This window comes from Emys orbicularis, chromosome 3 (genome assembly GCF_028017835.1).
Source record: "Emys orbicularis isolate rEmyOrb1 chromosome 3, rEmyOrb1.hap1, whole genome shotgun sequence".
NCBI lineage: Eukaryota > Metazoa > Chordata > Testudines > Emydidae > Emys > Emys orbicularis.
Window position 1 is genome coordinate 65,007,428 of NC_088685.1, and position 128,843 is coordinate 65,136,270.

Below are 128,843 nucleotides of genomic sequence, written 5' to 3' on the forward strand. Positions count from 1 at the left end.
GTTTTAAACCTGCTGCCTATTAATTTCATTTGATGACCCCTAGTTCTTGTATTATGGGAATAAGTAAATAACTTTTCCTTATCCATTTTCTCCACATCACTCATGATTTTATATACCTCTATCATATCCCCCCTTAGTCTCCTCTTTTCCAAGCTGAAGAGTCCTAGCCTCTTTAATCTCTCCTCATATGGGACCCATTCCAAACCCCTAATTATTTTAGTTGCCCTTTTCTGAACCTTTTCTAGTGCCAGTATATCTTTTTTGAGATGAGGAGACCACATCTGTACACAGTATTCGAGATGTGGGCGTACCATCGATTTATATAAGGGCAATAATCTATTCTCCGTCTTATTCTCTATCCCCTTTTTAATGATTCCTAACATCCTGTTTGCTTTTTTGACCGCCTCTGCACACTGTGTGGACGTCTTCAGAGAACTATCCACGATGATTCCAAGATCTTTTTCCTGACTTGTTGTAGCTAAATTAGCCCCCATCATATTGTATGTATAGTTGGGGTTATTTTTCCAATGTGCATTACTTTACATTTATCCATATTAAATTTCATTTGCCATTTTGTTGCCCAATCACTTAGTTTTGTGAGATCTTTTTGAAGTTCTTCACAGTCTGCTTTGGTCTTAACTATCTTTAGCAGTTTAGTATCATCTGCAAACTTTGCCACCTCACTGTTTACCCCTTTCTCCAGATCATTTATGAATAAGTTGAATAGGATCGGTCCGAGGACTGACCCTTGGGGAACACCACTAGTTACCCCTCTCCATTCTGAGAATTTACCATTTATTCCTACCCTTTGTTCCCGGTCTTTTAACCAGTTCTCAATCCATGAAAGGACCTTCCCTTTTATCCCATGGCAGCTTAATTTACATAAGAGCCTTTGGTGAGGGACCTTGTCAAAGGCTTTCTGGAAATCTAAGTACACTATGTCCACTGGATCCCCCTTGTCCACATGTTTGTTGACCCCTTCAAAGAATTCTAATAGATTAGTAAGACACGATTTCCCTTTACAGAAACCATGTTGACTATTGCTCAACAGTTGATGTTTTTCTATGTGTCGGACAATTTTATTCTTAACTATTGTTTCGACTAATTTGCCTGGTACAGACATTAGACTTACCGGTCTGTAATTGCCGGGATCACCTCTAGAGCCCTTTTTAAATATTGGCGTTACATTAACTAACTTCCAGTCATTGGGTACAGAAGCTGATTTAAAGGACAGGTTACAAACCTTAGTTAACAGTTCCGCAACTTCACATTTGAGTTCTTTCAGAACTCTTGGGTGAATGCCATCTGGTCCCGGTGACTTGTTAATGTTAAGTTTATCAATTAATTCCAAAACCTCCTCTCGTGACACTTCAATCTGTGACAGTTCCTCAGATTTGTCACCTACAAAAGCCAGCTCAGGTTTGGGAATCTCCCTAACATCCTCAGCCGTGAAGACTGAAGCAAAGAATCCATTTAGTGTCTCCGCAATGACTTTATCTTCTTTAAGCGCTCCTTTTGTATCTCAATCATCAAGGGGCCCCACTGGTTGTTTAGCAGGCTTCCTGCTTCTGATGTACTTAAAAAACATTTTGTTATTACCTTTGGAGTTTTTGGCTAGCCGTTCTTCAAACTCATCTTTGGCTTTTCTTATTACATTCTTGCACTTAATTTGGCAGTGTTTATGCTCCTTTCTATTTGCCTCACTAGGATTTGACTTCGACTTTTTAAAGGAAGTCTTTTTATCTCTCAATGGGAGAAACCACTTCCAGATCAATAGGTAACAATGTGTTAACTGCCTACATACAATGAGAATTCAACTGTACCTAGAATATTTCTATTTAAACTGCAGGGCACTCGGCTAGCATGGTGATGAGCATGGTATATATACACAGACAAACTAATATGGTTACTGGAGATTATATTAAATTACTCTGCCTGAGTTCAAAGACACCAGCTCCATCAAACAGCAGGCAAATTGCTTCAATTTAGGGTTGCCAACACTGTATTTAAAAAATAAGGACAGGTTTTTAGCACCCCCACCCTACGCCTCCTCTGATATTATTATGATCATCCTTATTATTATAATTAATATAAGATATTCATTATATAAAAGTATTAATAACAATAAGCAGTTCTCGACTACATTCAACAGGGGTATTTTTTGATGCTTTTTGCAGCACTCAGCAACTCCCGATCTTGTTGTACAGAGATGAGAAAATAAAGGATGTCCCTGGCAATAAGGGACTGCTGCAACCCTACAACTGTATCAAGTTTCATCAGCAGACACGGTGCTTAAACTGCAGCAACCCCTGCCAATGAGCCTCAAACACTACTGGAGATGCAAAGTTACAAATGGCACTTTGCTAAAGGATACACCCTTCAGAGAGAGATTTAAAAAACCATCAGCAGCAGTATTGTTCAGTTTCCACAAACTCTCAGGAACAGTTATAAAATAAGATCAAAATGGCTGCTGTCTCTGCAAATAGGCTGGGGGTCTTAAATATAAAGGTGCAGCACAAAGAAAGCAGAATCTTACCTAAATACAGCACATGTTCCAATTTTTTAAATATTGAATGCAAGTCCATATCCCTCAATATTTAATTCTTTCCATTTCCTTCTGTTTTCCATCATACGAACATAAGAACGGCCATACAGGATCAGATCAATGGTCCGTCTAGCCCAGTATCTTGTCTTCTGACAGTGGCCAATGCCAGATGCTTCAAAGGGAATGAATGGAACAGGGCAATTATCAAATGTCCATCCCCTGTCATCCAGTCCCAGCATCTGGCAGTTGGAAGTTTAGGGACACCCAGAGCAAAGGTTTGCATTCTTGACCATCTTGGCTAATAGCCATTGATGGACCTTTTCTTCATGAACTTACTTAGTTATTTTTTGAACCCAGTTATACAACCTCCTCTGGCAATGAGTTCTACAGGTTGAATCTGTGTTGTTTCAAGAAGTACTTCCTTACGTTTGTGTTAAACTTGCTGCCTATTAATTTCACTGGGTGACGTCTGGTTCTTCTGTTATGTGAAGGGTAAATAACACTTCCTTATTCACTTTCTCCACACCATTCATGATTTTATAGACCTCTATCAAATCCCCCCTTAGTCATCTCTTTTCCAAGCTGAACAGTCCAAACCTTTTAATATATCCCCATATGGAAGCTGTTCCATACCTTTAATCAATTGTGTTGCCCTTCTCTGCACCTTTCCCAATTCTAATATATCTTTTTTTGAAGTGGGGTAACCAGAACTGCACGCAGTATTCAAGGTGTGGGCACACCATGGATTTATATAGTGGCATGATGATAGTCTGTTTTATTTTCTATCCCTTTCCTAATGGTTCCTAATATTCTGTTAGCTTTTTTGGTTGCCCATGCATATGGAGTGAATGTTTTCAGATAACTTTTTTTAAAAATCAGCATTACATTAGCTATCTGGTACAGAGGCTGATTTAAATGATAGGTTACATACCAGAGTTAGTAGTTCTGCAATTTCATATTTGAGTTCCTTCAGAACTCTTGCGTGAATACCATCAGGTCTGTCCAAAGAGCTCTTTATAATGTATGTATTAACACTTGTGACTGGGCTCCTCCTGACAGTTGTCTAAATAAACATCTTCTGTTGCAAGGAGTCTTCTTGAATTTTAATTAACTGCCTCCTCCACACTCCAAAAGGCAAGACATTCCCTGCTGTGGTTAAAACAAGTTTCCCCAGCTCAGGAGTTTTATTTGCTTTCTTGGATGAAGGTTAGATTAGCAGGATTTTATATACTCGAATTAGATTTACTACTGACTGTATCAAATAGGGTTCAGCTTAAGTGGCAACTCAGCTCATCACAATACCATGCAACTATTTTAAAATTACTTTCCCCCTCGCTCCAGATCATCCCATCACATCTTATCCAGAAAACAGCTCATTTCTAATTACAACTATTTTATATTTGAGCCACTGGGTGAAACTGAGTGGCATAAATCAGTAAATTGGTTTAAATTACATGTGGGTCATGTTACAGATGTGCTGGGGGAAACATATGTTTCTAGTCATGATACATTTCTCCAGGGTAGATGAGGTCTGAGGAGAGGGGGGAGAAGTTTTGGGATCAATCGGGGAAAAAAGCAACCAACAAGAATGTGTAAGTAAAGCAGCTCCCACCCGCTGCCATCTTACACTCCCCTATTGGTTGGTTTTCCAGTTAAAATGCTCTGGGTATGTAACTTATACCAGCTTACACTCATACCACCGTTTATTGCATCTCTGAATTTGACCCAGAGTCATAGTCACTATGGCCCAGATTCTGCCATCTTGACCCATACGGAATAATGCCTTGCACCATGATTAGTTCCATTGAAACCTACAACCAACTACCTGAAATCAAGGAATTTCTCCATGGTTTAAATCACTGTTGCCACATCAGGCCCATGTTCCAGTTCCTCCACTGGCTCCCAGTTAGCTTCGAGGCCAATTTAAGATCTTCATCCTAAGTTTAAAAGCAATTACACCTCTACCCCGATATAACATGACCCAATATAACACGAATTCGGATATAACGTGGTAAAGCAGCACTCCAGGGGGGCGGGGCTGCGCACTCCGGCGGATCAAAGCAAGTTCGATATAACGCGGTTTCACCTATAACGCAGTACAATTTTTTGGCTCCCAAGGACAGCGTTATATCGGGGTAGAGGTGTAATTAATCAAGCCCCAGCTCACCAAAGACTGAATTTTGCTTTAGGAACTACCATGACAGCTGCGCTTCTCTGGGGCAATGCAGATCACAAAGCATGTGAGAGCTGGGAACAAAGCATTCTCAGCCCAGGGGATCTGCGCTATGGACCAATCTGCCAGAGGAGATTAGGTGAATGCAGACCATCTTTAGGAAACACTGCAAAAATCTTCCACTTCAAAAATTCTTTCCACCATAGGAATGAGACTCACAGCACTGAGATCCCCTTCTACCCAACAAACCCTTAACAATAAGGATAAAAACTCAACAAAACCTTAAAACCCAACAATCCTACCCCAAGCAGAGTTTTCACCCCCACCGGAGAGAAATGCCAGGGTCTCCAGAAAGTCCACTAGGGACTTTTTTATTGATATTGATCTTACATGGAAGGTACTTAGATACTCTGGTGATGGGTGGCAGCATAACACAGACAGACAGATACATACATATTATTCAATGTGAGTCAAGGTGACAGAATCTGACCCTTTGAAAATCACCATATCACTTCCTTCTGCTATTACTTAAAGACTAGCCATTTTATCAGGGAGCTAAATGAATCAGGCAATTGTTAATGAGATAAAAGCTCTTTCGCCCCTAGGTCATTGGTTCAAATTCAGCACAAGGCAGTCACTATTGAAAATCATCACCTTGAATAGCTGTCCTGTGGCTTGAGAATAAAGAGTGCCAGTCCACTTTCTAATGGTAAGATTATTGCATACACCACCATCACAGCCGGCCATGTTGGTGGAAGTCCTGACAGGAAGGCTCTAACTTCCCACTGAAGTTAAAGACTGAAAGGAAATTGTGCTCTCCCTGATATCATTGTAAATTTGGACTAGCTGATTAACAGCACTGCAGCTCAGAACTTGGCTCTCAGGATTTGTCCTGCTGAGGGGTCAACTGAGATCATACAGGATCAAGCCCTGCAGCCAGGCATAGCATCCCTTCTTTGTAATGACACCAGACTCTCTTGCTGACATAGCAACACTTTCTTTTTCCCTGGGTGCTGCACATATTTTGGGCAGTTAGCCAAATCAAATTGTTGTGGAAAAATTGACCACACCGTTGATTTTGGGTTAGACACACTGATGCACCTTTATTAGGTTACACAATACAATTATGCATAAAGGGAAGGTCGGCGTGTCCCCATGCAAGGGGGTCAGCCGCCTTGCATAAATCATACAGTTTCAAGCTTATAAAGGTAAAAACCACAACGCGTAATTAAGCATTACAAATTTTATTAGCCTTATTTGGTATATTTGCTAGCAAACTAATCAAAGCCTTTTTGGGGGCCGCGCTTTGGATTCGATACCATTTAGGGTTTTTCTTGTTATTGCTAGAGGCTTTTGCCCGGCCCCCCTCTTGCGGTTTTACTGTACAAGACTTTTTTGCCTTATTAATTTTTTATAGCTAAACTACTGCTATTTTAGGTTAGGTTACCTAACTACCAGTAGGCGTTGGTTCCCCTTTTTTTTCTGTTGGCCTTTTGATTGAGCCATACAGGTTTTGCATTGTGCCACACAAGCGTATTACAAATTTTGCTTATACTTTTAATATTAAGCAGGCCTGCCACGGCCTACTGTTGCTAGCTTTAGCAATAGGTTATAATTCAGAGTAAGGCATATGGGGGTCCCCGAAAATCCTCAACAACTTTTTCCTCTTGATGCTAATTTAACAGCATTAACTTTTTTAATATGAATGTTTATTAAAGCTTGGACCTCAGGTTTTTTTTTTTTTTTTTTTAGGGGCGTTTTATATTTGTCACAGTAGGGTATTTCCAGTGAGTCATATACTGGATCTTCTGGTTCCAACACAGAAGTCCGCAAAGGGGCGAGGGGCAAGGGGTGAGGGCGTGGTAGAAGGAAGGACAATACTGCAGGTCGGGGATGGCAACGTGTGCAGCAACAATAGCATACACAGGTGCCCAACAACAGCCCACCACCGATGAGCCCCCAGAACAGAAACTCATGTATATTATGAGCTAGGGTGTTGGGGTTGGGGTCAGTCCTTTCACCCCCCTCCCTACCCTCTGACTTAATTTTCGAGGAGTGGGTGTTTGTTTGGGTAGAAGGGCGCTTGGTGGTTTCCGCAGGGGTGGTACTTGGCCCTAGTTTTGGTACATTTTTTAAGACTTGGACTATGTTATTTTTCGGGGGATTTCAGCAAAGGCTTAAGGGGGGGCTAGTTTGCAGATAGCTGGAGTTACGAAATAGGTCATAGATTATGCAAAGGAGAAATTGCATGAGTCAGTTTGCATTTAGCTAAAGTTACTTATTGCTTTACACAAGCGGTTATTATATTTTATTAGCTATGAACATATTTTACCAGTACTGCTGGGGGGTCATTCCCTCCTTTGTTGGTACTTTTGCATAGCCTTACAAACTGATTTTTGGTTCAGGCTTTTAGGCCTACCCCATTACCCACGAAAGTCCTCAGTATGGCAGATTTCTAGGGAAGATGTTTCAGGGTCTTCAGGTAGGCATTACTATTTTTATTTAGAATGGAGGTCATTGGGCAATACTTAGCACACAAGTTTATACTAAGGTGGTTAACAGTTGGGTCTGAAAGATTATTAACATCAGTGGAAAAGAACAGGGCCCTGAGGGGTGGTTGTGGCTGAGGCTGGGATATGAGACAAACTTTATATAAGCAGCACAATAAGGCAATTAACAATTTACAATAAGCAGCTAAAATAATACCAAGCAAAATTTTTACAACTATAGAAGTGAAAAGGCTGGGTACAAGCTGAGCCAATTCTTTAGTAAGAGGGATGGCTGGGTTGAGGGACACATAGATTTGGGGCATACCAGGCCAGGTAATAAACGGCTGCCTTGTGCAGTGGTTAAGTTAAGACTGTATGGAATGGGGATTTGGGGCTGAGATGGCAGGGCACACCCATTCTTTTTGCTAAACAATAATTTTTTTTTGGGTCTTTTTTAATTGCTTTTTTTTTTTAACAGGCCATATTTAATACATTGATTATTTTTTTAGGATACAATTTGCGGAGGCAAAATAGCTGTGGGGGTTTCAAGGGCCATAATGACCACAAGGTTCCGATATCCACCCAGATATGATGAGCAGCGAAATCATAGGGAGTGGTGATGAAATGGCTAGGTTCATGGGGTGGTTTAACTTCCCATACCTGCTGGTGGATAACCCAGTCCCATAGACAATTCGCCCAGGGTTTTGGCACAAGTAAGTGCACTGGAGCCCAGGTGCCATTTACCGGTTTTGAAGCTTGGAAGGTACATACAACAGATGTTTTATTTATTGTCCAAATAGCGGCTACTTTAGTTAGGCCATGCAAAGCTCCTTCCACCAAACCTTTTTTTCCTTGATAAAAACTTTTTTACTGCACAAGCTGGGCCAGTTGAATGGCCGCTCTCTGAAAACAATCAGGGTACTAGGTAGTTATTTGGAAAGCAGAGAGGGAAATGAGAAAGTGGTGGTTCTTTCAGTAGCATTTAGCACAATTTACCACTGTAAACAACAATTTCATTGGTAGGATGTGCTATACCACATTCGTTGTTTCGAGGCTTGAATTTTTCCTGAGGCTATGGCCAGACAGATTTGTATGGGAATTGGAGAAGATACAAGGGGGAGTAGCTGGGGAGCGGGGACTACAACAATGGGCAACCATATAGAGCCAGAATACACTGCAATACGACACAGGCCAAACCGAAGGCTACTGATTGGCTAAGATTTAGAAAAACACAAAAACAATACAAAAATTACTTTTTTTTTCCCCACCCCAAGTTCGTTAAGGAGGAGAGGCTGAAAAATATTAAAAGTTTTATTTTTAGGTAGTTTTGGCTAGCTTCCGCAAGCTATTTTTTAAGATTTTGTAGTTTCAGTTTACTTAGCTGTCCGGCAATGAGGCTGCAAGGGAGGGGTTACCAGCACAATCACTTTGCTTGGTTGGAGGCTTTATTATGGCCTCAGGTGGAGAAGTTGTTTTCTTAGCAAGGTCCGAAGGCTTAATGGATTTGTCAGCGGACAAGAGTTCCTTAGCATGGGGCCAGGGCAGTTCTTTGCTGATGGACCCCTATGCAGACCCAGTCTCTGGTTTCCGTGAGTGGCAGGACTGCTGTATATAAAAAACCTCATATTTTGTTAGTGCCTGACTATTGTGTAATTTATTAAATGACTGTTTATTTGAGCTAAGCTAGCAGGGCACTGTTGGTAGTTGCATTGGGTGCCCTGGTAAAAATTTTTCACGAGGGCTGAATTTGGTCCCTTGATTGGGAGTGGCCTTTAAAGGGTATTTGGCCATATTGGATCTGTGAAGCTGCACACATACTGGATCTGTGAAGCTGCACATAGCTTTTTTATAATTAGTTTAGATATGCCAGATTGTGATACAAAATTTTTAAGCAACAGCTCCACAACAGCCCCCACATGACATTCCACCAATGCAAAACTGTTGCAAAACCTTTATTTAAGATCCTGCATCTGCCCCCCTTTACAAGAAAACACACCACCAAAACTAACACACACTTATAATTATAACTTTTAAACATTTGAACAAATTAATTTAAATATTTAAAACAGATTTAAAATTTTTTATTTTAAAACAATTTAAACTTTGCAAAGCACTAAATTACTTTAAGAATTAAATGCTAAATACCAAAACTAAACAACACTAGTTTATTTTGTTTGGCAAAAATATTTCCCTTGATTTTATAACCCCAAAACAACATTAACTTATTTTAAACTTATAAACAATAATTATACACACCAGGAGTGTTTTTTAACAAATTTAACTAACCTTTTTTTATAGTCAAATGATTTTACCTTAATAACCTTCTGCCTGGATTACTTACAGACACTCCCAAAGGAATGGCTGCAAAGAAACCAAGAATTTTTTTTTTAACATTTATTCATAGTTTTACCGCTTATGCCATTTGTGACGGGTTGGATTACAGAAACCCACTTGGGAGCTGCCACCCAATGTACCAAGACTACTTCTGCTCCTGCTTTCCCTGCCAGCTCAGGACTTTAGCACCCTGTCTTGCTGAGCCAGACACTCTAGTTTGCTTTAACACAGACCCCGCTGAATCACTTGTCCCAAAGCTGCAAGTCTACCTGAAAACAGCTTACAATAGTGTGCTTGTCTCTAGCACTCAGATGCCCAAATCCCAATGGGGTCTAAATCCAAATAAATCCGTTTTACCCTGCACAAGCCCATGCAGGGCAAACTCATAAATTGTTTGCCCTCTATAACACTGATAGAGAGATACATTTTATATTTCCAGTTTTAGATACAAGAGTGGTACAAATTAGATGACTATACTTAGTAGATTATAACCTTTGTAATGATACTTTACAAGAGACCTTTTGCATAAAGCATATCTTAGTTGCGTTATATTTACTTATTACCATATTTTTTTTTAAAACTATTTTAGTTACATTATATTGACTTATTATGTTTTTATAAAATTATATGGACTTTACATTACACCACTATTTAAGCAATTATTATTATGAAAGGAAAAAGGCAAGAAGCCAACTTTGCAATTACTTAATTTTTACCAGCAACTACAGAGTTAACCCCCTAACCCCCCTCTCCTGACTTCCTCAAACTGCGGTTGTCTGCCCGCTTGGGCCCAATCCTTTTTTCTTATGGGCACAGGCATTGTTTTACTATTAATTCAGCAGGGAGGGTGGGCTGTTTTTACCAACTTTCCTTGTAGAAGAGGACCAATTATTTAACAAAACAATTATTATTATACTTAAAGAGTGGTTAAACAACACAACAACACTAAAACACTTGCTATTATGCTTGAAGAATAATTAAATAACACTAAAATTTATATTACACAAATTAAAACACTGCAATAAGCTTTGCTTTTTTTTTCGGGGGAGAGCAATCCTTCCCCTATGCTCTTTTTTAAACCTGGGTGTAGCCTTACCCCTTTTAACATTTACACCACTGGGGAGGATTTATAAGGAAGGTTCTCGCATGCACCCTGTCCGGCAATGAGTTACCAATCCGCCCTTGAGAGGAACGGGGTAGGATGCCCGATTGCCCCAGGTTTTGGCAAACGATTTCTAGGGGCTCCCCTTCACACACAGCAAGGGGAGGGAGCTCACTCCACAGTGATTCAACCCACACGCTAGTTCTTGCTCCAGAGGAAGATAAGATTCGGGGAAGGGTTTTGGTTGTAGGTCAATTACACAAAATTTAGGAAAGCTTCGGTCACCGTACTTTTCTCCCCCAGTAGAGAGCACCGGCCCGTTTTCAAGAGTACGGGATGGGATACTCTACTACCTAGGAGTACTAGGACGGATTCCTTAGGGGCCCCCCCGCTCTCCGAGCAAGGAGGTGGTCTCCGTACACTTCTCCCCCAGCAGGGAGCACCGGTCCGTCTTCAAGAGAACGGGATGGGTTGCACCACTGCCTAGGAGTACTTGGACGGTTTCCCGGGGCCTTCCCGCTCTCTGAGCGAGAAGGGACACAATAGTCACTTAAATGGGTAGAAAAGGGTGGGGACCTACTACTTTACTTTACACAAAACGGGGGTCTCCGCTACTTTACTTTACGGTCCCTTACCCCGCCCGTAGCAGGTCCCGGAACCACCTTACGACCTATAATTACACCACACCTAATTTGGGATCTTTGCTATAACAGTCCTTTCCAGCCCCCAGCCTATTGCTAGTGGGAGTCCTGTTAATCCCCGGGCCGCAGGTCTCATTAGTTCACACAGCCTATTGCTAGTGTGGTCCACCAGCCTATTGCTAGTGGGAGCTACTCCGGCCCCTTCGGCTGCACCGGGTCCTCCTGGATTACGCCCCTACTCCTGTTGAAGTCCAGGCAGTGGATTCCGCCCCTACTCACTATGGGGTCCACTTTCCCGGGGTGCTCCTGCAGCCGGTCCCTCACCTCCCTCTGAGATAACCACTGCCCAGAGGGATATGGCCATAAAGCTAAGCAAGCAACAATATAGAAAGCTTAAAAAGGCAAAGCATAGGAGTTTGGCATACTTATTGTTTTTATTAAGATTAGAAACCCTTTCAGTTGTTTACCTTTAGTCCTTGGGCCACTTAGTTCTTGAGTCAGTGGTGGTTTTCTTTATATCCCAGAGAGATCACCCAGCCTATTCAGCCTTTGTTCCTGCCTGAATAATTTCCTGTCATTCGAAACTTGTTTTTATTCTGGGCTGGCACTCTAAAAGTGTTTAACTGCCAGACGGATGTCCCAGTAATTTCACCGAGGCTGTTCCAAAGAAACCGTTGGGTCTAAGACTTTGTGTACACACCACAAAACAGACAATCCCTACGCCCTCCCCCCTAGCTTATAGCCTAAGAGAGCGCAGCATGATGCAAAAATTTAAACAGACAAGTTACAGAACAGACACACACAAAACGAACAGGCGTCAGGCAAATGAGTCTTACCTCAAAAGGTTCGGATTACAGCGCGCCCTTACCTGAACCCAGAGCCTATGGGCAGCTCCCCACCGAAGCCCAAATAGAGACAAGGGTCTCTTACCTGGCGCCTGGGATCGGTGTGGAAGCGGTCCACGGTCCTCCGGTCCGGTGGGACCCCACGCAGTCATTTTAGTTCACAGACTCATAGCCTGAGGCCAGTTTATTGTCATACAAACCAGTACGCACTGGGGTGTGGTCCGGAGACCAACACACCAGCAACAGCTTACCAGCTTTTTTTATTCCATTAAACCACAAACAGGGTACAAACAATACGTTATGAGTTAAGAAATTGGGGACCAATTATAAACCCTGGGCATTACCGGGCGAATACCCTCCTCCGCCTGTCTGGATAATGGATATTGGCGGATCCTGGGGAGGGGCTTCGCTGGGTTTACACGGATTTTAACCGGTTGGGCAGAACCAATGCGCCCAACCTGGTTGGCATGTTTTGCCCATAACGTGGGTGAGACCTTTGCCAGCAATTCCTGTTGCAACAAGGAAGGGCTGGACTGGGTGTCCCCCATCGGAGCCTGCTCTTCCTGCAGCAGAGCTAAAACTGTATTCTGTGCAGGATCGGGCACCTTCAGAAACACCCCGTCTGGGGAGCAAAAAATTGTACAATTCAGTTTACACAGCAAATTCTTTCCCATCTTATCGTACCACATAAAATACACATCAAACTGACCCTGGGGCACCGTGTTGGCAAGAAGGGCTCCTCTAAGGTGCACCATCCTGTCAAGATTAAAGCTACCCTCCAGGGGAAACTGCAGCTGCGGATTATTTCTAGTGTACCAGTTCCACTTATTTAAATATTTACACGTCGACGATTCATAATGTACGTACATATAAGCAGCAGGCGTGCCTTTTGGGTGGGACCGGCAGGATTTTTGATCCTTTTGGCCCCCATTCTTTTCACAGCTTACTTTTACTCAAGCCAATCACACCAGGATGCTAACTCGGGGGTTACCACAGTTCTACACTAATGGCCCAACCAGGCCTGCCCTTGTTTCATGGCAGGAACACAAGGGAGCAGGTTCCCAGGCATTTCTCCTCTGGTGAACCTACAGGAAAGCGGACAAGGGGGGCGGGCTGACTGGACAACCCGTGGTCCCCGTACGTCCCTTTCCAGCCCTGGGCACCAGCCTTTAAGCCAACGGTGCTGCAGTAGCTTTTGAGCCGACGGTACGGTTTCCTGGGGCTTCCCTCCTCTCCGAGGTAGGGAAGGGAGCTTATTGCTCCGGGGGGAACAAAAAGGGACCCCGTGGCCTTTTACAAGGCGGTGCTCCAAGAGCGGTCACTGGGCCATGGGGAAGTGGAGGGGTAAGGGCAACGGGATGGGGAACACACAAGCACCCTGACTGGTTAGCCACTTACCAAAGCCTGCCAGTCGGGGAAGCTTTTCAATCTTTTTTTAAGCGGGTCGTGGAGCTTGCTTTCAGAACACCCCCGGTCACGAGCAATTACTTGCTTCGCAGGGGGTCTGGGGCGTCTTTCCACGACCAACACACTCCGGCCGCTTGGCCTTATACACACACACACAGGCCGCTCGGCCTCACACACACAGGCACATTTCCTGGCACAGCCGCCAGGGCGAAACTGCCCCTTGTCCCTCCCAACCTGGTCGGCTCCGGGACCCCGAACGCCCAGCTCTAATAGGCGATCAGGATACTTCGGACCAAAGGAGCCTGGTCCGAGGGGGCGGCCGGCACTTCCTGAGACTGGGGCGCGTAACCCAGCCCAACACCTCGGAGACTGAGACCCTAACTCAGCCTAGACACTTCGGAGGCCCAGCACGTCTGCCGGCACCTTCGGAGACTGAGACCCGCCCTCTCAGCCTAACCCACTACCCACTTCGGAGACTGAGACCCGCCCTCTCAGCCTAACACACCGTAGACAACCCGAACCCGTAATAAAGGCGTCAAGCGTGTCTGACTTTGTCCCAAGGTTGGATCCAGCTTGTGACTTACCCCAGTCAGAGCCTACGGACCAGTCCTCTCCCAGGCCCCTAGCTGCAGAGATTTCAAAAGATCTCTTACCTCTCAGATGGGCCCCGGGGTTGGAAGAGAACTGCCCGCGGTCCTCCGATCCAGGGATGTCATCTGTGGATCCCGGACGAGCCCCCAAATTGTCGTGGAAAAATTGACCACACCGTTGATTTTGGGTCAGACACACTGATGCACCTTTATTAGGTTACACAATACAATTATGCATAAAGGGAAGGTCGGCGTGTCCCCATGCAAGGGGGTCAGCCGCCTTGCATAAATCACACAGTTTCAAGCTTATAAAGGTAAAAACCACAACGCGTAATCAAGCATTACAAATCTTATCAGCCTTATTTGGTATATTTGCTAGCAAACCAATCAAAGCCTCTTTGGGGGCCGCGCTTTGGATCCGATACCATTTAGGGTTTTTCCTGTTATTGCTAGAGGCTTCTGCCCGGCCCCCCTCTTGCGGTTTTACTGTACAAGACTCTTTTGCCTTATTAATTTTCCATAGCTAAACTACTGCTATCTTAGGTTAGGTTACCCAACTACCAGTAGGCGTTGGTTCCCCTTTTTCTCCTGTTGGCCTTTTGATTGAGCCATACAGGTTTTGCATTGTGCCACACAAGCGTATTACAAATCTTGCTTATACCTTTAATATTAAGCAGGCCTGCCACGGCCTACTGTTGCTAGCTTTAGCAATAGGTTATAATTCAGAGTAAGGCATATGGGGGTCCCCGAAAATCCTCAACACAAATCAACACAAGACCCACATCAGGTCCCCATTTTTCAGGTACGACCCACTGTTTCTTTATAGTTTTAAACAGTCACTCTTATAACAACTGAAACCTAAATAGTCCAGAATATAGGGCAGGAAAATTCCCTTCTCAGCTCTGAGTGAGACTTCTTGCATGGGCATTTCCTGGTTGGACACTGAGCTTCCTTACTAGGCTCCCCCCAGCCAACATCAGCAGGTTATATAGCTCCTACTGGCAAATTAGTCAACAAACCCCACTACTGTAATCCCTGCTGGTCCTTGATGAGCCACTGTGGTGAAAGCAGGGATCCTGGAATTTCTCCCTCAGGTCCAGTTTAGGGTGACGTGATCTCAGCCCAGATGAGTCATTCTCCTGAACCCCAAAGGGCCAGAACACACCCTCTCACAGGCCCTATTTGAGGGGGGAAAATGAATTTCAGTGAAGTGAATTGGGTAACCGGGGGAAAATATGGTACATATTTCATGTTGGAGTGGTAAGCAGGCCTGTAAGCAGGTAATAGAGGGAACAAACACATTGCAGCAAAGGCTGTGATATTTCAAAGAAATTGTGCCCCCTGCTGATTTAATTAGATTTTTATCTTCAGTTCTAAATCTGGTGTGAACATTCTAACATACTGATTAGTGTTCAAGGTTAATAACTCAGATGTCCTGCTGGATAGTAAAATCTTTTCTTTCAGCTCTGAAATGAGATGCTTAATATTGATTTTTAGAGAAAGAAAGCAAAAGATGAATGGCATATCTTTGTAGGGACATTCATTTTGAGACTATTCACAGCACTCTATGTGCCCTTTGTAGCATTCTATGGGGACATAAAAGTCTGGAATAATAATATGAACAGAGATGTGCTGCTAGGGATGTATTTGGGTTTATAACACATCTGTGAAGACTCTGGACTTATTTGGATGCTAAACCGATCTGATTTCCCAACCTGTCTACAAAAGACATTAATCTGCTTCCCATTCAAACTGATTGCAGGTATGCAGTATAATAAAATGGGATCATCTTTGAACAGTAATCAATGTTGTTTTGTGGGCTGGCCATTTATACACTAAAATTTTATAAGCAACATAACCTGACTGAATGGCCAAAGTTTAAAAGAATGCCCATACCCTTGGGTATGTCAAACTGCCCAACTACCATGTCATTCCCCAATGCTTCCCTCTTGACGGTTGTAGTGTATGTCCAGGAAAAATGTCATGGTACAAGCAGTGCTTGACCACTAACACTGTAGAATCTAACACCTTCAAGTTCAAGACAATAGATCCAAAAAGGATGTCAAAACATGGTGTTGGTAGTTTTTGAGAAAGCCTGATGGGTAGCATGCTCCATCATCTATCTGTAGGCCTCTGCACAGGACACTCACTATTCTGTTGACAGTTTGCCATTTTTCCTAGGAAAATGATAAAAGGTCATGTAAAAACAGAAATGACCAATATTCTTGATTAGCTCTCTATAGCTACTAAGACACCAAATCACAGGATGCTCTTGAAAAAAATTATGATTAATTAAGAAAAAAGGAGCCACGCTCATATTGCTAGCCTCTCTTCTAATATTCTAGCATTCACCTTGCAGAACATGGAAGGTGGTCTAATCCAGGCATGGAAATTGACCAACCTCTTCCCCCACAGCTCCTTGTTTGCAATAGCCAACCTGAGTGGTCAGATATCCTCCATACCTGTAATACACTGCTGCGATGATCTAATCTGCAAACCCTGCAGGGTAGAACCTCAGTGACATGCTGCCAAGCTGAGGTGCCCACCAGTCTCTAAACAGCTGCTTAGTCTTATGCCATTCAGTACTAAACAATACCTGATTTACATCCTGCTTGTGCAGCACCCCTGCCAGAGAGCTTCTTGCCATCACAGAGGTGCTGGAAAAGAGGGTAGGAGAGATGTCCTGCAGCCTGACACGTCCAGAGTCTTCTGAGTCCTGAGGATTAGTGTGCAATTCTCTACTGGCTCCCACACAAGGCAGTCACATCTGCATCACTTGTGCCCATCTCTAGATACTCCACCAAGCATTTAATTGGAGAGTGGGATCTTCAGCTTTGACTGTATCAACATCACAGACTCTCCTGGTATCTTCTGAAGCCAGGTAACTGCAGTTAATCCAAGTAACTAGTTAAGCCTGAGTGTGTGATCTGTACTTCTCTTCATATTGCTTATCCCATGTCATACCTCTCATGTCCATTCCTTCTAGTACAAAGTGCCTTATCTTGTGAGATCTTGTTTTTACCCCTTTAATTTGGCTAGTTGTTCTCACTCACCTTCAAAACATAAACAAAAACCAAACCAAACCAAACCCTTCCAAACTGTGCGTCTCATCTCATAAAACAGACGTGTTGGAAAGTTTGAAGGAGACTCACTTTGCCCTGCTTCTTGCTCGAAAGCTGTCAAGTAAGGCCACTTATTTCTTGGGTTAGTCTCAAAGTTACTCACCTTTATTGATGAAAATTATTTGCATCAGAGATAATGAACCACAAAACTGAAGTTATAGGAAGAGTGATTTACACTAAATGACTGAATCCCACAGAATTTAAAATTTTCTGCCTGAATTATTTTTTTGTGACCGGCAGCTGGGGTATTTGTCACACTTTGCATTCTATGTCTGGCCCTTGGCCACTTGAGCTGAACTTTGAAGAGTGGCCATTCTACATAGGACAACAAACTTCACAGTGCACAGATGGCAAGAAAGGCCCCTGATCTAGCACCACCTTCCATACCCAAGAGCAGAGGAATGCATGGAGAGAGACTGCAGCCACTGCCTCACCTATAGCCACAATTAGCAGGGCAGAGGGTGAATAAGTCGCTTTCTCACACCCCTTTTCTACTTAAAACTGCTGCAGCTGAAGGACAGCAGGCTGGGGTTGGGTTTGCACTCATTCTATTCCAGCAGAATTTAAAACTGAAAGTCTCCTGCCAGACACCCTGGGATTGTCTGATTGCATGTGAATATTAGCTGTCTAGTCACTGCGCTATCATTTAAGCATCTTAGTTTTGCACTAAGATTGTATATTAATTCTATCTTATTACTCTTTAGAATACTTTTGCTAAAACACATATTCATATGTGTTTTTACACTGCTGGCTTGCACATATTTTACAGGAACCTTTTGGGAAGGGCTTGTTTAACACTATAGGTCATGGGCTTCATTCTCAGCCCTGATTCCACATGCTTTGAATTCCACTGGCAGAGGGAAATCATTACCTGGCATAGAGCTTGGGCAGGTGAGGTGTTACCATCACCATATAGGGAGTGTGATGGGGCAAGGCCATGGCATACTAGGGGCGGGATGAAAGGGGGTAGAATGCATGAACTCCACCTGATTCCTGATCAGTGCATGTGGCCTAATTGAAAGTGGTCCCTAGACTGCCTGCTGGTCAGCACAGGATCAGGAGAGCAGAAAAAATGGTTTAGTTGCTTTGACCACCCCACCCCCACTCAGTTCCCCAAAGTGCTCTCCTCAGCCATGCTGAGTGTCTCACCTTATGTCTTTACATATATTTTGGGCATGGTACATGCTTGGAATAGTGGCAGTGGTTTTGTATGTACCAGACTTTTTAAAGAAAAAATACCTAATTTTGTAAATTGTGACAGAAAGGAACTTGTAAAAAAAAAAAAAAAGAGGTAGATTGCTGTAGACATTTAATGTTTTTCATTAGACAACATTTGTGTGTGGGTAAATATTAATTGTGCATCTTTTGTAAAGAGTAAACACTGGAAATTGCAATGTGTGTTTGGGGGAAGGGATAGCTCAGTGGTTTGAGCATTGGCCTGCTAAACCCAGGGTTATGAGTTCAATCCTTAAGGGGATCATTTAGGGATCGGGGGCAAAAATCTGTCTGGGATGGGTCCTGCTTTGACCAGGGGGCTGGATTAGATGACCTCTTGAGGTCCCTTCCAACCCTGATATTCTATGAACCCTAACAAATCACAGCTTTGTCCTAGCCCAAATGTACTATGATTAAAATGTAAGGCCAAATTTTTCAAAGGTAGGCACTTACATTTCAACACGTAACTGAAAGCAGCTCAGGACTGAAGTCTGAAGCCCCTGTTGACATCATCTGGCATTGTGGGTGTTCAGCACCTCTAAAAGTATGGCCACTTTAATGTAGGTTTCTATATATGGATTTAGGGGCCTATGTTCAAAATTTTGGCCTAATGTCTAACCTTTTTCTTTTGTATAGGCATTTACATCGTCCAATATTATGGCCTGTTATTCCCTACAAAATCAGTGAGGGAGGCTTTCACCAGCATTGGCCTGGATCCTGCAAACACTCACATGCTTACTTTTACTGTTGTGAGTAGTCCCCATTGCAATCAAATGTGACACTTGCTGATTCAGACTTTGGCATGACTGAAACTGTGGTAAGCAGAAGTTTAAATTGGATTCAAGACAATTTAATGTTTCTTTCGAGCCAAACTCCATTTCCTCTTCCTGTTTTATTGCATGATTGCTAAACCAAACCTGCATGATTTATTTGTGACATTTTCTTGTTTCTTCTTATTTTTAACCTTAAATCTCTGTATTGTAAACCTCTCTTCACCCAGAGGTTAATCAGTTATCATTGTTTATTCAGTCATTGATCACCCTCTAGTGGCTATTCTCGGAAGATAAATACAGGGAAACCCCGGTATAACGTGTCCCGCGATAACGTGAATTCGGATGTAACGCGGTCATAAGGTGGCTCCAGCTGCCCCAAGCAAAAAAAAAAGGGGGGGGGGGCAGAGCACCGCTGAAGCGCAAAAAAGAAGAAAAAAGAAAAAAACCGCCAGAGCGCCGCCAAAGCGCCCGGGGGCAGTGGTCGACTGGGGGCCCCCCGCGCCTCCCTGACGGTGTCCCCAGCAGAAGGTGGGGAGGGGGCAGGGGAAGCCCCCAGCGCTCCAACCCATCCCCGGCAGAAGCACAGGGGGTGGCAGGGGAAGCCCGAGCACTGGGACCACCCCCCACTGCGGCCCCGGGAGGCAGCCTCACAGCTTGGGGGGTTGGGGGGGCACTCACTCCCCACTGCGGCCTCAGGCTGTGACGGGGGGACAGGGCATCTCCGGTCTTGGGGCCACAGTGGGGGGTGGGGATGACATAAAGTAGCAAACGGGTTGAGGAGCTGCAGTGGGGGGGGTGGAATGGGGGGACCCTGAGTGGCACCCCAGGGAAGGAGCAGAAAGGGGTGGAACCATGGGCGGGGAGGAGCCCGCAGCCCTGGAACTCTCTGTCCCCGGCAGGTGCGGGGCCGCGGCTTCTCTCCAAGCCGGAGAGGAGCCGCGGCACCGCACCTGCCCGGGACAGAGAGCACTGGCGCCCACAGCCCTGAAGCTCTCTGTCCCCGGCAGCCGCGGGGCCGCGGCTCCTCTTGAAGCCGGAGAGAAGCCGTGGCCCCACGCCTGCCAGGGACAGAGAACAACAGGGCTGCGGGCGCCGGTGCTCACTGTCCCCGGCAGGCGCGGGGCCGCAGCTTCTCTCCCCTGCTGGGCACTAGGGGCACTAGGCGGTGCACATCAATGCACTGCCTTGGGGACCACTGACGGGCTTGAAACCCCGCTATACCATGACCCCGCATTTAGTGCGATGTAATTGTTTGAACCCCAAACATCGCGGTATAGCGGGGTTTCACTGTATCAGCATATTATTGAGAGACTGAATAGTGAGCCCTGGAAAATCTGATACCTACATTCAAGATACATAAGAGCTGGAACAAAGTAAATACACATACTTAGAATTGCACCCTGCATGATAGCTCCTTTCGCTTGGTAAAAACAAGTATTAAGTATACAAATTTAAAAATCATTATCTTTAAAATTAGTGTGCTGATTTCTTTAAATTAGTAAAACACACTCACATGGGGCAATCATAAAAAGCAAAAATACTTGTAATTACAAAAAAAAAAAAAACGCCTAACAATAATGCTCACCTGTGCTTTGTGGGAGAGCTAGGTTCTATCTCTGATCTCTGCACATTCTCCATGTCAGCATTTTGAACTCATAATGATGCGTAATTTCACCTGGGGTGGGGAGGGTTGACAGGGGGAGAAGGGATAATTGTACTGGTGCCCCAAGCTCAGCAGTGTACTAAGCAGCCTATGTATATGAACGTTCTTTAGGTGATCATGATCTACCCTTCTTCCAAACTTACCCAAAACAAAAAGATGTGCACAAAAAGAAGAGGTTCTAATGTAACTATTTAAATAATGCATATTGCATGCATATATTGTAAGAGTAAACATTCACTTTTGCTTCTTAAGTGAATAGCCTTAACTTTATATTTTAAAGGTTAACCTGCAATGCAGTAGAATGAGCTGCTTTCTAAAGAAGAATTAACTTAATCCTGTATATGTTATGTAGTTAGTAAGATCTCCAAATCTTCATTTTTCTTGTATTAATAAAATATCCTTTTTTGTGCCTGTCATAGTAATCTGCATGTATCTTATAGAGGAGCAACATTTTCTTTTAATTTTCCCAGTACTGATCACAACTATAGATATATGGGGCTTCTTTTACTTTTTCTTTTTTTTTTTAAGGATCTGAAACAAATCTTTGGTGAGTTAACATCCATCATTAAGTGAAATAACCAGTAAAGCAACAATGCAATCAGTGCTCCAGAACAGAATTTGCCTTCTTATTACTGAACACTCAGGGCCAGCTCCAGGGTTTTTGCCGCCCCAAGCGGCGCAAAAAAAAGCCGCGATCGCAATCTGCGGTGGCAATTCGGCGGGAGGTCCTTCGCTCCGAGCGGGAGTGAGGGACCGTCCGCCGAATTGCCGCCGAATAGCTGGACGTGCCGCCCCTCTCCGGAGTGGCCGCCCCAAGCACCTGCTTGGCAAGCTGGTGCCTGGAGCCGGCCCTGTGAACACTGACAATTGCAAGCACTACAATGATACAAATCCCTTAGGAGTAGATTGTGAGAGAACTGTCTGCCCTGAGGAAGGAACAACCGTGCGGTTGCATTGCCCCGGGAGCAACCAGGATGGAAATTGTGACTCAGTCTCCTCATGCTCCAGACAGGGAGTAAATTGCATCATTTAGCAGAATACACTGCTGTCCTACCAGAATAGCTATGCCATTGGGTGCACTGTGTAGGGGAAATAGCAGGGGAGGAGACCCAAGGCTCTGTTTATTCTCTATCCCCTCTGTCCCTTCCTGCCCACCTGCACTATGCAGAAATAGTAACTCTGCGGAGTCTGCTTCCACTCTCGTCTTGCTACCAGCGATGCAGGTAGCTGGAGGAGGGGTATGAGGAGTTGCAAAGCATCCCTCCCACACCGTACTGTTATGCTAGCCCTGCCACAATTTGGACCTAAGGGTGCAACTTTGATGTGCTTGATTGCTTCTTAGAAGGAACAAGAACATTAAATGACAAGTACATTTGTCATCAGTCAAGTTCTTGTAAACAATTTATTTAAAGTAGGATTTGCACAATATTTCAGCCACCTCATGAGCTCTCTTTTATTATGGGCAACATTTGTGTAGCACTGATGGGAACCAGCTACATCACTTTTCATTGCTTTGACAATGTACCCCTAATGTAATACCCCACAGAAAAGCACTATTACACTCCTGGCATTTCAGAAACACTCTAGGTCTGTCCATTTCATACACTTCCGTCTTCCTTCCTGAGCATTATTTTACATTGTTTAAGTCTTAAATTGGTCTTCTCAGAATAGTCATAAGTTGCTCTGAGCACCAGAGAAGGTATTCATTTTCAGTGATATTGTGGGACATGGAAAATCTATTTTAAGATTATCCAATCTTATCCAATATCAGGTTGAAATTCTTGATGCTAAGGAGAAATTGGAGAAGCATTTCCCAGCTCTTCTCATGAGAATTTGGGGAGTTAACTAGGGCTTGAGGCTGTCTTGAAGAGACATCAAAGTCAGCTGTGTCAGAAGGGCCTTCACCAATAATAAGATGTACCTTTTAATAAAGAACTTAATTTAATGGAAGAAAGCTAATGTTGTGCCAATATTTTAAAAAGAGTAAACAGAATGACCTGGGTAATTATAGTAATTTCAGTCTGAAACCGACCTGGGCAAGATAATGGAGTAGTTGATACAGGACTCGATATAAAGAGTTAAAGGAGGGCCATATAATTAATGCCTATAAACATGGGTTTGTGGAAAATAGATCTTCTCAAACAAACAATTTTTTTTTGAGTTTACAAGTTTGGTTGATAAAGGTAACAGTGCTGATGTAATATATTTAGACTTCTCCAAGGTGCTAGAATTGGTACCACATGACATTTTCATTTAAAAAAACTAGAATGGATATAAAATTAACATAGCACATATTAAATGGATTAAAAACTGGCTAACTGATAGGTTTCAAAATGTAACTGTAAATGGGGAATCATCATCAAATGGGTGTATTTCTAGTAGTGTCCCACAGGGTTCAGTTCTTGGCCCTATGCTATTTAACATTTTTATCAATGACCTGGAAGCAAACAAAATCATCACTGATAAAGTTTGCAGATAACACAAAAATTGGGGGAGGTGACATATAATTGATACTGAGCAATCTGGACCAATTTATAAGAGGGGCACAAGCACATAGTTTTAATACAGCTAAATGTAAATATCTAGGAAAAAAGAATGTAGGCCATACTTACAGGATGGGGGGCTCTCTCCTGGGCAGCAGTGACTCTGAAAAAGATATGGGGGTGATAGTGGATAATCAGCTAAACATGAGCTCCCAGTGCAATGTTGCGGACAAAAGGGTTAATGTGATCCTTGGATGCATAAACAGGGGAATCTCAAGTAAGAGTAGAGAAGTTATTTTACCTCTGTATTTGCCACTGGAGTGACTGCTGCAGTGTCCAGTTCTGGTTTCCACAATTCAAAAGGATATTGATAAATTGGAGAGTGTTCAGAGAACAGCCATGAGAACGATTAAAGGAGTAGAAAACACGCCTTACGGTGATAGACTCAAGGAGCTCAATCTATTTAGTTTAACAAAGAGAAGGTTAAGGGGTGACTTGATTACAGTTTATAAGTACCTGCCTGGGAAACAAATATTTGATAATGGGCTCTTCAGTCTAGCAGAGAAAGGCATAACACGAGCCAAGGCTGAAAGCTGAAGCTAGACAAACTCTGACTGGAAATAAGGAGTACATTTTTAACAGTGATGGCAATTAACCATTTGAACATTTTACCAACATTTGTGGTGGATTCTCCATCCCTGGCAATTTTTAAATCCAGCTTGATGTTTTTCTGAAAGATATGCTCTAGGAATTCTTTTGGAGAAGTTCGATGGCCTGTTGCCTCTTTTTGACGCAAGTGGCTAGGCGAAGTTTAGGGCAATGTGGGTGTTCCAGTTGGGAGTAGTCAGGTATTTCTTTGATGCAGTCTTGTTTATTTACAAGGAATGTACAAAGTCCTGTGTTTCATGCAGCATGAACCAAGAGAAAAGGAGCACTTTCTTAGCTTACCAGGCATCCAAATCCTTCTAGCCAACACCAGACTCCAAAAGCTCTCTCTCTAGATTTCCCCAGGGTCACACTGTGTTTACAGGCTCCTGCCTGGCTTTTTCTTGCCTTTTTTCCTCTGCCTTTTTTCTGTTCTTGCCTGTGACCTCAGAATCTGTGTGTTCACCCACACAGCTCTACTCTAAACAATACTCAGCCCAAACACTCCTGGAAGAAAATATAAAAGAGGGGAAGTGACATCATCACTTGCCATCCCCCCACCCTCCCCAACTCAATGCCTGGAGGATTGTCTGGAGGACAAAGACTTAAGCCTGGTCTACACTAGTCTGTTATTTCGGAATTAGCCAAGTTAATTTGAAAAAAAAAAAAAAAAAAAAGATTCCGTCCACACGACCAAACTGTATTTTTCGATTTAAAGGGCTCTTTAATCCGATTTCTGTACTCCACCTCGGCAAGTGGAGTAGCACTTAAATCGAGATCGCAATCCCGGGTTAAAGGTATTGTGGACGCAATTCGACGTTATTGGCCTCCGGGAGCTATCCCTGAATGCTCCCTTGTGACCGCTCTGGACAACACTCTCAACTCCGATGCACTAGCCAGGTGGGCAGGAAAAGCCCCGGGAACTTTTGAATTTCATTTTCTGTTTGGTCACCATCAGCACAGGTGACCATCAGCACAGTCCACCATCACAGGAGATCATGCAGTCCCGGATTCGCAGATGAGCTCCAGCATGGTCCGAATGGGAGGTACTGGATCTCATCGCATGTTGGGGAGACGAGTTTGTTATGGCAGAACTACGTTCCCAAAAAAGGAACGCAAATACGTATGCTAAAGTCTCCAGGGCCATGACAGAAAGAGGCTACTCCAGGGACACAGAGCAGTGTCGTACAAAAATCAAGGAGCTCAGGCAAGCGTACCAAAAAGCCAGAGAGGCAAATGGGTGCTCTAGGTCACAGCCCCATACATTCTGCTTCTACCGTGAGCTACATGCAATTGTGGGGGGTGATGCCACCACTACCCCACCACTGTCCGTGGATACCTGCAAGGGGGGAGTTGCACGGAGCGAGGAGGAAGAGTCATTGGAGGACAAAGAGGAGGAGAAGGAGGAGGACAGTGCACAGGCAGCAAGTGGGAAATCTGTTTTCCCCCCTAGCCAGGAACTATTCTTAACACTGGAGCCAATAGCCTCCCCCCACTCCCAAGGTGGGCTCCCGGACCATGACCCTGGAGAAGGTACTTCTGGTGAGTGAGAGCCTGATCGGAGTCACGCAGTGGGGGGCAGGTGGGAAACCCAGCCACGCTGGGCTGTTTGCGTTTAGTTTAAAGGGCTCATCCCTGCTCAGAGCCTCATCGAGCCACACGGTGGGTGCGGGGGAGAGGGGGGTTGTGTGAAGCGATCATCCCAGAGAGCCCGCAGGCCCTCCTTTTATATGGCAAACCCACCAGGCATTGCTTGCTATGGGAATGGGGACCCAGCAGTTTGAAAGCATTGAAATGAATGTAGAAGAAGCAGAACCCCGTGTGCCCCTAGGCTGCCTGCAAGCTGAATTCTGTTGCCCGGCCATGTGTGATGGCTTACTCACACCAAATTGTCCCCTTTGTTCTCTGAAATGTATCTTTTAAAATGCTACCCTCCCTTTTTCTCCACCCGCAGGTGCAAATGTTTCAATGCGGCCCCTATCTACTCCGTCCCAGAGGCTGGTCCAGATTAGAAGACGGAAAAAACGAACTCGGGACGACATGTTCGCTGAGCTCATGCAGTCCTCCCGCATGGATAGGGCCCAGCTGAATGCGTGGAGGCAAACAATTGCGGAGTCCCGTAAAGCATTACAGGAACACGAAGAGAGGAGGGACGTGCGCGATGAGAGCAGGCAGGACGCTATGGTCAAGCTCATGGGGGAACAAACTGATATGCTCCACTGTATGGTGGATCTAATGCGGGAAAGGGAGCAAGACCACAGACTGCCACTGCAGCCCCTGTATAACCGCCCTCCCTGCTCCCCAAGTTCCATAGCCTCCTCACCCAGACGCCCAAGAACACGAGGGGGGAGGCTATGGGGACCCACACACTCAACCCCAGAGAATCTCCCAAGCAGCAGAAAGCTGGCATATGCAAACTTTTGATTTGGTTTCTGGACTTGTCCTTCCCTCCTCCTCCACCTCTCTAACCCAATACTCCCCCCCCTCCCCCAGTCTACCTTCGGATTTCTCTCAATGTGTTGTGCAACAAATAATAAAGAACAGTTTTTACAAAATTTTGACTTTATTTCCTTTCATATATATAGGGGGCAGGTAACTTCAAGAGAAACAAACACAACTGTCACACCGTACCCTGGCCAGTCATGAAACTGGCTTTCAAAGCTTCTCTGATGCGCGCCCTGCTGCACTCTTCTAATCACCCTGTTGTCTGGCTGTGTGAAATTGGACACCAGGCAAGTTGCCTGAACCTCCCACCCCACCATAAATGTCTCCCCCTTACTCTCACAGATATTGTGGAGCACACAACAAGCAGCAATTACAATTGGAATACTGGTTGTGCTGAGATCTAACCGAGTCAGTAAACTGCACCAGCCTGCTTTCAAACGTCCAAAAGCACATTCTACCACCATTCTGCACTTGCTCAGCCTATAGTTGAACTGCTCCTTACTACTGTCCAGGCTGCCTGTGTACGGCTTCATGAGCCATGGCATTAAGGGTTAGGCTGGGTCCCCGAGGATAACTATAGGCATTTCAACATCCCCAACAGTAATTTTCTGGTCTGGGAAGTAAGTCCCTTCCTGCAGCTGTTCAAACAGACCAGAGTTCCTGAAGATGCGAGCGTCATGCTCCTTTCCCGGCCATCCCACATTGATGTCAGTGAAATGTCCCTTGTGATCCACCAGTGCTTGCAGCACCATTGAAAAGTACCCCTTGCGGTTTATGTACTAGCCGCCCCGGTGTGCCAGGGCCAAGATAGGGATATGCGTTCCATCTATCGCCCCGCCGCAGTTAGGGAACCCCAGCTCATCAAAGCCATCCACAATGGTCTGCACATTTCCCAGAGTCACTACCCTTGATAGCAGCTGGTCAATGATTGCATTGGTTACTTGCAGCACAGCAGCCCCTACAGTAGATTTGCCCACTCCAAACTTATTCCTGACTGACCGGTAGCTGTTGGGTGTTGCAAGCTTCCACAGTGCTATGGCCACTCGCTTCTCAACTGTGAAGGCTGCTCTCATTCTGGTGTCTTTGCGCTTCAAGGCAGGGGACAGCAAGTCACAAAGTTCCATGAAAGTGGCCCTATGCATACGAAAGTTTCGCAGCCACTGGGAATCATTCCAGACCTGCAACACTATGCGGTCCCACCAGTCTGTGCTTGTTTCCTGGGCCCAGAATCGGCGTTCCAAGGCATGAACCTGGCCCAATGCCACCATGATCTCCCAATCGCCACATGCCGTGCTTCTAGGAATGTCTGTGTCCATGTCCTCATCAGTATAGTAATCGCACTGTCGTCGCTTCCTTGCCCGGTTTTGCAGGTACTGCACATACTGCTGGATAATGCGCGAGGTATTTACAATGGTCAAAACTGCAGAAGAGATCTGAGCGGGCTCCATGATTGCCATGCTATGGCACCTGCATGGGTAATCCTGGAAAAAGGGCGCGAAACGTAGGAGGCCTGTTCGGTTCAAAGTGGCCGATAAAAGGCCGTAAATGGTTGTCTTCTATAGCTTTCACGGAGTCAGGAAGCTCGCTAGAGCTGCAAGAGCAGAAGAGCAGAGTTTGCGGCGGAAGCGTGAGCAGAGTTTGCGGTGGAAGCTGTGTGGCTCAGGTCACGATGGCTGAAAAATGGTGGGGAATTGTTGCCGTCTGTAGCTTCCATGGGAGCCCAGGACCGACAACATGGAAAAGGCGGCAGAAGCTGTGTGGCTCAGTTCACGATGGCCGAAAAACGGCGGGGAACTGTTGCCTTCTGTAGCTTGCATGCGAGCCCAGGACAGACAACATGGAAAAATTAGCTAGCGATGCAAGAGTGGGAGAGCAGAGTTTGCGGCGGAAGCTGTGCTGCTCGGTTCACAGTAGCCGAAAAAAGGTGGGAAATGGTTAGATAAAAGAGCAGATAGAAAGACGAGAGGACATGCGAGGTGGATTCATAGTACCAGGAGACAGGCTGTGCACCGTACTGCACCGTCTGCTGGCAGTATGGCGTCTGCCATAGCTTTCACGGAGGGAGGAGTGAGTGACGGCCCACACCCAGATACACCCGCGAGAATGTTTTTGCCCCATCATGCACTGGGAGCTTAACCCACAATTCCAATGGGCGGCGGGGACTGCGGGAACCGTGGGATAGCTGCCCACAGTGCACCGCTCTGACATTCCATGCTAGCCTCGGTACTGTGGATGCACTCCGCCAAATTCACGCGGTTTAGTGGGGACACACAACACCGAATGTATAAAATTGCATCCGAAAATGTGAATAGACTAAATTCGAATTAATTTTGTACTGTAGACGTACCCTGTGTATTGAGGATCTGTTACCTGCTTGTACGATCTGTCAGGGTGAGACACAGCTTGAGTCAAATCCCTGTTTAGTGTGTAGAACTTAGACTGTGAATTTATTTTTGTTTATTAAGTAACCAACTCTGATCTCTATGCCTTCAAAACTATCTTTCTGTAGTTAATAAACCTGACTTATATTTTATCTAAAACAGTGTGCTTTGGTTGAAGTACTTGGGAAATCTCAGCTCAGTTTACAAAGGCTAGCATGTGTCCATTCCACATGGAGGAAGTGGCTAACTAAATGACCTTACACTGGCCAGGCTTCTGACCAGGGCAAGACGGTACAGTTCTGGGGTGCAAGACTGGAGAGCTGGGGGGAATTGCCTGGAGCTTCCCTATTGATGGTTCATGAGTGGCTCGGAGATCATTCATATAACACAGTCCCTGTCTGTGGATGTCTGTGTAAGTGCAGTGCCTGCCAGAGGTTTGTAGCTTGACATCAGCATCACAGTGTGAGTGCAAGCTCAGGTTGGTGGGACAGAGGGGTCAGTGGTCTCACAGTCCAGGTTGCACCCCGCAAACCCCATCACACTTATGTTTACAGTTATGTTACATGAAGGGAGAGTTCACACCTATCAACCTCAATAGGGTTTTAACCCAACTAACCAAGGTTTTACCTGGCTATAAGAGGCCTGTGTTATACAGGAAGTTTGCAGAGTTGTAGCTGTGTGGGTCTGAGGATGTTAGAGAGATGGGGTGAGTGAGGTAATATCTTTTATTGGACCAACTTCTGTTGGTGAAAGAGACAAGCTTTCAAGCTACATGGTCACCCGAAGAGCTTTGTATAGCTCCAACGCTTGGTCCAATAAAAGATATTACCTCACCCACCTTGTATCTCCTATACAGGAGGTCAGACTAGATGATCACAATGGTCCCGTCTGACCATGGAATCTATTCATCTTAATCTTTGATTGTTTCAAATAACATGCTAAATCTTTCAAACAATTTCATAGATTGTACTTGAAAGTAGCTGCATTTCATCATTATTTTCCAGCCTCCAGAATGGAGTTCTCATTCCCATTCATAAGCACTCACAAGCAAACCCGACACAGGTAAATGGAAGTGGCCAGTGATTTGGGTTGCAGGCTGCAGTTATTAAAGGGAGCTGGTCAAGTACACTTTTAGAATTTCTAATTCTTTCAATCTATAATGTCTTTAATCCTCTTAACAACAAATATTTTTTCTTAACTGTTTACCCCTTTTCCCTTTTTTTAGGGTCTAGTGGTTCCTTCTATGGTTCAAGTGCAACTTGAAAGAGGTTTGCATTTTACTCATTCCACTGGCACAGCCCATGTTGTCAGCACAGCTCTGTAAATAATGGTGCCAAATTTAGACTCAGCGTAAGCACTGGCAACTGTATTGTAACTGAGTGGTTCCAGTTGAAAGTTGCACCTTGATTACAGCAGGTCTGATTCTGGTTCAGTATTGCCAATCCCAAGCATTGAAAACTCTTGAGTCAGGCCCCAGAAATCATAACATAGACTTAAATATCATGAGAGATGAACAAATAATAATTTTTTAGTTTTTATTTGCCTTTTAGTTTTGGAGCCTTTAAGGTCCATGTTTTCAAACTCTTCTCCACAACCATGAGGGCTAAAAACTTATTTTAATGAAAGCTGAGCTTTTTATTTTAATGAAAGCTGAGATTCCCATTTAATCACTCGACTCCAGGAGTTGGGGCTTTAAATTACAAAATATCTCAAGATTCATGGTAAAATTGTGAGAATTAGCTGCACCGCCTGTGTTCCTTAACTATGGTTACTTTTGCTACCAGGATAGCAGAGAGGTACAAAAGAGTGCTTGGCAATGGACTCCATACACACCATCTACTGACTTTTTCTTAATTTTTTTCTTTGTATAGGTCCTTTGTTATACTAAAAAGAAGACTCCGCTGTAGTGAATACAATGATGATTCTTTATTGAAGATATAGGAAACAAACAGAAGCCTGTACTTCTTTCAGGCTCAGTAACTCTCAGACTAAACAGAGCCTGTTGTACTTTAGTATCATTATAAAGGGTCTCCCTGTGTCCTGGCCTGGGACTTCGCAGTCATTGGAAGAGACTGCAGAGTATATTACATTTTCCAAGTGGTAGGTTATTGACAAAAATATATATTTAAAGTTCAGAATATATTGCCTTCCGAATTATAACAATGTTAAGGTAGGCAATGTTTGTGCCTAAATGGCATCACATTATTCTTGTAATGCAAGTGTAGACAGAGGAAGAAGCTGTCATATGGCACACAGTGCATACTATATATTAAAACTGATATTCACAATGTCTCAAGATGCTATGCAGTCAAAATTACTATCCTAACTATTTACACTGGAAACATAGAGTTCAAACTAGTTTGTCAAGCTAGAACAAGGCAATACTTTCACTGTCCCGGTGATTTAAGAGCCAGGAAACCCTGACTAGTGCTTTTGCATTCATAATCTCAACACAATCACTCACTTCTAGCCTTAAATTCTGTATATCATCACATTTAACATTAACACATTGTTGCTATGATTATTTAGCGCATCTTGATTGCCCCCCTACCAGTGGTTTATCAGCATTTACACATTTTCTCCTTGTGAAAGCTTTACTAGTAAAGACGGGTCCAAACCTTCTCCAAAGTTCAAAGGCTCTCAGTGACATGATTCTAGTTTGGCCCATTACAGACATAGAAATCAGTAGTCAAGTTAGTATCTAGGCTTCCCCAAAGTCCAGGGGGGTTGGATCAGGCCCAACTACTTACTAGACGTCCATCATTAGCTTATTATTTTCTATGCTCTTCTATATTAAGTATTCAGTACATAACTGCTCAAAGCATATTCACTAATTCACTTCCTGCAAGTTTGCCTTTTCAACATGAAACTTGTTTTAAACAATACTTTTCTGTGCTAACATGTACTTTCCAAACTGCGATACAATATTTTAACTTTCAATACAGCACCAAAACTGAGGAGGGAAATCATTTTTAATCTATATGCCACCTCTGCTTCTTTCATTTTACCCTAGTCCAAAATGCATGGAAATATTTATTGTAATTCCAAAAGTTAATGTTAAGCAGGTTGTAATTTACAGAGCAGAACCCAGCATTCATCGGCCCTGCTGGGAGGTGACTGTGTCCATCAAGCTGAGCCGGCAGCTGGGGCTGGTTGGAGATCGCTCTGGCCGCTTGAGAACAGTGCGATCAGTCATGCTGGAGCAGGAGCGGGGCGGGGCTCAGGAGGCCGGGCTCCCTCAGGATCCACTTGCCCAGCAGGGCCCCCTACATTGGACTGCTGAGCTCTTCCCCTGCCACAGTGGGCTGCTCCACCTTCCCTGCTGGCAGGAATGCTGGAACAGGGCTGCGTGATGCTCTCTCCCCCTCAGCCGGCCCCGCCCCCTGCCAGACTGGAGTGGGAAACTTTGGATTTTTTTTAGCACACAGCTGGGCCGCAACTGTGTGCTAATTGAGCCAAATGCGGCCCGTGGCCATGAGTTGAGAACCACTGCTCTAGCTCTTATCTACCAATCCCCTCCATTTATTCCATAAAGAAAGCAGTCTGCTACAGTTTCTACAAACTGTAAACAGCAGGGGCCAGACTGACACCCTTACTCATATTGAATACACCTCTACCCCGATATAGCGCTGTCCTCGGGAGCCAAAAAATCTTACCGCGTTATAGGTGAAACCGCGTTATATTCAACTTGTTTTGATCCACCGGAGTGCTTCTTTACCGTGTTATATCCGAATTCGTGTTATATCAGGTCGCATTATATCGAGGTAGCGGTGTAGCACCTTTGTCCACAAGCAGCCCAATTGACTTTGGCAGTACTACTCAAGGAGTAAGGTCCTATTCCATGTGAATAAGGGAATCAGAATCTGGCCCTAAGATAGTACAGCCATTGTACTTGTGTGCTACGACATAACAACGAATGTCTCAAATTGCAATATAAAAATGTTAACACTTGAAGCACATTTAATGCACAATCTACTAAGTTGCTGGACAACCTTCTCTTTAATATTTACAGCAAAATGCTGAACCATGATTGCTACTGTGGGTCCATTCCTACTCACTTGGGAGTCAATGGGAGCCAGGGACAAGCCCTAAAACTGTAAGCCAGGGTGCATGTTGCTAAACATGAGTGCCCTGACAGAGAAATATTCTCCTAAATTCCTACTGAAAAATAAATAGAACTATACCTTTGCTAAGGCAATATTTGAGCCCAAAAATATAAAAATACTTAAAGGCTTACAATAATTTAAAAACAAAAATGCCCTGATATATGTTTGCTTAATAACAGTGCAGAATCAAAAGCTATTAGTAAATAAATGCCTTTTCCAGCTTTCAGTGGGCTCTGGATCAAGCTCTTGGAGCAAAAAAACATAGCTTTTAGACCTATAAGATAAGGTAAAACACTGTTACAAAATGCATAGATTAATGTTGTAGCAATAATCTATAGTTCTAATGGAGTTCTTGGAATCTTCTAAAGCCTGAGCTACCAGTGCAAACTTGAAACTGATATGGCTTCTTATTATGAAGACAATTTTTAATGAAAATGCACAGATGGAGAAAAAGCTTGTTTGTGTGCTCCCCCGCAATGTGCAGCAGACTATTTCTTCAGTGATTATTACATAAACTATAATGGATATGCTGGTTTGTCATCTGTGGTATGTGGGGGCTGATATTCAGATACATGTGGCTATCACACGTTCTGCTTTAGTACTGAAGTAATTTCCAGGTAACCGCAATTTCATTTTCATTCTTTAAAAATGTTTAAGAACATAAGAATGGCCATACAGGATCAGACCAAAGTTCCATCTAGCCCAGTATCTTGGCTCTGGCAGTGGCCAGTGCCAAATGTTTCAGAGGGAATGAACAGAACAAGGCAACTTCGAGTAATCCATCCCCTGTCATCCAATCCAGCTTCTGAAGCATGGGTTTATATCCCTGATCATCTTGGCAAAGAGCCATTGATAGACGTATCCTCCATTAACTTCTCTAATTCTTTTTTGAATCCAGTGTGACAGACCCAGACCGGTTGGGTGCAGGAGTCTGGTAGAAGGAAAAGATACTGGACACTGGATGAATAGTTTTCTGTTCTCTGAGTGACCAGGACAGGGGTTGCCCCAGAGCAGTCAGGAAGGTGCTAAAAGCAATTAAGTCAGGCAGACTCCATAAGGCACCTGGAACCAATTAAGAACTGATTAGAAGCAATCAAGGGAAACAGGCTAATCAGATCACCTGAAGCCCATTTAGAACCAGCTGGGACTAGTTTAAAAGGAAGCCCCTTCAGAAAGGCTGGCTGGTAGGAGCAAGAAGGTGTATTGTGGGAAGACTGGGAGAAAGAAGGTGCGCAGTGAAAGAGCCAGGAGGACAAGCATGGTCAGGTACCTAGGAGGGTCTGTTTGGGGAAGTAGCCCAGGGATGTGGTATAGCTCCGGTAGTTGCCCAGAAAACTATCTGTTGCTGGTGCCATTAGGGTCCCTGGGCTGGAACCTGGAGAAGAGGATGGGCCTAGGTCCCCCCCAACCCTCTACAGAAACACTCCCCGAGTAGGAAGACCGGGACTAAAGAGGGCTCTTACACCAAATCCATTGACTGGCCGATGATGAAGATGGATCAGTAAGCTGTAACCCTTGCCTCTAGGAGGGGAGAGAGGCTACTTTGAGGGTCACAGCAAACCTCTGAGGCGAGCCCTAACTGTCTAGAAGCGCAAGACCCCCACCCCTGAGGCAAAGCCGGAGCTCTGCAACACCAGTTATACTTCTGGCCTTCACAACATCTCCTGGCAACATGTTCCAAAGGTTGACTGTGCGTTGTGTGAAGAAGTACTGCCTTTTGTTTGTTTTAAATCTGCTGCCTATTAAATAGCAAGATTAATAGGATGCCTTTTTAACTTTGAATTTTCTATTATTTCCAGATTTTACTCATGTGTACGGTAAAATACGTGAAGAGTTTGAACTTTGTAAAATCCACGCAATTAAGGTTTAAGGTTTACTATGCACCATGTGTCTTAGCAATCCTATTTAAACATTTTGGGCAGAATGCCGCTGTCCTTGATCAGCCAGGACATCCACTGAAATCAGCCAGAAGTTAAAGACCGTTTTGCTCAAATCCAGAGTGAGCCAAGAACTTCCACTGATTTCAATGGGACAAGGATTTGGTCCTATCCAAGAAATATTACATTTTTGCTGATTGCCTGTAATTAACATGACAAGGTTGGAAGGCTTTTTCTTTTCTCTTTATTAAACTTTGATAGATCACAGAATACCTCATTACAAAAACTCTAACAATATTTTTATCGTTTAATAAACACTCACTCCCCCATAGTCCTAAACTCTTGCGAGCAGTGTATAATATATATGTTGACATCAGAGTACAAAACTGTAATTTGTCCCTGTAACCCAATAATTAGTGACAAAATTTAAACTAAATATTGTAATGACCTGAAAAGAACTTGTTTGCTTTATTGTATTAAAAAAATACCCACTTTTCTAAAGTGTTTTGACATATTTGGTTTGAAAGCACTATGTAAATGCAAAGTATTTTTTTCTATTTAATCCATTAACACTATACAGCTTTCTATTTATTAGACATTCTAAAATAAATAAGTAAATTTGATTGCTTTGAATTATGAATGACAAACTATAACAAGTGTAACTGTTTCCTCAGTGCACATAGCAATTTTCTTCTAGGCTTTATAAATTAACTCATGATAACATTGCAGGGCAAAAAGACAGACAGACATGCACATTGGTTAAAGAGAGCAAAAAGAGAGAGAGAGAGAGACACGTTTCCATTAAAAATTTAGCAGCCATTAAGAACAATTTTTACTGTTTTCTTGGGAAAACCTGGATCCATTTTGCTTACACCCAGCCATTGGAAACTAGAGATTGAACTGAAGAACAGACTAGATGCTAAACTGAAGAAACATGAATCTGGAACTAAATTCTGCAACCCAAGCTGCAGATTCTAAACTTTCAAACATACTGGGCAATAGTTGCTCATGTGTCAATATATGCTAGGGACTGCTCTAACTTATAGCAGCTGGCTATGGCTCCTAAGGGGCCATATGTCAGCTGAGAATTGCAGTGAGGGAACTCTGCTCTGCCCCTCCCATCCCAGTCTCCTGGCCCCTTATGCCTAGGAATGAATGAGGGAGAGTGTAGTCTAGGAACCAGCTCTGATAGCTTTATGCCAATTGAGTATTCACCTCTACCAGGGAAATTCTCAACAGGTCAGCTGTGGCCAGATTATGTTCCCTCTGTGCTACTCAGCAGGCACAAAAGTGACAGATGGGGGACTGGGCTGGCCCAAAGTTCATACCTCAACTTGAATTAAATGGCAATATTCCCTTGGAATCTATTTTATTACATCACATGTCCTCCTACACTCTTTAACATAAAGAAAGAAAGAGAAAGAAGAAACCCACAGAACATATTGTAAGAGTAGGCATCTGACTGGGGGAGACAGGTACAAAAAGAAACAAAGTAGATGTAAAGGAACTCTATGGAATAATACTTAGCACTTGTATAGCACCTTTCACCTGCAAAGAGCTTTAAAATATTTTAAGTCTGACAGACCAAAAGTCAAAGAATTCAGAGCAAACGTTTACTTGTTTATGTAAGCATTATAGGTGTGCAGATCTAACACTCTGTCTTTAACTTAAGCAGTTGTGGCTAGGAATTGAGATGCTTGTTGTCATTCTAAGTGTTTTGTAAAGAGCCAAGTATGTTCACAAAACACTGTTACAGGATATATACATAATAAATAGGTAGCAATAATAATAATATCGTAATGGTCTCAGAGCACTGCAGTAGCGAGATACAATAGCAAAAGTTAAGGAAAGAATGAACCTCAGCTCTGAATTTTCCAACTTTTGGCGTGACTCATCATTTGTATTCAGTTTGTTTTCTTACCTTTAAAAACTAACTAGTAAATGTAGTTCATTTATGAAACACAGGTCTGACCTGGAATCATCTGACACTGTTACGGTCTTAAGGGCCCTCAATCTAAGGATCAACCCCAAGCTGCATTAGTCTATTAAAAGTCGCTAATAGTCACTAATAGATAGTCACTAATCTATTTTAAAGAATCAATTTTGCCTCTGTATGTAGCAGGCTACAATCTGTCACATATTGATTTGACAGACAATAGTGATTCTGAATGAGGCATAATCATTTCCATCATACTGAATCTAAAATGAAATTGCTTTTGTTTTCATTTAAGGCTGTCCTAACTCCACCGGTGTTCAGCCCATCAATCAGGGACACCAAAGTCTCAATACTATCAAGACAATGTGTACTAGCAGCCTACAGACAATTTGATACAACAGTGCTCAATACAAGAACCATGATCCATCATGTGAATAAGTTTCTGTAATTAACTAATATGTGATTCTCTTGACACATTAAGTAATCAATGCATAATCATATTTGTAGCCATTAGGCCACTTAACGAGAACATAAGAACGGCCATACTGGGTCAGACCAAAGGTCCATCTAGCCCAGTATTCGGTCTACTGACAGTGGCCAATGCCAGGTGCCCCAGAGGGAATGAACCTAACAGGTAATGATCAAGTAATCTCTCTCCTGCCATCCATCTCCACCCTCTGACAAACAGAGGCTAGGGACACCATTCCTTACCCATCCTGGCTAATAGCCATTAATGGACTTAACCTCCATGAATTTATCCAGTTCTCTTTTAAACACTGTTATAGTCCTAGCCTTCACAACCTCCTCAGGCAAGGAGTTCCACAAGTTGACTGTGTGCTGTGTGAAGAACTTCCTTTTATTTGTTTTAAACCTGCTGCCCATTAATTTCATTTGGTGACCCCTAGTTCTTGTATTATGGGAATAAGTAAATAACTTTTCCTTATCTACTTTCTCCACATCACTCATGATTTTATATACCTCTATCATATCCCCCCTTAGTCTCCTCTTTTCCAAGCTGAAAAGTCCTAGCCTCTTTAATCTCTCCTCATATGGCACCCGTTCCAAACCCCTAATCATTGTAGTTGCCCTTCTCTGAACCTTGTCTAGTGCCAGTATATCTTTTTTTTAGATGAGGAGACCACATCTGTACGCAGTATTCAAGATGTGGGCGTACCATCGATTTATATAAGGGCAATAATCTATTCTCCGTCTTATTCTCTATCCCCTTTTTAATGATTCCTAACATCATGTTTGCTTTTTTTACCGCCTCTGCACACTGCGTGGACGTCTTCAGAGAACTATCCACGATGACTCCAAGATCTTTTTCCTGACTTGTTGTAGCTAAATTAGCCCCCATCATATTGTATGTATAGTTGGGGTTATTTTTCCAATGTGCATTACTTTACATTTATCCATATTAAATTTCATTTGCCATTTTGTTGCCCAATCACTTAGTTTTGTGAGATCTTTTTGAAGTTCTTCACAGTCTGCTTTGGTCTTAACTATCTTTAGCAGTTTAGTATCATCTGCAAACTTTGCCACCTCACTGTTTACCCCTTTCTCCAGATCATTTATGAATAAGTTGAATAGGATCGGTCCGAGGACTGACCCTTGGGGAACACCACTAGTTACCCCTCTCCATTCTGAGAATTTACCATTTATTCCTACCCTTTGTTCCCGGTCTTTTAACCAGTTCTCAATCCATGAAAGGACCTTCCCTTTTATCCCATGGCAGCTTAATTTACATAAGAGCCTTTGGTGAGGGACCTTGTCAAAGGCTTTCTGGAAATCTAAGTACACGATGTCCACTGGATCCCCCTTGTCCACATGTTTGTTGACCCCCTTCAAAGAATTCTAATAGATTAGTAAGACACGATTTCCCTTTACAGAAACCATGTTGACTATTGCTCAACAGTTGATGTTTTTCTATGTGTCGGACAATTTTATTCTTAACTATTGTTTCAACTAATTTGCCTGGTACAGACGTTAGACTTACCGGTCTGTAATTGCCGGGATCACCTCTATAGCCCTTTTTAAATATTGGCGTTACATTAGCTAACTTCCAGTCATTGGGACACACGCCTGCAGACCCGATCTTAGCAAGCTCATGCTTGACCACTCACTCTGCATTATAACACGAGTCTCTCACCTGTTTCGATGCGTCCATACTGCATTATGCAGACACGAGTAGACGATGTGGCTTCTGGGGTCATATCCCAGAATTCTTAGTGCCCTTGCTATCTGTAGCCACTCTGGGGCTTGGTTCATGGTGCATTGTGGGAGAATTCTCTATCCATTGCTTGGCACTTACCCAGAAGTACTCTTATCCCACCACCACATTCAGTGGAGCCATTTTTGGGTCTGCACTCTCCCTGCAACCAGAGCCTGTAAGTTGGATCTAGCACCAATGGAAGAACTGCTCCAACTTGCCCTCTCATTGCTATTTCAGCATGCAAGCAGAGCATCTGTGAGACACTGATGGAGATTTTGGAGGCAGTATTTGTCCTATCAAAGGCACCTCTCCGAGGAGGGTACAGATATGGCATCCATGACCCAGCTGACGCTGATCATGCTTGCTGACATAACTGCAGATGCCCCTTATGCAGACCAATGCTTCTGGAGCACCACCACAAGAACGGACGGGTTGGATAGCATCGTCATGTGGACCCTGGGATTATCAGCAGTGGTTCCAGAACTCTTGCATGAAGAAGTAGATGTTCCTGGAGCTGTGTGATCAGCTTGTCCTGACTCTCCAGCATCAGTACATACACAAGGGAGGCCATGCCAGTCCAGAAATGGGTTGCTATGGCCATCTAGCTACAGGTCTGTGACTAACCAGTTTAGTGTTGGCAAGTCAGCTGTGGGAGTTATGGTAGTGGAGGTTTGTGAGGCAATCTGGACTGTGTTTTACCCAAAGGTGGTGGGCATAAACAATGTTCCTGAAATAACTGCCAGCTTTGAGAGAATGGGCTTCCCAGACTGCTCTAGGTCTATTGACGGGACTTATGAGCTCAGTGTTTGTCCTCCACAAAGAGTGCATGGAGTACATAAACCACAAAGGGTACTACTCCACCATTATGCAGGCCCAGGTCAACCACAGAGGCAAGTTCCTGGACGCCAATGTGGGATGTACTGGCAAGTTCCTACAGACTAACACGGCTGCTACTCTGAAACCTGTCACGATGCCAGGGTTTCCAAGAGATCAGGACTTTACCTTCATGGACAAGTTGGGACATTATTCCCTCCAAATGGCATTGATATAAATGGAGCCATTGTCTCCACTGTTATTCTAGGGGATCCTGCATAGCCTGTTCTGCTGCAGCTTATGAAACTGTACCCTGATTTCAGAGGCCCTGACAAAAGAAGGTTCAATTACCCGCTCACTAGCAGTCAGAGGGTGTTGGAATGTGCATTTGGTCGACTGAAATCCAGATGGCGTTGTCTCCAGAACTGTTTGGATGCCAATCTTGTCAATGCCAATCACATTATTGTGGCCTGCTGTGCACTGCACAATGTCTGCAAAGCTAAACCATTTTACCAGGAGTGGACGCAAGACACTGCTGGATTGCTGCAATGGTACATGCAACCAGAAAGTACACCTGTCATTACTGGGGCAGGATCCACACACACACACACAAAGGAAACCAGAGGTACTTTGTGTGTTCACATTCAGGGTGACATGGATGAAGGGGAGTGACATAATATAATTACTGACTTCCATGTAGAATTTTTACAGACAGCTATGTTAGAATTTTTATGAATTTTGTTATGTGTTTTATAAAGACTGTTAATGTACAACAAACAGCTTACGGATTACTGTAATGAGGTTCTCTGAATTTTGTTTTGTATTTTATAAAAATGATTTATCTCAACATGCAGCTTATGGATTACTATGATGAGGTTTCCTTATCAGTTTTAACAAAAATTACTCGTATCCTTGTTTACAAATGTTTATTTTAAACATGCAAGTAAATAAGTTACATTTTAAAAATCTTTGAGGCAGATTAGCTGCCATCAAGATGTAAAAGACAATAAATAAAAAAACAGAGCATAGTAAGAAACCAAATGAAAAAGGGGGAAAACAGCCAAACCATATACATTGCCACTATATTAGGTTCTGTGTCCCCCCTGTTCTCCTGGCCCTTCTAGCATGTTTCATATACATGGGCTGTGGTTGAATAGAAGTGGAGGAATATACAGGGTACATATGACTGTTCAATGTTATGTTCATTGCCTTTGCCATGGACCAGCCAACCCCAAAAGGCTGTCAAAAGGCTGCATAGCCTGCAGGACACGGTAGCATGGAGGGGACTCAGAGCATGAAGCTGCCGCTGAAGACTGCAACTTGGCTGCCATGAGAGTGGGCAACTTCTCAAACAGCTACTGTTGCTGCACTGTCTTCTTCCCTCAACCTCCACTCTCCCTCCATGAACTGGGCTGCCAATCTCTCCTTTTGCTGGGCAGTCTCACTGACTTTCTTGCCTTCTTTCTTCCTTTACTCTCAGATAAGAAAGTTGCTCATTGGCTTTGCCCAAAATGTCCAGCCTCATTTAATCTGTGACTCTCTCTCCTTGTACGCTGGTGTCAGTCTGCTCCCCCAGACTGCTAGTTCCTTCCCTCTGCCCAGCAGAGGTGGAAGGGCCTGCCAAGAAAAATGAAAGAGTGCATTATTGTCTATGAAAATAAATGAGATTTCTACAGTTTTCCTGGGGCTGTGTCACTTTAAGGTCAAAAGATGATACTTTTTATCTTTTGGTTTTATTTTATTCACACAAAATTCATTGCCCTGCATAGAAGTTCCTGAATGTCATGGTTCAAGCCAACATACACATCTTGGTAAGATGCACATACCATACTAAATTAAAAGCATTTATAAATCTCCCTTTTTGGTGGGCGGGGGTGAGGTGGAATCCTATGAAGGACTCTGTTACTAGCTACGGTTTCATAATCCTTCCAGGCAGGACAAGCTCTGGAGGACATCATGGTCTTGAAGGTGCCGGAATGGAAGCAAGAGCTTTAATTCCAGGCCAGCAGTGGAGCGCCATCTACCTATGCAAAGGAGATTTTTTGGCATCTGGTGACTGATCTACGAATGAATAGGGCTCAAACTACAGAGGCAGCCCTAAAAGTATGCCCTAGCCCAGAATGTAACCATCTGGAGTTTGCACTCTATGAGAAGTTTGCATGCATGACCGCCCAGAAATGGGGGGAAATTAGTGGCAAAATAAATAAGATGCTGATTTTGGATGGAGACGCCTTCTTAAAAGTACCCTGAATTACTGTACAGACTCAACTAGCAGCCTCGGACTAAATATATCCTCAACTGCCATGAGGAATCATAATACAGGCACTGTGGACTAAATACTATTCATACCCATAACACTAAATACATACTCTGATGCCATGTGGGCTGGCAATACAGGCAGTCTGGGACACTTCAGCTATGCTAGGAGGATGGTCCAGCATGGCCAATTTCTAAGCTGCGTTGTACTTGCAGGAAAGGGAAAGTAAGATGCGTAAGTCTAATAACTCAAACCCATGTTTTTAACAATAAGTGTGCAACTAGTAAAATTTCATGCTAACTGCTTAACCTCCCCCACTCCCCCCCATTTCCCAGTATCCATTTTGAATCCCATGTGGTGTCTGGGAGGCGGCCAGGGTCGCTAGGGAAATGGTGTGGCTTCTGCCCTCAATGGAAGCACACTCCAACCCACAGCTTGTACTAATATTTCAATTTCACATAACCCAGAAATCCCTCCCATTGTTAGTATTCATAACAAAATATATGGAAGCCAATACATACCAGGCTCCGGCTTCAGTGCAACTTCTTCTTACTGCTGCTTCAGCTGCAGGCTGCTTTCCCCCAGGCCATCTGCAAACAAGTCTTCTGAATATGGACCCAGGATGTGCTGTAGATGCTATGGCAGCATAGCCTGACCCTTGACAAGCATGAGGACCAGGGTTACTTCAGCTGCTTGATCCTAAGGCTGCAGGCTCTCCTTTGATGGTGCCTGTGACTGAGGGGTTATAAGTGTGTCACCGCTCCTCAGCAGACTGTCATGCAACACCGCTGGCTCTGTGCTTGCTGCAGTTCCAACCACCAAATTCCTCACAGAAGAGGCAGGTAGACAGGGAGTTTCCTCAGGTGCAGTTGTCATCTCTGACAGGTTTCAGAGTAGCAGCCATGTTAGTCTGTATCTGCAAAAAGAACAGGAGTACTTGTGGCACCTTAGAGACTAACAAATTTATTTGAGCATAAGCTTTCGTGGGCTACAGTTCACTTCTTCAGATGCATAGAATGGAACATATATTGAGGAGATATATATACACATACAGAGAGCATAAAAAGGTGGGAGTTGTCTTACCGACTCTGAGAGGCCAATTAAGTAAGAGAAAAAAACTTTTGAAGTGATAATCAAGATAGCCCAGTACAGACAGTTTGATAAGAGGTGTGAGAATACTTACATGGGGAGATAGATTCAATGTTTGCAATGGCTCAGCCATTCCCAGTCTCTATTCAAACCTAAGTTGATTGTATCTAGTTTGCATATCAATTCCAGCTCAGCAGTTTCTCGTTGGAGTCTGTTTTTGAAGCTTTTCTGTTGCAAAATTGCCACCCGCAGGTCTGTCATTGAATGACCAGACAGGTTAAAGTGTTCTCCTACTGATTTTTGAATGTTATGATTCCTGATGTCAGATTTGTGTCCATTAATTCTTTTGCATAGAGACTGTCCGGTTCGGCCAATGTACATGGCAGAGGGGCATTGCTGGCACATGATGGCATATATCACATTGGTAGATGTGCAGGTGAACGAGCCCCTGATGGCATGGCTGATGTGATTAGGTCCTATGATGATGTCACTTGAATAGATATGTGGACAGAGTTGGCATCGGGCTTTGTTGCAAGGATAGGTTCCTGGGTCAGTGTTTTTGTTCAGTGATGTGTGGTTGCTGATGAGTATTTGCTTTAGGTTGGGGGGTTGTCTGTAAGCGAGGACAGGTCTGTCTCCCAAGATCTGTGAGAGTGAGGGATCATCTTTCAGGATAGGTTGTAGATCTTTGATGATGCACTGGATAAGTTTTAGTTGGGGGCTGAAGGTGACAGCTAGTGGTGTTCTGTTGTTTTTTTTGTTGGGCCTGTCTTGTAGGAGGTGACTTCTGGGTACTCGTCTGGCTCAATCTGTTTTTTCACTTCAGCAGGTGGGTATTGTAGTTTTAAGAATGCTTGATAGAGATCTTGTAGGTGCTTGTCTCTGTCTGAGGGATTGGAGCAAATGCGGTTGTATCTTAGAGCTTGGCTGTAGACAATGGATCGTGTGGTGTGTCCTGGATGGAAGCTGGAGGCATGTAGGTAAGTATAGCGGTCAGTAGGTTTCCGGTATAGGGTGGTATTTATGTGACCGTCACTTATTAACACAGTAGTGTCCAGGAAATGGACTGCTTGTGTGGATTGATCTAGGCTGAGGTTGATGATGGGATGGAAATTATTGAAATCAGGGTGGAATTCCTCAAGGGCTTCTTTTTCATGGGTCCAGATGATGAAGATGTCATCAATGTAGCGCAAGTAGAGGGCTTTAGGGGCGTTAGGGGACAAGAGCTAAGGAAACGTTGTTCTAAGTCAGCCATAAAAATGTTGGCATACTGTGGGGCCATGCGGGTACCCATAGCAGTGCCACTGACTTGAAGGTATATATTGTCCCCAAATGTGAAATAGTTGTGGGTGAGGACAAAGTCACAAAGTTCAGCCACCAGGTTAGCTGTGACATTATTGGGGATAGTGTTCCTGACAGCTTGTAGTCCATCTTTGTGTGGAATATTGGTGTAGAGGGCTTCTACATCCATAGTGGCCAGGATGGTGTTTTCTGGAAGATCACCGATGGATTGTAATTTCCTCAGGAAGTCAGTGGTGTCTTGAAGATAGCTGGGAGTGCTGGTAGCGTAGGGCCTGAGGAGAGAGTCCACATAGCCAGACAATCCTGATGTTAGGGTGCCAATGCCTGAGATGATGGGGCGTCCAGGATTTCCAGGTTTATGGATCTTGGGTAGCAAATAGAATACCCCTGGTCGGGGTTCTAGGCATGTGTCTGTACAGATTTGTTCCTGTGCTTTGTCAGGGAGTTTTTTTAGCAGATGGTGTAGTTTCTTTTCTCAGTGGGATCAGAGGATAATGGCCTGTAGAATGTGGTGTTAGAGAGCTGTCTAGCAGCCTCTTGGTCATATTCCAATTTATTCATGATGACAACAGCACCTCCTTTGTCAGCCTTTTCGATTATGACGTCAGAGTTGTTTCTGAGGCTGTAGATGGCGTTGTGTTCAGCATGGCTGAGGTTATGGGGCAAGTGATCTTGCTTTTCCACAATTTCAGCCTTTGCACATTGACGGAAGCTATCTATGTAGAAGTCCAGTCTGTTGTTTCGACCGTCCAGAGGAGTCCACGCAGAATCCTTTTTTTTTAGTAGTCTTGGTAGGGAGGATTCTGTGGGTTAGTATGCTGTTCAGAGGAATGTTGGAAATATTCTTTGAGTCGGAGACGTCGAAAGTAGGATTCTAGGTCACCGCAGAACTGTATCATGTTCGTAGGTCTGGAGGGACAAAAGGAGTGGCCCCGAGATAGGACAGACTCTTCTGCTGGGCTAAGAGTATAGCTGGAAAGATTAACAATATTGTTGGGTGGGTTAAGGGAACTACTGTTGTTGCTCCTTGTGGCATGTAGCAGTTTAGATAGTTTAGTGTCCTTTTTCCTTTGTAGAGAGGCAAAGTTTGTGTTGTAAATGGCTTGTCTAGTTTTTGTAAAGTCTATCCATGAGGAAGTTTGTGTGGAAGGTTGTTTTTTTATGAGAGTATCCAGTTTTGAGAGCTCATTCTTAATCTTTCCCTGTTTGCTGTATAGGATGCTGATCAGGTGGTTTCGCAGTTTCTTTGAGAGTGTGTGACACAGTCTCTCAGCATAGTCCGTGTGATATGTAAATTGTAATGGATTTTTTACCTTCAGTCCTTTTGGTATGATGTCCATCTGCTTGCATTCAAAAACAGACTCTAAGGAGAAACTGCTGAGCTGGAATTGATATGCAAACTAGATACAATCAACTTATGTTTCAATAGAGACTGTGAATGGCTGAGCCATTACAAAGATTGAATCTATCTCCCCATGTAAGTATTCTCACACCTCTTATCAAACTGTCTGTACTGGGCTATCTTGATTATCACTTCAAAAGTTTTTTTCTCTTACTTAATTGGCCTCTCAGAGTTGGTAAGACAACTCCCACCTTTTTATGCTCTCTGTATGTGTATATTATATATATATATATATATCTCCTCAATATATGTTCCATTCCATGCATCCGAAGAAGTGGGCTGTAGCCCACGAAAGCTTATGCTCAAATAAATTTGTTAGTCTCTAAGGTGCCACAAGTACTCCTGTTCTTTTTGTTGTCATCTCTGGCTTCGAAGTACTCGGTCTTCAGCTGCTTGACTCACTCCCGGCATTGACAGGCAGTCCAGTGGATCCTCAATGCTGCCAGCCTTGCCTAGATATTTTTGTATACATGGTTGTTTCTGGTGCTCTTGCAGAAGTTGAAGCTCTTCTCTCTTCACACCACATTTTCACCAGAATTTGGCTGTGTTCCTCTGACCAACTAGCAGTGTGTTTGATGTCGGACTTCTTGTTAGTGCTGGCCATCGCTAAAATACCATAGGGTTAAGTGTGTTTCCAGTTAAGCATTCTGGGTGGCAATGAAGGGTTAAATGCTGAGCAGCTGCATTGGAATCAGACAGGTGAGAAATTGGGGGTGGAAGGACCGGGATACACAGGCCTAAGGGTTTGTGGGATAGTGATGGCAGACTATGGACAGGAGCCTGGTGACCTAAGCTTCAGCTACCTCCACACTGCAAACTGAATGGTCTTGAATTTATGCCACAGTGTGACTTGGGCTTGGACCCATAATCCTAGGTAATCCTCAAACCTGAGCCATGAGAGGTTTCTGGCATGAGTCAGAAGACTGTGTGGCTGGTGAGGGGGTTGGGCTTAAACTTCAGTTTAAGCCCAGGTTTACTAAGCAACACAGACATACCCTTAGGGTATGCCTACATTGCATTTGGGAGCAAGCCTCCTGGCCCAGGTCCACAAACTTGTGCTGATGGGGCTCACAACAGTGCACTAAAAATAGGTAGACAGAGATTGCTTGAGAGCACAAGTGCCAGCCTGAGCCGCAATGTCAAAGCAACATCTGTCCACCTATTTTTAGTGCACTACCGTGAGCACTAGCACAAGTCTGTGCTAACACAAGTCTATGGACCTAAGCTGAGTGTCTCGCTCCCAGATGCAGTGTAGACATACCCCTTTTAGGCCTACTTTACCACTGCTTTGTACCTTGTGTGTAGTCATTTGCACCTGAGCAATGAGGGAACAAAGTAGGTATAAAGCACTATTAAGTCACAATTTTCCACTCCTACCAATGATGGGATTGTAAAGGTGTAAGTGACTATGCAAAGGACAAGGCCATGGGGAATCAGGCCCAATGTCTGTAAAGCACTTTGAGATTCTCAGATGAAAGGTGCTGTATAATTACAAAGCATTATGATGCAATTACTAAATCACGTAGCTTTACTTTTTAATTTCTCTTTTCTTAGTATTAATACTGCAAAGAAAGGAGTGTCTAAGGCCCTCAGATGGTGCAAGGTTTCTCTCCTCAGCACTTTCTCCAGTGTACAATAGGAGAGGAGAGGTTTTAGTAATAGGCTGGATTCTGAGGGCTTCCATCAACATGATTATTATACTCAGCCATTTCACTGGCTCCCTTTACTTATCTGAATTACTCACTCTCTTCTGCCCATGTAACCAAGGCACAATACTATTGCTGTTACAACAAGCTGGAAAAGCATCAAATGCTAACCCTGCCCAGTTCCAGCTTCTGCTGGCCTAAGCTGACATTTAGGACCACATATGGCACTGCCTTGCACACTGTACAACCTCTAAGACATCTATGGGGTGCACAGAATCTAAGTTGAAGCCAAATTCTTCACTAAGTTTTCAGTTCCCTGACTAGGATTCCAAAGCCTCCGGACTAATCTGCTCAGACCCAAGCTTAGTTTAGAAAATCCCCCAAATCATAAAGTGGAAGAATGTGCCTGAAAAATGTTCCCTGTGAAGTACTGTGCTGTGTGACAAGTTACTTTAGAACAAAGGGAGTGATGCAATTAGAGTTGACAAGTTTTACAAAGCCAAGTGGGACACTGAGAGAAAAAAAACCTATCTATATGAAAATCATAACCAATGAACTCCTGAACAGCATGAAAAATAAATTTTATTTTAATGTTTACAAAAGCAAAGCATCCTATGCACAAGAAGCCTCCCTAACCACTCATTACCTCTATTTACATGCATTATTGGCAAATAAAACAAACACACAGAAAGCAAGTATTTTTTCATTCTTTGGAAACAGAAATAATTGGACCAAATTCTCTGCTGATGTAAATGAGCACAACTCCATTGACTTTAGTGGAATTTCAAGAGCTTATACTAGCAGAAAATTTGTCCGATTAATTCTGGCACCACATTGCTGGGTGACTAGAAGTCAGAGATGACTTGCTACTTCTCACCCCTTCTAGATTTTCATTGCTTGTGCTTGCAACTGATTCAAGACACCCAGTAATAAATCTCCCTTCCATCCAAATTGCAACATGCCAAATTACAAGCTTTTATTTACAAGTTATGGCCTCGATATTGCACCAAAGCAATGCCTGGTTTAACTTTACACACCATGAGCAATCCCACTGAAGTTGGTAAAGGTGAATAAAGCTAAGCATGTTCACAAATCTTTACAGAATTGGGGCCTGTAAACCTGTATCCATTCCCAACTTCGAGCACATGGTTGCCAGATGTACTAGAAGCTTATTCTGAGGAAGAGACTTTTCCCTTATCCCATTAACCGTTTTCTTAAAATGCTCTCTACCATTGAATGGAGTCATTGGTCAGCTATCAGAGCATGCATGACATGTGATGTCTGTAGGTATGGATGACAATGATCCCCCAATTAATGTGCATTTGAGACATCAATATTTATTTTCATAGAATCATAGAATATTAGGGTTGGAAGGGACCTCAGGTCATCTAGTCCAACCCCCTGCTCAAAGCAGGACCAATTCCCAACTAAATCATCCCAGCCAGGGCTTTGTCAAGCCTGACCTTAAAAACCTCTAAGGAAGGAGATTCCACCACCTCCCTAGGTAACCCATTCCAGTGCTTCACCACCCTTTTAGTGAAAAAGGTTTTCCTAATATCCAATCTAGACCTCCCCCACTGCAACTTGAGACCATCAGGGCTGCCCAGAGGATTCAGGGGGCCCGGGGCAAAGCAATTTCGGAGGCCCCTTCCATAAAAAAAAGTTGCAATACTATAGAATACTATTTTCTCGTGAGGGCCCCTGTGGGGCCCGGGGCAAATTGCCCCACTTGCCCCCCCCCCGGGTGGCCCTGGAGACCATTACTCCTTGTTCTGTCATCTGGTACCACTGAGAACAGTCTAGATCCATCCTCTTTGGAACCCCCTTTCAGGTAGTTGAAAGCAGCTATCAAATCCCCCCTCATTCTTCTCTTCTGCAGACTAAACAATCCCAGTTCCCTGAGCCTCTCCTCATAAGTCGTGTGTTCCAGCCCCCTAATCATTTTTGTTGCCCTCCGCTGGACTCTTTCCAATTTTTCCACATCCTTCTTGTAGTGCGGGGCCCAAAACTGGACACAGACTCCAGATGAGGCCTCACCAATGTTGAATAGAGGGGAATGATCACATCCCTCAATCTGCTATTTTACATTTGAACAAGGGGCATTGTGAGGTTCCCAGCACCCTATGCCTAAAATGACCAACAAATGCCATTCACGTTTGAAATGCCTGGCATCAGAGCTATAATCAGTGAAAGCAGCTTGGTTTTGGTGGTTAATCCCTAGAAGCATCCAAACGTCCTATTTAAAATTTATCAGTTACTTCTCAAATTGGGAGTACCTGTTAAGAACATATATAAATCCTAGTTTGCTTTAAAAAAAATTAAGTTATCAAGAGATGAAGTTTCACTATGGGAAATAGGGTTGAGGAGATATGTGTGGGATCAGGTACAAGTGGTATGACAGCTGATTGGTCCAAAGGTTTCAAAATTTCTTAGGAAAGACATCCCTTTCAATGGAAAAGTCCTACTTGCCAAATGGTTAAATAGAGTCATGATTATATAAAAAGTGAATAGCAAAAAAATAATTCACTATACAAATTTTCAGCACTTAAGTTTTAATTTTGTGTATCTGTACACGTATTTTCACATGCATTCTACTTTGTCTACATCTGGAGCCAAATTCTGAGGTGCCATGGACAATCAGGCAAGGCACAGAATGGGCAAGACAGTAAGTTTCTAGCAGTGCATACATGTGCATTACTACCTCAAACCTGAGGAAAGAGGATGAACTGCAAAATGTCAACTTTGGCTGTGTTCTGCAGCTCTGGCTTCTCAGACACAGGAAGGAATAGAAAGAAAGTAGAAGTATTCCACTCACAGCCATGCTATGCCATTCGTCAAACTGCAGAACGCTCCACCAATAAGAGACATCATACTCAGGCTCAAAGTAGGACTGAATCATACGGGCATCAATAGACAAGAACTGGATCAAGGAAAACCCTGTAGCAGAGGACGGATGCTGCAGGCTCAATGCTACCTCAGTGACAATGTTGGTAAACGCTACGTATAGCAGTGTGCCAGGAAAGATCTCTATAACTGGCTTTGCCTATGAGACCAGCTGACATAAGAGCTGTGCCTGCACCTGGATTCACTCAGAATGTAGTTTTACCACCAGCAAGCTCCCCATTTACAATCACCAGCTGACCCAGAATTCCAAAGTCATAGACCCAAAATTCCAATGTAAGATTTGCCTAACTTCCTGCCATAGGCTTCAGCTGTTTTCATCCTTATGTGCATTTTTGATGCAAACAGTAAGTGGGAATTTGGTTCCCAAATACTGGTCAACATGCAAGATGAAATTTTTATTTCAAAGATGTGGCAGAGAGATAACTGAACCTGTACCAGAACATTTCTCGAGAGGCTCTTTAGGAGCCAGAAGATGTTACATGTATGCATCACTTTATTTAATTTGGCTTAAAAAGAAAGGAAATAAAAACATCCAAGCCAAAATGCTAGTTTACTAGAAGTAGGGAGAATACATGCAGATTTGTTTGAGAAAGACCTCGACCCTTTTCCCCTCCCACATGCTTTATGACTATCATTACACAGAAATATACATTTGTACAAATCCAGAGTATTTTTGGAAAGCATCAAGACTAAGCCAATAGGATAATTAATGCAGTTCCAGTGCAATAAAGCCTCTATGCTCTAGTCCCAGTACCCTGTCATGTATTCTGCTTGGGGGTAGGAAGAGGGCTTACTACTGAAGAACTGACTTCCAATTTAATCCCCATTTCCAGTACTACAGGCTATGTCCTCAAGTTTTCTTCCTTGCATTCCTATCTTGGTATTTGGATACAGAGAGAGTTTTCAGTAAAATGGGGAAGGACAGAAACATAGTAACAGAAGAGGTGTTGGTTTTGTTTGCCTATTGTTTATTATAGGGCGGATGGATAACAGTTAAAATTTTTAAATTGTGTTGGATATTTTAACTTCTACATACAGAGCTTCTTATAAATTCTTTACTTTAAAAATTGTACCATTTCTTCAGTGTAAGAGAGCTGACTAGTGATGCACCTGTTTTTAACCACAAATGTCAGAAATGTATCTGGGAACCAGCAGGACAGCTCTTGGGATCTAAACAGAGAACTAGGAGTTAAGAGCCCTACGTTCGAGTCCCAGTCCCATCATATTCATTGTGAGCTGGAACAAGTGACAATTCTCCATGCCTCAGTATCCATCTAAACAGAAAAGGAATAAGAAATACTGCCATGCTTTCCTCACAGAAGGAAAGCTTAATCTTTGTGAAGTGCTATATAAAAAGGCTTTGTCTTCTTATAGCTGTTTTGACTAAGGAATGATAGGCAGAGCAACCCTGTAACTTAGACTGACAAGAGCCAGCACTATTGGAGGAATGCCAGCCAATCTACCTCTATCATTTGCATTAGGCAGTGGCCTGCAAACAATACCAGATGTGTAGTCTACAATCATCAAAATACTAAGATGCAAGACCAACTTATGGGTAGATATTTCCAGAATATACCTGCAATGTATTTGCTGTAAAGACATACTTTAACGGCAGATTCTCTCTCCTGATGAAGTGTGCCTGTTTTCTATTTAAACGTGACTGGCGTCGAATGCACGTAGCATTTGCAAAAGAAGGATTAAATTCTACAGTATGTTCCCCCTCACCATAACACCATACAATCATTTTGAGTGTTAGCACCATGGGTTTAATGCAGGTGGGGGACAAGGTAGAATAACCTTACATCAGATGGATTATTTTAGGCTGTGAGATGTACTTTGTTTCATATAAATATATTTTTTTAAAGTTTTCTCCCCATTTAATCACATCCAAAATACCATTCCAAGCTTGCATTGAAAGAGACAGATAATTCTACAAAACAGATGAAAATGTATTTTTTCAGGAAAGCAATTTCTTTCTCCAATTAGCATTAACTGACATTTATATTAGAAGACTCCATATTTCAGAAATTAAAGTTATTTAATGTTAAATGTTCTTTTCAGCAGATTAAGAGGTAGGTATATTTCCACAATAGAAGAAAAATTGTAGCAGACACTAAATCAAAACAAGGAGAGTCTGATAAGTCAACAGACTCTGTTCAGCATATAAACATAACTGTGTCTTGAGATAACTCTAATTAATGATAAGAGAGTTTGTATTTTCAGATAAAAACATACAACATCATAATTTGGAATTTAATAAATTTCTGGCAGAAACAGAAATATTCAAAAGCTGCCCTTTTCCACATAGAAATGTGGGCTTCAACAAATCATTGGATCATTGGTAATATTAACCTTTGGACTGCTAAAACATGTTATTTACTGCAATTCTTTCTTACATTCACCAGCACCAGCAGTCTAAAAGTTTACACAGAGATCATCAAATGCTTGATAATTACATAATTACAACAGAAATTTAACTTGAAGTATTTTTGTTAAAACAATCTTCATAAATAATGAAAATATCTGTGTTCTAGCTCTTCGGTAACCTAAGGGTTAATTGGTACATTGTGTTTCTTTTTTTTTTCTCCTTTTTCTTTTTAAACCAAACTGGAGGTTCCCCACTGCCAGCAATGGTTAAGGCCTGGATAAGTTACTCTCCTTTTGCTTTTTCCTTTTTCTGCTTTTTTCCATTTTCCACCACTAGATTGTTTTCTAGTTTGCTTACACCGTTTGCAACAGCACCATTCACTATTTTGCCATTCTTAATGGGTTCCTTGGGCATTTTATATGTCCGATAGTAGAAGTTACCAAACAAGAAAATAAAGGTGACAGCATAGATCATTACACCCCAGTGCATCCATTTAGGGAAGGGACAGTCGATATAAATAGACATGGCTGTGTGGCCAAGAGTCACGTGGAACTGAATCTGAAAAAAAGAAAATATTGCATAATAAACCATTTGATGCTATATTAGGTTTGACTATATCAACTTTTATTGAAAATACAATAATGTATTAATTATAAAGAAAAACACAATTCATGGTTTACATAAGTAATATATAATTGCAATATTTCTCTACACTAACAAATACAAACAGTAGTAAAACATTTACATTCACAGCATTTTAAGTTTTATAAGGAAGTTACTAGAGATTAGACTGCTGTTCCTTTACAGTATCTGTCATAGAATCATAGAATGTCAGGGTTGGAAGGGACGTCAGGAGGTCATCTAGTCCAACCCCCTTCTCAAGGCAGGACCAATCCCCAGACAGATTTTTACCCCAGTTCCCTAAATGGCCTCCTCAAGGATTGAGCTCACAACCCTGGGTTTAGCAGGCCAATGCTCAACCCACTGAGCTATCCCCCGAGATCATGGAAAGCTGCACAGCAGCTATACAAATCTCAGTACTCTAGGAACCAGAACTCTGGTCTCAAAACAACGTATGCATATGCTGATTATAAACATGGGCACCTCAACTTCTGATACCCTCCAAACCCTGTTGCCAAAGATGGCTCCACTCCCTACTATTCCCTCCCTCTACTGCTGAGGAAGGCCAAGCCTTCAATGCTTACAAATAATTCTTTTTAAATTTAATAAAATTATTTTAAAAAGCTCTTCCTTTCCCTCAGCTCCAACCACTATTTTTATTTACCATACAGAGACAACTATTGTAAAGGCCTGGCTAAGGGCTGCTCTACCTACAACCTCACACTGAAATAACAAATTAAATGAGTCTTAATTTAAACGGTCTGTTATTTCAGTGCAAGTCTGCTTGTGGACACGTCTTTCAGAATACAAATATCCTATTCTGACTGAATTAAAAGTGTCCACACACAGACTTGCACTGAATTAACAAAAGGTGCGTATTAAAACTGATTCAGTTATTTTGGTGCAAGTTTGTGCATAGACAAGGCCTATAAAAACAACAGGAAAAAGCCTTTTAAATTTTACATCTGCCAGTTAACTCAAGCCTACATTTTGAAGCTGATAAGGAATACAGAATTACTTTTCTTTTCTGAGGCCCCATGATTAAAAAAAAATATGGACATGGATTGGCGCACGGGTACTTACTGTAAAAAGTAGCATACAATATACAACCTTTGGTCTATATATTTTTAAAGATTTATTATAAAACACAGCATGTAGATCATAATTTAATACAATACATGCTATCATCATGTACAGGGGAAAAGACAAAGTTTGGGCAAAGAAGAAATTATCTAAGAAAAATCTTTGATCTGTGACATTAAAAAATGAAAATGGGAGTGACTGCTTATCGCTTACCCCATTATATGCCACAGCCCAACAGTGATTGCAAGTCATTACCTCTTGGCTGCTGTTTGGTAGTTTATGTGGAAAGAGTAAGTGGACTCAGCCTAGCACATTATGGATTTTTGTTCACACAACACAAAACCCATAATTCACAGCTGGAACCAAAGGACACTCTTGTTGACAGTCTGAGAAACCAGGAAATGAATAGACCTGGAGGCTTTCTCCCCTTAGAGGAGATCCCTGGTAGTTCAGAGTTGAAATAGCTCAGTAGGGCACCATTAGGAAACTGTCATCACTTTGTGTGTTGCACCTGCTCTGAGGTTTGAAATACATGCTTCAATCGCCAATGCTGTTTCACTAACACTAAAATTCATTTAAAAATGTAAAAAGAACTAATGGAAACATCATCAGACCCTTAACTACAGTCTGCACTAGCAGGTGCTGCTGTGTAAATAAGAAGATTAAATATCGAACTTTACTGTGATTGTCTTTTCCTTTGAAATAAGAGATTACGTTAAGGGCACAGAATAGTTTCATGGTATAACTGCCGTCTGGTAATCAGGTGTTCATTATTTCTGTCATGCCACTATAATCAAACTGATACAGATTTGATTATTTTGCAAAAGCAAAATAACAGTTTAATTACTATTATTGGCTAATTGCATATTTTGATGGTTTTAAAGAATAATCAAAGAGCAATTTTATGTGTAATTATTTCAAAAGTCCATTGCACTTCTAGAAATACATCAGCTTCTGACTTGATCTGTGAATAAGTGACAGCCATCCAGCCTCGTGTTTGGCTGGTACACCTTTCGTTTGACAGGGAGAGAGAGAGACACACAGACAGACAGACAGACAGACAGACAGACAGACAGACAGACAGACAGACAGCAAATTTAGAGAGAGATTTTACTTACCAATTGTAATATGGTCAAGTATCGTTTCCACCACAGATATTTCTGAAATTTAGGGCCACAGGCAGCTAATCCATAGTACATGTACATAACAACATGAATAAAAGAATTCATTTGGGCTCCAAAAAAAGCTGTTCAGATATAAAAAAAAAAACAAAACCCATAGTGTTATTTTTAAACATGAAAACCAAAAAGTTACCTCTATTTTTTTGTATTACACAGTAAAAATAAAATTGGCACATTTTGTACTTACAATCTTGTATGTATTGTCAGCACTAATAGTAATATGCATAAAAACTGAACTTAAGTTGAAATCCACATCTTTTGTCCATTAGACAGGTTTGACTATGTAGGCTTGAGCCTATAAACATGTACCAAAATTAAGTAACTTGGTCATGTGAGTAGTCCCACTAACTTCAATGGGACTACTCACATGAGCAAAGTTATATGGGTGTTTGCAACATGCAATACACCACTTTTAACAATCTATTGTTAAAAAAATGAACTTTAAAACAATAGCACTGATATTCAGGATTGCCCTTAACATTTAATAATTCTTTACATTTAGGCTAATATTGCCATCTACGGATGGCTAAAATTAGGCACCCAAATACATAGAATGATTTTCAAAACAACTGAGCACCCAGCAACATCCATTAACATCAATGAATTACAGTCTCCTGAAAACCAGAACCACTTACATAGGTGTCTAAGGACTTAAGTATCGATGGAGTTGTTCCCAATTAACTCCATGTGTGGACACTCTTATTTCAGAATAAGAGTGCCTTGTTCCTGTGGGTTAATCTAACCAGAAGCAGCACCGCAAATATGGAGTTCATCAGGAACATGTGTAGACAAGCCCTTAAAATATGGACTTGAATGTCAAACTTTAGGCACTCACTCTTGAAAATCTTGGCCTGAAAACTTTTCAGTAGAAAGCACTGTTTGATAGGATGCAACAGCAGGAGAGGCTGTTCTAGATTTGATTTTGACAAATAGGGAGGAACTTGTTGAGAATTTGAAAGTGGAAGGCAACTTGGGTGAAAGTGATCATGAAATGGTAGAGTTTATGATTCTAAGGAATGGTAGGAGGGAGAACAGTACAATAAAGACAATGCATTTCAAGAAGGCAGACTTTAGCAAACTCAGGGAGTTGATAGGTAAAATCCAATGGGAAGCAAGTCTAAGGGGAAAAACAATTGAAGACAGTTGGCAGTTTTTCAAAGAGACATTATTAAGGGCACAAGAGCAAAATATCCCACTGAGTAGGAAAGATAGGAAGTATGGCAAGAGACCACCCTGGCTTAACCAGGAGATCTTCAGTGATCTAAAACTCAAAAAAGAGTCCTACAAAAAGTGGAAACCTGGTCAAATTACAAAGGATGAATATAAACAAATAACACGAGTATGTAGGGACAAAATTAGAAAAGCCAAAGCACAAAACAAGATCAAACTAGCTAGGGACATAAAAGGAAAAAAAGAAAACATTCTACAAATATATTAGAAGCAAGAGGAAGACCAAGAACATAGTGGGCCGATTACTCAATAAGGGGGGAAAGACAATAAACAGAAAATGTGGAAATGGCAGAAGTGCTTAATAACTTATTTATTTCGGTTTTGACCAAGAAGGTTGGTGGCGATTGGACGTCTAACATAATGAATGCCAGTGAAAATGAGGTAGGATTAGAGTCTAAAATAGGGAAAGAGCAAGTCAAACATTACTTAGACAAGTTAGATGTCTTCAAATCACCAGGGCCTGATGAAATGCATCCTAGAATACTCAAGGAGCTGACTGAGGTGCTATCTGAGCCATTAACAATTATCTTTGAAAAGTCATGGAAGACGGGAGACATTCCAGAAGACTGGAAAAGGGCAAATATAATCCCCATCTATAAAAAGGGAAATAAGGACAACCCGGGGAATTACAGACCAGTCAGCTTAACTTCTGTACCTGAAAAGATAATGGAGCAAATAATTAAGCAATCAATTTGCAAAAATCTGGATGATGATAAGGTGATAAATAACAGTCAGCATGGATTTGTCAAGAACAAATTGTGTCAAACCAACCTGATAGCTTTCTTTGACAGGGTAACAAGCCTTGTAGATGGGGGGGGAAGCGGTAGATGTGGTATATCTTGACTTTAGTAAGGCTTTTGATACTGTCTCGCATGACCTTCTCATAAACAAACTAAGGAAATACAACCTAGATGGAGCTACTATAAGGTGGTGGCAAAACTAGTTGGAAAACTGTTCCCAGAGAGTAGTTGTCAGTGGTTCACAGTCATGCTGGAAGGGCATAACGAGTGGGGTCCTGCAGGGATCAGTTCTAGGTCTGATTCTGTTCAGTATCTACATCAATGATTTAAATACTGGCATAGAGAGTACACTTACAAAGTTTGCAGCCGATACCAAGCTGGGAGGGGTTGGGTTGCAAGTGCTTTAGAGGATAGGATTAAAATTCAAAATGATCTTGACAAACTGGAGAAATGGTCTGAAGTAAATAGGATGAAATTCAATAAGGACAAATGCAAAGTACTCCACTTAGGAAGGAACAATTAGTTGCACACATACAAAATGGGAAATGACTGCCTAGGAAGGAGTACTGCGGAAAGGGATCTGGGGCTCATAGTGGATCACAAGCTAAATATGAGTCAACAGTGTAACGCTGTTGCAAAAAAAGCAAACATCATTCTGGGATATATTAGCAGGACTATTGTAAATAAGACACGAGAAGTAATTCTTCCGCTCTACTCCGTGCTGATTAGGTGTCAACTGGAGTATTGTGTCCAATTCTGGTCGCCACATTTCAGGAAAGATGTGGACAAATTGGAGAAAGTCCAGAGAAGAGCCAACAAAAATGATTAAAGGTCTAGAAAACATGACCTATGACGGAAGATTGAAAAAACTGGGTTTGTTTAGTCTGGAGAAGAGAAGACTGAGAGGGGACATGATAACAGTTTTCAAGTACATAAAAGGTTGTTACAAGGAGGAGGGAGAAAAATTGTTGTTCTTAACCTCTGAGGATAGGACAAGAAGCAATGGGCTTAAATTGCAGCAAGGATGGTTTAGGTTGTACATTAGGAAAAAATTCCTAACTGTCAGAGTCGTTAAGCATTGGAATAAATTGCCTAGGGAGGTTGTGAATCTCCATCATTGGGGATTTTTAAGAGCAAGTTGGACAAACACCTGTCAGGGATGGTCTAGTAATACTTAGTCCTGCCTTGAGTGCAGGGGACTTGACTAGATGACCTCTCGAGGTCCCTTCCAGTTCTATGATTCTATGAAAAATATTATTTAGATAGTAAATATACTTCAATCTTTAAAAAAAATTAATAGTTGCACTTTAGACATGCATGTTCTAACAGATACTATACATTTGCAAAGTAGTGATGGCCTAGGATTCCAAACAGCAAATCACACATTGCTACACAGCTAACATTGCCTAAAGGATTACTGTCATGCAGGAGAGAGTGTCTTTTCTTGCCAGAACTCATGGTAATTTCCTCTGCAGGGTAGGATACCCCTTGCAAGACAGTAATACTTTTTTTTGGCAACATGGACTGTAGGATTTCCCTGTAATTTCATTTGAAAATCCTCATGTACGGCTCAACCTTAAAGAGACACTTGTCAACTTGAATTTTCAAAAATTGATTCATTCAAAATATAGCATGTAAAGAATTTTTACTTTTGAAAAACTTCTCACACACTTTTATAACATTTTTACTGCTCCCCTGCTGATGCTTGGAAAAGTCTTTTGGGTGGGCCCCAAAGCAACATTAAACAACATGCTTGAGCCCACCCCCTTTTTGCTGTGCACATCCATGCCTGCCATTTCTTCAGTGTCACCTTTGCAGCTGCTGGTACTGGTGAATGACCTCTTGCAGGTCTTGAGGAAGAGCAAGTGGGGTGGGGACAGAGAAGTTAGCCTCCCTTGTAGCCTAGTGATTAGGCAGCTCCCTCAGAATGTAGGCGACCCTAGTTCAATTCCTGTCTGGCTAATAAGCAGAAAGAATTAGAATTTAGTTCTCCCATCTCTCAAGAGAGTGTCCTGATATTATGGCATGAGTCTTACTCAATCTCTCCTGTTAAAGGTGTATTACTTTGGAGAAATGAACAGTCACCGGGAGCAGGGACTTACACTTGGGTCTCCTACATCATAGGGGAGTGGCCTAACCACCAGGCTATAGAATCATTCTCACGCTTTCCCTGACCCCATGACTATTAGTTGTTGTTATGAATTATTGTGAATTGGCACTCTGATAGAAAATTTAGACGTGCTAGTATGTAGGCAATGTGTCATCTGCTAGAAAACAGTGGAACAGACAGGGCCGGCGCAACCCATTAGGCAACCTAGGCAGTTGCCTAGGGCGCTACAATTTGGGGGGAGGCGACCGCGGCAGTATTTCGGCAGCGGGACCTTCCGCCGCCTAGGGCGGCAGAAAAGCTGGCGGCGCTCCTGGGAACAGATATACACAAAGAAATCTGTAACAACTTGACACGTATCCTAGTTTATATTCAGTGAAATCCTGACCCCATGCCAGGCCTCTGTTGCTGCAGAAGGGCCACAACACAGACCTGCTGCATTTCTTCTGTTGGTACCAGAAATTGTAGAGACTGAACAACTGGACCACAGAGTTGAGCTGAGCTTTGAAATGGCCCCTTGCATAGGTTTATGGGAGTCGAGGGCACTCAGCAACTTACAAGATCAAACTATAAGGGGCTAAAAGGTAAGGGGTTCACTGGAAAATGGTAGTTGGGACTACAAACTGCACATATTCAATGGTCACAAACCTCATGTAATGAGTACAGTGAACAGTAATGACTGAACATGCAGTGAACCCAGGATTCCTCTCACCCTAAGGCTGGATTGGGGAGAATTCCATCCTCCAACTCCTGTACGCAAAGCTGTAGATATGAATTTCAGCCCATGGGCTGAAATATTTATATAACCACACATTTTATATTCTAATGTACATATAGTGCGTGAGTGTGTAAAAAATCCAAAATATACATTTTAATATATGAATATTTTAACAAAGGATTAATTTTAGTCTGGATTGCATGGATTATTATTGCAAATTATTTTTATAGTTATTTTTACAGCCCTTTACAAACAGAATGGGACATTTTCTTCCAACCTCTGCCTCAGTAGAATTCGAGAGAGACAAGGCAAAGCAAGACATGACACAGGGGAACAATGCAGGAAAAGAAGGGTGTAGAGAAAACAATGGAAGTAAGATTTCCTTGATGTGAAATTTATAGGAACAGAAAGGAAAAGAACGTTAATTATAGATTTGCGTCATTATAAAGCTTCTACAACTGGTTGACACGGGTTTATTGCTAACCTTCAAATGAGTAATTCAGATTTTGATACTTGTTTTGTTATAAAACAAAACAAACCCAAAACTCAGTTATAGGGCCAACTTCTATTCTAGTAAAAATTCAGAATAGCTCCATTAACTTCAATGGATTTAGACTGGAGTAACAGGGAAGCAACTGGCCCATAGTTCTGATTCCTAGTTCTCTGTAGCTGCAAAATGTTAGATTAGGCAGGGTTGTTGTAGCTGTATCGGTCCCAGGATATTAGAGAGACAAGGTGGGTGAGGTATTATCTTTTATTGGACCAACTTCTGGTGAGAGAGACAAATTTATCTACCTGCTCCATATAGCAAGGTGACAATTTTTTTAAAGAGGGAATTTGTAAAAACGGAATTTCAGTCTTGCATTTGATGCCTGTGAGTAAAGTCTTTTGCAATTCATAAAACTACAGCTCTGTTCTCTCTTCCTCCCCCTCATTTCACACAGAAGGAAGTTACACTTATGTAACTGCTATGATCCAATGCTGTTTGAATAGACTTATCATATAGTATTCAGTTAACTCCATGAAATACTGGTTTCTTTATTAATTCCAAATAGGCTGATTCTCACTCTTATGTCTATATTGCCTTAAGAGAAAAAGACAGTTCACTCACCTTGTCCTCCTGGAACCCACTTGATACCAATCCACCACAAGGTGAACATAGTGAAATGGTGATAGACATGAAGGAAACTGATTTGGTTAAATTTCTTCCTCAGGATGAAAAATATTGTGTCCAAGTACTCAATTCCTTTTGAGACAAAGTACCACCATAAAGCACCAGCTATCTGCAATATAGGAACAAAGATACTAATGATTCTTAAAAAATAATTAAATGAAATTAAAGTTAATTATATCAATGTGCTGTGAGGAAGAAATGGAAGATACGACTAGCATTTTTGGCAGTTTCTATTCCATTTCTGAAAAATGTCCTGAATTCTGGGTTATTTACAGCAGGAGTGGAATCATAGGTTAGGAGAAGTCAGTTATGATTTAACTATTAAACATCTGGCAACATCAGAGCATTAGACTTCTTTGGATTTTACTCCAGCCAAGGATGTAGTTTTTTGTAACTTCTGAACATGGGTTCAATATACTATTTTATAAAGGATACCGTATTTTACAATTTAGCCATCTATAAAGAGAAGCAGTTTACTATCTCTCATGTACTTCCTCTTTACCTTAGACTCTTCTACAGAGATTGCTACTGAAAGTCCTGTATTCAAGCAGACCACAATTTGACATGGACACAGAAACAAGGAGGCACATACTCCACGATATGGTTAAATGCAGAGGCCACAACTTTACTAAAACCCTTAACCAATGGAGACCATTCCCCAATACTACCTAGCTGGGCTGTTCCAGTGTGGATTTCAACTGGGTAACAATGGTGCCTGATTCTACAAACTTGACAGGCACATGTGAGGGCAATACCCTCTTTACATGCTCAGGCCTGCTCTGGAAGTCAGAGTCTATCCTGCTCCCTTCCTCCATGAAGAAGATAGGAGAATGGAGAAAAGGGGAGCCATACACTGAACAAGACACACCCCATCATCATGCAACAAATTGCTCTGAGCTCATGCCCAAGCAGCCCACTGGGTTACAGGGGATTCACATTTGACCATTTTTTAACCCACCAACCACAATGGAGCCCGCTAAAGTTGTGACAATGTAATTTACCTCGTCCAAATCCAGACCTCAGATATGCTGAATGGAAGGTGAAAAACCCTACACAGCAGTTTGCCAATTTTGCCATATGGGAAAAATTCTTTCCAGTCCCCAAACAAAGTTTGACAATTACCCTAGCCCAGGGATTGGCAACCTTTGGCATGCAGCCCATCAGGGAAATCCGCTGGCGGGCTGGGCCGGTTTGTTTACCTGCAGCGTCCGCAGGTTCGGCCAATCGCAGCTCCCACTGGCCGCGGTTTGCCATTCCAGGCCAATGGGGGCTGCGGGAAGCGGCGCGGGCCCAGGGATGTGCTGGTCGCCACTTCCCACAGCCCCCAATGGCCTGGAACGGTGAACCGCGACCAGTGGGAGCTGCAAATCGGCCGAACCTGCGGACACTGCAGGTAAATAAACCATCCCGCCCCACCAGCGGATTTCCCTGATGGGCTGCGTGCCAAAGGTTGCTGCTGCGTGCCAAAGGTTGCCAATCCCTGCCCTAGCCCCAGCATCGTAAAAGATCTAGCTCATTCAATAAGGGTGAGTAAGGTCAGGGCTCAGGGCTGGATTAAGAACTCTCATGGCCTTGGGCACATATTCTAAGCCACCTCCTGAAAAAACAATCAAAAAACCCTCAAAACTTTGAACCTTCCTGATACGATGAAAAACCTGTTATTTAAAGAATTAACAGAATAAGGGAACAAAACATGCACCATAGCTGACATTAAGAATTAGCTTTAGCTAGCAATTAATATTTATAGTTAATACGTTTCCTCAGAAGTACTGCCTGCTCAATATCGCATGTCAGTTTAGACACTAAACACTTTAGCAATTCCATGCAAGGACTGACAGAGAAAACAGATAACTAGTTCACTACAAAGGAAGCAGAAATAGAGCAATTTGGTTTCATGTACAGACTACTGCTGCAGCCAAATATAGTGGAATTCAGAAACAGTATTCACTAGAGCAAGATCATCTAGAATTACTACCCAACTTTGCGCAGACTTTGTCTTATCAATTCTTCTCCAAAACAATTTATAAAAAAGCAAAAATAGGCATTGATATCAAAACAGCTATCTCTAGAGACCTGATATACACTATTCTAATTCTCTGATATTTCATAAAAATGTGGTATTTCATACTGACACTGTGTTCAATAAACAACCCAAATTATAATCAGGCTTATTTTTCAAGCTTTTAAGACTAATTTCTAAGTTAGTAATTTTTGTTTTTGATAAAGACGTAACAGCAAAAAATTAGCCATAGAGGTAAAGCAATGCATTGTAAACACAAATAACTGAAATGCAGTAACAAACATACACTATAATTAATAATGTAACATAGTGAATGGTGTGTCTGATAGGTGAAAAAAACAAATACCATTGCTATGGGCATTTCTCTCAATGTAAAAGCTATACAAAACAATTCATACCTTTTGTTTGCAGCTGTTTTTTTCTGAGATTTAAGCAAACTAAAGTTAGTGATTAGGTTGGCAAAGTTCATTTCTTGGACCAACTCTGTTCCCTCAAAAGCATTCAAACTGTTTTGCTGCACTGTGGATCTTGGTTCTTTTTTTATCCTATCCATCTTTGAAAATGACTGCTCTCCTTCACATTTAGTCACGGATAGGTTGAGAAAAATTCATAGGCCAGTGTCAACTTTAGAAAATGTAGACACCAGACAACTGTGAGGTAGCAGCTGATGCAGTGCATATGGTAATTTGTTTCATTTTGTGCAGAGAACTGACACTGAAAGAGTTTGTCAAGAAAGTTTTGGTCCAAGTCTTGAGAATAAACTGCTGTATATCTGCGAACTTCATTGACATACACTCAGGGCCGCCCAGAGGATTCAGGGGGCCTGGGGCAAAGCAATATCGGGGGCCCCTTCCATAAAAAAAAGTTGCAATACTATAGAATGCTATATTCTCGTGGAGGCCCCTGCGGGGCCCAGGGCAAATTGCCCCACTTGTCCCCCTTCTGGGCGGCCCTGTATACACTGAACCCAGTTTAAACAGGTCTTCAAAGCACTCATATAGCACATTGAAAGCATCCAGTCTGTGACGTAGACAAGCTGCAAGTTTGTCAGTTCTGACAAAAAATGTTTCAGTGCAAAACTGATGGCTTCATTCAAGTACTGGCTCTACTGCCTCTTCAGACTCACCCTCAATTGGTTTTCTTTTACGGGGACGACACACTCATGTTGATAGTACAACAGATTCCACTTACTAGTGATCCGGATATTAACGACTTCCAGTTACTAGCAAAATTTTGCCAGGAACCAATCCCAACCCAATGACTTTAATATTAATGGGATTTGGATATTGGCAATGGCATGCAACTTATTAACAATATTGTTTTTGGAAGAAAGGCTACACCTGCAGGCAGGTTTATGAGGTTGCAGCCAGGGAAGGAAGCACTGGGACATACGGAGCACCTGCCACAGGAAGGTTTGCAGGGCTGAAGCCAGGGCAGGCACATCCCAGCAATTCCTTCCCTGGCTGCAGCCTCGCAAACCTGCCTTTCGCTTATTAGCAACTGCCAGATAATGGCAACTTTTTTCTGCCATTTCCGAGGGATTGCTAATAAGTAGAATATACTGTATTCAGAAGTAGCATACACATTTTCTTTGCACTGAATTCAAAATCCTTAAACTGTTCACATAATATCCCAACAAATGTTTCCAGGGAGCACAGTACATTAACACCAACACTTAGATCTATGTCCATCTTCTGTAGCTGGGTGCTTGTCAGTTTGAACTGCTGAAGCACAGTGTCCAAAAGAGTGCCATGACAGCTGTCTCCAATTGTTCCATTTTCATCTGAAGATAAGTTGCATATAAACAAGTGTCCGTAGGCTGATTTATATTTTTTGAAAGACCTTCCAAGGCTTGTTGAATACTGCTATAGTTTTGACACAATGGCTTGGTAGAATCGGCACAATTACACCACTGAGTATCTGACAGACTTTTGAGAGTCAACAATCTCTGGCTAGTGTCAGTATTTATGTTGTGGAAATGGATTTCCATCAATATATTGAGGCAGAATGGAAAGAATAGAGTCACTGCATAGCCCCCCAAAAATGACTGCATCTGAGCAATTGTTAACACTGTTGACTCCGACTGAACGTAGTATTATCATACGGTTGTCCACAGCAGACAGACACATCCAAAACTTATTTTTTTATCATAGCCACCACAGCTTTGGCCATTTGCACATGTGGTTCTCAGGTAGCTGAAACTCAATGAATTTCACAATTATATGCCCCTCTGAATTGAGAAATCAGAAGATGAATGTGAGCTGGTCTACATGCACTACATCAGGAGTTATATCAACAGTTACAGAAAAATATTTGGCTTGCTGTAATTCTGCTGCTATAGTATTTTTAATTATCATTCCCATCAATTCAATGAATATCAGAGACAGCTGACGACATATAGGAGGGCTTAATTTTCCCCTTCTGTCCAAATGTAGCTAGGTGGTCAGCCAGAAATTACTCAAACTGTGATATTAGTTCCAAAATCCCAAAATAATTTCTAATGCTTTCGGATTCTAATACATCATCCTGGCCATGGAAGCCAAACCCATGAGCACTTAAAAACTTTATAACTGCCACCACATGCTGAAGAACATCTCTTTGGTACTGCTCTTCTGAATTAAATTGGTGTGCCAGATCACAGTACACAGCGCACAGTCAACTAGTGGAACTCCTTGCCTGAGGAGGTTGTGAAGGCTAGGACTATAACAGGGTTTAAAAGAGAACTGGATAAATTCATGGAGGTTAAGTCCATTAATGGCTATTAGCCAGGATGGGTAAGGAATGGTGTCCCTAGCCTCTGTTTGTCAGAGGGTGGAGATGGGGATGGCAGGAGAGAGATTACTTGATCATTACCTTTTAGGTTCACTCCCTCTGGGGCACCTGGCATTGGCCACTGTCGGTAGACAGGATACTGGGCTGGATGGACCTTTGGTCTGACCCAGTATGGCCATTCTTATGTTCTTAAAAACGGGACATCTGGTCACCCTACACAGTGGTACATACATTAATTTACATATTCAAATTGTAGTTGAAGTACATTGGTATTCATCTAAAAACAGTCAGGCCACATATCAAAAATGCTCAAACCATTTTCAAGGGACGGGTTTGCAACTGTTATTAAATAAATATGTAAAATCGTGAACAGAAATTCCTGCTCTTACAGTAATGAACACAGGATACATATATATGTTAGGGCCCCATAAATAAAAAATGGAAGATGAAATATGTAAGCTCATAATTAAAGGTCTCCCATGTCTTCTGGGGCCCCTGTCCATTAAAATGGCCCTGGCAGGGCTGGAACAGAGCCAAAATGGCAGGAGGCCAGCAGAAAGCAAGAGCTCCCTGCAGTAAAAAGCAAGCAGAAGCCACCCCTTTCCTCCACCTTCCTGGCAGGATGGCTCCACTGTTCAGTGGTGGTAGGTGTACTGGGCTCCATTACATGGAAGCCATGTAGGACAGCCCCCTGCATGGGGGGGTGTGGAAAGAAAGAGAGAGAGAGGAGCTGCACACTCCCCCTCAAATACATAAACTGAGTAGGGAGGAGAAGGGGGATGTAGGAGGATATGTAGCACTGCCCCAGCTGTTTCTGCTTGGGGATGTCTCCCTCCCCAACCTGAGCAGGAGCAAGGGGGATGTCTCAATTGCCTCTGGATCCATCAAGTCACACCCTGGATAGTGAAGTGAGCATTTTAGGTTAGGTAAAGGTTGGAAGGAGAAAGCATCACAGGAGCAGAAGCTGCAGTTCTGCATTGCAGAGTCAGCGAGCTCCCAGAAGGGTAACAACATAATTTATTGTTGCCAATCTGCATGCTTTGCATGTTAACTGCTGAATGCCTGCTTCATCATCTCTGCATATATTTTGAAACCAATGCAGATGCTAGGGAGGTGAGGCAGACTCATTAGTTTATATGAACAGAGACAAAACTGGGTAATTTCTGTCATAACAGGGAGAGGGAGAGTAGATGAAAGAAAGAAACAAAGAAGACTGCCAGAGCTGGGAGTTCCCAGATATATGGACAAGCCAAAACAATTTTTAAGATACATAATGCTCAATAAGTAGCACTTCTGTTTCTGGGCCAGGCAGTCATATATTTAACTCCCACAGCAAGGCTTGGCGTCACACCCATTGATGACACTGTAGTACAGTAACTGCTCTTAAAGAAACCCTGGAACAAGAAGCAGTGTTTGAAGATTAATGTGGATGGCAGAGTGTGGAAGTAAAAGTGAGGTCTGGTAGTCAGACAACCTGGTTTCTATGCCCAGCACACTGTAGGCTTGCCATATGACCTTGAGCAGGTCACTCAATATTTATAGTCCAGGAGCCTTAGAATTCTACCTGTCCTGCAGATTATTCACGTCCTGTTAGGTGAATTCAAGTGAACAACACTGAATCCATTTAAAAGACATTCCCTTCCTGTAAGGCATGAATAATTTTAAAGATCCAGGGTGGTATTTGCCTCCGATTCCCCATTTCTCAGTGGGATTATGCCTACCCAGTTTTTGTTTTTTTAACAGAACCTCAAAATCCCCACCTAAAGGGTGCTACATAAGTAGAAAATATCAGTTGCATGCTCTGCTCAACAGCTATAAATAATTCAGTTTTGCTACTACTTATCACTTACAAAGAAGTTGACAGGTTTCAAGTGCTGTAAAATCTTTAATTATCCCAATACCCCTAAGGATTGAGGTACGGCCTCTATTTTTATAGATGAAAAAATGAAACAAAGAAATGTTAAGTTGCTTGTCCAAGGTCAAGCAGCCACTTGGAGATGGGGATAGGAAAGCATGCATGTCCATGCTCTGTTCAATTAAGTAATATATCAAGAACAGACAGGCACCATTAAACTTGCTTTGTAAAGCACCAAAAATGTAGGACCTAACTGATAGTTGTATTTTTGATAAAGTTGCTTCTTAATATCAAGTTCAACAGAAAGAGTAACAATGAAATAATTCAATTAATAAAAATAATTAATTAAAAAATAATATTCAGTACTAAATATTCTTTAAACCAATAATGTAATTATTAAAAGATTTCTTTCCTGGGAGCTTTCATATGAGTCAAATCTAAGTCTGTTAGGACACCAGATGGCCCAGAAAGATAACATTACTGCCTAAGATTAAGGGGTCAGCAACAGATCCAACTCCATGACCTCTGCACACTGCAAGCTTTTTTAAAGATGACTTCATTGTCACATTAACAATTTTAATCTAAGGCCTTGTCAGTAGTAGGTTTTTTTCACCAGATCCAAACCAGGGTAAGCTGGACTGGTACAAGGCCTGTTTTACACTGGTGTAGTGCAGCGATGCTGGGATTTGCATCAGTGTATCTATGCAAGTGAAAATGCCCAGCATAGACAGGGCCTAACTATTTTCAAAGAGTTTAAAGGCCAGAAAAGACCATTCGATCATCTAGTTTAATCTGAAAGTATGTAATGCTTCATGAATTTGCATGTCATCCTTGCATAGGTACCATGCTAATTTTTTTCCTATTTCATTCTAATTTTAATATACTTGCTGCCAAAACAAGCACACACACACACAGATCTTTTGTGCCTGAACAGTTTTGTATCACATACTATGTTTATCATTCCATTTGAAAGGATATTTATTTAGTATAAGGGCAGAAATTAAAAACAAAAACAAAAAAACCCCAATACACCACAGGATTCTAAAGCGGAATCCCTCTTTTCCTTGCTTTCCCTTCAGAAGAACTCTAATTAAAGGACTGGTTACAGAGGACTTGCAGGAGTATCTTTTATGAGATCATAAATATACTGTATATACTGTGAAGGAGAGGGTTTTTTTTTTTTTTTAAACTCACATTTCCTTCTTATGGAGTTTTATAAGAGTTTAGAATCTTGTAATCCAAAATTTATTTGTAATCTGTAGTTACTTACATGATTTTGTTTATTTTATATTAAAAATACCTATTCAAGTTCTAGGCACTTGTACACTTATTAAAAATGCAAAAAAAAGAGAAATACCTTTTATTCAAAAGATAACTGTCCTAGACCACTTCACACTACAGTCCACCTAGCATCACAAATTGCAATTTTGAAATTGCAAACTATTTAATACCCCCACAACCAATGACCCCAAATTCCTCAACCCATAGCTCTCTGTAAACCCCAATAGACTAGAGGAGCCTGACTATGTGCCCAAAGAAAGAACAAAACCAGGCTCTGTTGATCAAATGAGAATTGGAGGTTGGAATCCAGCAAAACAGATGCTTAATTTTAACTTATTTGAGGAATTTGTTCAGTTGATGAGAATTAAAGAGGAAATTCATAACTTTTTAAAAGACCATGCTGTAAATGCTGTAAAGAGCCTAAGGGAGTTTGAACTTTAATGGGATTTCCGTGGTTATGGCTCTCTCTCTGAAGCACCTTCGAAAATTTCAGGTCTTTATCTTTAAATTTAATTGCAAAGCAGGACACACTGCTGAATGTGGCAAAAAGTTGATTCTTCTTTCATCTCTTTTTGCCTCTGTATGAAAGATGTATAGTTTTGCAGTCTAAATTAAATTCACTTTATACTTACAAGACTTGACGGTCAGAGTTACAAAAAAACCCTCCATTGTGTTGGGGAGAGGGGATAAATATTGTGCAGATTCTCATATACTTGAATTTTCCAACAGTGCCAAACACTATAGCCCAGCTCATAACAGAATTGAATTGTACCATGCCTCCTAATTGCACTTTTTGTTGCTATCACTTTCAGAAAAAAGGTTAAAACATTATTATTTGCCAACCTGTATATCTTAGCCTGATCCAAAAACCTCTCTGAATTACTCAAAGACTATTCTTTGTGAGAGAAAACTGCTCTCAGCTGAAGGCAATGTAAAGTTGTTGTATACTGTACGAGACTCAAGCAGTACAGATTCACAAAGACGTGATCAACTCTTCCTTAAAATGTTCCATAATGTTCACATTTGGTTTTGTACTTACTTTTCCCCTTCTACATGACCACGTATCCCCTGATCCTTCTGCTTCATATTTTCTTTTTCTTTTTACTGTAAATCCTGCTACACCAAACATTTACATTAAATTATGCATATATTTAATCTGTTCACCTTGTTTTCAAAACTAGTAAAAATACTAATTGGAAAGGCAAAAGCAACAGAAAACAAAATGTTTCAGATTTAGCCAAGTTTAGTGATATATTTACAAGACAACAAGAGAAAATGTGAGCAGAAAATGCATATTGAAATAGAAGACACTGCCTGGACAGACATCAACAGGGGAACACTGCTCACGTGTAGCTTCCCTTCTTTGACAAAGTTCCACTGTAAGGTGTTAGCTGAATGTTTCTCAAATCCGTAGTGTAACACAAAATAGAAAAGATTTTCAGATTTTCAGGAAAGAAAATCAGGTCATAGAAGTTCATATACATATCTTGGAGGAATGTGCAGGATTTTGAAGAGGTCCCATAAGGCTGCTGAAAATGTTCTCTCTGGGTAAAATTCTCAAATCCCAGCACTGGTTCTCTGCGTATTCTAGATTAGTGGGATTTTCAAAAAAGTTAACTGTAAGAAGTAGGTTTTGTTAAAAGTTGGTAACAAGTCTTTTAAAGAGGATTAGGATGTGCTGAATCCAAATATGGTTGTTACCACGCTGTATGTTGTGTATAAAGGCCTCTACAAAGAGAGCAAAGAAACAAAACAGAAATCGCTGAAATGTCTATTTCTTTTTTGTTTGGGATTAACATCTTTCAGTTCAATCATAATGATCTGTAGGATGTAAGAAAAGTAATCAAATATGCACAATCTTTTTATAAAGCTACTGAATTTCAGTTTCTTATTTGCAAGAGGTACTAGAAATATTTTAATATGTTATAGAACCATGAAAGAGAATTTTTACATGGCTCTTAACCTGAGCATTTGCACTTTGACACAAAAGTGTGCAAGCTGATTCAATTATCAGAAATGTATCACGTACTCCGAAAACACCTGTTTTTAAAACAACTGAAAATATTTTCTTGACTAAACATTAAGTAAACATTTTAATGCACACAAGTTAAGCACACATATTAATGTATTATTTCCATAAACTTTGGTATTCAGTGGCCGATTGAATCAACATCTTATTGGGTCACTTATGACATTTACTTATTTGATAATACTGTCCGTAAACACGAAGGGTCAGGTACATTGGCACACCCTTGTTCCAGTTTTCTACGTTGGCATGCTTCTGTACAAACAAGTTGTGCTGTCCTGTTCTTGCAACGTTGACTTCTGCACCCTTTGGTGAAGCCACAGAATATTGCCTCCAGGCAGTCGCTGGTACTGGTGGCAATGATCTGACCTGTGGCACCAGACCTCTATTCTCCTGTTTTCAACCCACTGTATTTGGAGGAGGAAGAATTAGATTTCGGTAGTGGGCCTGTCTAGTGCCAAACTAGTGCCTGGTAATGAGCTCTCTGTATGTGGAAGAAAAGAGCACCATTTGTTGGGGTATAGCTTCCGATAACTGCAAGCATGTGAACAAAATAGCATGTGTTTTATCAGTACTGTGGACCGCTGACAAGTCTTACCTCTGACAAATCAACTCTTTTGCACTTTTGACCTTCTACGAGTGCATGTCACCCTGTCCAAGGTGTGTTAGAAGCTGACTGTGTCTCTGAAACACTTTCCATGCAGTCATCTTATTGTGTCCAGCGATAAAAGAGGTAACATCATAACTAGTCAGGACATGAAATGGGAGCAGAGTTTCCTGAACAGTGGGTCCATTCTGTAGTTTCTCACAAATGGCATGAACAGGAAAATATTTTGATTCCTTTGATGTGCCAGCTTTCATCCAAACTGCTTACCTGCCGTTTTGTTATAGTATGCCAGCAAAAGAGTAAGCACATCAATCACCACATTGTTGGCATCAGCATCACTGTGGACACGGTGTAAAATCTTTCTTGTGTCTCATTTTTCCTCATGAGCACCAGTCAATTGGTGTGAACTGTTGCTGTTGAGCCCTATGCTTCAGCCTTATCCTGAAAGCCACCAGCCAGAATGATTTTATCAGGTGATCCTGGTGTCATTAGTTGCTCAGTTAAAAATATTTTCTGAAAACACAGTGAAATTCATCCAGTTACTTGGAAGAGGCACATATATGCCTTCCACTAATCTTCGCATGGGTCTTGTACCTCTTGAGCATTTTTATTTTGTACCACCCTTAGCAGAGTCCTGGTAGTACCTGTCAAACACAACGTCTATACCGTGGAAGTCTTCGCCACTCTGAAGTACCGTTTTTACAAATGTGTCTGCAAAGTCTCCAATGTTTTGGCTCCGGATGGCTTTTCTATGGCTAACACAACCAGCCCGTTAGCCACTCAAGCACTCTCCTCTGGACTATACCAACCCTGCTTCCTGCAGGTTGACAATAGATATACCCCAGCCCTCAAGTCCTTCAAAGTGTCCCCCTGTGGAATCCAGACCCTGATCAAATCCCACATCCTTGTTCTCAAAGAAACAGCGTACCCCAGTTCACCAGTTTTACCTCAGACCACTGCTCCTGTATCACACACAACACTGGAGTTCAATTATAGTAAAACAAAAGGAATTTTATTTAAGAAAGAACAGAGATTCAAACAGAAACAAGTGTGAGTGACGGAAACAAACGGTGACATACAAAACAAAATCATAAAATGCAAAATAGGGCCTACACTTATTAACAGTTACCTTTCCTATCTAATACAGTAGATTCTCACCACACAGTTGAGTCTTTTGCAGTGCTTGCAATCCCAAGGAGTTAGGACCCAATTTTTCATGAAACACACCCATGCATCCAGGTACCTCCTCAATGAATGGTTCCAGAATGTGTTTCTCCATCCTGTGATCTACTGAATTAGTCTTTTACTTTTATTCATAGATAGTGAGTCATATTTTCCTTGCAAGTGGTTTTGAGGGAAACCTTTGATAACTTTCCAATAACTTCTGTTGCTTGGGGCAAAGGTGAACAATTAAGCAATATACTGCATAATCAGATAGCCAGGGCTGGCACTGGGACATACTGTTCCCATGTGACTCAATTTTACTCCAAAACCATAAGACCTAATTTTCAATATAATTGCATTATTCCTTAGCTATTACCCATACACACATCTCACAGTGTTTATGAGTATTGATAAGTTACAAGCTTTCACTAGAGACCTTACCTGACATGGATTAATACCATGAAAGTGGTGTATTTGGTGTAGTGAGTTTGTCAGATCTGAAACAGGAGTTGCTCGTAAAGAACAGTAAACCCCTTGTCAACTACCTCAGGGTAACTGTTGGTGGACAGTGGACATTAGCTGTCATTACATTGCCCAGTATTGCTTTTGTGCCTGTTCTTAGACTGCAATTTATCTGTGCCAATACCAAAGGGACAGGCATTAACTCATGTTTCAAATTTTATTGCAGATTCACAGTCCTGCTGGCTTCACAGGCTGTGTTTAGTTACTGAAGAATATTTCTGTCTGCCTTCATGGTTAAAGCCTTTCCTTTGACTTCTTTTCTCACCCCAAATAGCGCAGAAAAAAGTTGGAGCATTATTTTTGTCAGTGACTCGTGAATGTGTACATGTGCAGGCATCCCCTCTTATGTTATAAACTTTCTCCACAAAGCTGTCCAAATGCACTTGTCTTAGGATCTTTGCATTCAACAGTGTGCTTTGCATGGCTTCAGTAGCCAGATTTCTTGTTGAAATATTTTGCAATGAAGTGGGTGGTTCCTCCCCAGAGAAAACTTTGAGCCTTTGAAGTATTAGTCAGAGTGCATCCTCATCTTCATTGTCACATTGCTTTCTTGCCTTTCTTGACTCATTGCAAATAAGCTGGTCATCCAAGCCAACGTAGAACTTGGCTTTGGTGTCTGCTGCAATATGGGCTCTCAGCTTGTAAGACAAGGCTCATCTGCTGGGAGCTGACCAAATCTTAGTGATGCCTATAATTCCACCTCCTTTCTTTCTTATGCCATTAAGCCACTTATGGGTCTGATCAAGGTCCATTCGGTTGAACTTCTGACATGATTTCTTGACAATAAAGTTCCCTTGCTGGAACTCCTTGAGCACTTCAGGTGGTAGTGGATGTATTTCTACAGTGCAGATGGTACCCCACATAGTTTGTGTGGTCATCTCTCATGAAGAATGACATCACACATTTGAAGGTAAAGAGATGCAGCTCCCAATTTCCTTCTCTCTGGGCATGGTTGAGCATGAGCAGTAGGGCCACCATTTCCATGTATCACCACCAAAACCTGAAGTTCCTACTACCTTTACCTCAACTGGTCACCAATGTGGAGGTGGGATTTCAAAATGTTTGTGAATTACAAAGATGAAGTGACATGAACTCACCGTAAGAATGTGACTGATCGGCTTTGACAATATCCTCCTTAAGCTCTTGATCATGTGCTACTATAAAGTCCAAGAGTTGTGGAAGAAGTAGGCAACACAATGCTTGAAACATTGCTTGTAGTTCTGCGTCACCCTGGCATGTGATTTGACATCACAGCTTGTTCTGATGATTTGGTCCAAGAACTCCACTTTCAATACAGTCATCTGCTAGCCCTCAAGCCTGTATGTGCTGGCCTAGAAGTCTTTGAAAGTTCATTGAGATATGGAGGCCACCTAATCATGGAATAAGCCATTCTCTGTACCCTGGTGTGCCCTTTTTAGTTCCATCAGTTTACAGAACAGAGTTTCATCAACGTTTAGAACCACTTACTGCTGGCCAAGCACTGACACACGTTTGCATCTCTGTACAACAGCACTGAGGATGTCTAGCTCTTGGGCAGGCACGTGAATGATTGGCCAGTATCCAGTGCTAGTTGTCATGTGCAACTGGCTGAAACCCACATCTTGGGGTCTCATTTTGATGTTTAACAATAAAAGCCAAATCAGAAGCTCTTGCCTGCACCGCAGCTTTGCAGTTTTCTTCAGATTCAGAGTATCATTCTTTGCAAACATGGTCCATGTATACTGGTTTAGCTTTACCATTTCTTACATTGTCTGATAGGTTTGGGTCAATTGCATCAGCAACATTAAAGTGTGCTGTTATTTGATGGCTTTAAATGATTTAACATCAGATATGGGGCATGTCCTCTTTGCCAAGCAGTAACTTGGGTTGCATAGATTTTGTTTTTGACATCCAGAAAACACATAATTTGTGTCAGTATTGGTGGCTGCATAGAGAAAAAAACATCCTGAGAACAAGCTGGAAGGAATAACATCATCATTCTCAGCTTCCATACTTTGTAGGGTTTTCTCTGCTAGGGCTGTGCCCACTTTTGCAGCGGCTAGTCTTATGGAAAAGCTGAACAAGTTGTTTTGACCTTGTTGCCTGACGGAGGGTTCACCCAAGACCAATATGCTTTAGTGTCCATTTCCTGCCAATACTCACACCATATACAAAATATTGAGCTATACTAAGCACCTTGCATTTCACTGATTCTTGTTTCTCAGAGTTCTCTTTATTACCATCGTCTTCATACAGCACTGGAGGAACATGTGCAGGCTATCTGGAATGCAAGCAGACATCATCCTCACTGACCCTGAAACCTTTGTGGCCAGGGTGTGACAAAGTAGCTCCTAGAATTTCAAATGCAACATGTACCCAGTGACAGAAATATATCTCCTGGGGGATGGTAAATGGGGACAGCTTTCTTATCATCTTGGCAAGAATCATTAGTGAGCTGGATATGTATTTATAGTTGGTTGGAATTAAGAGTGTTTGTCTCTCAGCAGGAGACCAATCAGACAATGAAAGAAACTGAAATAAGTCTCCAATATGAGCTTGGAGTTTGTCCTTAAATGAGGATCTATGACTTATGTAGGAGTGTGGAATTTCAGTGCCAGTTTTCTTTACAAGATTGCAGTAATGACGCTGTACCTCAGATGGCTGCATGCTGAAGCTCACTTTCAAGCCAACGCATTGCTGTATCAGTAATTTTGGTGCCCTCATTCTGCTTCATCATCAACTTCATAAACGGGATGTAACAAGTTAGATTCAGCAGCTATGAGGTCATTTACTCCAGCTAAATGAACACTCATTTTGTGGTCAAATACACCTGCCCTCATTATCTGTTCACTCATCTTGAATGTAGTTACAGAGATGAGTATTTGTTTATGGTGCATGCCTTGTCAAAACATGCAACATCTCCAGTTCATAGGTTTCACAAAACTGGACTGTCTTGTATTATGGACATTGATTGTTTTTATTGGGAAAACTACAGCTTGCCACATGTGATAAATCAGTTGCAGATACTCTTGTGTTCTGTAACCTCTGGATTTTGCCTTTGTCAGTGTATTGGGCATAGCAATTTCTGTGCCACACAACTGATACTGCCTGTTCTGAATGAACGATGGACTCAGTTCTGTCAATGGCCTCGCCGTATATGACATTATGTAGTTTCTTTCTAATGGCTGTTGCCTCCCTTATTCTATGTAATCCTTGTTCACTGACTTCATGCCCATCTTCTCTGTGTTATTTGTCAAGAATCAAGTAGAGACTGTAGGAAACTAGGGTTGATCTGTTGAGACTTACTACCAGTTTCATTACTACCAGTTTATCTTCAGCTGTAACCAATACGAGTGTCATAAACCACCACCTCAGCTAACTACTGTTGCTTTGTTTGTAAAAAAAAAAAAAAAAAAAATACAAATTGCCAGAACTTCTATCTTAATTCTGGTCAAACTACAAAGCATTACATACTATACAACAAATACTATGCATGCAAGAAATTGAGAAAATGATTTCACTTTTTATGGGGAAAAAACTTCCATGTTTGATTAACTTATTTCTACTATTATGATATACAGATGACTCAAAGCTATAAAAAGTTGAATATTAGGGTGCAATAGGTGTTAAAACCATGATTTGTGTCTTCTCCTTTCTCTTTTTAATAGACTGAGAAGTACAGTTTGATTTCAATGATAAGATCATGCACAAACCATTGGTATATCAAACATTTCTGGTGAATTTTGATGGCCATATATATCTGCAGGTTTGAGGGTCTAAACATCAAAATTCAACTTGGTAGCAGCCATTTTCAAAATCAACAGACTCAAATGTTAGAAAAAGTGGTTAACTTTTCATCTCTTCTAGAGGATTGATTCTGAGATTTCTGTCTAGTCTACTAAGCCGCCTGATAGGCTGGAGTGGTAGCTGCTGAACCTCTGCACCACCTAGAGGGTTGAAGTTGCTGGTTACTAGTACAAGCTCCACAACTGCACTTAGGGTTTGATCCTGCTGCCATTCCAATCAATGGAAGAACCCCCCTTGATTTGAATAGTGCAGGATCAAGCCATTAATTTTCCTATACGCCTGACAATTTTATCCACTGGTTATTCTATTACCATTGAGAATATATATTCCAATACAGACACTCTTCTTCAGAGAGATCTTTGGGCTATTAAATTAGCGGTCTTGATTCAAATCTAAAATTAGTTGTTTTTTTTTAAAATCTATATCTATTAGAACATATACCACCAATTTAAAGTATGATAAAAAGTTTGCAGATGGTAAACTTTCAAGTGAAAGAGTAACCAGAACTGATTTGGATACCCTTACAGTTATTTTTACTAATTTAATTAAAGAAAATTGAGTATCAGGAAATATTTTGTTTTAAATTAAAGATTTCTGTCTGGTCAAAGAAAGGATTCATGAGATTAAGTCCTTAATACAGATATAGGACCTATTGAAACTCTGTCTGGAAATTAAATTTGAGTTCCTATTTAGGTAACAACACTTGGAATGTCTTGTATTACAGGAGGAGGAAATGAACCTATGAAACTGTGTAGATTTAATTGTGTTATGTCTTTATAGGACACAAAGTTTTAAAAAAATAATTATATCTAAATGTAAATAGCATATCATTAAGTTGTCATAAATTTGGAATGATCAGATATTTTATTATGAAAATCAACTTTTGATATTGGACAAAGTCTATAAAATATTGGTTTGGTATTACCAACTAATTACTGCTATTTTAGTAAAATAATAGGTATAATTCAATTTGTATTTTTCCCACCATATTCCAGCTAGATCAACTGGAAACCTAGGCATTATGGTTTAGAATCTGTGAATTCATTTCTTCTTTTCTGAAAGTTTATCAAGAACTTATCATGAAGTTTGAAAAAGTTAAGGTTCCATTAGCAATGTTATCTTGCTCACACTGGGCATAAGTAATGTCTGTAGTATATGCCATTTTATTTTTATTAACTGTATTGTGTTCTTTTATGTATTATGGCAGGTGACCTCTCTTTCTCAGAGGGGTTTCAGAAGGCCCAAAATGCAACAAAATTATTTTGATTACATTGTGCAGGAGGTGAGCCATTGAGAGGTCATGCAAAAGTAGTAGGACATCCAGTCCTTCACAGAACTGAGCTCTGCAGCAGTGCTCTGCATGGAGGCAAAGAACATGGTAATGATGAAGGTGAAGCTGAAGGATTTCTGACAACATGGGCTATAAATCCTGCACAGAGTCACTATTCCTGCTCACGCTTTGCAATATTGGCCATGCAACTGATATAAGGTGGTGGTGATGATGATGACAATTGTGATTCTTTTCTTCATTTCCATGTTGTTATGGATGTTTAAACAGGATGTGGACTTTTTGAGTTTCACCCATAGCTAGACAACTGTTCAGGGCAGGGATTTGGTTCTTGGTTAGCATTTTCTATTAATTAAACATTATATACATTTACAGCACTATATAAACAATATTTTGGATTAGACTGTTAAAATTAAGTTTTCATTTACAGTGGGCAAAACCTTCAGAAGCACTTAAGTCCCACTGAATCATTTAAGTACTTTTGAAAATATGGGATGTTCAGTGTGTCACCTTAAAATCATGGAAGGATATTTTTTATACTGGAGGCTAAAACCAAACCCCTCTAAGACTATTAAATTAAATTAATGGAGATATCCTATCTCCTAGAACTGGAAGGGACCTTGAAAGGTTATTGAGTCCAGCCCCCTGCCTTCACTAGCAGGACCAAGTACTGTTTTTGCCCTGCCCCCTGAAGGACTGAACTCACAACCCTGGGTTTAGCAGGCCAATGCTCAAACCACTGAGCTATCCCTCCCCCCTTGTGTCAGCATTTTTCTAAACAATCAGAAGGTAAGCTGGAACTCCATGCAGATTTCTGCAGCCAGCAGATAGGACACATTCCCACACCCCTGAAATATCTTGGTGTGACATTAGACTGAAGCTTCACATGCCAACAGCATCTGAAAAATATTCATGACAAAATAAAAATGTGTGTAAATCTCAGCCAGAAACTAGCAGGAATGACCTGGAGAGCTGATGCAAAAACTCTATGCTTCTCTTCGCCAGTCCTTGTCTACTCTACAGAGAATACTGCTAACCAATCTGGATACACCGCTCCTACACATCACTTGTCCATTCTCAATTTAACACCATCGTGTAGATTATTACAGGCACAGTGAAGTCAATGACACAACCATGGTTTCCTGTAGTAGTGCATATCTACCCACCTCAAAGTCATTGAAACATGAGAATTATTCAGGAGTACAATCTTATTTAAAGAAACAAAGATCTTCCAATACATGAAGACCTAAATAATATACCAACATTCCAACTCAAATCCAGAAAACCTTTTTGTGGGTTACAGCTCAAGAGCTCAGAGATTTGGGTTTTCCTCCAAAGACTACAAGTAAGCAAGGAGGAAAGATGTCAACAAATAACACCTCAGCAAGGACTCAACCAAAGAACCCTGTGGCTTTTCACTCCCACAGAAAATAGGATTCACTCTGAGTCACATCCACACATCAGATGGCAGATGCACCGACTTTCTCCATAAATGGGCACTGAGACACAAGCCTATCTGTGACTGTGGAAATAGACTTCAAACTATGGAACTCCTTGTCAATCAATGTCCCAATCATATCCCAGCGGTATCTCTGAAGTCCACTCTGGCACCTGAAACAATCAGTTGGATTGCTGGCCAATTGAAACAATCAATTGGATTACGTGCACATCTAACACTGCTATTTTTAAGCCATACAAAAGTAGAAGTATGTGAGCAAATCCACAGTGGTAAGAGAATTTTAATATTTGCATTTCCTGACTTTATTTAGAACGTATATCTTGAAAACTGCATATTCATATAAATTTATGCAATATATGTTGTTATATGGTATTAGTCTGTCTTTCAGAAGTGAGCAAAAGATTACATGAAGCTAACCATGGTAGGAGACAGAGGATTGCAGAAGAGCATGGGGTGGGAAGAAGGAAGATTGATCAATACCTTTTGATTCTAAACATGTGGTTTTCAGACTTGCTGAATTAAAGCTTAAAATAACACCCTTGTCTGTGCAGAACAACAGTACATAAAAAGGGTACTCACCCTGACTTCATAAATATTATCTGAATAATCCACAGTCTGGCAGACATAGCTGTATCCTCGAGCTCTGGATGCCAAAAATAGCTGAAAATATTAAAATTATATATGAGGGGAAAGAGTCCATACACAGATAATTATTTATTAGTGATTTTAGTGTTGTTATAAATTTACTCCAAAAGCAGTATTTTAAATCATATTTATTTACAATACAAAGATGCTATTTTTAAAAGTGGTCAATATTTAGTTTTAACAATGTACTTTTTCATATCTCGTGGTGTCAAAACAAGTGGTCCCCTAAATTAAACATAAAATACTCAGAAAAAAATAAATAAACTGAATAGTCTGCAAGATATTTAGAGAACAGAATAAATTACGACCACTTCCATGTGACCTATAGCCATTCATACATGGATCCTGCCAGCAGAGGGAGCATGTTTCTGAGACTCAGAATCCCTTAATGAAACCTGCAAGAAGAGTAACTTTATGATGGGATATAGGGAGAGAAAATGATCTCTCAGATAGCTGGGCCCTAGATCATTCAGGGCTATAACACTGTAACCAACACTTGGAACTGTACACAGAGGCAAATACAAAACCAGTAAAAAGCAGCGGCATAATATGTTCAGATACACCCCACTTTGAGGCTAACTGCTGCATTCTGTACCAGCAGAAGCTTCCAAGTGCTCTGGAAGGGTCATCCCAAATAAAGCACTTTGTAATAATTTAGCCTGCAGGAGATAAAGGTTTCAATCACTGTGATGAGTTCTCATCAGAAAGGGGGGGCCACAGCCTCTTAGTCAACTTTACAAGGTGTGTCATGCTGCCTCCCTCCCCCGCCATGTCTCCAAATCCAAAGACAGCAATGAATCAGGTCCGACTTCTAGGCGGTCAGCCATAATGGCAAAGAGTGGTTATATAGATGACCTCCAGAAGAGAATGCAGCCCCTATTCCAGCCTCTACAGAGCAGTCACTTCTATCTTATTCAGATCAATCTTCAATGAATTTACTGCTCTGTGTCCCCATCTCTGTCAGATACTGGAAGAGGAGAAAAAGAACAGAGTAGCTAACAAAGAGATGATGTAAAGTTGCATGTCATTCAGATACTGATAAATCTGCAGCCCAAGGCATCCAGCTTCACTAGTTGCAGTATATACATGCTGAAAGGGAGAGATGACAAAAACGACCCTTCACAAAAGAGTTAATAGGGAGAGAGAACAATTAAATCAGCACAGTCCACTGAGTCCTCTTACAACTCATTGTAAGGCCAGCCCACTTACTGGTCTGATCCCACCTATGAATTCACATATTGTCAAAATAGGGGTAAGTGGGTAAAATTCTATAGCTTGTGTTATACAGGTCAGACAAGATGATCTAAATAGTCCTTCCTTGCCTTAAAAATCTATAAGCATCATAGTCAAAAGGTATCTAAGGCTGTTGATGGATTTAGCCATCAGGAAAGATACCTGGACAGCATTTTGAAGTTTCAATGGTACCTAATGTCTATTGAGTTTACTGGGTAATTTGATTTGTTTCAACTCTATAGGGCAAATTCTGTCATCTGCTATGAAATGCTTGCCTGTGAACTTTGTGATAATTCACAACAGTGGGAATCTTGCATCATGTTACTAATGTAAGTTAAAATGTCCTTGAATCAGTAAATCACTAAAACATTGTGCTGTCTGAAATCTAAGCTGCATGGCTATAAACCATGCATCTCTGAAAACTTAAGGTGCAAATGTTTATTTCAAATGCTCTTCTCTGATCTGTCTCTAAGATCAATAAAACATGCATTTTGATACTACAAGCCTTTCATTTAGTCTTGCTTAGCACATACTGAATACTTGGGATAATGATCTTAAACTAGAGTAACAAAGTTAAAAGCTTACTACACACAGTATCCCAATTTATTTCTTGCAAAATAAAAGAACTCAGAGTATCAACAGTTAATATATATTAGAATTTGATATGTTAAGAATACATACATCTGATTCATTTCCTATGTGAATCCAGTCTTTCTGGGGCTATTTGAAATTCCCAGTAGTAGACAAATCTTGAGTAGTCACCTGAGTATAACTATTGCTGTGCAACTGCATCTGCCATGCTAGGAGTGACCTGGATTTAAAACTAATGGACCAATATGAACTAGTATGGTTCAGAACTAATGAACTAATAGGTCCAGAAACCTATTTGAGCAGAATGTCACTCTGCTTACCCATGTCAGGCAATAAGAAAACAAAATGTCAAGGCTCAGACACAAATTTGTAACAAAAAAAGTGTTGCAAACATGGAGCAATATAGTTCATTTTTTAATCTTCCAAGGCTATCAGACTCTTCACTATACCAACAATTAAAACCTGGGTTAAACGGCTACATTTTACTTCATCCTCCAGTGTTACTTTATCGCTCTCTGAGCTTGTACCAGTTACTAGTGATAGCTTAACATTAGATAAACACACCAGAGATGTTTCAATGATAGCAGTAGGTAGTGGAACCATTTTTTTTTTAAGCTGAACTTGATACAGTGGGGGATTTCCAATAGCACTCTGATAACTTTAAAGATTCTACCACAGGAGCAGAGTAACACATTGAGAGTATCCTGAAATTGGTCTCGCTATTCATTAAAAGAATGGAGAAGAGTCTTGAGGATTTTGATTTTCAGCTTCTGCACCAGTGTTCTTCAATGCAAAGTTCACAAGATAAGCAGTGCTTGTGATCATGAATAAACTGACATTAAGTTTTTAATTAGCACTAAAATTTCTAAACTTAGTGCTGAAGATGGCCATCTACCTGAAAAAGTGATGTAATGTGACATCAACTACAGAATATATTATCTTTAGATCAACCATCTCTCTTTCCCCCTCTCCAGCATACACTATCTGTATTACAAGTCTTCAGAGAGGACCTTGGAGTTGCCTTCACCTTTCCCACCTTTAGTTGAAGAAATCAAATGTAGTGCTGACACTGCACTGTTTATTCTTTGCAATTAGATGAGACACACACTGAGTCAAATTCTGCTATAACATATATTCTTTGTAATCCTATTGTCTTTAGTGGGTGGTGTAAATAGGAGAGGAATGTGGTCCAGTATGTTCTGAATAATTTAATAGGGAGAGGACTTTCACTGAGGAGTCATGGTTAAAATTCATTCTACTGAAATATATCTTGACACAAGCAGCTTCCACATAGCCCAACAATGCTGTAAAAGAAGCCCTAGGTCTATATGAAAAAAATAATTGTCGGGAACAATACCACTTCAATGGTGAACACATAAAAATAGATTTTTAAGAGTCCAGTTCCTAAAAGCTGTTAGTTTCAACTGCACAGTTCACTTGTTTAATTCCAGGCTCCTGGCAACAGATCTTGTGCTAGCAAAATCTAAATTCTTCCATCAAGGAGTTAATCTGAAGAAAGATTTTCAGCAAATGGTTTGCTGAACTGATATGAATTGCACTAAAAAGCAGTAAGGGATGTTCTAGTAATCAGAGCATTCAGGTGAACATTTCTCACCTTATAAAGTTGTATGCAAGATAATTCAAGCTTAGGTCACTGAACATGATCCCATTAAGGCCTTGCCCACACAAGGAAATTCACTATCAAAACTGTAGCGGAATAAAATATTCTGCGATAGCTATTTCTTAATAACTCCCCTTAGGAATACTCTATTCTGGAATAAAGTGTCCACACGGGAGCTATTCCAGAATAGCTATTGAGGGGTAACATACTCTGTTTTAAGTACCAGGGGGTAGCCGTGTTAGTCTGTATCTACAAAAACAACAAGGAGTCTGGTGGCACCTTAAAGACTAACAGATTTATTTGGGCATAAGCTTTCGTGGGTAAAAACCTCACTTCTTCAGATGCATAGAGTGAAAGTTACAGATGCAGGCATTATATACTGACACATGGAGAGCAGGGAGTTACTTCGCAAGTGGAGAACCAGTGTTGAGAGGGCCAATTCAATCAGGGTGGATGTAGTCCACTCCCAATAATAGATGAGGAGGTGTCAATTCCAGGAGAGGAAAAGCTGCTTCTGTAATGAGCCAGCCACTCCCAGTCCCTATTCAAGCCCAGATTAATGGTGTTAAATTTGCAAATGAATTTTAGTTTGAGAAACAGCAGAACTAAAATTCATTTGCAAATTTAACTCCATATGTCAGTATATAATGCCTGCATCTGTAACTTTCACTCTATGCATCTGAAGAAGTGAGGTTTTTACCCACGAAAGCTTATGCCCAAATAAATCTGTTAGTCTTTAAGGTGCCACCAGACTCCTTGTTGTTTTTATACTCTGTTTTAGCCATGCTGGTCAATTTACCCAGGTAAACAAGGCCTAAGAAAGGTGAAGTGTAGCAGGCAGCAAGACCAAGTAACTTGGCTATCATAAATCCATGTTTGTGAAATCTCATGTTTTTCAATAGACAACTCCATGAACTGAGTAGGAATACTATTGTAAGATTTTGCCTCGCTGCCCTTAACTAAAAGAAAATATGATTTACCTCTTTTGTTCTCATTCTAAAGATCAAGAAAAGTTTGAATTTCCATTACCTCATTAATATTTTGCAGACATACACTGAAAATACAATCTAATATAATGTAGCTATCCTTCAGTTTCTAACATAATAGCTTGTCTGAGACCTTGCAGAAAAAAAATAAAGACAGGGTGCCAAATTCTGATTTTAGTTATACTGGTATAAGTCTAGAATAACTCCACTGACTTCCGTTGATATGCTCCAGAACTGGGTAATTGTGAGAAGAATCTGATGCAGGGGCAGACATACCTTCCACTCAAAAAGGATTTTTACCATCAGTGTTAAACAAAGTATTAATAAGTCAAGCTATTCTACATGACTCCTACATATATGCTTTTACAGTATGCTGATTCACAAACTCATGATATATACCAATTTCAACAACACCATTACCAAGAGAGCTCTAAAAATCCAATCATCAATGTATTCAGCTTCCAAAACAGGCAGTAAAATTATCCAGAGAATATAAAAATTATACAATTTATCTAACACTGTCAAAGTTGTGAATTCTAACACAATTCAAAAGTTTAAAAATACAATACCAACCTCTTTGAAAATATAGAAGTTAAGTAGAACCATTCCAAAGTTGTAGCTAACCAGCAAGAAGCGCAATTGGAAGGGTTCTCTTCTCCTCATCCACTTGGGACCCAGCCAGACAGTGAGGAGGTAAAGAGTGCTTATAGTCAGTGTTGGAAATGGAGATTGCATCAAGAACCAGTCATCAACACGTTTGTCTGAGGGAAATAAAACATAACAAATTAACTGAAATAACAAACTACATGTTTTTTCATTAAGTTTACATAAAATATATTCACTGTAATTTTAGGAATCACATTTCTTAAAGTTAAGAACATAAGAACAGCCATATTGGATCAGACCAAAGGTCCATCTAGCCCAGTACTGTCTTCCGACAATGGCCAATGTCAGGTGCCCAAGAGGGAATGAACAGAACAGGAAATCATCAAGTGATCCATCCCATCACCCATTCCCAGCTTCTGGCAAACAGAGGCTAGGGACACCATCCCTGCCCGTACTGGCTAATAGCCATTGATGGACCTATTCTTCATGAACTTATCTAGTTCTTTTTTGAACCCTGTTATAGTCTTGGCCTTCACAACATCCTCTGGCAAGGAGTTCCACAGGTTGACTGTGCGTTGTGTGAAAAAATACTTCCTTTTGTTTGTTTTAAACCTGCTGTCTATTAATTTTATTTGGTGACCCCCTAGTTCCCATGTTATGAGGAGTAAATAACACTTCCTTATTTACTTTCTCCATACAAGTCATGATTTTATAGACCTCTATCATATCTCCCCCCCACAAGCTGAAAAGTCCAAGTCTTATTAATCTTTCCTCATATGGAAGCTGTTCCATACCCTTTTTGTTGCCCTTTTCTGAACCTTTTCCAGTTCCAATATATCTTTTTTGAGATGGAGTGACTAAATCTGCACGCAGTATTCAAGATGTTGGCATGCCATGGATTTATATAGAGGCAATATGATATTTTCTGTCTTATTATCTATCCCTTTCTTAATGACTCCCAACATTCTGTTAGCTTTTTCGACTGCCACTGCACATTGAGTGGATGTTTTCAGGGAACTATCCACAATGACTCCAAGAGCTCTTTCTTGAGTGGTAACAGCTAATTTAGACCCTGTCATTTTGTATGTATAACTGAGATTATGTTTTCCAATGTGCATTACTTTGCATTTATCAACATTGAATTTCATCTGCCATTTTCTTGCACAGTCACCCAGTTTTCTGAGATCCTTTTGTAGCTCTTCGCAGTGTGCCTGGGACTTAACTATCTTGAGTAGTTTTGTATCATCTGCAAATTTTCCCACCTCACTATTTACCTTATTTCCAGATCATTTATGAATCTGTTAAATAGGACTGGTCCCAGTACAAACCCCTGGGTAAACCCCTATTTACCCCTTTCCATTCTGAAATCTGACCATTTATTCCTACCCTTTGTTTCCTATCTTTTAACCAATTACCGATCCATGAGAGTACCTTCCCTCTTATCCCATGACAGCTTACTTTGCTTAAGAGCCTTTGGTGAGGAACCTTGTCAAAGGCTTTCTGAAAATCTAAGTATACTATATCCACTGGATTTCCCCTTCTCCATATGCTTGTTGACCCCCTCAAAGAATTCTAGTAGATTGCTGAGGCATGATTTCCCTTTACAAAAACCATGTTGACTCTTCCCCAACAAATTATATTAATCTATGTGTCTGATGATTTTGTTCTTTACTATACTTTCAACCAGTTTGCCCAGTACTGAAGTCAGGCTTATTGGCCTGTAATTGCTGGGATCACCTCTGGAGCCCTTTTTAAAAATTGGAGTCACATTAGCTATCGTCCAGTCATCTGGTATAGAAGCTGATTTAAATGACAGATCTCAGATCTAGAGGTAATGATAAGAGTATTGGAAAACTACTAAATAAAACAGTTTAAAGGGTTGGCTAAGTGAGAGTACCCTGTGCTGCCATGTGGGAGACCAAGGTTTTATTTAGACTCAGTGAGTCACTCAAGAGCACCACTCCAGAGATCTGAAGTTATATTTAAAGGCCCAGAATTTGCTATATTAAGTCCTGGTTCGGTGTCAAAAAAGCATTGCTAGTCTGAGGACCTCGTGACATCTTTGAGATACAGTAATTAAAGCATGGCTCCACTTTGAAAAATAACCCTGTAAAAAATGGCACCCGTTTAATCAGCAGATCTGCTTTTTATCTGTACTCAGAATTGTATCTAGTTACTTTACATACAAAGAGTAACTTTTTCATTACCATCAGCACAGCTGTAGGAGAGTGAACAGGATTATTTTCTGGCTCATGAACTATCAGTGGTATTAACTGAATTTCAATTACAGGGCCACTTGTGGAATATCATTGTCTTAAAATTTTCCCCCTTGGTTACACTTGTGCAACCTCACTGAAAGAAATACAGTTGTACATATGTAACTAAGGGTAAAATTTGGCGTGCAGAATCTTTATTACTGGTCATGTTACATAACCCTGAACTAATACATGATCCCAGGTTAAGTTGCAGGGCTGACAGAAACCCCATCTTTTTATTTGTAAATTGTGCAATTCTGATACAGAATCGATAAAAAAAATATAAAACACAACATTTCCATTTGTACAAATTAGAACCATATTTTAGGGTCAGATATCTCAAAGCCATCTGGACTTTTAACAAGTTCTGTATAGCAGAATTTGCAGGACTGTAGCCTGCAGAAAGGCCAAATCACATGGTGCTGGCGCTTCCTCCCTGCTTCCAGCCACTTTTACAAATGTCCGAGCTCTTCTTTGCAATGAAGAGCTTCAAGGCTAGATAGAAGGATTAAGGAAGAGAAACCAGGCTAACTACATCTACTAGGGGGCTGTTGCTATTGAATAGAAAGAGAAAAGGGAACAGGAGACAGCCTCAAAAACTGAAGTCACTAGCACAGGGGTGGGCAAACTTTTTGGCCACATCAGGGTTCCAAAACTGTATGGAGGGCTGGGTAGGGAAGGCTGTGCCTCCCCAAACAGCCTGTCCCGCTCCCCCTCTCCACCCCCTCCCACTTCTTGTCCCCTGACTGCCCCCCTCAGAACCCCCCACCATTCAACCCCCCTGCTCCTTGTCCCCTGACTGCTCCCTCCCGGGACCCCCTGCCCCTAACCGCCCCCCCCCCGGGACCCCACCCCCTATCCAACCCCTCCTATTCTCTGTCCCCTGACTGCTCTGCCCCCTATCCACACCCCTGCCCCGACAGGCCCCCCCAGGACTCCCACGCCTATCCAACCCCTCATGTTCCCCGTCCCCTGACTGCCCCCCCCCCAGAACCTTGGCCCCATCCAACCGCCCCCTGCTCCCTGTTCCCTAGACTGCCCCCCGGGACCCCCTGCCCTTATCCAACCCCCCCCCCCTTGCTCCCCACCCCCTTACCATGCCACTCAGAGCAGCATGTCTGGCAGCCCTGCCCCCACACTGCCTGGCAGGAGCTCGCAGCCCCGCCGCCCAGCGCGCTGGCGGCATGGTGAGCTGAGGCTGCAGGGGAGGGATGACAGCAGGGGAGGAGCCGGGGTCTAGCCTCCCCGGCCGGGAGTTCAAGGGCCGGGCAGTACGGTCCCATGGGCTGGATGTGGCCCGCAGGCCTTAGTTTGACCACCTCTGCACTAGCAGGATTGGTGCTGTTAGAATAAGAGGAGCCAATGGGATAAGGGAACCAGGCAGCTAGGCAACTCGTGCATGAGAGAGAAGACCCAAGCATCAGGGAAGTATGTATAGGGAAAAGAGAAGTGGACCAGGTGGCAGAGAAATATTTACGGTGAACCAGAGAGTAGACATGCCAACCCTGTGGGGGAAAAAAAGAAAAGAAAAAGAAAAAGAAAAAGCAGAAATTGGGCTTGTTTTTGGTTTAATTGGCTTGTGAGTTGCTTGTTGGCTAGTTTTTGGCTTGTAGCTTGTTGCTTGTTTGGCTTGTAGCTTGTTGTAGCTTGTTGCTTCTTTTTTTTGATTAGCTCCCAGCAACCAGGGGTAAGGGGGGACAATCAGGGGCAAGGGTGGGGGGGGGGGGGAGAGAGTCAGGGGAGCACAGTGGGCCCACCACAGTCCCCAGACTGAACGCTGGGGGGGGGAATCTAGTCACATAGAGTGTTGGGGTTCTTAGGGATTAGCTTGTTTTTGGCCTTGTTTTGAAATGGGATTAGCTTGATTTTTGGCTTATTGTGAAAGTTGGAGTGTTTATTTACCACAAGAAAGTTGGCAACTGTGCCAGAGACATATAGTGGAACAGACCAGGTGAGAATAGGAGAAAACATGAAGGGCAAGAGGTGACTGTAATTAACATAGTTCTTGGGACAGTATCTCTATTAAAATATGATCCAACCTGTGACCATGACTGAGAACCATGACTTTACAGTACTCAAAGTCTGGGATACTCAGCACTGCAGCATTTGTTTCCAGCCCTAGCAAGATGCTAAATATTGCCCCAGAAATCAAGTTGTGATGATTACCATTTTACCATCCCACCCACACTTCTATTACCATTCAATTTTAGCAACTGCTTTCTCTCTAGCAAATTGAGACAAACAAGTGCAACGCGTATCCCACCAGAAATAACAGAACCTCAGCTTCCCAACAGAATGAAATTGGCGCAGAGTCTCAACTGTGCTCAGCTTCTGCCAAGCAAAGATAAGAGGGTGTCTGCAATGGAACCAATTATGGCTTCTAGATTCTGGAGTCAGTTCTGGGCCATCTGAGAGCTGGGAGTAGCCAAGAAGTAGCATGCTCTGGCCACATCACCTTCTCATCTCATACATGGAGGGCTGCCAGGGTGTGGTAACACAGAAACCAAAAGAGATCCAGTTGCTTTGCAGCTTCTTTGCACTGCCTGAGCAGCACAAAGGGTCAAGATTGCATCAGTGAATCTGGCCTTTCATCTCCAGGCAGTGGTTCTAAAGACACTGAATGTCTAATATGCCAGTATTGAAATGGGAGCACAGGGAGACCATTTGAATCCCAGCAACTACCAACATAATAAGCAATTCCTTCTTCTGCATCAAGGGGAACTACAAACCAATAGAAATGACAGGAGAAAATGTCTGGCACAGAAAACCTCTGAATCAAATACCATATGTGCAAAGAAACCAGAGTGAAGATGGACAATGCAGGCACCAGGAGAGATATAGCCCACAACTCTAACTCTAAAAGGTGACCAGACTCTGGTAAGAGTTCCCATTATCATCCTCTTTCCAGGCAGGGAAAAAGTAAAACAAAGCAATCTGCTTTGATGAGCTAATTCTCCCAGTTGTAAATTGGGCATTGTATTGTTACCATCTGGGACAGGTCAGGTTCGTCCCTCTTTGGCAGTACTTGGCAGTGTTCAGCCTCTGGTGGGGTAGAATTCAGGCTATCCCTATATATTGTGACAGACCCAGACCAGTGGGGTACAGGAGTCTGGTAGAGGGCAAATATACTGGTCACTGGATGAGTAGTTTTCGGTTCCCTGAGTGACCAGAGCAGGGGCTGCACTAGAGTAATCAGGAACCTGCTAGAACCAGTTAAGGCAGGCAGGCTAATTAGGACACCTGGAGCCAATTAAGAAGAAGCTGCTAGAATCAATTAAGGCAGGCTAATCAGGGCACCTGGGTTTTAAAAGGAGCTCACTTCAGTTTGTGGTGCGAGTGTGAGGAGCTGGGAGCAAGAGGCGCAAGGAGCTGAGAGTGAGTGCTGCTGGAGGACTGAGGAGCACAAGCGTTATCAGACACCAGGAGGAAGGTCCTGTGGTGAGAATAAGGAAGGTGTTTGGAGGAGGCCATGGGGAAGTAGCCCAGGGAGATTGTAGCTGTCATGCAGCTGTTACAGGAGGCACTATAGACAGCTGCAGTCCACAGGGCCCTGGGCTGGAACCTGGAGTAGAGGGCGGGCCCGGGTTCCCCCCAAACCTCCCAATTGACCTGGACTGTGGGTTCTTCCAGAGGGGAAGGTCTCTGGGCTGTTCCCCAACCCAAATGGTGAATCTCTGAGGCAAGAAAATCCTCCAATAAGCGCAGGACCCACCAAGATAGAGGAGGAACTTTGTCACACTGATGTCAGGAGTGGGATCTTGGGGTGCACAGAGTGGCGGAAGAAGGAGGGTGATTTAAAAAAAAAAAAAAAAAAAAGGAAGAGGGTTTATTTTTTTCCACCACAATGGATGACGTAGTGTGGACACTGATACAAGCTATGGCGGCCCAGCAGGAGGCTACCTGTGTCCAGGCAGCCGCCCAACAGGAGGCAGTACGGCTGCAGCAAGAGACTAATCGCCTGCTGAAGGACCAGGCTGCTCAAGACCGAGCTATGTTGCGGGAACTGGTAAACCAGGTAAAATCCCTTACAGAGCTGAATCGCGGCCATGATGGGACGCGGCTCATATGGGCCAGCCATTGGCTGCAGAAAATGACACGGGAGGATGATGTAGAGGCATACCTTCTGGCCTTTGAGAGGACAGCCCTACGGGAGGCCTAGCCTCGAGATCAGTGGTCTGGCATCCTTGCCCCATTCCTGTGTGGGGAGGCCCAGAAGGCCTACCATGATCGGCCTGAAGAGGCTGCGGCAGACTACCCCCAGCTGAAAGCAGAGATCCTGGCCAGATCTGGGGTAACGACAGCAGTGCGGGCCCAGCAGTATCATGGTTGGAGGTACCAGGAAGACAAAACCCCGCGGTCCCAATTGTACGACCTCATCCATCTCGCACGGAAGTGGTTGCAAACAGAGTCCCGGAGTCCGGAAGAGATACTAGCAGTTCTGGTCATCGACCGATACATGAGGGGACTACCACCAGACTTTCGTGCCTGGGTAAGCCAGAACGAACCCTCCACCTATGACGAGGTTGTCGCCCTGGTAGAGAGGCGAAGGACAGCGAGGGAGCTGACCCGACCAGTTAAGGAAGAGGCACACCGGGTTAAACTAGCAGCACCAAGCCCTAAGGTTTGGGTGACTGGGCCACCAGGAGAGCCCAGGTGGAAAAAGAGAGAGGCTGAAGGCCCATCAGAGGCCACAAAGAGTCGGAGCACTGAGGGAGAAGAGGATCGTGATGTTAGACTGCCCAAACCAAGAGACCAGGGAACGCCTAGGGCTCCATACAGATGTTATGCCTGCGGGGAGTGGGGACACATAGCTGCACAGTGTCCCAATGCTGAGGAGCCTATGCAGTGTAACCTGGGGAACTGGACAGATCCATGCTCCCTAATCCACCTTGTGGGGGTCTCACTAACCCCACATATGTATACCAGACCAGTGAAACTAAATGGGGTAGGGACCACGGCACTGGTTGATTCGGGGAGTGCTATCACGCTTATCTCAGGGAAGCTCGTGAAGCGTAGTCAACTGCTGCAGGATAAACGTACGGGGATAACATGTGTCCATGGGACAGTTAGTTACTACCCCATCATCCCAGTAAAAATCGAGATCCAAGGGAACACTACTGAGGTAGCAGCAGGTGTAGTCCCTAAACTCCCATACCCGGTGCTCATAGGGAGGGACTTCCCAGGGTTTGAAAACTTACTCCCAGTAGGGGGATTGGAGAAAGATGGGGGCCCTAAAATTGATGAAGCATCCACAGCAGACTGTCAACCCCCAATCTTCTCTGAAATATCCCCAGATTTGTTCTCCACTCCCAGACAGGGTAGAAAGACAAAAAGGGAAAGAAGGGCAACTAAGGCCTTGGGAACCCGAATACTGACCCAAAGCCAGAGGGTCGCTCTTGTAGGTAGGCGGACCCGCGCAGCTGAAAAGGAGGCCACACAGGAGGGAGAAGCACCTGAGTCTGACCCCCACCCTAATGCTTCTGAACCAGTAGAGGCAACAGAGACTGGGCCCCTAGGTCTTGGGCAGATTAGCCCCGTGAGAGGAAATTTTGGACGGGACCAGGCAGAAGACCCAAGGTACGACAACATTAGGAAGGAGGTGACTGAAATAGATGGGGTCCCCGTGGAAGGGAAAACCCAGGGACCAGGACCCTACTTCATAACGAAGAAGGATCTCTTATACCGGGTTGCACCAGTATAGGGGCAGAAGGTACAGCAGATCCTAATACCTCAAAAACACCAGAACGCTGTATTAAGTCTTGCTCATAGTCATCTTTTTGGGGGGCATTTGGGGGTAGAGAAGACCCTGGCACGAGTCCTACGACGGTTCTTCTGGCCCGGAGTACATGAAGAAGTGCGGAGGTACTGTGCCTCCTGCCCGGAGTGTCAGCTGCACAGTCCCCGTCCCCACTTGAGGGCACCTTTAGTACCCCTTCCCATCATAGAGGTCCCCTTCGAGCGAATAGCCACGGACCTAGTGGGACCCCTGGAGAAGACGGCTCGGGGCCACCAATATATACTTGTTGTTTTGGACTATGCTACTCGCTACCCAGAAGCCGTCCCCATGCGGAACACGGCCTCTAAAACTATAGCCAAAGAGCTGGTGGGGATCTTTGCCCGAATGGGGCTACCGAAGGAGATATTAACCGACCAAGGAACCCCATTTATGTCGAAGCTAATGAAGGACCTCTGTACGCTGCTCCATATACATACCCTGAGAACTTCGGTCTACCATCCGCAGACTGATGGGTTGGTAGAAAGATTTAACCGAACCCTCAAGGCTATGATAAGGAAGGTGGTAAGTTGGGACGGGAAGGATTGGGACACCCTACTACCCTACCTTATGTTTGCTATCCGGGAGGTATCTCAGGCCTCAACTGGGTTTTCCCCCTTCGAGTTATTATACGAGCGTCACCCCTGTGGCATACTAGATATCGCCAAAGAGATCTGGGAAGAGGAACCCAATGAGGGGAGAAATATAATAGAGCATGTAATGCAGATGCGAGACCGGATAGCCCGGGTTACCCCTATTGTACGGGAACATTTGGAGAAGGCACAGGAGGCCCAGCGAACCCATTACAATCGCCAGGCAAAAGTGCGACAGTTCCAACCAGGGGATCGGGTTATGGTGTTGGTACCCACGGCAGAAAGCAAGCTTCTGGCCCAATGGCAGGGGCCCTATAAGGTGGTTGAACCCGTGGGGGAAGTAACCTACAAGGTGCGGCAGCCAGGACGCAGAAAACAAGAACAGATTTATCACGTTAACCTTCTGAAACCCTGGCATGCACAAGAGGCATGCACAACGGTCCAAAAAGACCTAACCCAGGAAAACAAGCCTTCCAAACAGGTGAGAGTGTCTCCTGATTTAACACCAGACCAGAAGAATGAGGTGTCTGAGATGATCTTCCGGAACCAAGATGTGTTCTCGACAAAACCGGGTCGAACAACCGAGACATATCACCACATTGTCACGAACCCTTGGGCCAGAGTAACAATGAGGCCCTATCGGGTGCCAGCAGCAAAAAGGGAGGAAATAAAAGCAGAAGTAAAAAAAATGCTGGAGTTGGGGATCATCGAAGAATCCCACAGTCAGTGGTCCAGCCCAATCGTGCTGGTGCCCAAACCTGATGGCACCACAAGATTTTGCAACGACTTCCGGCGACTAAACGAAGTATCCCAGTTTGACGCGTACCCCATACCTCGCATAGATGAGCTAGTGGACCGTCTGGGTAATGCCCGGTACTTGACTACCCTAGACTTGACAAAGGGGTACTGGCAGATTCCCCTTGCAGAAGACGCAAAGGAAAAGACTGCGTTCTCTACACCAGAGGGTCTTTTTCAATATACTGTCCTCCCTTTTGGACTACATGGGGCCCCAGCTACCTTCCAGCGCCTCATGGACAAGCTATTACGCCCGCATAACAGTTATGCTGCTGCCTACTTGGACGATGTGGTCATTCATACCCCAGACTGGGAAACCCACCTGGAGAAGGTGGAGGCAGTCCTCGATACCTTCAGGCGAGCTGGCCTTACAGCAAACCCTGCCAAGTGCACTGTAGGGTTTACAGAGGCCAAATATCTTGGCTACATTGTGGGAAAAGGTCTGGTAAAACCCCAAGTGAACAAGTTAGAGGCCATCCAAACTTGGCCCCGACCAAGTCAAGAAACAAGTCCGGGCGTTCCTAGGTGTGGTGGGGTATTACCGACGATTTATCCCCCACTTTGCCACAAGGGCAAGCCCCCTGACAGACCTAGTGAAAGCCCGTGGACCTGATCTGGTGAGATGGTCTGACGCAGCAGAGGAAGCGTTCACAGACCTACGGACTGCCCTCTGCAGTAACCCCGTACTGATAGCCCCTGATTTCACCAAGGAGTTTATCCTGCAGACGGATGCATCAGAAGTAGGGTTTGGGGCCGTTCTATCACAGATGGTCGGGGAGGAGGAACACCCAATTCTATACCTCAGTTGGAAACTCCTTCCAAGGGAACAAAAATATGCAGTGGTGGAGAGAGAATGCCTCGCTGTAAAATGGGCCATGGAAACATTGCGCTACTACCTGCTCGGGCGCAGATTTGTCCTCGTGACCGACCATGCCCCTCTTCAATGGATGCAGCGGAACAAGGAGAAGAATACAAGGGTGACCAGATGGTTCTTATCCCTTCAACCTTTCCAGTTCCGTGTGCAACACAGAGCCGTCATGGCAACGCCGATGGCTTGTCATGTGTGCACTGTCTGGCATCCCAAGCTGCCCAACCCCTTGGCGTTGAGCAGGGGGGAGGAATATGTGACAGACCCAGACCAGTGGGGTACAGGAGTCTGGTAGAGGGCAAATATACTGGTCACTGGATGAGTAGTTTTCGGTTCCCTGAGTGACCAGAGCAGGGGCTGCACTAGAGTAATCAGGAACCTGCTAGAACCAGTTAAGGCAGGCAGGCTAATTAGGACACCTGGAGCCAATTAAGAAGAAGCTGCTAGAATCAATTAAGGCAGGCTAATTAGGGCACCTGGGTTTTAAAAGCTCACTTCAGTTTGTGGTGCGAGTGTGAGGAGCTGGGAGCAAGAGGCACAAGGAGCTGAGAGTGAGAGGGTGTGCTGCTGGAAGACTGAGGAGCACAAGCGTTATCAGACACCAGGAGGAAGGTCCTGTGGTGAGAATAAGGAAGGTGTTTGGAGGAGGCCATGGGGAAGTAACCCAGGGAGATTGTAGCTGTCATGCAGCTGTTACAGGAGGCACTATACACAGCTGCAGTCCACAGGGCCCTGGGCTGGAACCCGGAGTAGAGGGCGGGCCCAGGTTCCCCCCAAACCTCCCAATTGACCTGGACTGTGGGTTCTTCCAGAGGAGAAGGTCTCTGGGCTGTTCCCCAACCCACATGGTGAATCTCTGAGGCAAGAAAATCCGCCAATAAGCGCAGGACGCACCAAGACAGAGGAGGAACTTTGTCACAATATCTATTGGCTTAATTCAGGGATCAGCAATCTTTGGCACATGGCCCGCCAGGGTAAGCACCCTGGCGGGCCAGGCCAGTTTGTTTATCTGCCGCGTCCGCAGCTTCGGCCGATCGCAGCTCCCACTGGCCGTGGTTCGCCGCTCCAGGCCAATGGGGGCTGCGGGAAGTGGCAGCCAGCACTAGAACTAGGTGCTCCACCCCTGACAAAAATAGCCAGATATAAAATCTCCTCCTATATTTTCCTTTCCTTCCATAAGAAAAAATATGGGAGACATACCACCACCACCTTCCTTCCACAAATACTAATTGCACTCAACTCCATTAAACTTAAAAGAATCTGACAGTTTCTAGAAGGGTTTTGAGGTCCCCCCCCTTCCCTGGGATAGAAAAACCAAAGAAGACTTTGATCTGGGAACTGGATCTTGATGGACAGACACTGCTACCCAGTGATGAGCCCTCATGACTTTATTAGGGCTGCACACTGCTACTGGTGCCTGCCCATGCAGATCTGTTTCAGGATTATGGCCGAAGATTTCACATGCGACTCTGAAATTCAAAAATAGGATGAAAACTTGATAAAATGCAAAAAAGGCTAGTAAAGCTGAAGTCTCCAAGTGACAAGAAAAATAGTTTTCTTAGTGTAATTACGTTCTCTTTTGTGTAAAGGTGCAAAGCTATGCCTTTAATAGGTCACCAAATCACAATACAAAGTATAATGCTACAAGTTATACAACATCTGGTTTAAAAAAAAAAAATATGGATATTTTCTATTTATGGTAAAATCTTCACCACCTATGCAATACCTGAGGAAACATCTCAGTGGGGTGGCAACCCTCCCCACAATGTACAGAGCAAATCACACAGCAGCTACACAGTTGCTGTTACAATCCCTGAACTGTAACTGTGCTTGCAGCTTGAACAATGGATCTGCATAGTTCAGATACACAGTTAATAGCTGCTCCCTGGTCCACCCAAAACATTTTCAAAGAGAGCACAATGTAGTATCACTCCTCATTGTGCACTGAGGTTCCAAGTCTGCCTGGGTGGCCTTTCTGTGGCCTGTCTCTCCCAGGGACAGGTCTAACAGGGGTGCTGGAACAATTTTTATAGTGGGGGTGCTAAAAGCCATTTAGCCAAACTGTAAATCCTATATATAATGGAAACACTTCAAGCCAGAGGGTGCAGCAGCAACCCTAGTTCCAGAACCTATCAGTTCTACTATGTTTTAGGTGTAATGTGCCTGCACAAGGGGTGACAAGATCCCAGTCACTTCCCCTATACTGAAAGCAATTTGAGATATGCTTTGGCTAATCAATTCTACTATTGACATTCCACTACTGATGAGTTAATTGTTGGTAACTTCTATCACACCTACTACACCATGGTTTCTTATATTTATTTATGAGTCTCAATACTAAATGCAAAGATATATTTTTACAGTAGAGCTACTGGAATGTATTCAATATATCAGGAAATATAGCAGTCCTTTGGAGGTGTGTATCGTGTCTCAACATTTCTTTTATAAGTTACTTTGCATGTCCATGCAAAACCCATTTGTAACAGCTTAAATTAACTCACACAACTATGGTTAAATCAGGCAATACATAATAAGTACCTTCAATAAAACAACTTCACTACGGTTTACTGATTTAAGGTTGCTTGACTGAGATATACAAAAGAACATAGTCTGCTGTCACTCTGATGTTGCCCTGAGTTTCTTTTCAGAAAAATTAATTCACACAATCAGATAATATATCATACTTAGAATGAATTTGAACATATTTTGTTAACAGGCAAAAAAAAGTCAGAAACATCCTTACATCAGCAAAATCAGTACTATTATGCACCCTATTCATTAGACAGTGTGATGACCATAAATGACATCTGCTGGGCACAAAAAACTATGGTTTTTAAAGTGACTTACTGACTTATTAAATCCAGCAAATTCACTCGCAAGAAGTTGAGAAATGAATCTTCTCATGAAAATTAAATATAAAAGCAAGATAGCTGACCCCTCCAACTGCTTCAGTTCAAAATTACCAATGCCTTTATCTGATTAGAATTGACAGAGAGTGACTGAATGTTTCAGTGGATTAATGCATTTATCTTCCAAATCCTAAAACCCAGATTCTAATTTGATCACAAGTAAAATGACTTGTTACAGCATAGCCAACAACACAACTACATCTCTTTTTCTAAGAAAAATAAAATGTATATTCCAAAAAGGTAAGAGTTTTAATTTGCACTTAGCCGAAAGAATGAACTCAAAAAAACAAACAAAAAAACAGGGAGTCTAGCAGTCGCAAATGTTAATGTTTTTACCACATGAGAAATATAGTTATACAAAACTCAGACCTTCATATGGAGTAAGTTTTACAGTAATTGTCGGTGGGTGGGTGGGAGTGAAAGTTCTTCAAAATCCCACATTATAAATCTGAAGCAAGAGATAAAAATATATATTCTTTAAGTACCTATCCTTGTGGTATTTAATTCTCCTTATGAGACACATGCGGCTTTAACATTAGTGGAAGTTACACACATGCACTGGGGGGAGAATCTCAATAAAGGACTTAAATAAAACACCTACATGCTAAGAAAACAAAGAACACAAGGACACTAAGGACACAAAATTAACCTATCTTCCAACATTTTTACGGGGGAGGGAATCAATAATGTGGTGAGCGAAAGCTAAAACAGAAAGAAGCTCAACCAAATCATATTATACGGTGTTCAATTTTTTTGGTGTGAAATTTGCTTCTGTCAAATCTAAGGGCTATTTTCTTTATAATTATCTGTAAGTTATTATAGAGACTCAAAAATTAATCTTTCCAAATTATTTTAACCAGTAAGTATAAACTGTGAAAAGAGGCAGAAGAACACTGTACCTACAAATATATATTGTAGGGGAAAATCCTGCATTGGCAGGAAGATGACTGCATAGTCTAAGGTGGCTTTTCCATCCAGTTTCTATATTAGCTTTGGAAAGCATTATACATCTAAAAATACATAATGCAGGTTTAAAATATCCTTGCATTCATATTTCAAGTAATATCAACACACAATAGTCTAGGTTTTTAGATTAAGAGCATATTCATTCCTTAGCTAGAAGGTTGCTACTCACTAATTTATCTGGGGAGCCTTTCAAAGTATTAATAGCTATGGCTACTATTCTCAGCGCAAAGACACTTACAGTGCCAATCCAGCATATCCATCTGTCCAATTACCATCACTTCTGCAGATGTCTTTAAACAGTTACATTTCTAAAGGCGCGCTTCATGAGCAAGCTTTTTCAGCTCATTCAGTGTCTTTTGACAAAATTTAAACTGATATGTTAATAATTCCATCAAAAATGATAGTATCCCAGATATTACTAACCAGCTGATCACTTCCTGAGGTACCGTATTATTTTATTTGACTTTTCAGATACCTTCAGTCAGCCCTCCTATTGCTATCATTAAGCAAGGACTTTACAAAACAAAAGAGTACCATGGTAAGAAAGCAAGTCAGGATTAATGAGCTCACACACATTAAACTACAACAAAATGTTTATAAAGGCTTTAAATTAGCTTCCTTCTGATGGAGTTTTTAAGAATGTAAACTGCTAAAAGAAACACTATGCTTCAGAAATAATGGCCCAAATGTTTACTAAATAACAGTCCTGCGAACGTTTACTAACAAGTACAGTATTTACTACTGCACATAATCTACTTGACCTGAAGGGAATCACTCACGGTACAAAGCATGACACTCTAATAAGTGTCTGCAACCCTCCGTCCTAAGCTTGTAAACTGAAGAATTAGCACACATAATAAACATTTCAAATACATTTATTGCAAATACATTCTATCACATTTTTTTAGCTTGTCAAAAGAGTCTGCCAGGATGTCAAAAGAATTCTCACCTGGAGGGGTTAAGGTAGCTAGGAAAGGGCCAATTAACTTAGCAGGCTGCACCTAGGGGAGAATTAGGCTGGCTAGGCAAGCCCTAATAGAAGATGAAGCTCAGCTGAGCAGGTGTAGGGTGGTCTTGTACAAAGCCAGAAGGCTCAGAATAGAAGGGGACTACAGGGAAAGTAGTCTGCAATCATTCCCTGGGAGTAGGGAGGTATGTTTGGAATCTAGACTCTGGCAAGCACCTGAGAGGAGTGAAGCAGCCACAGGGAGCTCCAGTAGTATCCTGGAGGACCAGTGCTAGAGGACAAAATAAGGAATAAGCACAGGGAAATAGTAACAGAGTCTGGGAGTAAGCAGACTGTGGTTGCTGAACAGAGGGTCCCTGTACTGGAACCTGGATTACTGGGTGGGCTGGGGTACTCAGCCCACCACTGAGGAAAGTGCCCTAGTCTTGAATTAGAGGATGGCCTGGAAAGGCAGCCAGACAGTTCATCTGGAGAGACTTTGATATGCAGCCATCCTGCCCCAGAAAGGAAAACACATGGTGACCCAGTTGCAGGACCAAGTCATGAAGAGGGAGTGTGCGGAGTCCCAGTGAGTGAGAGGGAACACTGAGAGCAAACAATGGAAGGGGATACCAGGCCTTGAGCAGCCAGGAAGAGGTGCCCTATAGACGAGTGAATCCTGTTGCTCAGTAGTTCAAGATAACTGAAACCTCAGAATGGACAAGAGAAATGCTTTCCAGATGAGCTGCAAATATGCCCTTAAACCCTTTGGCGAATGACTGACCAGTCTGTCCAATTTGAGTTTGAAGGTGAGAACTGACCTCCTATCTCAGTTTCCTTAAACACCACCAAACAGGAGAAAAAAAGCAATGCTTTTCCCACCCAGGCCTCTGCTAAATTCCTCTTCTGACAATTCAGCCAGTTGTGCCATAGACAGCACTTCAAGTGACGCTAGTGCGTCTAGTTTTGTCAGATTTAAGCTTTGGAACAAAAACTAGCTTTTTGCAAAACCCAAGACCAATAGAAATGTCAGGTTTTGAAAATTTCAGTAGAAACAATTTTCAAAAATAAACTGTCCCCTATGGCATTTGCAATCCAAACATTGCAATATTTTGCTGTTATATGAAAAGATGCTACTGAACCAGAGTAGCAAATTTCTATAAACTCAAGTAAAACTGACTAATTCAAGCCAAGAAAAATGCAAAAAGTAAATAAAATTATTTCACTTCTAATAACATGAGAGATTGGTAACGTGGACAAAGTGTTTTTTTTTTTTTTTTTTTTTTTTTTTTTAAAGGATTTTAACATGACTGTCTTCTTAGGAATTGATGCTCCTCCTCTTCTACCACTGTACTATGTGTGACTCAGAAGCATTAATTAATTTATTAGCATTCTGTGACTCTTACAGATGGAAAACTAAGGCATAGATTTATCACTGAGCTGGAGGTACATAACAGACAACAGGACTTCCCTGAATTAATGCCTGAAATGGAGCGTATTTTTTTTTAGAGAAACACCCAGTCTTGATTTAACAATGTCCAGTGATGGCAATCCACCACAACCCTTCATCAAGTGTTCCAATGGTTAATTGTTGTCATTGTTACAAATGTGAACCTTATTAATTTGAATTTGTCTAGCTTCAAATTCCAGCACTGGATCCTGTTTTATACCTTTGTCTGTTAGACTGAAGAGACCTCTTATCAAATTTCTGTTCCCTATGTAGGTACTTACAGATTGTGATCAAGTCACTCAATCTTCTCTTTGATAAAATAAACAGATTGAGCTCCTTGTGTCTTTTGCTATAAGGCATGTTTTTCAATCCTTTAATCAATCTCATGGCCCTTTTCCAAACCCACTCCAACCTTAACCAGCCTTACTGGCTGTTTGATTGGGCCTTATCTTCATCCAGCAGCATTTCAACTATGCTAATAGGGAAAACAGCATAGGCCTAGTGTAAGAGGATTCTACACACACCATTGTTGTGACAGCCATGGTAGGTGTTCGGAAGAGCACTGAGGAGTGAGTACGTTAATTCTGGTGAATTATGTGGACAGTAGCCCAAAAGTGAGTATGGGAGCCAAGCAACTGGCCTTTGTCAATTACTTCCCATTTTTAAAAACAGGCAGACAGATTTAATTCAATTTTCCCCCTCTCCTCCCACTCTGTAATTCTAATAATAAAAAAACCTCCTCCTTTGAGCTGGATACAAGCAGTATTAAAAATGTCAAGCCAAAAATCGTTTGCCTTAAAAAGGTATAAACCACCAAGAGAAGGAAAAGCTAGTGGGAAACTTTCCTGAAACCAGGAATGAGAAGCTTCAGACAAAAAAAAATAATAATAGTTTTTTGAGAACTGTAAGCAACTAAAATGAGAACTTTAAAATGGAAATATCACCATCTTTAATTGCAGTATCACTTTAACTCATTCCTTGGTTGAGATTAGCAAACCAAATTTGAGCAAAAAGCTTTATAGCCAAGATATATACACTTCCATTTGCTTCAGACAGTGAGTTATAGGAGCATTAGTGGGCACCAGTATAAATGCATTCCACACTTATGGAATAAACTGCAGTACCAGATCAGACCACAGGGTCGTCTAGTCTAGTTTATATTTGGAAATCCTGAAATGGGAAATTATTAAAAGATACTTCCTCACGGGCAGGTCTTCCTAGCCCCCTTGGCTAAAGACCAACTTATGTCCAGAAGCATGGGGGTTTATATCTTTCAAACTTTATTTTATAATCCTTATTAATGTAACTGTTCTCATCCATCTAAATAGATATTTTTCACATACTTACAAGCACCAGACGACTGTAGGCATAGTGCTGAAATGCTTCCTTGACATGCATAAGCACAATGAAGTGACATTAGGCTAGTTTAATCACATGGCAATCCTAGCAGAGACTCTTTTTAAATTGTTACAATGATGCTACGGGCACAGAAGGATTTGGGGGCTGGAGATAGTTACAGCTTGTAGGTGCCCCAGGTAGCCAACACTGTTGTGAGGGCCTGCAGCCATGTATGACATCTACCATCAGTTCCTTCACTGAGCCACCAGCTCTACTTAAGGTCACAATGGAGAGAGGAAACAGCTCAGTTGAGAAATGGCATTTCCACCATAAAACAAAACAAAACAAAAAAACCCCACTAACCACAGCGTTGGTTTTTTTTAATGCCACAGAACTGCCAATGTTTTAAAGTCAGCAGTGTCTTTGCTGAGGACTAGTGACTTTGGTCATGGGGTGAACACTGATTAAACAATTACTTCTAACTTAAAAAAAATAATCCCAAACCAAATCATTTCTGGGCGCATACAGTGAGCATCAGCGAAAATCTTACATTTAAAATTAGGCTGTTTTTTCTTTGACACCATCACACATTTATCCTACCCACCTTGCCAAACATGGGAAGGATGCTGCTGGGACAATGCAAATGGTTCAAGGCAGGTATACCATGTACTCTTACCATGTGGCATGCCTGGGGTGCAAATCTACAGTGCTTCCGCATGCTGTGCAGTAACTGTCCATGTGGACCTTGCTGATGCACACTAAAAGCTCCTTAGTGCACTTTGACATATTACAGTTTGAATCAGCTGTATGCCAAAGCACACTAGGATACTTTTAGCATGCAGTAGTAGGTTCTGCCCAGACACTTAGCATACTGGACCACTGCAGATTTACACCCCTGAGTGCCATGCAGTATGTGTACATGTAGAAATGCCCTCAGTGAAGAACACATTGCAAAATGTTTAAAATAGAACTCATATATATGTCTTTAACATCAGTGACAGTACTACGGGCATGAAAGAAAAATGTGGACCTTAGAATTTCATGGTCTCAGCTTACTTATTACATCCTGCAACATTCCGAAAGTTCATTTTTTACCTCTCTTTGCAAATGTGATGCAGTCATATCAACAGGGGCACTGCTGTTCTTCTAACCTAGTCCCAGAAAAATACTCTAATCATACAACAATAGTAAAGGTTTACATCCCATTCACTTCGGAGAGTTGAACTTTAAAACCTATTTGGGGCCATTTAAATGCTTATTAAACAAAGAATTTTTTTCTTTAAAAACAAGCAAGTTAAATGCAGAAAGCTATATTAATACAACATTATGATCGAACAATCACAAGAAGTCAACACACAAGTTAAAGATCCAGCAACATTAATTAACAAGGCACATTAGACTTGCTGTATATTTTGTCAGTTTTCAAACTGGTTCATGTACCACCAGTGCTCCACGTAGCACTCATGGGTCATGTGGTGATGCTTGTGTTTTGTTGCTTAAAAAATACATTAATTCTTTTGTGTTACTAGTTTTGCATGTAAGGAATTGCTTTTCCACACTGACATATGTAAGCAGAAGTGGGGAGGGAAGTGATCCACAAAAGACATGGTCCTTGCTATGAAAAAGTTTGTGAACCTATTTTGTTATATATTTTAATGATGTAAGTGTACTAAACCAGACACTTAACAAAAAATTTACAGGAATAGACAATACCTTCATATGTACAATTCATCTTAAGTTAATATTGCTGTTGGAACTTAATTTTGCCAGTTTGACTTCCTGGGATTTTAAACTGCATTAGCTTTATGGTAACAGCTTTTCATGTTAATTTCCTTTTAAAACAAAGTATGATGCAATGTTGTCTTCTGTGTGGTTGTAGATATTCTAAAACAATTCTTGATCAGACTGATGTGAATTCATTCTTCTCAAAGGAGTGTTAATTCTGAAAACTAAAGATAAACATGCCAGTGCTTGACTTGTTAACTATGTTGTTGCTGCTGATCATTTCAGTACCTTCATCTACCTACTGTTGTAACCGGTACGACTGCATAGCCTGATTGTCTAAACTGCCTCTGTCACCTCTTGAGATACCAAAAGCCCCAAATGTCCCGTATGCAAAGATATAGGGCTGAGGAAAGAGACTGTGTGGGAGAGGAGAATAGATAATTAAAATAGTAAGGGGAGAATAAACCATAGACAGAATGGGGGGGAAAAACTAAGATAAAACAGAAGAATAAATAGGGGGGATAGGAACAATAATAATCAGTTGATAGGGTCCCCATTGTGTTAGGTGTTGTACATACACATTCAAGATTAGTCCCTGCCCTGGAGAGCTTAAAATGGGGGAGGGGAGAGGCGGGGGAGGAAGAAACAATTTTTTTTTAATTCTGATTTTTATTTAAACTGGATTTTTTAAATGTGAATTAAACAGGTTTAATTTTTAAAACAAGATCATTTAAAGTTAAATTTGAAATTATGACCACTTATTTTAAGGCATAAACTTAGTACAATATAGTAGTTTAAATCAAATCAATATTCAAGCAGCACGGGTCACTTGCAGGTTTAAACTCGAGTAAATAGTGGATTTTCTGTAACTTGAAGTCTTTAAATCATGATTTGAGGACTTCAGTAACTCTGACAGAGGTTATGGGTCTATTATAATAGAGTGGGTGAGTGCAGTTCTGTGACCAACAATGTGCAGGAGGTCAGACCACACTATCACAATGGTCCCTTCTGGCCTTAAGTCTGAGTTTGCTTGACATCCTTTAAAACGAGCTGGTGGAAATCACTGGCTCACCATCTGGAACCAGAGTTGGAAGTGCTAAACCAGCTTTTGACAACAGTGGCCTCTGCTGTGGGTGCAGTCAGACTATTTTCTTCTTTTCAGTTTATTCAACTGATTCAGTTCAATGACTAACTCATTCAAAATTGAGAACCTGATTGGGAGTTGAAAAGTAGGAAAGCTTGTTTTCCTCTTCCACTCTATGAATAAAAATGAGGTGTGAGAGGATGAGAGATACTAATTCTAAAAATCTTGAAGGACATGGTGACAAACAATCAGTTCAATTCACTAACTACAGAGAATACTTCCTTTTTTCAATAAAACTGTGTTTTGATCAATTTAAAACTTTTTACATCTATTTCCTTATGTATCCAGCACATTTAAAGTAGATTTAACTAATAACACAATTTTAAAATGCTGGTTTTGTGTTTCTTTAATTCCTACTTTCATCCACATGCTGTTAGACACGCATTATAAGTGTGACCCAAGAACCAATTAATGCCAACTGGCAAGGAGGCGTGCAGGGATTACAGGGTTTGTCTGGGTCTGGTATGTACATTCTAGTTCAAAGGATGTCATGCGAGGTCCCAGATCAAAGCTGGTATCATGCTCGTCATCAGTATTACTGCACAAGTCATGTACAGGTATTGTGTAAGGAATTATGTATATACAATGAAAATTATGTTGTGTCTAGGGTGACTGGGCAAACAAAATGGCAAAAAATAGACAAACCTGGGTGAGTAGACAACAAAATGGCAGACCAAATCAATGTTAAGTGAAAAGTAACACATACTGGAAAACATAATCCCAACTATACATACAATTACCACTCAAAGATCTAGAGGTTCATAGTGGATAGTTCTCTGAAAACATCTGTTCAATATGCAGTGGCAGTCAAAAGAGCGAACAATGTTAGGAACCATTAGGAAAGGGATAGATTAAAAAAACCACAGAAAATATAATGCCATTATATAAATCGATGGCACACCCACACCTTGAATACTGTGTGCAGATCTAGTCGTCCCATCTCAATAAATATATTAGAAATGGAAGAGGTACAGAGAAGATCAACAAAAATGACTGAGGCTATGAAACAGCTTCCATATGAGGAGAGATTAAAAAGACTGGGACTTTTCAGCTTGGAAAAGAGATGGCTAATGGGGAGGATATGATAGAGAGCTACAAAATCATGAATTTGGGGAAGAAAGTGAATAGAGAAGTGTTATTTACCTCTTCACATAACACAAGAACCAGGGGCCACCCAGTGAAATTAATAGGCAGTAGGTTTAAAATGAAAACAAAGAATTACTTCACACAATGCACAGTCAACCTGTGGCACTTGTTGCCAAGGGATGTTGTGAAGGCCAAAAGTATAAAAAATTTAAATAAATTCATGAAGGATAGGTCCACTAATGGCTATTAGCTAAGATGATCAGGGACGCAACCCCATGCTTGGGTGTCCCTAAACCTCCAACTATGAAAAGCTGGGTCTGGATGACGGGATGGATCATTTGCAATTTTCCTGGTCTGTTCATTTTCTTTGAAGCATCTGGCACTGGCCACTGCCAGAAGACTGGATAGTGTGCTAGATGGACCAGTGGTCTGATCCAGTATAGCCATTCTTATGTTCTTAGGGACTGGTCACCAGCAAAGGTGAAAAACAGATTTGTCAGACAAGAAGTGTTTACCTATTGTGCTGTTCACATGTAAATTAAGTATTATGGTTCACAATAGGTCTCCCTCGTCTAATCTAAATGCTAAAAGGTTATAAAAGAAAAAAAAAACATCTTCAAAGACAGAAAACTAACAGGAAGAAGCAAACAGCAAGGCGGGGGGAACTGACCCTATCTTGAGGTGCACATCAAAGGTTTACTCTACTATATTTTTGGGGGACAAAGAAAACAACCAGTCATCCTTTACCAAGAAAGTAAATGGACAGCAAGTTTGCTTCATAAAAGAGGGGTTTAAGCCAGGCTTGGTTGAAAACGCTGGAGAGAACTTTTGGTGAGGTATCCTCCTGTCTAAAGAAGCTTAACTTGTTAGTTACATTTAAGTCTCTAGAAAGCATGCAATGATTTGTATGTAACCATTTGTTTCCAATATTCTTACATTTTAAAGAAGATTCAAGTATAGTACTTTCACTATAAACATATCTAAGTGCTGTGGTATTAAGCAAAGTGGTGATCCTGAGCGGACTCTTACAATCTGGTATATACTGTTCCTTTGGGAAAAGCAGGTCTGGTAATTCTGTGAGTGTCTAATGGATAAGGGGCTAGATTCTACAATGCTGCATGGACTTGAGGGTTGGTGTGTGCCTATCACTACTTGTACAGAAAGCCAGGCCTGCAAGGTGGTGCTTGTGTTGGCAGAGTCTAGTGAGTTTCAGGGAGATGATCCACAGCAGGCACAGAAAAGACTTCCTCATGCTGAGGGCAAGTAGGGCTTAGGTGTCTCTCAACCCTGGTTAGCAAAAAGTAGTACCAAATTATACAAACTAATGAGAATCAATTTTTTTTTAAGAGAAAGTAAGAAATACAAATGGAAAATACAAACTTGAAGTTGATTTAAATCAAGGTTTCCTGCTTACTGATTTAAAACAATCCATCCTAGTTTAAACTCTAAGACTCTGATCTTAAACATTAAAGTTATATATGTGCTTCTCATGGAAATACTCCAATAAGACTACTCATGTGAGTAGTTACACGTGCTTAAGTATCTGCAGGACTGGGGCCTAAATAGACAAGAAAGAGTAGAAAAGTAAAGACCAAAAAGCTACATTTACAGGGTGTTAAAGTTGAAAGTACATGAATAACTTAAAGAGAAAAAAGTTACAGGGATATTGCAATTATCTCAAAACCAAGCCTTTTAAATACAGAAATTCAGAGTTAAAGGTTAAACTTACAAGAAATCCAAACACATTAAAGAATGGAAATGTACATTTAGGGCATCCAAACAACCTTAACTGTGCCCAGAGAAATTCAGTGCAATGGTTAGGCAATTCCATGATGGCATACTCGCTCGTGTTATGTATGACGACAAGTCATCTGAACCATTCCCAGTCACCAATGCAGTAAAGCAGGGCTGTATGTTGGCCCAAGCCTCTTCTGCCATGCTTCAGATGCCTTTCATGACTGTGACACTGGGACTGGCATCAGATACCAGACTGATGGCAAGTTTTTCAATCTGAGGAGACTACAGGCAAAGACGAAGATACAGGAAGTGACTGTTCACGATCTTCTGTTTGCTGATGAGACTGTTCCCTGAATGACAAATCTGAGTCTGACATGGGGTGGAGTGTGGACTATTTCTCTTCAGCTTGTGACAATTTTGGTTTCACAATCAACATCAAGAAGACACAAGTGATATACCAGCCTGCACCAGGAAAGCCTTACATAGAGCCTACTATCACAGTGAATGGCCAAGCGCTCCAGGCAGTGGACAAGTTTACCTACATTGGCAGTAAACTGTCACATGCATTTCTCATTGATGATGAAACCAAAGCAAGTATGGCCTTTGGCAGATTACATGCAAATGTGTGGGAGTGCAGAGGCATTAGTCAACAAACAATTCTGAAGGTCTACAAAGCTATTGTGTTTGCATGCACTTTGATGTACGCATGCTAAAATGGACAGTATACAGACGCCATGTTATAAAGCTGAATCACTTTCATATGGGCTGTCTGAGGAAACTGATGAGGATAAGATGGCAAGACAAATTTCCAGATACTGAGGTTATCATATAGGCAGGTATTCCAACCATCCATACTCTGATGAAATTACAGGTGAAATGGGCAGGCCATGTCACCAAAATGTTAGATGAGTGACTGCCAAAGAAGATCTTTTATGGTGAGCTAAAGGAGGGAAAACACTCTCAGGGAGGCTAGAAGAAACGTTTCAAAGACTCCCTCAAGTTATCCTTCAAGCATTTCAACACTGACCCAGAGTTTTGGGAAGATCTCGCTCGTGATCGTTCTACTTGGCGAAGTCTCATCCATACCAGAGCTACTGTCTATGAGCAGAGGAGAACTGAGGCATAGCAGAAGCGCCAGCAGTGTAAATGTCACAACAGCAACATGTCCGCTCTTAATCAAGTAACTCATAGTGGCATCTCTCGTTCAGTGTGCCACAGAAAGTTCAAAGCTCAAACTGGCCTGATCAGCCACTCATTTGTTCACAGAAACCAAACCAATCAGTAATGTCATGATCATTTTTGAATTTGAAGGACAAACAACAACTTTGCCCTATAGTGACACCATGAAAAAAGTACAATTGGGATTATCACAATAGTGTTTATAATCCCAGGACAGATTAAACTGATTTTTAAAAAACACAGTATTTTTCTCTTCCTGGTGATCTTATGACAGGGTGGAGCTACGGTAGCACAGGAAGTCTATGCCAAAATTGAAAAGTGAGCCAAGATATCCCTGGTCCCATTCCTGGATTTTTGGGGCAGCAAAAGGAAAGAAGGCTGGCAACATCGCAAAGTGGCAGGAAGGTCTGGTTGTGCATTACAATAGAACCTCAGTTACGAACACTTCGGGAATGGAGGTTGTTTATAACTCTGAAACATTTGTAACTCTGAAGTTGAACAAAACATTATGGTTCTTCAAAAGTTTACAACTGAACATGGATTTAATACAGTTTTGAAACTTCACTATGCAGGAGAAAAATGCTGCTTTCTCTTTATTTTTTTAGTAGTTAACACAGTACTGTACTATTTATTTATTTTTGTCTCTCTGCTGCCTGATTGCATACATCCAGTTCCAAATGGGGTATGTGGTTGACTGGTCAATTCGTTACTCTGAGGTTCTACAGAGAGGTGAGAGGCTGGGATGCATGATTACAAATGATGGGGAAAACAAGGTTATGTGGGAACGCTGGAATAAACAGGTTGTAATGGGAATACCATTTCTTCATTTGTGTATTGTGTAATGTTCCTGTAGTGAAGTTTCAATATGGTTTATTCAGTAATAGTGATTCACAGTATCACTAAGTTGATGAAATTATACCACATAGTGATGTTGCCCATACTCTGTGCTGTGAAATGTGATTGCATGGCATAGTTTCTTCTGTGTTGGCTGTTGAACAACATCACTGCTATGGTTCTTCAGGACATGATGGTGGTAAATTCATGATTTTAAAATGGATTAGTTTAGAAAGAGGGGCATCCAGATGCTCCATGGCCGCCTTCCCCAAGTAAAAGCATATACAGAATAGCAGTGAACTGAGCAAGACTGCCACAAATCCGTAAACTGAATTTGGGGCATTGTCATGTCTTATCTGATGACATAGCATTTTCATGTGATGACTCTAAAGTTGTCGTGAATTGAAACATCACACACAGACTATGTAACAACATGAGGCAAATTTTTTATATTACTGCACAATCAAATGCAGTAATAACACATATTGCCACTATATAAATAAGAAATACTAAAATGGTTATGGTATGGCTTAGGCCCCTTCCAAGACTGTCCTCGCAGGGAGCCTCCAAAAATAATAACCTGATGGTCATAACAAGAAACATTCTCCCCCTCTCCAATGTAACTGACATTTAATTTTTTTTAAATCCTAAATTAGAATACTACTTCATTACCAGCAATTAACCAAATAATGAAAAATTATTGAAGATCTAATTAGAAAGAAGCTCAGCGTGCTTTTAGAAACATCAAAAGGACATCTATTATTGCCTATGGCACAAAGAAACTGCATAGTGTCAGAAAGTTTTCTATAATATGCAGTTTTAATAGAAGACAGCCATCTCTTTTGCTGCTGTTTTTTGTAATCGCCCTTTTCTTGAGTTTTCTTTCTTCAGCTCTGTCTTTTGATCACTACGGTTATTGTACTGTACCAGAGTAGCCACTAAAAACACACATGCAGTAGGCAGGAAAACTAAAAAAAATTCTTCTCCTGAAAAGGCTGTAAGGAGACCCCTACCACAATTTTCTTTCAGGGCTAGTCTACACTTACGCGGTAGTTCGACGGCTGCGGATCGAAGTTCCGAGTTCGATTTATCGCGTCTGGTGTGGACGCGATAAATCGAACCAGGAAGTGATCCCCGTCGACTGCGGTACTCCAGCTCGGCGAGAGGAGTACCGCGAAGTCGACGGGGGAGCCTGCCTGCCGCGTGTGGACCGCGGTAAATTCGAAGTAAGGTATGTCGAATTCAGCTACGTTATTCACGTAGCTGAATTTGCGTACCTTACTTCGACTTGGGGGGTAAGTGTAGACCAGGCCTCAGTCTGACTATAGCACTGATTAGGGAGAAGAGGGTATCTTTCATGTATTACATAGGTATATGCAAATCGATTCAGTGTAGCACACACTGGCTGATTGCAATGCATTTCTGCTGCAGCTTTTCCATTTGATCCTGACTTCTGGAAGATTTGAACCATAGCAGAGATGAGTGCATAGGATTAATTTAATATTTAAAATATGTCAAGGTAAAACCAGAAGCTAGGGTAGGAAGGCAGTTCATGAAATAAGCTGTCTGTATCTACAACATAAGCTTAATTTATTATCTGACAGATGGCTGTGGGTGGGGGGCTGCAGAGCAGGAAGGGGAAAGGCAGCTGATGAAGTAGTGAGTTCCCAGGATCTGTAACCAAGGCTCCATACATTGTCATTGCACAGCTGTGGAATCCATTGCCTGTTATAGACAACCAAAAAAAATCACAAACTAAGAATAAACAGATGTATTATTGTCATCCTGAGCCTGAAGCCTGGCTGGAAAAGCAACTCCGACAAGTGTGAACCTATCCCATGTCATATCATTGGGATAACTCTGCAACCTAAAGATGACCATTTGAACATCAATTACTGTTAACTATTTCACTGCTGATCATTTTAGCAGAAACATCCACCTAACAGGCCTGTCCCAAAACTGCAAGCTGTTTCCTACCTTGCTCGAGGTTCCAAAACCTCCAACTTTCCCCTTCACAACTTCTACGTTGTAGCTATGAGTTATCAATACACACACACACACACACACACACACACACACACACACACACACACACACACACACACAGGCAGCACAAGGAAGATGTGGGAACACTATACAATGGAATACAGTGATTTTAGTTTAAAAATAAATAGAAAAGCTTTTGTATTAATTATACTAATTGGTTCCCTATTTTGCAAAAAAAACCCAACCCTGATTTGTAAAATGTAAATGCGGCTGCAGCATAATTTCCAGTCTTCCAGAGAAATCACATGCTAATTGGTGAATTTAGGTATATCATGCCATGGAATATATGGGCCTTGTTTATCACTACTATCAAATTCTAGGCTATATCAACATATTACCAAGAAAGTAAAATGGGGAAAGGAGGAAGTGAAGTAGAAGTTCACTTAGCAATCAAATCCCAGAGTACCAATAATATGATTGTTACTGAATGCAGGCTATAACACAGCATTTAATATCATCATGAAGATGAGCTAAGGGGTGAAAAGTCTCATGTTCCAATAAGACACTCCCACTATCTTGAACCATAACATATCATTCAGTAACCTAGGGTTAGAGGGTGAACAGAAGCTCATGCACCAATAAGCTCTCAGTATTTATAACTGAACAGGGACCCCAATAGAGAAAGCTGAGGCAGAAGAGAGTAATATTTCATAATTTACCTTCAGGGATGGAGGGCACCTTGCTCTTTTCCTCACCCCCACTGACTGGCTAAAACCAGAACTGTTCAATGCACTATTAATGGACTGAGAGTCCCTGTGTGCTCTGCACAGAGAGATGGTGTCTAGAGGAATGGAGCCATTTTGACCGCTGTATGACAGTGACAGTGAGTAAAGGGAGAAGACGGGGTGGGACAGCCTCTCTCCAGAGTGGACTGGAAGAAGAAAAGAGCGGTAGAAAGGCTGGAGATAGTAGGCATGGCAGGGGCAGGTGGAGAGTAGCAGGGGACAAGAAGAAAGCAGTAAATAGTGATAACAGGGGATGAGGGGGTCAGCAGGGGTTGGCAAAGGAAGACTAACTGGAGAGCGAGGGATAATGGGACAGGAATGCTGGGGGAGATGAGGAGAACGGGGAGGGGAACAGAATACAGCAGAAGGCGCTCGATATAGGCAGGTTCCATCAGGGCAGGGAAGGAGATCCATAGGGGATGTACAGTAATAGGGTCTGGAGAGCTAACAAAGAGCGGAGAGCTGGGGCAAGGCAGAGAATGGGGTGGGAAGCAGAGGCTAGGTGGCAAGCAGTGGCTGGGGCACGGCGGGGACTAAGAGGAGCAGAGACGGGCACGGCGGAGGCTAGGAGGGAGCACAGGCTGGGGCCCAGCGGGGGTAGGGGGAAGCAGAGGCTGGGGCACGGCACTGGCTGGGCGGTGAAGCGGCAGCTGCGGAGAAGCAGAGTCGGGGCACTGCATTAGCTGCGGCGCAGCGGAGGCTCGGGCACGGCAGGTGCGTGCAAGCGGCGCCGGGTACCTCGGATGCTCCAGCTCCAGCGGTAGAACTCGAGGGTGTCGTTCAGCAGGCTGGACACGAGGCCCGTGGCCCTGCCCGGCTGCTCGGCGGCGGATCCCATGGCGAGCAGCAGCAGAGGTGTCTGGGGCGGGTGCGCTGCGGTGCCTCAGTGCCGGAGCTGCTGCTGCTCCTGCTCGCGCCGGGCACGTAATTTAAGTGTGTGCCGTCGCTGGGTCTCTCGCTGCAGACTCCGCCTCGCGCTGACCGGCCTGTGCCCGCGGGCAGGGCGCGCGGGCGGGCGGGCGCAGCGGAGCAGGCACCGGGCTCCGAGTCTGCCGGCTGGGGATGGTCCGCAGCGCTCGGCTCGAATCACGTGACCTGGCCTGCAGCCTCCCAGTCTCGCCGCAGCACCTCACAGACGCCGCTCCATCACCGGCCGCGCAGGCGTAGACGGCCGGCGCTCAGCCTCTGCCGGGGGTGGACGCTGCCTGCGACGGGAGTTCGCCCGGCAATGGTAGGTGCGGGGGCAGGTTGCCGGGGTTGAGTCCGGTTAGGGCGAATGCGGCAGTTCTCAGCTCCCCGCCTGCCCCCGCCACGGTCCCTCCTCCCGCTTGGTTGGGGACCCCTAGGTCACCTGGTCCCGCGGGATGTGAGTATTAGCCAGTCCATCCCTGGCAGGTGTTTGTCTAACCTGTGCGTAAACACCTCCAGCTTGTCCCAGTGCTTACCCACCCTGACAGCACGTTGTCCTGCCCTGAGTGGGTAGCTATCCCTCTCTCGTTATAGCAACTTTTATGTACCTGCTGACTGTTACCATGGCTCCCCCCTCAGCCCTCTCTTGTCTAGATCAAACAACCCCCTTTTATTTTTCAATCGTTCCTCATAAGTCATGTTTTCTAGACCTTTCCTCATTTTTGTTGTTCTCCTCTGGACTGTCTCTTATTTGTTCACAGCCTTCCCAAAGTGAGGTGCCCAGAACGGGACACTATACACCAGCGGAGTCTGTATGAGTGCCAAGTAGAGCAGAAGAATTATGTCTCATGTCTTACTTACAACACTCCTGCTCATACATGCCAGAATGATGTTCACTTTTTTTGCAACAGTGTTACACTGTTGACTCTTATAATGGATCATAAACTAAATAACCCCCCAGATCCTTTTCCACAGTACTCTTTCCTAGGCAGTCATTTCCCATTTTATATATGTTCAGTTGATTATTCCTTCCTAATTGTAGTATTTTGCATTTGTCCTTATTGAATTTCATTCTATTTATTTCAGATCATTTCTTCAGTTTGTCAAGATCATCTTGTCCTCCAAAGCACTTCTAACCCGACCCAGCTTGGTATAGTCTGCATATTTTATAAATATGCTCTCTATGTCATTATCCAAATCATTTATGACAATAATGAATAGAACTAGATCCAGGACTGATCCCTGCGGGACCTCACTTGCTATGTCCTTCTAGCTTGACTGTGAACCATTGATAACTACTCTCTGAGTATACTTTTCCATACAGTTGTGAACCCACCTTACAGTATGTTCATCTAGGCTACATTTCTAGATGTTTATGAGAAGGCCATGTGAGACTGTATCAAAAGCCTTACTAAAGTAGAGAGATATCACATCATCTGCTTCCCTCCATCCCCCAATCCAAAAGATTTGTTATCCTATCAGAGAAGGATATTAGGTTGGTTTGACAAGATTGATTCTTGACAAACCCATGATACTCTTACTTATCACTTTATGTTCTTCTAGGTGCTTGCAAATTGATTTTTTGAATATTTGCTCCATTATCTTTCCCAGTACCAAAGTTAAGTTGACTGGTCTATAATTCCCTGGGTTGCCTTATTCCCCTTTACCTTGATAGGTACTATATTTGCCCTTTTCCAGTCCTCTTGGATCTCACGCATCCGCCACAAATTCTCAAAGATAAACTTCTCAAACTTTTGATCAAAATGAAACATTTAGTGGAAGGACACTGAACTAGATGGACCACTGGGAGGTGACAGATCCCAGTTCAAATCCCTTCTCCCACTCAGGTGGGGGGAGACTTAAACTGGGGCTCTCCCACATCCCAGGTGAGTACCCTAACCACTGAGCTAAAAGTTATAAGGGAGGGCCCCCTGGGCCAGCCACAAGGGCCCAAACTGGTAGGTGAGCTCTTATTGCCCTTAGTGGATTGGGCCCTACAGGCGAGTTAGGTGGAGGAACACACATTTATGCCTCTGGTTCATGCATCTCTCTGGGGTTTAGGCATGGGGCTGCAGTGCATATGCGCAGAAGGATAGGCACAGAGGAACTTCTACTGAAAAAATTTAGTTGCTGGGCAAGTTTATAGGTATTTACAGGGCTCGGTCAGTGACTGGATGATCCCAGGTGCTTCAGAGGAAGATGCAAGAAATCCTTGCAAAAGAAAATTATGGGATTACCTCCTGCAAAGAAAAGTTTCCTCTCCACTCCTCTCAGACATTTGCATATTTCCTGAAGTACGTGTACTTATCTCTGTGAAATAGTGTACTAATCCTTTAAAAAATGATAGCTTGGAGTGTAATCAAGGAGGCCCTGCCCTGGGGTTGGGCTATATAAAGAGGAAGAGGCAACAAGGTGGAGAATTAAAGTCATGCAGGTTATAGTGCAGGGTTGTTTGTGTGTTGCCTCAGGTTCTAGACTAGCTTGAGGCTTTGTTTTGGACTTTAAGTTTGGGAGCTGTGAACCTGGGTTCTGAGATAAGGGCCTTTGAACTATTATTCCAAATGTTCCTTCCCTGGGCTATATTAAAGGAAATATACTTATTCTGATTAGTTTGTTTTGGTTTCTCATTGAGTTGATCTGTGCAAGACGATTTATTAATGCTGCATTGAGGGGAAAATTTAAGTAAGGTGTACCTGCAGTGCCACTGCTGGCCATAAGAGGCCCCCCCTTTACAATATCTCTTTTAACCCTTTTAAACAAAAACAAACAAACAAAAAAGTTGTTACTGACCTTCTAAGACAGCGATGGGCAAACTATGGTCTGCGGGCCAAATCCAGCCCCTGAGGGCTTTGGATCTGGCCTGCGGGACTGCCCCCTGTGGTGCCGCGGGCCCCGCGCCGCTCTCCAGAAGCGGCCGGCACCACGCCGCTGTGGCCCCCAGGCGGGGGTGGGGCAGAGGGCTCCATGTGTTGCTCTTGTCTCCAGGCACCGCCGCCCGCAGCTCCCATTGGCCGGGAACAGGAAACCGCGGCCAATGGGAGCTTTGAGGGAGGTACCTGGAGGCGAAGCAAGGGCAGCATACACGGAGCCCTTCGCCTTCCCCTCCCCCTCCCCCAGTGGCTGCAGCGCTTCCTGAAGCAGCACAGGGCCGGGGACAGGGCAGGCAGGCAGGCAAGGAGCCTGCCCTGGCCCTGGTGCGTGCCGCTGCCACCCCGGAGCCCGAAGCCCTCCTGCATCCCGCCCCCAACTTCCTGCCCTAAGTCCCCTGCCTGCACCTCACACCCCTCCTGCACCCCAACTCCCTGCCCTGAGCCCCCTCGTACACTCCGCACATCTCCTGCACCCCAACCCCCTGCCCTGCGCCCCATGCTGCACCCTGCACCCCTGTGCACCCCAACCCCCTGCCCTAAGCCCCCTGCCGCACCCTGCACCCCTCTTGCACCCCAACCCCCTTCCCTGAGCCCCTTCATACACCCTGCACCCCTCCTCTGCCCCAATCCCTTGCCCTGAACCTCTTCCTGTACACGGCACCCTCTCCCACTCCCCAACCCCCTGCTCCGGCCCTGCATACAATTTCCCCACCCAGATGTGGACTTCGGTCCAAAAAGTTTGCCCACCCCTGTTCTAAGATGTCTCAGTCCAGAAATTCTTCAGCTTGCTTTTGGTTTGATATGATAACTCTCTATAGGATGAAAAATCTTATAATTTGCAGACCACCAGTAGTGTGTGATTAGAAAAATAACAAAAATGTAACAGAGCATAGATTTCTGCAGAATTTGACATCTTGTTTGTATGGAAAGATGAAAACTTTTCATTGGCTTTCTATTAGTAGTAGCGATGAGAGACTTGGTTGAAGTCATAAGGAAGTAATTTAGGTAACTATAAAATATATAGAAGATCTTGTAAGGAAGCATCCTGGGCCCTGAGGTTTTCTTCACTATTGACCACTCCAGCTGTTCAAGGACTGATACAGAGTAGACTGGAGCCTTCCTCAGCTACAGAGAGACTCTACAATTCAATACCTTTGAAAGTAAGGAAAGAGTAAAAAAGATATAAATTAATGGATCTGAGGGGGATCTTGTAAATTTTTAAGTGTATATGAATAACAAGTAATAAGCTCATACTTCAGAGGGGAACAAAAGGAATAGAAAATCCTACATATGTATGTAAAACTAGGCCAAGTTAATGTTGCCACAATGACCTTAACCTTTGAAATGTATTGACTTTTCAGTGCTTTTAATGTTGTATTACCATTAGTTTTTTGCACTTAATTTTTTAAACATTACTTCCACATTTTCTTTTTTTTCTTTTTAAGGAATCGATTTTCACAGTTTGAGGTCTTCTGACTTAACCACTGGAGTTTGTAAGCTACTTGTATTGCAACTATTAATTTGTATATCTCACTAACTCTACTGGTGGTGCCAACAGAGCTTGTATGCTCTTTGAATAAACAAGTGCAAACTGGTCTGCACAGGAGTTGCAATAATGCGTCTGTTCTGTACTTAAATAAACTTCAGTTGGCTTAAGGGAACTTTCTGCTGTATGAGCTCAGTATGCAATATTCAAATAATTATAACAATTAAAATAATATTACTAATTACAATGACTTTTGTCTGTATATGTCAAGTGCTTTATTATGCACAGCATGGTTTGCTCCATTGTTAGGGTTGCCAGGTGTCCGGTTTTCGAAAAGGGACCCTGGTGGCTCCGGTAAGCACCGCTGACTGGGCCGTTAAAAGTCCAGTTGGCAGGGCTGGCAAGCTACCTACCTGGCTCTGCGCAGCTCCCCGTGCGCCGGCTCCCCGTGTGCCAGCTCCGCAGTTCCCATTGGCTGGGAACTGCAGCCAATGGGAGTTGCGTGGGCAGTGCCTGTGCACAGAGGCAGCGTGCACCACGCAGAGCTGCCTGGCCATGCCTAACCCTAGGAGCTGAGGGACATGTCGCCGCTTCCGGGGAGCCCCCGGAAGTAAACGCTGCCCAGAGCCCACACCCCCTCCCACACCCCAACCCCCTGCCCCAGCCTGGAGCTCCCTCCCGGAGCCTGCACACCCATCCACGCCTCTGCCCCAGCCCTGAGCCCCCTCCCGCACCCAAACTCCCTCCCAGAGCCCGCACCCTGCCTCCGCTCCTGCACCCCAGCCCTGAGCTCCCTCCCACACCCAAACTCCCTCCCAGAGCCTGCACCCCCTGCACCTCTGCCCCGGCCTGGAGCCCCTCCTGCACCCGTTTCTGGCCCCACCCCAGAACCCGCACCCCTAGCCCAGAGCCCATACCCCCTCCCACACCCCAACCCCCTGCCTCAGCCCGGAACCCCCTCCCACACTCCGAACCCCTCAGCTCCCAGCCCAGAGCCCCCTCCTCCACCCCCAGCTCGGAGCTCCCTCCCACACCCTAAGCCCCTCATTTCTGGCTTCACCCCGGAGCCCACACCCCCAGCCAGAGCCTTCTCCCCATAGGCGCCGACTCCATGGGTGCTCCGGGGCTGGAGCACCCACGGGGAAAAATTGGTGGGTGCTTAGCACCCACCGGCAGCTCCCTGCCCCCCCCACCCCAGCTCACCTCCGCCTCTGCTCTGCCTCCATCTCCTCCCCTGAGCACACCGCATGCCCGCTTTTTCCCCCTCCCAGCCACTGGGAGGAAGGGGGAACGAGGGGGAATGTGGCACACTCGGAAAAAAGGCGGGGCTGGGTCGGGGATTTGTGGAAGAGGTCCAATAGGGGCAGGGAGGGGGCAGAGTTGGGGTGGGGACTTTGGGGAAGGGGTTGGAATGGGGGTGGGGCAGGGGCTGGGAAAGGGTGGAGTTGGGGCGGGGCGTGAGCACCCACTGGCGCCGGGGAAAGTTGGTGCCTATGCTTCTCGCCCTCCTACATCCCAACCCCCTGACCCAGCCCAGTAAAAATGAGCGAGTGACAGAGGGAGAGAGTGAGCAACAGAGGGAGGGGGAATGGAGTGAGCAGGGGGTGGGGCCTCGTAGAAGGGGCATGGCAGGGGTGGGGCCTCGTAGAAGGGGTGGGGCAGAGATGGGGCAAGGGTGTTCAGTTTTGTGCAATTAGAAAGTTGGCAACCCTATCATTGTATAGATGGAGTAACTGATGCACAAAGAGATTTAATAGCTTTTTCAGGATCACACAGTGAATCTTTAGCAGAGTCAGGAATAGATCCCAGATCTTCTATCTATAATCTACCCTATAATCAGTTCACTAGACCACATCTTTCCTTTCATATGTTTCTGTAAAACAACAGAAAAGTGTCCTGAATCAAACAAATTGGGTGCTGTATCAGAAATTATACAAAGGTGCTAGTTCTCAATGAGGAATATGGGAAAAATTCAGCCCTGGTGTAACAGATTACAGCTCACACTGGTTTCAGTGGAAACTACACTGGTGTAGACCAGCATAGATACAGAAACAAATTCAGTGCTACTTCAAGTTTCAAACTTCTACCATTTTTGCTATGGCCCTATCCAATATTATAGTTACATTATATCCAGTAATATTTTTGTTTACATTTTCAAAATTCAAATCCCACAGACTTTGAACTCTCAATGAAGTAAATACACCTCTACCCCAATATAACGTGACTCGATATAACACGAATTTGGATATAACGCAGTAAAGCAGCGCTCCGAGGGGGGGGGGGGGGTCGGGGCTGCGCACTCCAGTGGATCAAAGCAAGTTTGATATAACACAGTTTCACCTATAACACGGTAAGATTTTTTTGGCTCCCGAGGACAGCGTTATATCGGGGTAGAGGTGTACATCTTTTGTTTGAGTAAAGGCTAAGACCAACAGAATTTAAAGAGCAGAAATTGAAATCTGTCTGTCTCTCGAGTGCACAGCAAATGTACCTGAACAGTTTAGCACTGAACATGAAATAATACAGTTGGTAGTATGCTGGGGAGCACAGCTTTCTTCAAAGCAGTTGACCCAGGTTTGATTCTGTGCCCCTTGCAAGTACAATTTTACATAGATTGTAAATTCTCATGGCTAAAACTTTTTATCTATTTATATAGGGCCTACCTCAATGGGGCCACCAGTGCTTAATTTGTAATGAAAGAGGTGCCTGGGCTCAAAAAATTATTTTACTTTCATAACTGACGTGGCAAGACCAGAGGTGTCGGGGCTATCACCTGCCAAGCCTAGAGGTGCACTGGCAAGCCCTGGCACAAATTAAGCACTAGGGGCCACTATCCCAAACTGGGTCCAACTGCAACTGCTGAGGCCATAGAAAGTAGGAAGAATGTAATTATCCATGTTGGAATTTGGCCAGGACAGAAGGCAGACATCTCTATTTTTAAGGAAAATACTGAGAGATTTTTAAAGGAATGCTATCTTAAGAACATATTGTTTTAGTAAACACTTTTTTAAATCTAAGCTTACAAATAAAAGCTCAAATTATTAAAAGTTGAATAAGTATTTTCACATTGTCATGTTGGTTTACCTTTTGCATTTCTCTCATTATGGACAACGAAGACAAACTTGTAAACTTTTATTTCTAGCTAGTTGCTTATCTTCATTCAAGAAGAGTGCTGAAATCTTTGGGTGCAGTCACCACAGTGGAGTGTATAAAGGTTTGTTTTAAAATGTATCTATTGTAATTTAAATATCAGGTAAACATTGCCACGGGACTTAGATTTTTGTAGTGGCTTTTTTAAAAAAACAAACTGGAATTCTTGTGCCAAATTTGACCTGATAGTATCCTTTCAACAATCAAAAGTGATAAGGATCTTTGTTCTAGGTTGATCCAAAAGATGAACCCTCCATTTCAGAGTGCTCCCTAGCCTCATCCTGACGTTGATTCATAACTAATTGCTGGAGGTTTTATCCTAAGAACGAGCCTTTTATTTAATGTGTTATCCACAGTGTATTTATGTGTGTTAGGATGACCAGACAGCAAGTGTGGAAAATCGGGACAGGGTGTGGGGGGTAATAGGAGCCTATATAAGAAAAAGACCCAAAAATCGGGACTGTCCCTATAAAATCCGGACATCTGGTCACCCTAATGTGTGTTCATATGTGCAAGTGCAAGTTCATAGCCTTATTTATGTTTCAGTGCAGCTTCTTTTGAAAACTAGTGTTACAGACATGAGAACTGTGATCACCTCAGTAAAGTGAAGATAGTGGTAACCTCAGAAAAGTGTGCATGCTCTTACTGGCTCTTCCTCCCAAGTCCCAAACACAATGTAAATTTCTCTTACCTTTACAGAGCCAAGTATTGGCTATAATATCTGCCACAGCATCTACCTTTTTTCCCCAGGTGTGGTGAGCACATTTTTGCAATGAAAGATGCATATGCATGAATGTCTGGTGAATTACCTGGTGTACTGAGGGCATTATGTTGAAACTAGAGAAACCTGTATGGTCACATCTATAGCACCTTGCTAACTAACAAATGCAAAATTTTCCTGGCTCTTACACCACAGCTGTAGTACACCCACCTTAGTAGGTGTGTAACTGTTTAAGGGTGATTTGTATCCTGGCTTCTATACTAGTATTTGGCTGAAATGTAGGGAATATTCCCCAATAGATGCCACTTGTGGCAATATAGTTAGGTGAAGACATATTGATTGTGCAAGGTGTATACTATCTCTGGCTCAAAGTGGTTTCATTATATACTGGGTTTACAGTTCGGTTCAATGACTCTCAGCACCCCCACTTTAAAAATTATTCCAGCACCCCTGCTCTGGCTGCTTCTGTAACTACCTGAATATGGGTGTAAATGTCATTGCTAGGCATACCCTTATTTATGTGACGTATTGGGGGAGAAAAGTTGTGGCAGAAGAATTACGCCCTTTATTTATCAGCCATGAATTAAGGTTCTGAACCTGAATGAGCCTGAATACATTCAACACTTTACTCTATCTGCATGCTATTCTCGAGATTTAAGTTCTTCAGAGGGAGTATCCAGTTGCCACAAGCATGTCTATGATGCGAAATGTTATCTGCCATTGCATTATATACTTCATAAACATTAATTTACCCATACAAGACTGTGGGGAGATAGGTAGGTATTATTATCTTTGTTCTAAAAAGAAGGAAATGGTCTCAGAGAACACATGACTTGCTGGAAAGCCCTAGCTCTCTGGAATCAGTTAATGAAAGCATGTGGGACTCCCAACAAATGTAACCAATTCTTGTCCGTTATTATCAAACCAAGATGCATTGGACTTGCCTCAGGATTATAGGGTGGGTCACTGTGATGTTTGACTAAAGCTTATCTTCCAGAAAGGCATCTAGTTTTGATCTGAAGACTCAAGAGAAGGAGGATAAACTACTTCCCTTGATAGTTTGTTCCAAAGGTTAATCATATATATTATTATTATTTCTAATTTGAATTTTCTGGCTTCAGCTTCCTGTCATTGGTTCTTGTTATGCTTTCTCTGGTACATAAAGAGCCCTTTACTACCCAATAATCTCTTCTTCTGAAGGTACTTAAACACACTTATCAAGTCACCTTTCAATCTTTTTATTTAAATGGAAGTATATGTAACATAGATAAATCCATATTGCATTTCATCCCAAGACCGATCATGCTAGACTAATTTGATGTCTTGTGAAAAAAAGAAAAGGGAAATGCAGTAGATCTATCTGGACTTCAGAAAGGCATTTGATATGGTACTATGTGAGAAACTAGTTAACTTGGAGATGATGGGGATTAGTATGAGAATTGTAAGGTGAGTATGAACCTGCTAAAAGGGAGGAGACAATGGGTTGTGCTGAAAGGACTCTCAAGGTGGAGGGAGATTACTATCAAGGGATCAGTCCTGGGTCCAGTTCTGTTCAATATCTTCATAAATGATTTAGATAATGTCAGAGTACACTTACAAAGTTGTGGACAATACCAAGATGGGAGGAGTTGCAAGAGCTTTGGAGGATAGGATTAAAATTCAAAATGATCTGGACAAACTGGAGAAATGGTCTGAAGTAAATAGGATGAAATTCAATAAGAAGAAATGCAAAGTACTCCACTTAGGAAGGAACAATCAGTTGCACACATACAAAATGGGAAATGACTGCCTAAGAAGGAGTACAGCGGAAAGAGATCTGGGGGGTTATATGATCACAAGCTGAATATAAGTCAACAGTGTAACACTATCAGGGGGTAGCCGTGTTAGTCTGTATCTACAAAAACAACAAGGAGTCTGGTGGCACTTTAAAGACTAACAGATTTATTTGGGCATAAGCTTTCGTGGGTAAAAACCTCACTTCTTCAGATGCATAGAGTGAAAGTTACAGATGCAGGCATTATATACTGACACATGGAGAACAGGGAGTTACTTCGCAAGTGGAGAACCAGTGTTGACAGGGCCAATTCAATCAGGGTGGATGTAGTCCACTCCCAATAATAGATGAGGAGGTGTCAATTCCAGGAGAGGAAAAGCTGCTTCTGTAATGAGCCAGCCACTCCCAGTCCCTATTCAAACCCAGATTAATGGTGTTAAATTTGCAAATGAATTTTAGTTCTGCTGTTTCTCTTTGAAGTCAGTTTCTGAAGTTTTTTTGTTCAATGATAGTGACTTCTAAATCTGTAATAGAATGACCAGGGAGATTGAAGTGTTCACTTACTGGCTTTTGTATGTTACCATTCCTGATGTCCGATTTGTGTCCATTTATTCTTTTGCGGAGGGACTGTCCAGTTTGGCCAATGTACATGGCAGAGGGGCATTGCTGGCACATGATGGCATATATAACATTAGTAGATGTGCAGGTGAATGAGCCCTTGATGGTGTGGCTGATGTGGTTGGGTCCTCTGATGGTGTCGCCAGAGTAGATATGGGGACAGAGTAGGCAACGAGATTTGCTACAGGGATTGGTTCCTGGGTTGGTGTTTCTGTGGTGTGGTGTGTAGTTGCTGGTGAGTATTTGCTTCAGGTTGGGGGGCTGTCTGTAAGCGAGGACTGGCCTGCCTCCCAAGGTCTGTGGGAGTGAGGGATCATTTTCCAGGATAGGTTGTAGATCGTGTATAATGCGCTGGAGAGGTTTTAGCTGGGGGCTGTATGTGATGGCCAGTGGTGTTCTGTTATTGTCCTTGTTGGGCCTGTCCTGTAGTAGGTGATTTCTGGGTACCCGTCTTGCTCTGTCAATCTGTTTCCTCACTTCCCCAGGTGGGTATTGTAGTTTTAAGAATGCTTGATAAAGATCTTGTAGGTGTTTGTCTCTGTCTGAGGGGTTGGAGCAAATTCGGTTGTATCTTAGGGTATGTCTACACCCAGCCGCTAGTTCGGCGGCTGGGAATCGAAGTTCTGGGTTCGACTTATCGCGTCTTGTCTGGACGCGATAAGTCGAACCAGGAAGTGATCGCCGTCGACTGCGGTACTCCAGCTAGACGAGAGGAGTACCGCGGCGTCGACGGGGGAACCGCGGCGTCGACGGGGGAGCCTGCCTGCCGCGTGTGGACCGAGGTAAGTTCGAACTAAGGTACTTCGAACTTCAGCTACGTTATTCACGTAGCTGAAGTTGCGTACCTTAGTTCGAATTGGGGGGTAAGTGTAGACCAAGCCTTAGGGCTTGGCTGTAGACAATGGATCGTGTGATGTGTCTTGGATGGAAGCTGTAGGTACGTATAGCGGTCAGTAGGTTTCCGGTATAGGGTGGTGTTTATGTGACCATCACTTATTTGCACTGTAGTGTCCAGGAAGTGGATCTCTTGTGTGGACTGGTCCAGGCTGAGGTTGATGGTGGGGTGGAAATTGTTGAAGTCCAGGTGGAATTCTTCAAGGGCCTCCTTTCCATGGGTCCATATGATGATGTCATCAATGTAGCGCAAGTAGAGGCCCCGCCTCTTCCCACCCTTTCCCCACCCCCATTCCAACCCCTTCCCCAAAGGCCCTGCCCCGGCCCCGCCTCTTCTCTGCCTCCTCCCCTGAGCACACTGTGTCCCCGCTCCTTCGCCCTCATAAGTCCTAAGCACCGCCAAACAGCTGTTTGGCGATGGGAAGTGCTGGGAGGTAAGTGGAGGAACTTGGCTAAAAACTAATTTTTCCCTGTGGGTGCTCCAGCACTGGAGCACCCACGGAGTCGGCGCCTACGGCAGGCTGCAGGAAATAACTCCATGGGCCGCATGGTTGAGACTTCTGGTCTAATTCTGTCTCCAGATACAATTCTATTCCTCTCTGCTTTGCTAGTTAAGCATCCCTGCCTCAGGATGCTGTGCACAGACTCTGATGGGTGCATACCTATAACATTTGGCCACAAAACAAAGAGATGAAAGCAAGAAATATATAGCTTGGCAAAGAAACAGCTGGAGGTTCCCATCCCCACAGACTTCTTGTCTCCTGAACCCCAACTGGAGATGATTCTCAAAGAAGAGGAAAAGGTATAAGAATGGGGAGCAGATGCCCCAAGATATCTCGCCCTTCATTTCTACCCACAGCAGCCACAACACCTGAGGAACAAAGAAACAGCTTTGGATTAAAGGCGGGATCCTGTCTGAAAGGAGTTCAGTCAGTAAGACTATAACTTGTGGTGAGAGAGATCCTTTGCTTTGAATTCGCTTTAGCTTGTTAAGTTAGCTATTAGTTGCCTTTTACTTTTATTGCAACCAATTCTGATGTTTATGCCTCATTACTTGTAATCTCTTAAAATCTATCTTTCTGTAGTTAATAAACTTGTTTTATTGAGACCTGTGTATTTGGATTGAAGTGTTTGAGAAATTTCATTTGGGATAACAGGATTTTTGCATAACATTTTCTATTAATAAAATGACAGACTTTATATGAGCTTGTATTGTCCAGGAGAGGGCTGGGCAGTACAAGATGCATATTTCTGGGGGAAAATCTGGGACTGGGAATGTGCTGGTGTTGCCCTGCAATGTAATACAAGAGTAGCTGGCCGTAGCACTCATACAGTATAGTTGGGAGTAATTTACATGCTGGAGGCTATGTGTGGGCAGACCAGGAGTGGTTGCTCTCACAGCGAAGCAGGGTAAAAGGCTCCCCACACTGGAGAAGTGAGGGGACACAGCTGTTTACCAGTCCAGCTTGTTCCCTGGTTAATGTCACAGTCATAGTCTGTTCTTCTGACTTTTCTCATCATTTAGATTATCTAAATCTAGATTTCCCGGACACTTTCACAGGGCAGAATTCTGAGAAACCACACTTCTTTGTTTTTTATGTTCACATTTCTCAGATTTTCCAGTTCCTCCCATTACAGTTTGAAATGGCTCTGAGAACTTTTTGGGGATATCTTAAAATTGTTCAGGTTTGCTCTGGAGACAAAGAGCAAACTCTTCTGTAGAAAAAAACCCTGGGAATGCATGTTTTGTATATAGCAGAGATGCCAAAACAGGGGGGCCAGAGGACCATGGCCCTATCACTTTTTATTGGCCGTAAGGGCAAATGATGGGGAAGAGAGGAGCAGGCAGCATCATTGGGTGGGTTGGGGGAAGAGGTGGTGCGAGAATGGGGAATCGGGGGAAGAGGCAGTGTGGGGCCAGGGCCTTGTGGGAGAGGGTGAACAAGAGTTAAAAAAAAAAAAAAAGACAAA

The 128,843-nt window shown here is 42.6% G+C and overlaps 1 protein-coding gene and 1 non-coding gene across 2 annotated transcripts; both read right to left on the minus strand.

Annotated features, from left to right (window-relative positions):
- Window positions 1-53,047: 53,047 nt before the first annotated feature.
- ELOVL4 (ELOVL fatty acid elongase 4) lies at window positions 53,048-115,288 on the minus strand. Its single transcript, XM_065402126.1, has 6 exons — window positions 115,189-115,288; window positions 86,049-86,236; window positions 80,979-81,059; window positions 61,557-61,728; window positions 55,588-55,715; window positions 53,048-53,323 (listed from the first exon to the last, which is right to left on the minus strand). Exons 1-6 carry the CDS (start codon window positions 115,286-115,288, stop codon window positions 53,048-53,050), a joined length of 945 nt encoding a protein of 314 aa, XP_065258198.1.
- Window positions 69,061-69,165, minus strand: LOC135876919 (U6 spliceosomal RNA). Its single transcript, XR_010561330.1, has one exon. It is a non-coding gene; the product is annotated as a U6 spliceosomal RNA (small nuclear RNA).
- Window positions 115,289-128,843: the final 13,555 nt, after the last annotated feature.

What these genes read in the sequence shown, in the direction of transcription:
- ELOVL4 (XM_065402126.1), bottom strand. Translation starts at nt 115,288, where the DNA reads ATGGGATCCGCCGCCGAGCAGCCGGGCAGGGCCACGGGCCTCGTGTCC. An exon ending in ATAATATTTATGAAGTCAGG is followed by an intron (nt 61,729 to 80,978) that starts GTGAGTACCCTT and finishes CCTATATTGCAG; the next exon opens with ATAGCTGGTGCTTTATGGTG. An exon ending in ACTTGACCATATTACAATTG is followed by an intron (nt 53,324 to 55,587) that starts GTAAGTAAAATC and finishes TCTTTTTTTCAG; the next exon opens with ATTCAGTTCCACGTGACTCT.